The following is a 121,896-nucleotide window of genomic DNA, read 5'->3' on the forward strand; positions in this document are numbered from 1 at the left end:
AGCAGCCGGAGCAAAGGCCCTGGGGTAGGAGAGTGCCCGGGATTCGAGGAGCCGTCAGGGAGGCCAGGGCAGCGGGAGTGGAGTGAACCAGGGGGAGAGTGGCAGGACGGAAAGTCAGGGAGATCACGAGGGGCCAGATTGTAGGCAGCTGGTAGTCCATGGTGAGGGCTTGCACTTTTACTCCGAGTGAAATGAGCAGCCCTGCCGAGCAGAGGAGGGACATGACATGACCTCGCTTATGTTTTTAAAAAATCTCTGGCCGGGCACGGTGCCTCATGCCTGGAATCCCAGCACTTTGGGAGGCCGAGGCGGGCAGATCACGAGGTCAGGAGATAGAGACCATCCTGGCTAACACAGTGAAACCCCGTCTCTACTAAAAAAAATATAAAAAGTTAGCCGGGCATGGTCGCGGGCAGCTGTAGTCCCAGCTACTCGGGAGGCTGAGGCAGGAGAATGGCGTGAACCCGGGAGGTGGAGCTTGCAGTGAGCTGAGATCGCGCCACTGCACTCCAGCCTAGGCAACAGAGCGAGACTCCGTCTCAAAAAAAAAAAAAAAAAAAAAAAAATCTCTGTAGCTGCTGTGTTGAGAAGAGACCATAGGAGCGTCAGGGGAACACTCTCTCCTGCGAGAAGTGAGAATGGGCGGGGGCCAGGCCTTCTAGTAGCAGGCCTGAGGAGGCCTCCCCTCCTGGGCCCCAGATTCCTCCACTCTCCCTGTCACCACAGGAGAAGCACCTCCGGCCGCATCCTACCTCCCTGGGGTGAGGTAAGAGTGACCCTGCCTCATCCTAATACTCAGTCCTCACCAGCACACCCAAAATAGACTGTGCATGTTTACCCTCAGCCCGAACTCAAGACAGACACCGTGGTAGCACAGTGTAAACACAGGCAGGAAGACAAGACCCTGGCTCCAGCCTGCCCCTCTGCAGACCCCCCATCCCTGACCTCTGCCACCTTCCCTAGGCCCTGTGGATCTCCCCTGTCTTCCCCACCTTCCTACCCCATCCTCCTCAGTTGTCCTCACACTGATTATTGTACTTTCCATCAAGAGCTGGAAGGGTCTTGGAGAGGGTCTGCTCCGCCCTTCCTACTCTGCATCTGGGGAAAGTGAGGCCCAGGGAAAGGAAGCAGCTTGCACAAAGCCATGGGGGTTAATTAGTCAAAACAAACCTCACCTAGGGAGGCCCACAGTTTCCCATCCAGTGCTTTCTCACTGCATTTCAGCCTCCATCATATACCTCCTTTATCCTTTAAACATGCTGTTTGTAGGTGCACTGGGCTAGGAGTCCAAGCTAGGGTGCAGTACTGCCTCTGTCATAACTGCATGTGACGTCATCCTTAGGGCCTCAGTTTTCTCAGCTCTAAAACGGGCATTAAAGTTTTCCTTCCAGTTGGAAAAAGAAAAAAAGTTAATATGTGAGAAAATGTAGATGGGAAACCAGCCCTGGGCCCAAATCTCAGCTGACTGCCAATGAATAACATGAAAACGAAAACATCCTTAAACAACACACGTGTTAAATTAATTAAAAGAGATGAAAATAGTACGAGGCAATGTTGGCCCAGCTGGGAGGAAATGGGAACATTGGCTCCTAAATTCTCCACGGCTCTATTGTTTGGGCTATAGCAAAATGTAACAGCAGCAGCTACTGCCGGAGAGAACAACTCATGCCCTTCAGCTTGGCAGGTTATCACACATTTGGAAATAAATCTCAAAGAAATAACACAAATGGAGAAAAGCAATTTGCACTAATATGATTATCTGGAATGTGAAAAAAACTAGAAAGATCCAAACTGGTCATTAAGCCATGGAATTTATACGTGAAGGAATAACAGCTCACACTGTGGCAGCAACTGCCAGTTGCCTCCCTGGATCCATCTCTCTTCCACCCTTAGAAAAAACTTTAGCAGGGTACATGGCTGCCCAGAAGAGATATTCCATTTCCCAATATCCCTTGCAACTAGGTGTGGCCTTGTGACCAAGTTCTGGCCAAAGGGATATAAACAGAACAGTCATCTGTGACACATGTCATTACAGAGAGGAGCATGCCCCTCCTGGAGCTTTCTTCCTTCCCGCTGGCCGGAATGCAGTTGTGAGCATTTGAGTTTCAGCAGCCACCTTGGGCCATTTGGAGGAAGGCATCTGCTGTGCACGGCAGAGTCACGTGAAAGAAGGAAGCTGATTCATTATCACCAGGTCACCGTGTCAGCCCTGGATTGCCTACTTCTGAACTTTTTACTTGAGGGATTAAAATAACCCTGGGTGTTTAATCATTGTTAATTTGGATTTTCTGCCATTAATAACCAAATCAAGTTCTAACTGATAGAAACACACAGGGAAAAAACGTTGAATGGAAAAGTAGGCACAAAAGTGGATGTTCTTCATGGATCCCAGCTATTTAAGTTATAGATTGGTACAGAGATGGTGATTGTACGGTGAGTCATCAGTAATAGTGTGATGGTGTTGATTGGATTTTTCCCTCTGTAAACCAGTTTAGTTGCTGAATCGGTCAGGAGAGGCTAGGTTATGCTGAGGTGACAAGCAACTCCTAAATTTCAGGGCCGTAAGACAACTCAATTTAATTCTTACTCTCCATGTTCGTCGTGGGTCAGCAGGAGGCTGTGCTCATGGCAGTCACTCAGAGCACTGGCTGACAGAGACGCTGTGACAGAGGGAAAGAGAGAACGCTGGAAGGTCTCGCTCTCACCAGGAATTAAATGCCACGGCCTGAAAGTGACACTTTCATGGTGCTCACAACTCATTGGCCAGGACCAGTCCTAGAACCTGGCCCACCCACATGGAGGCAACGAGTGCAACTCTGCCACCTGCCCAGAAGGTGGCGAGCTGGAGAGACTTGGCAGTTTGCACCAGTGATGATCACAGATACATCATGAAGAAAACGTAAGAGCACAAACATTTGTGAAATAATTTTTAGAAGTCCTTCCAGAAAAAGTAAAGTTTTATGTTTCTATAAGCCTTTATTTTATTTTAATTTTATTTTATTTTATTTTATTTTTATTTTATTTATTTTATTTTATTGACGGAGTTTCTCCATCTGTCGCCCAGGCTGGAGTGCAGTGGCATGATCTCGGCTCACCGCAACCTCTGCCTCCCAGGTTTAAGTGATTCTCTCACCTCAGCCTCCAGAGTAGCTGGGATTACAGCCGTGTCCCACCATGCCTGGCTAATTTTTGTATTTTTAGTAAACATGGGGGTTTCACCATATTGGCCGGGCTGGTCTCAAACTCCTGGCCTCCATTGATAGACCCATCTCAGCCTCCCAAAGTGCTGTGATTATAGGCGTGAGCCACCATGCCCGGCTGAGCCTTTGTATTCCTGATGCAAGTCTGAATTCCTTGAGCACAAGAAATGCCCTGCCTTCTTCGGTAGTTGCCACAGGCCTATCCCAGGGCTGGGCCCATGGGAAGTGTTAGAGAAGGAACTGCAATCAGAATGATGGTAGGTGACATGCTCGCCATGTGCTGGGCACTGCACATTCCATCCGGAGCCCTTATGGACATGCCAGGCATGCTTCTCTGCACCTTAGATGGATTAACTCATCGAATCCTTACAAAAAACCTTTGAGGGTAGTACTGTTATTATCCCCATTTTACACAGAAAGAAACTGAGGCACAGATGGGTTAAGTGACTTGCCAAGGATCACCACTAGGAAGAGGCAGAGCCAGGAATGAATGCAGGTGGCTCCAGAGCCCGTGCAATCCTGTGACTTTGCCCAAGCTCTAGAAGGCAGGAACAGCAGTGAGAAAAGACAGAGTTCTGTCCTCACGGGGCTGCAGCAGTCTACCCTGTGTGGAGCCCCTGTGATAGGTGAATACGGCCACCATCAAGATGTCCACGTCCTAATCCCTGCAGCCTGTGTATGCTATCTTATTTGGAAAAGGAACTTTGTAGGTATGATTAAATTAAGGATCTTGAGAAGGAGAGATTATCCTGGGTTACTGGGGTGGGCCCAGTGTCATCACAAGGGTCCCCATAAATGGAAGAGGCAGGAGAGTCAGAGATATGGCGGTAGACACAGAGACTGGAGTGATGTCGCCCCAAATCAAAAAATGCTGGCAGCATCTAGAAACTGGAAGAGGCCAACAATGAACCCCCTCCCCCGCCCTGGGCCGGAGCCTCTGAAAGGAATGCAGTCCTGCCAACACCTTGATTTTAGCCCCAGAAGATTTATTTATTTATTTATTTATTTATTTATTTATTTATGAACTAGGATATCACTCTGTTTCCCAGGCCGGAGTGCTGTGGCATGATCTCAGCTTACAGCAACCTCTGCCTCCCAAGTAGCTGGGACCACAGGCATGCACTACCACGCCCGGCTAATTTTTTGTATTTTATATAGAGATGGGTTTTCACCATGTTGCCCAGGCTGGTCTCAAACTCCCGGGCTCAAGCAATCCATCCACCTCAGCTTCCCAAAGTGCTGGAATTACAGGGGTGAGCCACTCCTCTCAGCCCTTATAAGATTCATTTTGGACTCTCGACTCCTAGAACTGTAAGAAAATAAATGTGTGTTGCTTTAAGCCACAAGGGTTGTAGTAATTTGTGAAAGCTGCAACAAGGAAACTAATACACGCCACCCCTCCATTTCGCTCTTCAGAGACCCACTGGGTAGACAGAAACTCTTGTACACCTTTCGCCCCAGCCCCTTGCGTCTCCTTGAGATGGAGGCTGAGAAAGAGCTGGGAAGGAGCTGGGAAGGGTCGTTCTATCCTGGTTACCTTGGGAAATGGTGAGCATTGCTTACCCTGTTCCGGGGGTCCTGGGCAAATCCTGGCTCTGCCTGTAGAACAGGACTCCCCTCCCACAGCCTTCTCCATCACCCTTCCCCAGAGCTGGGACAGCCTTTCTCCTGGGCGTGAATGAGGGGTCTTTAAGGCCTTAATGCCTCTCACTCCTGCACCCAGCGTGGGCCCCACCACTCCCCGCACTAGTACATTACCCACACCCATGAGCCAGGCCCGCTTCATCTCTGCTGAACCATCAGGGGAGGTGGAGGGCATGCCAGCCAAGGGAACAGAGTCTCGGAGAGACCAGCCCAGAGAGAAGCGGGCAGAGACAGGCAGAAGGGGAACTGGCATGAGCAGAACACAGAGACTCAGAGGTGGGGAAGGGGAAGCAGAAAGAGGAAACAGAGCCAGAGACATACAGTGAGCGTGCCGGTGGCTTTCTCCCTGAACTGCTCCAGTGGTGTGTAGCCGCTCGGGTGCAGTCGATAGCTGGGTTTACCAGGGTAGGTTCAGGTGCTAATTCCTGGTCCTGTCAGCTGTGGCAATGACCAAGGGCTTCACTTCATAACACAAAACCCACACTCCTTTCCATGACTGCAAGGCCCGACTGACTTTGGCCCCTGGATCCACTTGGACTTTGTTTCCCACAATGCTTCAGGCACTGCGGCCTGCCCGAATGCCCCAGGGACATCCTCTCCTTGCACACAAGTCTCTGCACAGGTCACCTTTTTACAAGACCCTTCCTTGACCACCCTTTCTAGAACAGCAGCCGGCTACATCCCTCTAACTCAGTTTTTCTCCATAGAATTTATCACAACCTGACACTAGACCAATGGGTATTGGTTTAATGTCTGTCTCTCCAACATCACCACTGTACCCCAGTGTGTCCATACTCTGCTGCCCACACAGTAGCCATGAGGCCCTGGTGGCTACTTAACATTTGCATTTGTATTAATTAAAATGTAATACAGGTGGGCCGGGCACGGTGGCTCACGCCTGTAATCCCAGCACTTTGGGGGGCTGAGGCCATTGGATCACCTGAGGTCAGGAGTTTGAGACCAGCCTGGCCAACATGGTAAAACCCTGTCTCTACTAAAAATACAAAAATTAGCTAACATGGTGGTGCACACCTGTAATTCCAGCTACTGGGGAGGCTGAGGCAGGAGAATCACTTGAACCCTGGGAGTGGAGGTTGCAGTGAGCTGAGATTACACCATTGCACTCTAGCCTGGGTGACAAGAGTGAAACTCTGTCCCCAAAAAAAAAAAAAGTAATACAGCTGGAAGCTCAGCTCCTCAGCATCCTCACCATATTTCTGGTGCTCAGAACCCACATGCGGGTTAACAGTACCAGACTGAAGAGCACAGAATGCATTTCCATCACCCTAACTTTGTGCCAAGAATCAAACTCATAATCAACTCATATAAAGCAGGTGGACGCACAGCAGAAGGAATCCCAGCAGCTCCACACTGAACAGGTGTAATTATGCTGCCCCAGCACCCCTCCTGGCCTCCAGGTGCCCCTTGAACTCCCCTCCTGCCTCTCTCCCTGGCCTCTCCCTTGGGACTCACTGCTGCATCTTCCTCCCTTGGTGGGGTCGGCGCCTCCTCCTGCCGACCCTGTGCTCACCCTCTCCAACTGCATTAGCTGGGTTGTCGTTGCTAATCTGTGTGCCTCTCCACGAGCTGGGGGCGGCCAGGGAGCTTGGATGGACTTTTCACCTCTGCCACCATGACAGCACAAAGGGCCTTGGAAAATGCTGGCTCCCAGTGGGCTTTCCCCCTTCTCCCTTCTCTGTGCTCCTGGTGTCCAGTTTCACACTCTCCATCGCCACACCCAGGGCAGAGGGCCCCAGCCTCCCCGAGCTGCTGGAGCCACGTACCCAACAGCCAGGGTGGGGATGGGACAGGATGGGCCCTGTGGTTGCTGAGGGAGCAGGCCAGAGAAAGGCGCCCTTTCCGACACTCGGCGTTGCCTCTCTTGGTTTCATCTTCTCATACAGCCATAGCAACATGGCAGGTCAACAGGGTACCTTTAAAATTATGGGAAAGGCTCATGCTTTTTTGGTGAATGAGTTCAGGGAAGCCTATGCTGTCCCATGGCACATTCCCCTGCCTCCCCTGCCCGCCTCCTACGTAGGGCAGGCCCCTTGGAGAGCCCCTGCCACCCTCCCTGCCCGCCTTCCTCTCTGGGATCCTGGCCCAGGCCAGGCAGCAGGGCTCCAGGTGGGCAGGGGGGCAGGGAGAGAGCAAGGCCCAGGGCCATGTGAATGTAGGAGAGAAGGCCCCAGGTGTGTGTGTGTGTCCCCAGCCCTGCCCCCAGCCCTGCCTCCTCTGCCAGGATTCTGAGCCGTCTCGCTGTTGTCATCTTGTCCGATCTCTCAGACTGTGCAGAAAGCCACGCTGTCACTGTTCCCCTTGCCTTCAGCCTCCCCAGACCCCCTGGGATGTGGGCTCCTCTCACCGCCTCTCAAGACCCCCATTCACCCACATGATGCCAGGGGGAGAGCAAGCTCTTCAGACAAGGAAAGGGCTGGAAGAGGTGCTTAAAGTGGTGAGGGGATCAGGGTGTCACAGTGGCTCAGAGGAAGGGAGAGAAGCTTGGATGCACGCTCATGTACATCCAGGACCGAGAAGCTATCCCTCCCTGCTGCTCTGCACACAAGCTGTAGGAATCAGGAATTGCATTTTTCCAGGGAGGATGTCATCCACAAGCCTGGACACTGAGAGTTGGGGTATGTGAAGCCCAGCGCTGAGCTTGTTAAATACTCCTGATTCAAGATCCCCACTGCCCTGGAGCCTGGGGTCTCAGAGGATACAATCCCCTTTGGGTCCAGGCCTGGGAAACCCACTGTACCTCCCATCCCCAGGCTCCCAGAGTCCCATCCTCGCACTGGCAAACAGGAGGGGAATCACCCAGGCTGCACTCCTACTCCCTGGAGGGGGAGTGTCCTTACTTTGGCCTGAGTCTCCTCCTTTGGCATAAGAGTGCTTCTCATCCGGAGGACCTGTGGAGTCTCCCTGCGACATGTGGTCATTCACCCACCCACTGCAGTCCAGGACAGTGGTAGGGACTTACCCAGGCTTCCTAAGAGCCAGTTCAATTCGTTGTGGTGCCTCAGTGCTCACCATGCCAGAGCTGGACAGCACCGTCGAGAAGCCCCACATTCCACAGAGGAGACAACTTGGCCCAGAGGGGAGAGGGATTTATCCAAGATCATGCAGTAAGTTAAGGCCAAAGTCCAGATGCAACCTCAGGTCCCCTGATGACCAGACTGATGCTGGGGGGCTGCGTGAACATGTATCAGAGCCTGAGCATGTGCACCTGCTCTGGCATGGTGATCACGTTCCCCTCTGTCCATTGGGTAGGAAACTTGCTCTCGCTCCTCCCCTTCAGGAGCTGCTGGTCGGACTGAAGGGGTGGCCATCGCAGTGGGGTCGGGGGGCATTTCCTCAGAAGCTCCCAAGGACCCAAAGGCACCTTGGGGGAAGTGGGTATCTGCCCATCTGCTGGCTGCCCCATATCCAAGCTCCCTCCCTCTTAGCAGAATTTCCCACGGTGTGAATCTGGATGGCAGAGCCCCAACTCATTCTGAAAGCCAAAGGGGTGCAGAGACAGAGGTTGCAGTGAGCCGAGACTGCAGCAGGGTCTCCCTTCCCTGACGTGGCAACTCGTCTGTGGGCACACAAACTACCGTGGCCAGTAGGGCGTTTTTGTCCAGGATTTTATTTTTTAAATTAACATAGGGCAAAATTGATGTAATTATTTTGGTGTATAGTTTTGTGATGTTTTATATTTTTATATTTAAGAATTGTTTACATAATAGAGACAGAGTCTCACTATGTTGCTCAGGCTGGTTTCAAACTCCTGGGCTCAAGCAATCCTCTTGCCTCAACCTCCCAAAGGGCTGAGATTACTGGTGTGAGCCACCGGGCATGGCTGTTTTATGAATTTCTAGCACAAGCATAGATTCATGTCACCACCACCACAATCAGGACACAGAACAGTTCCCAAAAAACTCCTTCCTACTGTCCCTTTGCCTGGGATCTTGACCTGGAGAGAGTGGGATGCAAAAGTGGGACTGTCACAAATTGCTCACGATGTACCAGTGTCCAGATGAGCTGGGTGTCCTCAGGTGGCCAGTGTCCAGAGGCGGCAATGTCCCCTGCCCTGGCTGGGCTGTCTCTGGCCATGACTGCCTGCCTCCCCTTCAACCAGCCTATTTTGCTTCTGGCCAGTTTTCCAAGCCTGCTTCTCAACATCCCATCAATTCAAGGAGCTGCTTTTTTTCTTTTCTTTTTTTTTTTTCCAAGTCGGAGTCTGCGTCTGTTGCCCAGGCTGGAGTGTAGTGGCGCAATCTTGGCTCACTGCAACCTTCACCTCCCTGGTTCAAGCAATTCGCCTATCTCAGCCTCCCAAGTAGCTGGGATTACAGGCACACGCCACCACGCCCAGTCAATTTTTGTATTTTTGGTAGAGACGGGGTTTCACCATGTTGGCCAGGCTGGTCTCGAACTCCTGACCTCAAGTGATCTGCCTGCCTTGGCCTCCCAAAGTGCTAGGATTACAGGCGTGGGCCACCTCGCCCGGTCGCAAGGAGCTACTTGATGTGTCCTCCCGGTAAATTCTCTTCTGACTTGAGTGGGCCAGAGGTGCTTTTTTGTTTTGTTTTGTTGTTTTTATAGTCAAAGCCGCAATCCCTCATGAAATCAGGTGGGACTGGGGGCTAGGAATGGGACTTCCCCAGAGATGGACAGGGCCAGAGATAAACAGGCATCCTTGGGGATTTCCTGGGAAGGAGAGATCCTGCCCCTGGGCCCTTCCCTGGCCAGTCACTCTGGGTATGGTGCTGACCAGTGCTGACCGAAGACAGAGCTTGCCCCAGCCGCAGCCCCGCTTCCCTCTTGCCTGGGTCTTAGTGATCCCACTTATAGGCCTGAGCAGCAGAGACAAAACCAGCTGCCTTCCCCTCTGCGAAGTGGAGCCCCTGCTGGGAAAACCTGGGGGAGGGGGATTATTTTCAACTTGGGGCCCCCTGCAGGCTGGAGCCAGGGAGGTATCGGGGTGGTGGGGGCAGGGGCGGCTGCCCAGCTCCTCCTTCCCTGAGGTTGGTGGGAAGGTTTCCATGGAAACAGCAGCTCCAGCATCTCCAGAGATTTGGGGGAAAACTGGCTTTAACAAATCACCATCTTCGTTTCTTGGGGGAGCGACAGCATAGCTCTGTGAAGAGGGCAGAGAATAGCATCAGGGAGAGAGGGTCCTGTCCAGAAAAGCTGGGCCACCAGGGACCCCATCCCTCCCTAAGCCCCCTGGAGGTCTCTCTTTCTGCATCTCCTTCTGTCCTAGAGAGAGAGGTGCCTTCTTGACTACAATACCTCCCCACACGTATCACCAAGTAACCCCCTCCCCGCCCCACATTATCTACCTACTCATCTTCCCTATCTCCCCATGGTAGGGGCAGAAGCCCTTTCCCTCCTCCCACTCCTCTTCTGAGTCGCCTCCACCCCTGCAGGCCCCAGCTTCACTCCACCCATCCCCCAGCCCTCAGCTCACTGCCCCCCATTACAGCTTTGGGAGAGAAGGAGACACAGGCATGGGGACTCTTGCTGGGGAGTTAATCAAAGTGTCTGCAACTACTCATGTTCCTGTGCCCTCCCTGGGGAGTTGAGAAGGAGTGGGGGCTGTTCTGCCTGTGACCGATGGAGGGGCAGCATCAAACATGCCAGCCTCAAGGCGTGCACAGACACGAAATCAACTGGAACACTTGCTTTTAAAATGATTTTTCCAGCAGTTTTCCTTCCTGGCCAGGGCCTCCCATCTGTGCCAAGAGTCTTCCTAAATTCCTGGTCCTGCAGTGGCCCTTGCTGGCCTGTTCCAGGAAAAAGAACCCACCTCTGTCCTTTCCACATCCAGGCTTTGTCCCACACAAATAGTCATTCATTCATTCATTCATTCACTCATTCAATAACAATGACCTCTGCACTTATTTTGTGCCAGGCACAGTTCTAAGCACTGCAGACACAGGTGGAATGCAGGGGCTGGGTGCTGGAAGGTGAGACGGACGAAAATCCCCACCCCTTGTGGAGCTTATGCTCTGTAAGAGAGAAAGAGACAGAGAATAAACAAATATGTAAAATACATCATATATGAAATGTGATGAAGTGTTCTGGAGAAAAATAAAACAGGAAGAGAGAGAGATGGCTTGTTTTGGGGTCCCCACCAGAATTTTGAATGAAATGCTCAGCGTGGGTCTCCCTGAAACCTGGTGCTTGAGAATGACTTGCAGGAAGTGATAGAGCCACTCAGCTTTCCCAGGAAAGAGCACTTCAAGCAGAAGGAACAGCACATTCAAAGGCCCTGGGGCAGGTGTGTATCCGGCAGGTACAGCGAGTAGCAAAGAGATCTGTGTGATTGGAGTGGAATAAGCAATATTGGGAGCCATCAGAGATGACGTGAGCGGTAAAAGGCCAGGGGTGAGGGCCGGGATTGGGACAGATGCTCTGGGCCTTGCAGGTCTTCGTAAGGGCTTTCTGCTAGAGTATCAAAGACCCTCTACCATGCCACCATATTTTTGGCCTGCTGTGGGCCTCTGAAGCTCAGGTGGGAAGGACCATAAGGACATCTTCAGCCCTCCTACAGTCTGATCACCCAAGCTAAGGAAGCAGGGGCCTGCACCTGTGTACCTATGACCTTAATTCTGCAGATCCCCTCCTCACGTGGAGGTGGGCTCCGCAAGCTCCATATGGGTGTGTCTGTCCAACACAATTCAGAGAGGCCCAAAGGGTATCCTAAGACCACACAGTCAGGTCTCCCTTCTGGGACTTCTGCCCTTTCCTTCTCTCCCCACCCCCCACAGGCACCTGCGGCGTTGTGATGCTGGGCGATGCAGCAGCGTCTGTATAATTACGGTGATGATTTCACAACATGAGGTTTTCCCTTCTCTTATCGCCTCCCAGTGTGAAATAAACCATTCAATAATTAATTGACAAAGATGAACTTGTTGTCCTCAGCCGGGCTGGGAGGGTGGGGGTTGGACACCGCCTCCGCAGACAAATGATGTGAGAAGTAATTGCCCTAGGAGAGGAGGCGAGAGGTATTAAGATCAGATTTGCAAGGTCCCTTCCAAGAGCCCGTGGGTACCAGGCGACGGCAACTGCTGGGATTTACGTTGCTAATTCATCACTAATTAATGTTCCAAATTGGGGCTGACAGGAGGAGAAATCAACGTGGAGGCATCCGCAGAGATAGAGAGACAAAGACTGGGAACGGAGAAGGACAAACAGGGAAAGGGACACACAGTGCAAACCTTAAGAGGCAGAGAGAGATGCTGGGGCAAGAACACAGAAGCAGGGTCTGAACAGACACCCCAGGTCTATGATCCCAACCGAGTGTGTGGCCGATGGTTTTCTTCCCCTCACTGGGCTTCAGTTTTGTCATTTAGAAAATGCGGATGGGAAAGGATTTCTAGGGTTCTTTCTAGAGGTGATAATGATATCAGTCCTGACTCCAACGTAGATCTGGAATGATTAAGAGAGTGTGTGTGTGTGTCTGTGTGTATTCTTTCTAGAGGTGATAATGATATCAGTCCTGACTTCAACATAGGTTTGGAATGATTAAGAGTGTCTGTGCATGTGTATCTGTGTGTCTATGTGTGTGTCTGTGTGTGTTTGTGTGTCTGTGTGTGTGTTTGTGTGTCATGTTTGTGTATCGTGTGAGTGAGTGTGTGTCTGTGTGGGCACTCACATATATGCCTGTTGCCACCACCTGGCCTGGGCCACCACTGGCCTGGGCCACCGCTGGCCTGGGCAATTGCACCTGCTTCTACCCTTGTACCCCCATAGTCTATTCTCATCACAGCCAGAGGGATCTTTTAAAACAAGGCAATTGAGGCCCCACACTGGTGCAAACCTTTTCATCTCACCCAGCATAAAAGCCAAGGCTACTAGGCAGGTCCAGAAGCCCTGAACCATGTGGTCCCTGGTCCCTCCCCAATACTGGCCACACCAGCCTCTGTGCTATTTCCCAATGCCAGCCTTTCCGGAGTCAGGGCCTTTGCACTTGCTGTTCTCTTGGCCTGGAAAGCTCTTCCGGACATGTCTACATGGTTCACTCCTTCTCTTTGTTCAGCTCTCTGCTCATCTCCCCAGAGAGGCCTCCCAGTACCACCCCATTTAGATCACCAGCTTCTCCTCTGGTCACCACAGCACTGGTGGCCACCTGCCATATCATTCTTTCCCATCTCGCCACCCTGGAAAGTCAGCTCCATGAGCAGGAAGGTTGTCTCTTTGGGGCATGGCTGAATCCCCAGCGCCTGGTTCGGTGCTGGCTTGGTGAATATTACCCAGAGGGTTCTGGGATTCTGCTTCCAGGAAAGATTAAAAGAAGTAAGAAGCGGGGCAGATAAGAAAGTGGGGAATCAGAGCAGGGCAGGCCAGGGTGGGGGCAGGCCATGTGGAAGCAAGGTCTTTCCTCCTTCAAAGGGGTCAGCAAAGGTGGGCCAGGGCTGAGGAGAGGACTAGAGGGTGACTGGGGACAGGGTGATACCTACTGAGTCCCGGGGAGAGACCCAGGCCTGTCCCCAAGCCTCCCTACAGCTGTCCTGCTGCTGCTAGTGGCACACAAACGTTCTTTCAAGGCTCCTTCGGAATGCAGCGACACCACAGCGCGGGCGTCCTTGGCACCTCCCCTTAGTTTAGGAGAGGATGAGAAACCTTCCAATTGCTACACAATAGGGGCCAGTTAAGTAAAATGGAGTCTGTCAATAGAGTGGAAAATTAGGCAGGCATTTAGCAGGCTGAGACGAGAATTCTGTCGATACTTGGAGCTGTGTGTGAAATGTTGTTATGAGAGCCAAGGAGGCCTCATCAGAAGCACAAGTGGGTTCTCTCTTCCCACCTGCATTTATGGAGCTCCTGCTGTGTGTTCAACACCCTTCTGGGCCCCAGGGCACTGAGACCTGGCTGCCCAGCTCCTCCTGCCTGGCAGGGCACACACAGCTGGGCCGGGGATAGATGTGCACACCTGCACCAAACTGCAATAGGGTGTCTATCTATAGGAGACAGGAGGTCCTATGTCAGATCCTGGCCCTGCCTCTTTATGGCTAGGAGCCTGGGCAAGCCCCTGAGGCCATGGGAGGGAGGATTTCTTTCTCCCTCGGTTGCTGTGGGAATCACCAAGCACTGAGGTCAGAGCCTGGAGGGATTCTGTAGGTCTTCCTTCCATCATCATCATCATTGTCATCATCGTCATCATCATCATCGTCGTCATCATCATCATCCAAGGACATAGACGCTAGTGGTTAAGAACACGAGCTCTGGAGTCAGACTGCCTGTGTCCTCATCTTGGCTCTACCATTTAACAGCACTAGGTTTCAGTTTCCCAAAGTGTACATGAGGGTAACAGGCACCTAGCTCACAGCACCCAGGAATGCATTAGCTCACCCTGGTGAGGAGCTGAGTATTAGCCTGTGCAGACTAAGTGCTCACTGAGAGCACCAGTTTGCTAGGGCTGGCCTAACAAAGTACCACGGACCAGGTGACCTAAACAGCAGAAGTTTATTTTCTCATAGTTCTGGAGGCTTGAAGTTAAAGACCAATGTGTGGGCAGGGCTGGCTCCCTCTGAGGACTGTGAGGGAGAATTTTTCCAGGCCTCTTTCCTCGCTTCTGGTGGTTTGCTGGCAAACTGTGGTTTTCCTTGTATTTGGGGGTTTTGCATTATTCCCTCTTCACATGGCTATTTTAAAAATAAGGAGTCAGTCTTATTGGATTTGGGGCCCACCCTAGTCCAGTATGACTTCATCTTAACTCATCACATCTGCAATGACCCTATTTCCAAATAAGATCACATTCTGAGATACTGAGAGTTGAGATGTCAATATAGAAATTTGAGGCTGGGTACAGTGGTTCATGCCTGTAATCCCAGCACTTTGGGAGGCCGAGGCAGGCGGATCACGAGGTCAAGAGATCTAGACTGTCCTGGCCAACACGGTGAAACCCTGTCTCTACTAAAAATACAAAAAATTAGCTGGGTAAGCTGGGCATGGTGGCGCACACCTGTAGTCCCAGCTACTCGGGAGACTGAGGAAGGAGAATCGCTTGAACCCGGGAGGCGGAGGTTGTAGTAAGCTGAGATCGCGCCACTGCACGCCAGCCTAGGCAACAGAATGAGACTTCATCTCAAAAAAAAAAAAAAAGAAAAAGAAAAAAGGAAAGAAATTTGCTGGGGGCGGGTAGCGCACAGTAATGAACCCATGACACTGAGCGTCAGCAGGTGTTCCTGGGTGGGAGAGGGGGTACCTCTCCCTTGGGAGGATGGTGGAGGCACCCTAAAGGGGGGGGTTCCTGGGGGAGGGTTGGAGCATGCAGAGGATGACCTGCAAGGCAGAGGAGCAGGGGAAGTGGAGGCCGTGCAGGCTGAGGGTGTGTGGAGTAGAGAGAGCCCTGTTGAAAGCTAGCTGTCAGGGATGGACATACGTCAGGACTGTTATAAATGCTTACAAAGGTTATTTTAGTGCGTAAAACTATTTTTGTGCAGTCTAAAAGTCAGACAGACATTTGAGTAGCTTGTGGAGAGCTTGTACACGGCTCTCATGTGAGTCTGAATTCGTCTTTCTTGGCATCTAACAGCTTACCGTGGCCTCAAGAGTTTGAGGAGAGGGGAAGTTCAGGTGAGAAGAGAGAGGGCAGGGCAGACTGGGTGGTCTGGGGGGCATCAGAGATGAGAGATGGGCAGGACCCTGCCTAAGAGGTTCTGTGAACTCTGCCCTCCCCTCGCCCCCTGCTGCAGTCCCTAAAGTTGGAAAATCCTTGGGCAGTGGCCTGGTGATGATACTGTGATTGGCCGTGACTCTGTCAGTCCAGGCTTGGGGCAAGAGGCAGTATTGAGATGAAAGAGGGTGTGGAGTCTGCTTGCCCTCCTTCCTGAGTAGCACTGAGCTGGGACCCTAGAGCTTGACCTTCTGGGGGTGGGATGGCGCAGCCCTGGGGGAAAGGCTCCCAGCCTGCCCCCTCCCTGCTATGCCCTGCTTCCATCCCATACCAGGGTGTGAAACTTGGGTTCAAGGTAGAGGTCAGGAGACCTGGGTGGAGCCAAGTCTCTGAGCCTAATGTATTGGTGATGTTGAACAGGTCATGAATGCCTCAGATGGCCCATTTGCACAGCTGTGCAACGGGGCAGCCCTTCGCAGGAGGAGCTGCAGAGGGGGAAGGCTGGGCCACGCACAGGCATGAACACGAGGAAGGCCTCTCTATCCCTTTCCCCCTCCTTTTCTATGTCCGGGCTTAGATTTGCCTTTGAGGAGGTAACCTGGGTGGGACGGAGAAAGAATCCTCTAGAGAGAAAGAAAGGAAAGAAAGTTTCCCATCCCCACTCCTACCTGACTTGGGGTCCATTTCCTTTAGCAACTGCCGGCTTCACCTCATGAGGAACCACCCTTCCAGCTCCGATGGAAAGCTCCAAGGATCCAAACACACCAAAAGGAGAGGATCTTGGGACCACTTTTAGGACCCTTCCCACATGGTGCAGGTTCACAAGGCCTGGAACCTCTGGCTGCAAACTCCATTGTGTGTGCTTTCCTACAGCGCCCCCCACCTCCTTCCTCCGGTCCCACTGTGGGCATCCACTGGCCCCAGTCTTCACACGTGCTGTGAACCAGGCTGACCCTGCCTCAGCCACACCAGCTGTGCCATCCTGGGCAAACAGCCGCCTCCCAGCCCAGCTCCCCAGCTGCCTGTCACACAGAGGTACCAAAAAATCCTGTGACCATCTGTACAAAAGCACTCTAGCCTTGGTCAGGTGGAAGGGATCCATTCAGCACAGTTATCGCATGCCTGCTGCATACATAGCTTTTTGTGCACTCCCTTGAAAATATGTTGAAATCTACCCAATTTATAAGCACATATACATTGGTTCTTTGATTTCCTAACTAGGAATTTACCCTACAAGCTGACTTTCTGTCTTTGATTGGATTCCCTGGAAACAACCTCTGAGGCAGAGATTTGCATACTGGAGGTTTACTGGGGAATGTTCTTGGGAACAACACCTGCAGGGGAGTGAGGGAGGCAGGATGAGCAGAGGGAGAGGTTTCTGCAATGCAGATCCCACAGGAGCTCCAGGTGGGGACAGCCCTGCAGGGACATCCCAAACTCAGGCAAGGGCCCCTTCTAGACCCCTCAGTGGATGTCTATGCCCCAGGGAGGGACATGGCTCTGATTAAGAGTCAGTGGGCAGTTCCTGAAGAGGTTTGCAGCTGTGAGCTTTCAGGAGCTAATGCCCTGCTCCTAGGAGTTGGGGAAATGAGAGTTCTGGTTCTTAAGGGAGTCTGAGCAGGGTATCGTAACATTCACTCCACTCGCCTCCAGGAGAAAGGACGTAGGCGTAAGGGTGTTTGCTGTAGCATTTTTAAAATGAAAACGTTGGGCAATCTAATGTCCATCGTTAGGGATCTAGTTGAAAAAATGATGGTACCTTCATACAATGGAGTCTACGCAGTCATAAAGAAAGCAGAGGCTGGGTGCGGTGGCTCACGCCTGTAATCCCAGCACTTTGGGAGGCCGAGGTGGGCGGATTATCTGAGGTCGGGAGTTCGAGACCAGCCTGACCAACATGGAGAAATCCCGTCTCTACTAAAAACACAAAATTAGCCGGGCGTGGTGGCCACCTGTAGTCCCAGTTACTCGGGAGGCTGAGGCAGGAGAATCGCTTGAACCCAGGAGGCGGAGGTTGTGGTGAGCCAAGATTGTGCCATTGCACTCCAGCCTGGGCAACAAGAGCAAAACTCCGTCTCAAAAAAAAAAAAAAAAAAAGGAAAGCAGAAGCTGTTAGAGGGTGCTGATGGGGAAAAATCCTACAGACACAGTCTGATGTGATAAAAGTAGAACGTAGAAAGTATAAAGAGAATGCTAGCATTTGCATAAAGTGGGGCTGAGAACATCATGTAAACATTTTTGCGTGTGGATAAAATATCTCTGGTAGGATTCATAAAACACTGGTAACAGTGGTTGTTTTCAGGTTGGGGAACTATGTGGTTAGGGGTCAGCAGAGAGGGAGATTTCACTTCTATATACTCTTTCATATCTTCTAATATTGAAACATACAATGGTATTACCTATTCAAATAAAGTATGTTACCTAATTAAATACATTAAGCTAAATACTGTAAAAGAAATCCACTGATGGCTGGGTGCAGTGGCTCATACCTATAATCCCAGCACTTTGGGAGGCTGAGGCAGGTGGATTGCTTGAGGTCAGGAGTTCGAGACCAGCCTGGCCAAAATGGTGAAACCCCCATCTCTACTAAAATACAAAAATTAGCTGGGTGTGGTGGCGGGTGCTTGTAATCCAAGCTATTCGGGAGGCTGAGGCAGGGGCATCACTTGAACCTGGGTGGTGGGGGTTGCAGTGAGCCAGGACCGCACCACTGCACTCCAGCCTGGGCAACAGAGCAAGACTCCGTCTCAAAAACAAAAAACAAAACAAAAAAACCCCCAGAAATCCACTGAACAGGTTTAAAAGAAGAGGGTGGGGCCTTTAAGAACCCAGGCACCAGGAAGAGCAGGGTATTTTGGAGGACAGTGGAGGCCCAGGAATAGATCTTTTTGCCCAGAACAGGTAGGTAGGTCCGTGGGCCCAGGGAGAAGAGGCAATGAGCAGCTGTCTTTGAATCTGTGAAGGGAAAGACGTCTGCTGTGAAGAGTCTGACAAAAACGAGCCCCTCACTGGCTGTATGACCTTGGGCAAGGTCAACTAGTCTCTCTGAGCCTTGGTCACCTCACCTGTGAAGTGTGAAATGTGGGGATGGGGAGGCATCTCCCCTTGGACTAGAAGCTCCCTGAAGGCAGGCTCTGTGCCTCCATCCTCACACTGGGGGCTTCCTGCCATTCTTTCTTACATTCAGTCCGCAGGAGTTGAGTGGATCTGAATGCACTGGGAGCATAAAACTGTCCTGCTGCTCCGGGGATGCTATGCACACTATGAAATGGCAAACAGCAATGAAAAGCCACCTGCTAGATGTACTGACAGATACGGGGATAGATATTAAAAACAGAGTGTTGAAGAGGAAAAACAGAAAAAGAATGAAGGTCCATAGCACAATATCATTGATGGAAATTATAAACACGTTTTCCCTCAAACCAACACAACACATTTAACAAGGATAGGCAGACGTATTCAAGGACACCTGTCAAGTACATCGGAATGTGTGCTGGTGTCAGGGAGAGAGTGAGAGTGGTAGCCAGCAAGGAAGGAGGGGAAAGAAAATTAAGATAGAGGGAGGCTTGCACAGGCACTTGAAAGTACAGTGTGAGCTGAGGGGAAGATGTTCCCACACCTTGGCCCCGGAGGCCCCCTCTCCAGATGATGGCCACTTTCCAGGGGTGTTTTGAGGGCTCCACGAGAGGATGTGTAAGGAATGTCTGAACACAGAGTGGAAACTTAAGTGAATAGTTTAAACACCAGAATCTTTACCTGGGTGTTTTCTCATGTTGCTCTTCATTCTTTTTAACTTTGACATAAACAACACACACCAATGACCTAGCATCAGCCCCAGGAAAGCAAAAATGACCACAGCGAGTTAGTAGTAGAGCCAGTGTTTATCCCAGGTCTGCCCGACTCCAAAAACAACACTCTTTTTGACCATATAGCAACATGCCCCTCAACCCTTTGACCAGGGAGAAACCTGAGGCTCGGAGGGTGAGTGATGCACCTGACGGCACACAGATGACGGAGGCCTGGGTGTGAAGGGACTTCAGTCTGGCTGGAGAGACTGGGCATGCTCCTATGCAGGGAACTGACACAGAAGCATGGCATGAGATCTGTTTTCTCTCCAGTTCCTTTGAGGATGTCCTCTTTCTGTTGATGTTCTGCACAGTGAATTTCTCTTAATAGCCAAGGCCTATCTTCAGGATACAAGTTAGGACCTACTGGGCCCTGAACCCATGAAATTCAGGCGGCCTCACCAGGTGGTCTAGATGAGCCTTGTTAACGTATCCTGCTTTTCATCATGCTTCCTGTCTCTATGAGTCCACATGTTTCATCAAAATTGGAAAATTTCCAGCCATTTTCAATTATTTCATTTTCTCCATCCTCATTCCTCTTCTGAGATTCTAGCTTCCATTTCTCTTAACCCCTTTTTCATACTGCATTTCCTTGACTTGCTGTGCTGTAATCAAAGTCTCCAATAATTCTTCAGGTACGTTGAATCCCTGTTTGACCCATCTGTTGACTTGATTTTTATTACAAGGTATATTCAGTTCTTTAAAAATCTTCCTCGTTATTTTTGAGAGTCTTTTGTTGCATGATCATCTTTGCTATTCCATCTTTTGTTTCTTTAAATGTTTTATGCATGATTATTTTGTAATCACTGTCTGATAACCCTAGTATCTGAACTCCTTGGGAATTGAAATCTGGCATTTATGATTTCTGCTGGCTCTCACTCCTGGTGGCTCATTTTCTTTTTTCTTTTTTTTTAAGGTTTAATTGCCTTTTAATTGTCTTATCTCCTCATTCCATTTCTTTTCTTTTTTTTAAATTATACTTCAAGTTCTGAGATACATGTGCAGAACGTGCAGGTTTGTTAACAGGTATACATGTGTCATGGTGGTTTGCTGCACCCATCATCCCATCATCTACATTAGGTATTTCTCCTAATGTTATCCTTCCCCTAGGCACCCCCATCCCCTGACAGGCCCCGGTGTGTGATGTTACCCTCCCTGCGTCCATGTGTTCTCATTGTTCAACTCCCACTTATGAGTGAGAACATGTGGTGTTTGGTTTTCTGTTCTTGTGTCAGTTTGCTGAGAATGATGGTTTCCAGCTTCATCCATGTCCCTGCAAAGGACATGAGCTCATTCTTTTTTATGGCTGCATAGTATTCCGTGGTGTGTATGTGCCACATTTTCTTAATCCAGTCTATCATTGATGGGCATTTGGGTTGGTTACAAGTCCTTGCTATTGTGAATAGTGCTGCAGTAAACATACGTGTGCATGTGTCTTTAAGGTAGAATGATTTATAATCCTTTGGGTATATACCTAGTAAGGAGATTGCTGGGTCAAGTGGTATTTCTAGTTCTAGATCCTTGAGGAATCACCACACTGTCTTCCACAATGGTTGAACTAATTTACACTCCCACCAACAGTGTAAAAGCATTCCTATTTCTCCACATCCTCTCCAGAATTTGGTGAACTTTTATAGTGAATTTGTTTCACTTAATCCTCACCTGTGGGAATCTTGGGGCACTAAATGGAAATGTTTTCCTCCAGAGATGATTTGCAATAGCTTTTGCTGGAAGCCAGGGGACACCAGCCACTTGAGTTCCTGCCTTAGAACAGGAGTCTCAGGTCAGTTTCCTTGCCTTCCCTACAGTTAGCCCCACGTAGAGCCCATATCAGCATTTTCCTTCAAGGCAGCCTTGAAGATTTCCCTGACTTCTCCCAAGCCCCATGTCATTCAATATGGTTTATGATGGATTTGGTGTTTTATAGAGAGAGGGCTTTCAGAGTGTCTAGCCCATCATGTCCATCATGTGATATATCCGGGTGAGAGGTCCTGGCCCGAGTGCTACGGGAGTTCAGAGCAGGAGAGTGAGTTACCAAGGGCTGGGCTGCGGAGCATGATGGGGTCGGGGTTGTTAAATGAGCAAACTCGCAGACCCACTCCTGGGAGTCTGAGCCAATAGGTCTCACACCCCCTCCTCCCCCACCACCTGCCGTGCGTTTTATGTGATTATGATGCCAATGGTGCAAGTCCGCTTGGAGAAACTCTGGACTATGGCAATCAAAGCAGGCTTCATGGAGGAAGCTGGATTTGCTGAGTCTTAAATGAGCTCAGCTGAAAAAGGCAAAGACAAGGATATGGAATAGACAGCCCAGTTCATCCAGAGTGTGAAGTCCTGTCAATGCAGGGAAGTAGGGAGGGCCCAGGTTGGGGAGGTTCCAAAATCTCAGACCCAGGATTTGGGGCTTCATCCTCGGTGATCTTGGGAGCCATTGAAAGCTCTTGGGGAAGGGGATGCAGTGACAAGGGCCAAGTGGGATTTTAGGAAACTCAACCAGGCAGCAGGGAGCTGAATGAATTATCTTCCTATAGTTACTCACTTACAATTGAGAATAATTAACCACATCACACTGTTATTTTAATAGAGTTGTGTTTTTCAGAAAGAGGACAGTGACTACCTAATGCTCAGTATTCTGGACTGTCAGCTCCTGGGGCCTGGGGGAGGGGGATGAGCAGGTGAATTGACTGCCTTCCACAAGCCCCAGGACCCACCTGGTGGGGCTGCTTGAATTTTGGAGGTATGGGGCCCAGTGGGTCTTCAATGGCTTCCTGAGGATGGGCCTTGGCTCTTAAGAGGAGCCTGTGTGTTAAGGCCTGTGCTTCTGCCTGAGACTGTGCGGTCCCAGAGGGCAGGCAGTGTCACGTTACCCTGACAGGAGATACTGGATGCTGTCACCATAGTAAGGTACATGATCACAATTAAACTGTTGTGATAGCCCATTCTGCTTAGGGGATGATTTACAGCCTACCAGCTGCTTTCACTGACAGCATCACATTTAACCCACAATAGTCCCAGGTGCTGGCCTCTCTTCCCCCTGTGATGGATGAGGTGCCTGAGACTCAGAGAGGCTCAGGGCAAGTCCGGGTCACACAGTGAATCAGAAACAGAGCTAGGAAGTGTACCCAGGCCTCCTGACGGCAGCCTAGAAGTCTGGCCATTGCGCTGCTGATGGTGGAGGAAATGGGGAGGCGGCTTCTCGGTTGGGGTGCTGTTGATGAGGACTACAGCCTTTAGGGAAGTGGGGAAGGTTCTGTTTTCCTGAACACCTGGGCAGGGGTTCTTGCTAGATCCTGTCTGTTCTCAAGAACTGCACTTCCAAAGCTTCCTCAAGAAGCTTTGAAAGGTGATCTCCCCTCCCCCAAACCCCACTGTATAAGTCCATTTTCACACCGCTGTAAAGAACTTTCCTGAGACTAGGTAATTTATAAAGGAAGAAATTTAATTGACTCACAGTTCTGTATGGTTGGGGAGGCCTTAGGAAACTTACAGTGGCAGAAGGCAAAGGGGAAGCAGGCACCTTTCTTCACAAGGCGGTAGGAGAGAGAGACAGAAAGAGTGAAGGGGAAGAGCCCCTTATAAAACCATCATCTCTCGTGAGAACTCACTCACTATCACAAGAAAAAAGTGTGGGGGAAACTGCCCCCATGATCCAGTCATCTCTCACGGGGTCCCTCCCTCAACACATGGGGATTACAATTTGAGATGAGATTAAGATGGGGACACAGGGCCAAACCATATCACCCACCTATGCTGCATCACACCTGAGCCTCAGGGGTAAGTGTCCAAACAATGTGGGGATGGGGAGGAAGATCCTTCCCTGTACCAAACCCCACCTACACTGGTGCCCTCACTTCTCGTGGGTAGGAGGAGGTCCTTCCTGCTATCTGCTTCCAGTTCTCCTGCTATTTCAGTCCATTACGAGCAAAAGCAAAAGATCAGAGTTTTCTACATGCCACAATAATCTCCACCGACTTTCAGTCTGGAATCAGAGAGCTTTCATATCCTAACCTCTTCTGCCCCCACCTCGTGCGGAACTGACAACCAGCCAAAGTGAGAGCTCCCCTCAGACCAGGCGTGATCTGAGAACAGGAGCTTTGCCTCCTCCCTCAGACAGGTGACTCCCTGAGAGTAGGGGCTCTGCCTCTGTCTCTAAATCAGTGACTCCCTGAGGGCAGGGGTAGTTCATCTCCCCTTGGACTAGAAGCTCCCTGAAGGCAGGCTTTGTGCCTCCATCCACAGACTGGGGGCTCCCTGCCATTCTCTCCTACATTCAGCCCACAGGAGTCAGTAGATCTGAATGCACTTGGAGCAGAAAACTATTCTGCCGCTGTCCCTTGCTCCTGGGGCCTGGGCTCCTTGGCCTTTCTTCTTATCTAAGCTTGAGACTCTGATGGGGGCAGCTGGGCCAAGAGTGAGTGGGGGGAGATTGCTTCTCATCTACAAGGGGGCTGCCAAGTGACTTAACTATGGAGGTGTGTGTGTGAACACAAGAGCCCTCCCTCTCGCCTGTAGCAGGTGGGCTGAGCCTGGGATGACATGGGGCTGTGGGAGCTGAGAGGCCATCTCTAGGCTACTTCATCCTCCCCTTCTTCCTGGCCAGGTGCCCTAGACATGGTGTCTTGGTGCAGAGAGAGTTGTCTCCCCTGTTCTGGAGGTAGGGAAGGGCTCCCCAGCCCAGGCGGCTCTCCCACCACTGGGCCTGCCCCCACCCCAGCAGCATGTGCTTGTCTGCAGTCTCAGCTCAAGCATCCAGCAGGGGCTCCCAGCTTGTCTCCCTTGGTGTGGGCAGCTATCCAAGAGGAATGTAGTGCCCATCCAGGGCTGTGCAGAGTGGGTCAGAGCAAGGCCTGCATTCTAATCCTCTGCATCCCGGAGTCCATCCATTTGCCTCCCTTGGTACCTGAGCTTGAAGCAATGGATAAGAGCCTTTCTCCTCAAAGTGGGGCTCACCAACGAGCTGTGTCGACATCACCCGGGGCTGGCTAGAGATGCAGAATTTCAGGTCTTACTCACTGGGTAAGAATCTGCATTTTAACAAAATCCCAGGAAATTCATGTGCACATTCAAGTAGGCAAAGCCCTGGATTCCACTGTCCTGAGGTCTCTCTCACCTCTGCTGTTAGAAGGTTCCAGAAGCTGGCTTCAGGGATTATAATGAAAAAGCCCCCCATATTTCTTCATCTGGCCTCAGACAATCCTCATTTTGCTGGGGAGAGTGCCCTAAGTTGGAAACAGCAGCAGTCTGAGCTCAGAGGCAGGCCTGATTCTGGATAGCGGGGAGATTCCCCAGTCCAAAATGTTCCCAAGATAGGTGGGCTGCCAGGCAGCGGCTGTGCCTTCCAGCTCCTGCAGCTCCCTCCTTCCCACATGCTCACTGGCTGCTTGGCTCTGAGGCAGCTTCCCCCACCACCCAGTCCTGACCCAGCTCCCACTTCACAGCCTAGCACCAGCAGACAGTCAGAGAAGGTGGCCAGAGACCCAGGTGGCCTGAGAGGTTGTCCATGATCTGGGCCAGCCTAGGATGACCCGGTCTCCCTGTGGCAGCAGGAGGCTGAAATGAGTGCATGTGTGCATGCGTGTGTGTGTGGAGGGGGGGCGGGGGGCACGTGTGTGTAGGGGGACATTGCCCTCCTGGGGGAGAGGCCACAGTCCCCATTCCAGCAGGCCTATCAGCATCATTACCAGCAGCTGTGGCTTCTCCTCTCCTCAAACCACCAAGCCAGCTCTGTACCGCCCTGTCCCCTGCTCATTCCAGGAGACCAGGCTCTGGAAGAAGTCTGTGGACTCAGAGGTTCCCCTGGGGAAAGGACACAAGAAGAGGGCACCTTCATTTGTGCTCTCCATCACCCCTCCAGGCCACTTCTATCCCCTGCCCCCATTATGTTTGCCTGTCCTTCCCAAGGACCCATGGGAACCAGTGACGTAGGCAGTGAGGCAGATGCCTTAGCAGGAGCAGACCAAAGACCATGTCCCAGGAGCAAAGGGAAGGAAGGCAGGACCCTTCCCTAGATCCCCATGAGACCCTCCATCCCCCTTCACTAACTCCTGCAATAACCACATGTTGACTTCCTACTGTGTGTGCCCAACCTACTGTTGGACACCTCAAATATGTAAGACAGGGCTGCAGCCATCTGGGAGACAGGATGACTGAAGAAGAAAGCTAAACATCAATGCAAGAGCACTGGAAACAACCTAAATATACATAAATTGTGTGATATTTACATAAAGTATGATACGTCCATGTTCTAGTTATCTATTGCCGTGAAATAAACCACCTCAAAACATAATGGCTTAATACAACAATTATTTATTTTTCCCATGTAGCTGCAATTTGGGCAGGGCTCAGCAAGGCAGCCCTGTGCTCTCTGTGGCATCAGTTGGGACAGCTTGATTTGGGCTGGATGAGTCACTTAAGGGCAAGTCTCTTACATGGCTGGCAAGTTGGTACTGGCTGGACTGGGGGCTCAGCTGGGGCCGTGGACCAGGGGTCTCTGCTCCTCTCCACAGGACCCTCCTCATGACTGCGTGGGCTTCCTCACTGCATGGTGGTTGGGTTCCAAATACAGGTATTCCAAGAGGACAAGGCAGGATTTTTTTTTTAACCTAGCTTCTGGATCACATGGTGTTTAGTAGTCAAGATAGTCACAAAGATCAGCCCAGGGGAGGGGAAACAGACCTTGCTTATTGATGGAGAATGGCAAGCTTCTAGAGGAGCTTGTGAGATGGGAGGTACTGTTGCAGTCATCTCTGGAAAATACAATCTGCCACAATTCATAATATGAAACACCATGCAATCATTAAGGGATTTTAATGTATCTTATCAAATGAAAAAAAGACCAAGTCATGAAACATTTATGAAAAAGAGAAGCGCACGTGCCTATTTATGAGAAAAAATGCCAGAAGGATAATACCCAAATGCTAGCAGTAGTTTTCTGTGATTTTTACTTTGTTTTTGTACTCTTATGCATTATCAAACTTTTTTTGGTAATGGATCATTTTTCTAAATTGGTTAAAGAAACAATACAAACTATATCTATATTAAAAAACAAATAACACTAAGGACCCAATTAGGAAATGAACAGTAGGAAACAGGTGAAGGGGGTCCTCAGCAGAAGGAGACGAGCTTCTTGAATGCTGAACTTCTTGAAGCCTTTGATGGGCACTGGGATTTACAAGACAGGATTCAGGGTTAAAATTTTTTCCACTCTTATTTGACCAGGAAACAGTGAGAGCAGTGTGTGTGCACATGCACATTTGAGGTGTGCGCATGTGTAGAATGTGTATCACTGTGTGCACAGGTGTGTGTGCTTTCGATACATGTGTATTTGTGCATACGGTGTGCGTGCTCACTTACCCAGGTGTGGTGTATTGCTGTGCGTGTATGTTGTGGCATTGCAGGGGACCTGTGATAGGCTCACGCACACTTTGGGTCATGTTGGTCCAGAGAGAAAAGCTCTTGAGCTCTGCAGAGAAAGAGGCCCTTTTCCTCACCTGTGTGCCCCTTTCCTTCTATTAAGATTTCTGCCTCTTCTTTACCCTCCTAGTGGCCTCACACCCTTTCCTCAGCCCTGCTCATTTGCAACCTGCAGCCCCTCATCATGCTGGAGGCTGGGGTGGGGGTTCTCTCTTCCCTCCTGCTTCCTGGTGTCTTCTCTTCTTCTTCTTCTTTTTTTGAGACAGACTCTTGCTCTGTCACCCAGGCTGGAGTGCAGTGGTGCAATCTCAGCTCACTGCAACCTCCACCTCCTAGGTTCAAGCAATTCTCCTGCCCCAGCCTCCTGAGTAGCTGGGACTATAAGCGTGCGCCACCATGCCCGGCTAATTTTTGTGTATTTTTAGTAGAGACGGGGTTTCACCATGTTGGCCAGGCTGGTCTCGAACTCCTGACTTCCGGTGATCCATCCACCTCGGCCTCCCAAAGTGCTGGGATTACAGGCGTGAGCCACCGCGCCCAGCCATGATGTCTTCACTTGAGCCCTTGCCACAAGTTGCGGGACCTTGGTGGGGAACGTGAGTGAGAAAGAAGCTGCATAGATAAGGCAGAAGATGAGAGGGAGGCAGAGATTCCCAGGGGGTGGAAGGCGAAATCAACAGCATCAATATCCCCTTCCAGTGGAGACACTATCATGAACTAAGTACCTCAAGTACTTAGTTCAGGGCCACAGAGCTCAGTGACCTGTGGTCATTGCCATTTGTTGTTATGTTATTAATTTTTCTTCCCAGCCTTCATAAACCACGTGCACACCCCATAACTTGTGATCAGTTCATACAGGGAAAAGACATTTTAATACCCAAAGGATTAGAGGGAGCTTTCCCTTTCCCTAGAGAAATTCCCACACATTTACACACGGAGACATGTGCAAGAAGGTTTCCAGCAACACTGTAAATTCAACAAATTTGGAAACAAATGAAACATCCATCAATAGAAGAATGAATAAATGTAGCACAATCCTACAGTAGGATGCATGAACAAGATCTACACACATAACATGGATGAACCTCACAATACAATATTAAGAGAAAAACAAGGAGCAGAAGAATCACATACAATGCAATATTATTTATTTATTATTTTTTTGAGATGGAGTTTCGCTCTTGTTGCCCAGGCTGGAGTGCAATGGCGTGATCTCGGCTCACTGCAACCTCTGCCTCCTGGGTTCAAGCGATTCTCCTGCCTCAGCCTCATGAGTAGCTGGGAATACAGGCATGCACCACCACACCTGGCTAATTTTTGTATTTTTAGTAGAGATGAGGTTTCTCTATGTTGGCCAGGCTGGTCTTGAACTCCTGGCCTCAGGTGATCCATCCACCTCGGCCTCCCAAAGTGCTGGGATTACAGGTGTGAGCCACTGCACCCGACCCAATGCAATATCATTTATACAAACTTTTAAAACATGTAAAATATATCAAGTATCATCCAGGGATTTGTGCATATGGAGTAAAATATAAAGAAACAGATGGAAAAGATAAATAGCACATTCAGGCCAGCAGTTACCCCTGGGGAGTGAGATGGTGGGGCAGGAATAGGGGAGGAAGAGAGGGGACATCAATTGTGTTGTGTTAATTATCTGTAGCTGAGTATCAGATTCTCACACATCTCAGCAGCTTAAAACCACAGAGAGGTATTATCTCAGTTTGATATGACAATGTGGATTTTTCTTCTTTGCTCTGTTAATATGATGGATTACACTGATTGACTTTTGAATATTGAATCAGTCCGACATTCCCGGGACATGTTCCGCTTGGTCATGGCATATTATTCTTTTTCTGTGTTGCTGTATTCAGTTTTCTAGTATTTTATTTAAGGTTTTTGTTTCCATGTTCATGAGAGATGTTAGTCTGCAGTTTCTTCTGTCTTCATCTGGTTTGGGTATTAGGATAATGTTAACCTCATAAAATGAATTGGAAAATGTTCCCCTCTGTTTTCTGCAAGAGATCATGTAGAATTGGTGTTATTTCTTATTTAAATGTTTGGTAGAATTCATCAGCGAAAACATGCAGGCCAGGAGCTTTCTTTTTTAAAGAAGGTGTTAAACTATAAATTTAATTTCTTTAATAGATACAGGATTATTCTGGTTTTTTATTTCTTCTTGGGCATACTTCGGTAGTCTGTGTTTTTTAAGGACTTGGTCGATTTCATCTAAGTCAAAGGCCATCAGACTTTTTCAGTAAGGGAACAGATAGACAACAGTGCAGGTTTGGGGGGTTATTCAGGTTCTGTTGCAACTATTCAGCCCTGCCATTGCAGGATAAAAGCCCCATAGGCAACACGTAAGTGAATGAGCATGGCCATTGCATTTGTTTCCTGGGGCTGCCATAACAAAATTATCACAAACTAGGAGGCTTAACACAACAGAGATATATTCCTTCACAGTTCAGGAGTCTAGAAGTCTGAAATCAAGGTGTCATCAGTGTCATGCTCTCTCTGAAGGCCCTAGGGAAGAATCTTTCCTTGCCTCTTCCAGCCCCGGGAATTCCTTGGCCTATGGTAGCATAACGTCTACTTCAGTCTTCACGTGGCCTCTTGACCTCTGTGTCTCTCTGTATGTGTGTCCAAATCTCCCTCTCCTCTGCTTAGAAGCACACCAGTCTTTTTTTATTTAGGGCCAATCCTGCTAGAATATTATCTCATTTTAACTAATTATATTTGCAAAATCCCTATTTCCAAATAGGGTCACATTCTGAGGTTTTAAGTGGACATGAAGTTTCAGGGGATCTTATTCAACACAGTACACCTGTTTTCCACTAACACTTCATTTATGAAAAAGGGCAGTGGGCTGGATTTGGTTCTGGGCTCAAGCAATCCTCCCACCTCAACCTCCCGAGTAGCTAGGACCACAGATGTGTGCCACTGCACTCAGTTTGAAGACAAAGAGAAGAAAAAAAAAACCCCTGGGAATTCACTCTTTGCTCCTGGGGGCCACAGCTTCTCTGATCAGAGATAAGAGCTTCCCTCTCTCATAGGGAGACTGCCCAGCTGCCTCTATTTGCTACTGCTGTACAGCCATCACCACTGCTACCACAGTATTTGGAAACTGGAGCCAGCAAAAACGAAAAAAAGAAAAAAAAACCCCCAGGATTTCCCTTACTCTTGCTGACCCATAGGGGTCTCCTTCTACTCTTTGGTCCAAAAAGAGAGAGTTTTTCATGGAGCTCTTTCTGTGCACTTCTGAGTTTCAGGCTGCCTTTGACTCCAGGATTGGTAATACCAGAGGGGCGAAACTCCTAATTCTTTCTTAATCCACCTGCCATCATTTATTTTTCAGAATCCTCTGATATCTCCTCTATGAATTCAGGATTTATGGTTTCATATAGTGAGAGAGACAGAATAGAGGTATGCTTACTCTATTTTCTCGGAACCAGAGCCCAAATGCTTATAAGGGGAAAAATCAAACTCCTTCAGCCAATGTCTAGAATTCTACCACTAGGGAACCCCATGATAATGGCAGCCATCTTGTCAGTCTACTTCTGAGGACCACCTCACCTATAAAGTCATCCAACAACCACTCCAAGGCACAAGCTGTCACAAACATACACTGATGCAAACACCCAGGCCTCTCCCCTCCCCGATTCAGCCCCACCCTCACCTTCTTTTGTATTCAGAGGGAAAGTTGCCTTCAGCCTTGAGACAAAAGAGGAGAACTCTTCCCCACTGATGACTTTACATCTCCCTGGTTGAGGGTGGTGGAGCCAGCAGAGCAGGAGTGTTGGGCCTGAGTCAGAACCTTGGGGAGCTCCTGCCACTGTCTTGGGGAGGACTAAGAACAAGAGAGCTAGAAATTTGGCTGAACCTGTGGGCCAAGACTTCCCACCCTGTCATGTTTTGTTGTTGTTTGTTTGTTTGTTTTTTGAGAAAGAGTCTTGCTCTGTTGTCTGGGTTGGAGTGAAGTGGTATGATCTCAGCTTACTGCAACCTGTGCCTCTGGGGTTCAAGAGATTCTCATGCCTCAGCCTCCTGAGTAGCTGAGACTACAGGTGCATGCCACCATGCCCTGCTAATTTTTTTGTATGTTTAGTTGAGAAGGGATTTCACCATGTTGGCCAGGCTGGTCTCGAATTCCTGGCCTCAAGTGATCCACCTGCCTCAGCCTCCCAAAGTGTTGTGATTACAGGCGTGAGCCACTGTGCCTGGCACCACCCTGGCATGTTTTAATTGCCTGTTTACTTCTCTATCTCTGTGGCTGGGGAACTTCTTCAAAGGGACCAGAGCCTTGTTTCCTGAGTATCTCCAGGGCTCAGCCCTGTGGCTGGGATATCAATAAAGGGATGATGAGTGTATGAATGAATGAATGAATGAGCCTCAATTCTTTGCCCTTAGCGCCTCCTCCTCCACTCCTCCTTTCTTGTCCCTCAGAAGCTAAATAAGTTACCATTTATTGGGCATCCTCTATATATCAAATATTTAACACTTAATATTTCATTTAATCTCCCAATGGCAGAGGTAGCATCATTCCTTTTTAGTGAAAAAACCAAAGTTAAGGAACTTGACTAAATCACATAGTTAGCAAAATGGGGAAATCAGGATTTGAACTCCAGACCATTTTTTTCAGTTGTCCATTATTCTTGGATCTCTCCTTATTTCTCCAATCTCAGTGCCACCCTGAGCAGAGACTGTTAATTATCCCCCAAAATCCATTCTCCTCATATTCCCAACTTTAGTGGGCACCTGCGGTCATCTAGAATAAAGACTGTGTTTTCCAGCCTCCTTTGCAACTCTGTGTGATGAAGATATAAGTAGAATCGGCAGATGCAACTTCTGTGGAGTGTCCCTAAAGGGCGGGGCGCTACCTTCCTTGTTCCTTTCTCCTCCCTGTTGGCGGGAAAGTAGATGCGAACCTCCCATCTTTGGGGTTCAAGCAGCCATCTCAGGTCATAAACCAGAAGCCATCTACAGAGGAGGGCCGAGCAGCAAGACAGAAGGGGCCTGAGTAACCTCCCTGGACTGATAACCCCCGAATCCATTTATGTGAGAGAAATAAGTGTTCATCTTGATGAAGCCATTGTTATTTGGGAGTTTTCAGTCAGCCTGAACTTAACCCTGTTTAATACCATCCCTTACCTGGATGACCATAACAGCCTCCAAATGGCCTCCGTGCTTCTTTCATTGCAGCCTAAGCTATCCCAGAAACCACCTCCTCTTTTTTTTTCTTTGAGATGGTGTCTCACTCTGTCGCCCAGGCTGGAGTGCAGAGGCGCAATCTCAGCTCACCGCAACCTCCGCCTCCCGGGTTCAGGCGATTCTCCTGCCTCAGCTTCCCAAGTAGCTGGGACAACAGGCATGCACCACCATGCCCTGCTAACTTTTGTATCTTTAGTAGAGATGGGGTTTCACCATGTTGGCCAGGTTGGTGTCGAACTCCTGACCTCGAGTGATCCGCCTGCCTCAGCCTCCCAGAGTCCTGGGATTACAGGACCTTAAGTTATCACAAACCTTAAGTTATTCCCTATTTCCTACTGAAAATCATCCAAATTTATTCGCCGGACACTCAAGGCACCACTATCAGCTGGATGTATCTTTCCTTACATGTTTCCAGACTGGATTCCCTGATGTCTCCATCACATACTAGATTAATCAGGGTATGCTGGCTGCTGTAACAAATAACCCCCAGATCTCAGTGGCTTATCACAACCAAGGTTGATTGCCCACTCATGACACAATCCAATGTAGCTGACAGTGGGGGAGCAGTAGAGTTCTGCTCCATACAGACATTTAGGAACCCAGGCTGTCTCCATCTAGTGATGGAGACAATGAATAATGATACCATCATCTTCAAATTGCCTTCTCCAAGGTTACCATGCAAGAGAAGGAGAGACTGTGGAGGAGAATGCAGAAGGATTTGGAAAGGATGGAAAGCTTAGAAGCAGTGTTCATTCCTTTCCTCCATATTCAATTGTCCAGAGCTCAGTTATGTGGCCCAACTGAACTGCAAGGGGGTCTAGGAAATGAAGTCTTTCTATGTGCTCAAGAGAAAGGACGCAGCTTGTTGAGTACATAACATTGTCTCTGTCACACATGCCTTGTTCTTAGCTCTAAGCCTCTTCCTATACTCTTTCTCTCACCTTAGAATGCTTCCCTTCAGTTTCTGATAAATCCTCCCCATTCTTGAAGGCCATACACAATCACAGTCTTTTCTTTGAAGCCCTCTCTGATTGCTCTCTCCCCTGAATGAATAAACCATGAAATTGTCTGAAATGTGCAATTTATTGCAGGGCACAGGATTGCCCTAGCCTTTGTTTGTTTTATGTGTGCAGTCTGGACAGCAGCTGCAAGACACTCTGAGAAGTCAAAGGCCATGCCTTATAGACCTGTTCCAAAACATGTTTTCTGGAAATGAACATAATCGGAAATGGGACAAATTGAAACCTGGTAAGATACAATAAAAGCATAGTATCCATTCTGTGATATTCTTGCCAAAGATGCATAACTTGAATCTGATCTGGAGGAAACAGACAAATCCAAATTGAGAAACTTACAGAATAACTGGCCTGTAATCTTTAAAGTTGTCAAAGTCAAGGAAAAGATCAAAGAACTGTTTCTGAGTCAAGGAAGCTACAAACATGACAGCTAAACGCAACGTGTGATTCCTGACTGAATCTTTTTGCTATAGAAGGCATTAGAGAGACAACTGTCAAAACATGAATGGGGTCTGAGGATCAGATGGTAGTTATGCAGCAGAATACCCTTGTATGCGGGAAATACGCAGTGAAGTATTCGCAGGTTATAGGGCATCGGGTCTGCAACTTATTTCAAACGGTTCCGAAAATAAAAGTTCTTTGTACCGTACTTGCAACTCTTCTGTGAGTCTGTCATCTCAAAATTAAAAAAATGAATGCAATGCTTGTTGGAGGAAAATATCAATAAATCTCAAAGTGCAGATGAAAAGGCACATTTCTCAGCTGCCTCCTGTGGCCCTGCCCTCGTGGTTTGGGCAGTCATTATTGTTACTGTGACAATGGCTGTAGATCGTGGACATGGCAGCCATTTGTCCTTCTCCTTCTCTCAGAGGACCCCAGTTTTGTTGAGGTTCAGCCGTGTACCCAGCCTTGGAGGATGAGTCACTGGTCTGGGCCAAATATGACATTCCTTTCCTCTTTGCCATATACTGGAGTCTAGGTCCCAGGTAACGATGCATTAGCACTTTCAGATCAACCCTTCTAAAGACCACGAAAAGTGCTGGATAAAATATATGTTAACAAAATAAACTTAAATGCTTCAAAAAGATGAGAAAGCAACAGGGAATACCAAGCTAATTTGGGAATGAAAGCGTCTAACCGGAGAGGTAAGCACCAAAGCTGTTTATCCTGAGGCTGTTTGCAGATACTGCTCAACTGAGCTTCGAATCAAGGGAGGCTTGAGATGAGAGGGACAGAAATCAAAGTCCACGAAGGCCTGAAGTTGGGGATCTTCCAGGAGACCCTCTCCACTTCAAACTGAGGCTGCCAAAGGGTGCACCCTAAGGTTATGGTGCCAGAGACTGGATTTCCTGAACTCCTTTGCAGGCAGAGGTGGCTGTATGACTCAGTTCTGGCCAATGAGACACAAAAGTCTGCTGGACAGTCTCTGGGAAGGAATTTTCTCCCTGATGAAAGGAGAGAGTGCATGAGGAGAGCTCTCTTTTTCTTTCTTCTTCCTTGCAGCTCAGGATGTTGTCTGTGAGGCTGTGATGAAGTGTTCTGGCCGCCATCTTGTGACCATGAGGCGATGGACACTATGAACACACTGAAGGTTGCAGAGCAGAGGCATCTGTGAGGAGCCCGAGTCATTGACCAGCTCAGGAACCAACCCCTCCAGACTTTTCACTACTTAAGAAAAACCAGGCTGGGCGCAGTGGCTCACACCTGTAATCCCAGCACTTTGGGAGGCTGAGGCAGGCGGATCACCTGAGGTCAGGAGTTCAAGACCAGCCTGACCAACACGGTGAAACCCCATCTCTACTAAAAATACAGAATCAGCTGGGTGTGGTGGTGCATGCCTATAATCCCAGCTACTCGGGAGGCTGAGGAAGGAGAATCACTTGAACCTGGGAGGTGGAGGTTGTGGTGAGCCGAGATCGCGCCATTGCACTCCAGCCTGCTAGGGGACACCCCTTTTGGTCTAATATGCTGTTACTTCAATGGAAGGCATCTCTCAACTGAGAAAACCATGTACACACCACAAATGCATGGCAGGGGGTCTTGCCTGCTTTTACCACTATCACTCATCCACCATGAGAGTCACAGGGTGGCCCCTTTCTGACTCCTCTGGGCCCCCAGGCAGAGCAAGGAAGGTGAAGGAAGAGTAAGAGTCCAGGCTCCTCACCCCCATGGGTCGGAAAGTTCACAGCTATTTTTACCCCTCCTCCCCCATCTCCTCTGCCACAGAATTGATGACATTCAGGGTTAAAATGTGTTCCCAGGCCCAGTCTCTCTTCTACCTCCCTACAGGACTTGAGCACATCTCTGGGGCTCATTTGTTTGATCTGTGAAGTTGGGGGACTGATCCTACTGTACCTGCGTCTCAGGGTCAACATAAGGAACTCCTTTACCCTGTTTAGGCCTCTTACCCCTTGCTGGTGCTTTACAGACTTCATCTCATTTAATTTAATTCACAGGACACCCGCTACCAAGAGATGGTGTTATTAACACTTAGTTTACAGGCAAGAAAATGGAGACTCACTGAGCTTAAATGACTTGCCCAAGTTACACGGCTTGCAGGTTGCTTAATTCAGATCTGTCCAACTCCAAAGCATTGCCTTCCCAATCCCCCACCCTATTCCCAGCTGCCACCCCCAACCCCACAGAAGCTAGTAACATGGGTAGGTAGATGGCAGCTTAGGGCTGTAGGAATACATGAGGGTAAGGGCAATCAGGGAAGACTTCCTGGAAAAGGTAGGGAGGGCTGGGTCTTGAAGCCTGGACAGAAATTAGAGAAAGATGTAAAGCCAAATGACCTGGAAGAAACTGAGCTAGACTCAGAGCTTGGGAGGGAGGGAAGGAGGAGATGTCTGGGAGTGGGAACAGGTATTGGGAGGGGCCAGTGGACATAACCATGTGAGAGGGTTTGAGTGTAGTCTGGGGTTAAGCATGCAAACTGAAGAGCCAGGGGACTGAACTGCCTCCCAACTCTGCTATTTATCAGGATTATGACCCAAAATGAATTCGTTAACTTCTCTGGGCCTTAGTTTTTGCATCTGTAAAATGGGGATGCTAATAGTACATCCCTTGCAGGACTGTGCTGACCAAATGTACCTTGGCTACAACAATGCCTGGTACTTTGTATATGTCGTGATCACACCCTTCCTTCTTTGTAGCTCTCCTGCTCTCCCTGCAGATTTATTTGACCACTCAGAGATGCCCCAGAGAGCTCCTAGTTTGCCCCACCTCTGGAAGCCTTGATCTTTCTGCTGAAGATGCCCATTGCCCTTAGAACCCCACCAACCTGGGCTCCCTCTAACCCACACCCTCCTTCTCCCTCCCTCCTTGTATGTGGAGGAATGAGAGAGATAAGAACCAGCAGCTTCAATTAAAACTGAGTCGCTTGAACAATAATGGAAAAGTAATTGAGCTAAATTGAAATGTAATTGGAAAAAAAAAAAAAACAATCGTGGCTTAACATGGATTTAAAAGCCAGGCTGGGGGCAGGGGACTCTACACTCTACAGCCTCCAAATCTCCTTATCTCTTCCCCATCTCTCAGGGGGCCCCCTCACCACTCAGCCCAGAGTCCCCACAAGCTCCTCCTCATCCTCCTGAGGCTCCTCCCTTTCTCTTCTCTTTCCCAGCCTCACCTCCCCTTATCCTAAACAGGGCTTCTTGATCAGGAGCAACTTTGCACGCTCATGTGTGCACACACACACCATCTAACAGTGTCTGGAGGCAACTTTGGTTGTCATGACTTGGGGACAGGGGGTGGATACTACTGGCATCTACTGTGTAGGGCCAGGGGTGCTGCTAAGCATTCTACAGTGCCCAGGACAACCTCCACAATCATGAATTGCTAAGAGTGCTGAGATCGAGAAACCCTCTCTACTCCATCTTTCCACTCTGCTGAGGCCCCCAACCCTCAACTAAGGGGCCTCAATTATCCTTTTCCCTCTCCAGCATCAGAGAGGCACCCCCTTTGATGTATGTGCCCTATAAACCCAAAGACCTGGACCTTCAGAAGAGAGAAGAATAGATGTCCTTACTTCCTCAGGGCCACATCCTAGCCCCCTACCCTCTGCCAGGGGAACTCAGCCCTCTCTTCCTTCCTCTCCTCCCCATCCCTTTCCTCCCTCCCTCCTTCCTTTACTCCTTTCCCTCCTCCCACTCCCTTGCAAAGGCCCATCTGGAGGCCAAGGAGCAGACAGGATGACCTTTAAATCTTCCTGCCCATCCACATTACCCAAAAAGGCCTCAGAGGTCAGTCCTTGGAGGGATGCTACTGGGGGCCAGAATCACCACATCCCAGGATGTGCAAGGCAGAAATGTCCTTGGAGATCATCCCAGTAGGAAGCAGGAAGCTGGCCCGGGAAGGGAGGCCAGGCTCGGGGCTGGCTGGCACAGAGCTGAGGTCACCCAACCTCCAGACTCCCATCCATGAGCTGGCCACTGCCCATGTGAGGATGAGGAGGGAGGAGCACCTCCAGGTCCTCAGATACTCTTCCCTCTATTCATACTGGAACTTAGCCCTTCTGCCCACAGAAGCCAGGCCTGCCCCTGTCTGCCTGTCCAACTCTTCCCTTCCGCCCCCTCCTCCAGGCTCCGGGTGTGTGACTCCATGCGGGGGTAGGAACTTGGGAAGGCAGGGAGGTGAGCAGGAGGTGTCTGTTTGGGCTCCCGATAAACTCAGGAGTCAGCCGGCGTGAAATGAAGAAATATGGCTCCCGGTAAATATTTATTTTCTATCAGAAATTAGCAAACCAAATGTAATTAAAAACAACTCTGTGTGTGCCTTCTCCACTCCCACCCCCAACCCCAAGTCTAGAAAATGACATCTCAGAATAGTGAGTCATAAAGACCGTGTCCTAATTAGCAGGCCACCCGCTGCTGCTGAAGCTGCCTTCCTCAGACTCCCCAGGAAGTGACGGGGGCCTGGCGTGGACTCAGGTCATCGAGGTGGCCTCTGAAGATCTCCTCTGGCCTCCATCCAGGTCTAAAGACTTCGAACCCTGAGCAGGGACCAACAAGGGGAAAGAGAGAATGAAACAGATCTCTCACTTTTGAGTCTGAAGGGGGAGGCAGAGCATCTTCCTGGCCCCTGCCCATCTCCAGGCAGGTAGCAGTGGGTGCTGGTTAAGAAAACTGGGTTTGGAAAATCAGCAGAACCTGATTCCCTCACTTTCTAGCTGTGTGGCCTTGGACAACTCCCTTTAATTCTGCCAGCCTCAGTTTCCGCATTTGTAAAATGGGGATCGTGCGGCCTACCTTGCAGAGTCACCAAAAATGTAGTGAACCCCTGCTATGTGCCGGGTTGTGGGGCTAGAGCAATGACCCAACCAGACATCTCTACTCTCCGGACTTACCTCCTGGTGGTCCTGGTAGTACTCAGTTGTACAGCCTCCATCCACCACCCCAGCCTACCAAGAGTCCTGGCAGTATTGTCACCCCGGTGGGCTGGGTAATAGTTACCCCTCTTTGTTGAGCACCTACTGTGTGTCTGGTGCTGTGCTAGGCATTGCTCCCAGAAGGTGGCTAGACTAGTTGGAGGGCTCGGTTCCAAGTCTAAGTCCCACGCTGCCTTGGGATGGAGCACTGGGTGAACAGAGATCCTGACTTTGGCTGCTTTGCTCCTCCCCTTAGCTTAGGCTGTGGGTTGCTGTGCTCAACAAGTATTCCATATCCATCCTTCCTCCAGAAATGCTGTTTCCTGCTGTCTACACCTCTAGTTAAAAAATCCCCAATGTTCTAGTGCCAGCAGGGTGAAGTTTGGCCCTGCTCACAGGGTCTCCACAGCTCACTTCCCTGACCTGGGTGGCACAGGCTTCTGACTTGGCCACTGAAGCGGTTGTTGTCAGGCCTACCCACGTCCCTTCACCCTTACTCCCTGCAATGCACCAGCCCAACTTCGGACTACTAGTCCCTGCACGCCTTTGCCCAAGACCTCTCTCCGGAGCAGCCCAAAGCATCCTGCTAGGCTTGCAAATGCCACCTCCTCTAGGAAGCCTACCCTGACTCCTGGAGCCTGCCCAATTCTGCCTCTTGGCTCTGGCTGCCTTCAACTCTGTGTGAACTCTATTTTGGACACTTGGCACAGACCGCCTGGTATTAGGAGTTCCATTTCACATGTCCAAGCTTTATCTCATCACATAGACCCTTCCTTCCTTCCTCACCAAATCCTGCCACCAAATGTTATGGGTTCAAGTCCTGACTCTCTCACTTAAAAGTTGTGTGAGCTGGCACAAGTTATTTAACTTCCCTAAGCCCCAATCTCCTCATCTGTAAATCATGATTTTTTTTTAAGAGATAGGGATCTCACTCTGTTTCCCAGGCTGGAGTGTAGTAGTGCAATCCTAGCTCACTGCAGCCTCCAATTCCTGGACTGAAGAGATCCTCCCGTCTCAGCCTCCTGAGTAGCTGGGACAACAGGTCTGCACCACCATGCCTGGCTAATTTTTATATTTTCTTTTTTTTTTTTTTTTTTTTTCAGATGGAGTATCACTCTGTCACCCAGGCTGGAGTTCAGTGGCATGATCTCGGCTCACTGCAATCTCTGCCCCCAACCCCCAGTTCAAGCGATTCTCCTGCCTCAGCCTCCTGAGTGGCTGGGATTACAGGCCCCTACCACCGCATCTGGCTAATTTTTGTATTTTTTAGTAGAGACAGGGTTTTACCATCTTGGCCAGGCTGGTCTGGAACTCCTGACCTCGTGATCCACCCGCCTCAGCCTCCCAAAGTACTGGGATTACAGGCACGAGCCACCACTCCCGGCCAGTTTTTATATTTTCTGTAGAGACAGGGTTTCACCATCTTGCCCAGGCTGGTCTTGAACCCCTGATCTCAAACAACCTGCTCGACTCGGTCTCCGAAGTTATTGTGATTACAGTCTTTTTTTTTTAGATTTTAGCGACGGGGATTTCACTAATGGAAACTTCCCTCATGCTTGTTTCGAGAAATAAAGGAGATGGGGTAAACTACTTGACAAGATGCCAGCCATACAGTGAGGGGAGGAAACAGCTCTGCCCCTGTAGTTGATAACTATGATACAGTCTTCCTAGCCAGGGCCCTGCTTCTGGGATTGACATTCCTCTTGTTTTGGGGAACTGACCCCACCACCCCAGCTCTGTGGTTCTACTAGAGGGTGTTTATCATGGGTCCCCACCCCTTGGCCATCAGATGAGCAGTTGAAATCTGAGCCAATGCTCAAAGCTGGGCCGACTGGAATTCTTCCCTGGGATTTCTCAAACTGGAGCTGGGACATGTTCAGCTCTTATCTGAAGGCAAAGCCATGAGACATGAGAAAGTAAGGGGGCTGCGGCCAGCAGCACATCACCTAGCACGTGGGGGAGAGGGTCTGAGGGACTCAGGTCAGTAGGCACAGGAGCAGGTACCAGAGCAAGAATAGAGTGGTGGCAGGGTCCCAGTCCTGGGTTCCAGATGTCTCCAGGGCTCTCCTTCCTGCTGGTGGCTCCCTTCCTTTGACTATGAGAGATCTTCTGAATCCTTCTCATCAAGCCCTTTATTGCCTTCGTTCAATCATTTCAGCTGGGTTTCTTTCATTTGTTTCCCATCAAGTCCTGGCCAACACAGAACTCCCAGAAAACCACCTTTCCTCCATCTGCCCGTGACAAGGCACAGACTTCCAGGGTGGAGAAGGGAAGGTGAGGGGAGCCTCTGAGCCTCTCCTAAAAGTGCTTCCTATTTTCCTTTCTCACAAAAGATATAATAGAAAGAAACTTCAACCCCAAAGCAGGCAATTAGTGATGAGGAAGTACTTTCCAACAGCCAGGAGCATGAGGCTGAGAAGCTGGAGTTAAGTTGGTGGAGTGCTGCAAGGCAGAGGGGCTGCTCCAGGAGACCTCCAGAGCCCTGGGGCCTCTGTGGGGCTCGATTGCCCCCCTGTCTACCCATTGGCTCACATCCAGGTGGCTGGGGGCTCCCAGGAGGTAAGAAGGCGGACTAGAGCCCCCAGCAGGCCAGCTGAGTTGGGGGCGGATGCTGGCTTCCTGTCTGATCGGCTACTGTTTTACTCCATTCTTCAGACTGCTCAAGGAAAATTGCCTCCCTAATTGGCTCTTCTCTCAAACAAGCTTTAATGAGCCTAAACTTCATTCCAAGGGTGCTTAACCACCCTCGAGCATCACTGAATGCCATCTGCAGCCCCCACCACAGTCGCTGCCCACGCCACAAGGGGCCCTGGCGGGGAGACAGTGGGGACAGACCCAAGAGTCTTGCCCTGCGTGATGAAGCCGCCCAAACACTCTGCTCCAAACCTGCAAAGTCAGAGAGGAGGAAGCCTTAATGCAGGGATCCCCAGTCTGAGGGAGACAGAGCCCCATCCTCAAGGAGCCTCAGTCTGAGGGAGACACAGCCCCATCCTCAGGGAGCCCCAGTCTGAGGGGAGACACAGCCTCTGTACCAGAGAAGCTCCTAGCCTGAGGTAGGAGACATAAGCTTTGTCCTTAGGAATCCCCTAGAATTATGAGGAAACACTATTTCTGCCCTGGTTCACTTACCCATCAAGAAATATTTATTAATCATCTCCTATCTGTCATGCTGTGTTCCAGCACTGGATTGGAGATATAGCTGTGAACAGAAAGAACAAAAGTCCCTGCTCTGTTGGACTCATGCTGTAGCAGGGAGGAAGCACCACCCACTACCCACTGCCTCCCAGCCCTCAGCCCCAGCTCAAGCTTCCAGTCTGGAGAAGAGACATGGGCGCTGAAGGCCGCCTTGCAGGAAAGGCTGGCTGTACTACTGGGGTAAAACTGAATTCCTGTAATAGAGAATCCAAAACCCAGATACACATGAGAGGTTTATAACCTCCTCCATAGCAACTTGAGTCTAGGGTAGTGAGCAGCTCTCCTCCAAAGGTGACGTGGAGACCCTGGCTCCTTCCATCTTGTTCCTCCATCATTCCCCTAGGGTGAAGGACAGCCCCACTCTCCTACAGGGTCAGGAGTGAAGTGGCCTCCATCACTTCCTTTCACTTGCCATTGGAGCGAGCTTGGCAAGGGAGGCTGGGAAGCACGGTGCATCTGGGCAGCCACGAGCGCCTGGCCTGCAGTTCCATCAGCATGAGGAAGGGAGGATGAATCTGCGTTGTCAACTAGCAATCTACTCCAGTGTGAGCCTTGATTCACCAAGCAATCAACTCTTGAGGGACGAGAATCTCATCTACTATGCCCATCCCCACACCTGGCACAACCCTGTGCACACAAAATACTTCTTGGTTCAAAAGTTGTTTGAGAAATAGGAAGTTGATATGATCAGTTATCTATTGATGTGTACTAAGTGAAGTGGCTTAAAACAAGAACAATTTTATTTACTCCCAATTCTGTGGTCAGCGATCTGGACTGGGCTCTTCCTGGGGTCATTCATGTGGCTGCAGCCAGTGGCTTGACTGGGGCAGGATGGTTGATATGAACTCACTCACATGTCTGGAGGTTGGTGCTGGCTGTTGGCTGGACTTTGATCCAGCAGGATAGCTTGGCCCTTTCACATGGCAGTCTCAGGGCAGCAAGAAAGTGAAAACAGAAGTTGCACAACATCATTGCGGGTGTATTCTCTTGGTCAAAGCCAGCCCAGATTCAAGAGGTAGGGAAATAGACGCCATCTCTTGGTGGGAGAAGCTGCAAAGAATTTGTGGCCATTTGAAATCTACCAGGCTGTTCTGCAGAGCAAACCACTACAAAAACTTAGTGGCTTAAAACAATGGCAACATTTCTTTTGCTCAGGATTCTTCAATTTGGGCAGGATTTGGTGGGGGAAAGATCTCTCTACTCTGCCCAGCATCATCTGGGCTGGCTGAAAGGATGGGGGCTGAAATGATCTTAAACTCGCTATTCACATATCTGGGGGCTGATGCTGGTTATGGGCTGAGACTTTATTTGGGCTTTGTCTAAAACATGTGGTGTCTCCATATAGCCTGTGCTTTCTCCCAGCATGGTGACTGGGCTCTCCTGAAAGACAGACAGACAAACAGACCCAGGCAGAGCTATGTGCCTTTTATGGCCTAGCTTCTAAAGTCGTGCAGTGTCACTGCTGCAAAAGCGTTCTATTGATGGAGGCAGTCACAAATCAGCCCCATTTCAAGAGGAGAGAAAACAGATGTACCTTTTGATGAGGAGTTGCCAGGTCATGGAAGAGCTAACATAGGACCAGAAATATTTCTGAGGTCCATATTGAAAAATACAATCTACCTACCGTGCATTCATTGATTCTTCATTCATCCATTTATCAGGCTCCCATGGTGCACTCGCTGTGTGCCAGGCACACAGTAGGGACCATTCTCACAGACTCTCTGCTTCCCAAAGACACTGAGCCACCATGCTACCCCAAGGGTGGGAAACTGACAGCCTTTCTTTGGCAGGCAGGACCACTGCTAGGAGGTCCGTGTCTTCTCCACTGCTCCACACACTGCTAGCATCTGATGAGGCCCCAAGGCAGAGGCCAATACGAATGCCCATCATGCCCAAGAACAAAAAGTGAGAGCACATTTCGGCAAGCAGGATTCTAGTCAGGAACCAAGAAGGATTTTCCTAAGCGAACATTTGTTCTGAGGGGCATGCTCTCACTTGCTCTTGTCACTGTCCTCCCTTCCTGGGCTCAGTCAGGGAGAGGGGACATGAGGGGGCAGGTAGTCAAAGTGGACAGTGACTGACCTAAAAATGTAATGTCACTGGTGCTTTTTGCATTTCAGTTTGGATGTATGTCTGGGCAGAGCAGGTGCTCACAAAGTTTGTTGGATTCGAATGTCTAGACTTTCGTTATCCTCCCCCTAGACCATGAGGAACCTGAAATCTGGGATCCTGGCATCTAACCCAGTGCTTTCAACATAGTATGTATTCAATATGTTTACTGAATGAATGAATGAATGGTGTGAATGAGAAAAATTAATAAGACTGCCAATTGCCCTCCTCCCCCAACCAATACCTGTTTCTCACCTTCTTTTATAGCAAAACAAAAATAATTTATAGCTGGACAGACAGCACCCTAGAATAGAATATGCATTTCCCAGCCTCCTTTGCAGCTAGGAGTGACCATATAACTAAGTTTTGGTCAATGAGATGTGGGCGACGTGTGGGATATTTAACTTCCGCATCATATCTTTACAAAAGAACCAGGCCCTCCCTTTACCTTTCCTCCTTCCCTCCAGTTGAAATGTGACATGGTGGTAAAACGTCCTGGACCATATGGACAAGAGAACACCCCAGGGATGTTGGGGCAACTAACTAGAAGTGTCCTGGGTCCCTGAGAACTTGGAGCTGACATCCCAGCCCTTGACTACTTACAGCCAGACTGTTACGTAAGAGAGAACTATATTTATATTTAATTTAGTCACCGCTATTTGGAGATCTCTGTTAGAGCATCTGAACCTCTATCCTAATCAGTACAACAAGAAGGTGAATACACGTGTGAGTGAATTCATGAGTAAGTGAATGGCCAATTACGTGAATGTCTAAATTTTTGCTGTTATAGTGATAGCAAAAGACCACAATACTTCATTTATAAAGCTTTAACTGTATGACATTTGTGTACTCAACAGGAAGTGTGGAGAGGGTGGTTTCAGGGTTGGTTTGACAGCAAATCACTCATCAAGGACCCCAGGCTCATTCCACCTTTTTGCTTCACCGTCTTCACAGTGTTGATTTTTATTCTGGAGCTTGACGCATCATGGTCACAGGTCAGCTAGCATTGTTCCAGGCATGACGATGTCACACAGTCATGCCCATTGGGCAGGAAGCTGGGGGAGGGCCAGAGGGACAAGATAGGATTATCCTCCCGAGTCTCCTCATTAGTGCAACCAACAGTGGCTGCCACAGTGACTGAGTGAGTGAATGAATGAACAAACCCCATGTAGGAAAAAATGCAACTACGTTCTCCCCAGCCCCGGTAGGAAGGAGAACTCCCAGAATTAGGTTCCAGGAAGGGAAAAGCAGACAGTGGAGAGAAAGGTGGTGCCCCTGGGGTGTAGAGGCAGGAAGGAGGCCAGAGCTTCTGGAGTCAGGATGAGGGACGGATCCAGGGTGCACAGGGCACCTGGGAGAAGGGCTGGGGTAACTCATGGGACAAAATAAGAGACAGAAATCTACCTTGGCTTGAGGAATATGCAGTTTCTGGAAAAAAGAACAGGAATCAGACAAGCCTAAGAACCTGGACAAAGCCTATGGGGACAGACAAAGGTGCTGTGTCCCACATGCAGGCAGCAACCCTGGGATTAAATGTGTGTTGCAGAAATCCATCTTTGCTAACCAAGAGATACAGACAAAACAAAACAAAACAAAACAAAAACAAAAAACAAAAACAAACAAACGAAAACCTGTTTGGGGCTATTGGTGATGGTTCTTTATGCCTGATCTGATCCTTTACCCTAATAGTAAATAAAACACAGAACACTGGAAGTCAGGACTCTGAAGGCCCTACGGAAATAATTCAATCCTAACTCCTCCCATTTTGCAGGTGGCAAGATTTAGGCCCACAGATGAGAAGAAAATCCACAGCAGAGCTCGGACCAGAACCCAGACCCCAGGATCCCAGTCTCACCTCTCCCACTGGCATTACACCATTTCTCAAGACAGAGTTATAGCTTCATTGAGTGACTCAAGGGCAACAGCCTGGGGTTTCTCAGTGCATTCTGGAACATTGAGAGGTGCAGAGCAGAGCTCCTGCCTCTGTTCTTCTGTGGCCTTTCCCCCAACATGGCCCAGGATACAGAGGGCTGGGAGGGGATAGACCTCACTGCTTACTGGCTGACAGTGAGTAAGCAAGCCTGGCAAAGTGCTGAGCTCCTGGTCACTGGCAGAATTCAAGCAAGGCTGGAAGCATATTATAAGGAGGAATCCGGCCAGCCATTGGAGGGGGTGACTACAGGTTCCCTCCACTCCTTATTACCTTGGCAGCATCTCGAAACTGATTGGATTCTCACCAGCCAGGAAAGGCCAGACCCTGCTCAGGTCTGAGGGCCACAGACTTCAGTCATCTCTGCCAGCCCTGAAGGCTGTTCCCATGGAGACAGGTGAGTGAGAGAGACAAGAAGAAAGATGTGTGGAAACCTCCAAAGCTGTGGCCCTGTGCCAGACAGGCCCTGGGGGCAAGGTGTGGCCAAGGCTGGCAGAAGAGGGGTAACAACTTCCTCAGAGTCGGGCCTGCTCACCAAAGGATGGGGATCTGGACCCCACCTCCCTCCAGTCCAGAGGCCAGAAGTCACCCAGATGCCGCACACTCCCCAACCCCTCCAATGCCACTTCCACTGGAGCCCCCAGGGGAGTCCTGTCCTGAAGGAGGGTAGCGGCAGGGAGAGATTGGCCCATCTAGAACCTTCTCTGCTCTTCAAGTTTTAGACAAAAACAAACAAACAAAAAACCCTCAAATTCCCACCCTAGGGAGAGTGGAAGTGGGACTTTCTGTCCCCCACCCCCGATCCTGTCCTTATCTCTGGACTCAGGATGAAGGGAGTAAAGGGACAGATTCCGCCCTTCGCCAACCTCCACCCTCACTCCTCCCTCCAGGACAGGGTGTCCAGGGCAAGGCCAGTGACTTCCTGGGAACCTTCTGGATGGACTGCGCCATGCCCACCACCAGGGTAGAGGGTCCTGGCTGGACAGGGCTTTTCTGATGCCTCTGGGGCTTCATGGACGGAAGGAGTCTCCCTCCAAGCCCCAATTCTAGCAGCCCCCAGCCCAGGTCCACCTACAGCCTCCTGCACCTTGCAGCCATCCTCCCTGGGGGCTAGCTCTGTCCTTCCTGACTTTGGCTGGGCTCTACAGTGCTCCTGACACCCAGCCCACCTCGCTAAGACCCCCTGCCTCAGGATGCAGCCAGATCCCGCTCATCTTCCGGCCGACGCCGCTGGCGCGGAGCAGGCTGCCCGCCCCTGGGCGCGGAGCCCGAAGCCCAGAGCCCGCCGCTTGCTCCACCCGCCCCGCTCCGCCGGCTGTGGGCCGCTCGGTGCCCACGCCCTGCCGGGCTCCCAGCCAAGACGCCGGTCTGGGTCTTGCAGCTCCCGCCACCTGCCTGCCTCTTGGCGGGGGTGGGGCCCGGTTCAAGGATTGGGGTGGGAAGCGGAAGAAGATTAAGGAGCTCCCACTTAGGCCCGGGTAATGGGGGTCCCCAGTGTTGGGGCGGGGACAGACTTAGATGCTCAGGACTACAAACAGAAGCAGGGCTGTGTCCTGTTTTCCATTTACCTTTCTGTGGGGGGCCCCCTTTCTCTGCATTGCTTAGAAACACCCCACTCCCTCATTTCATTGAATCCCAGAGCTGAAGGAACCTTCAGCTTCAAGCCTCCCCAGCCTTCTCCCAATTTACAGGGACATTCGAGTCCAGAGAGAGGGCTGGCTTATTCAACGTTGCAAGCCAGAATGTGGGTCCAGGCACTCCTCCTTACAGTGTTCTTCTCACTCTCTGGGCTCAGCCTCTGTTTCTCTTCACCTCTTCTCCAACTTCTCTCCCTCTTCCCTCCCTTCTTTCTGCGGAAACAGGACCCAGCCTCTAGCCCGCATCTTCAGGTAGAGATCAGCAGGCACTTGCAGGGGCCACTAAGCATGCGCACTCCAGAGCCCTTGAGCCTGCTATGCGCAGAGCCCAGTGCTGGGCTCCGCAGGGGACATGGGACCCACACAGGGCAGCGAAGCCTGCAGCCCGCCTCCCCGTGGGCAGGTCAGCCATGGGCAATGCTGGAGGGACAGAGGAGCTTGGTGTGATAGCATCTGGCCAGGTTGCAGCAGGAAAGATCAAGTTGGATTTTAAAAAGAAAAAACCTCCTATGAGGAGTGAGATAATAAAACAAATGAGTGTTGGACCCTGGAAAGTCCTGGAAATCTCATCTCTTGAGAACTTTTAACATCAGGAAAAGCCCTGGACACTTCTAATCAAGGGACTGAGAGTTTCCAAGGGGGCTTTCTGCCTGCTGGGTGGAGGAGGAGTCTAGGAAAGGGGTGGTCCCAATTCTTGCCCCCTCCCCTCCTCCCTGCAGGCCCTCCTCAGGCTGCACAGGCCAGCCCATCCTGCTCCCCTCATTGTGGGGTGAGTTTGCCCACACACTCAGCTTATTTGGAGCGAGGCCTCATGAGATGTCTCACATTCATGAGAGGAAGGGAGATGCCAGTGCTGCCGGGGAATGCCAATGCCCCAGGTGTCCTAAAGAGGAAGGGGGAGCAAGAGGCCGGTCTGGACCCTTGGTCATCTCCAACGCCCCTGGTTTCCCTCAAAGCCAAGCAGCTGCCTCCCTGCATCTGTGTTCCTGGCCTTTGTCTATCTAACCTTGAAGAGGACCTCCTTCAGGGAGCCTTTGGGGACTGGCCCAGCCATGGGGAAAGGGGAGATTCCTCCCACTCCCAGCCCATGGATACCCAGGTTTCACATCTATGAACACGCTGCAGTGGGCTCTTAGGTGCTTGTTTTTTTTTTTTTTTTTTTTTTTGAGACGGAGTCTTGCTCTGTTGCCCAGGCTGGAGTGCAGTGGCACAATCCCGGCTCACTGCAACCTCCGCCTTCCAGGATCAAGCTATTCTCTTGCCTCAGCCTCCCAAGTGGCTGGGATTACAGGCACCCACTACTTCACCCGGCTAATTTTTATATTTTATATTTTTAGTAGAGACAGGGTTTCACCATGTTGGTCAAGCTGGCCTCGAACTCCTGGCCTCAAGTGATCCACCTGCCTCAGCCTCCCAAAGTGCTGGGATTACAGTCATGAACCACCATGCCCAGCAGGTGCTTTAAGTGTTGCCCTTCCAAATAATGATGATGATGATGATGATGATGATGATGAGTTAACACTTGCTAGTCACCTATTCTGCATCAGCAACTGTGCCAAGTATTTTAGACAAGTTATTTCATTTCATCCTTACTCTTATTCTCACATTACAGGTGGAGAAAAACACTCAGGCTCAGAGAGGTTGAGTAACTTGTCCATGGTCACACAGCTAGTAAGTGGAGGAAAGGGCCTGGATTCAAATCCAGGTCTGTGAGGCTCTGAGGCCTGTACTGTTAAGCAGGCTTCTCTTTGCCAACCTCCATCTCTACATGGCCTCTTCAGAACCCACCTGCTGCCTCCAGCACCTCTTTCTGGACTAGCTCCAGGAAAAAGTCAGCCCTGGGTGCTGCCAAGGGGAGCTCCATTCTTTCTGGCAGTCCCCCATCACCCAGCCCCCACTCAGGACCTCCCAAACTTCATCTGAAAGCCTTGTAATTTTCATTTTTCTTCCCTTAGGGTTTTTCCCCCTAATGAACACATGGTGCTTGGGTGATACTATTTTCGAAACATGTTTTTAAGATATAAAGGTAGCTATGGAAAGCTCACCAGGTGGTCGGTTAAGAGACCAGCTCCTGGTCCCAGCTCTAGCCTTTGCAGCTGTGTGACCGTAGGCAGACTCCTCCTCCTCTCTAAGCCTGTTTTCCCACCTGTAACGTGGGCATTATTGACATCTTCTCAGGGATAGCATGAGGGTAAAAGGAGAAATCAGTGTAAACTTGGAAGGGCTGTGCACATGGGAGGGATTATTCTTTTATTTTTAAATGTATATTTGGGTTTAGTAACTAGTAGTCCAGTATATTGATCCTCAGATGACTGATTCTTCCCTCTCTCTCCTGCTTGCTTTTGGGGGGGTCCCAGGGACCTGGGATTCTTGAGTCAAAAGAAGGAGACGGTGAAAGGGAGGCCTTAGATAGAGTGATAGAACACAGGAGTTCTGGCTCACCAGGTCCTCTTCCCCACTCCTTCCCTCGCTCTATGCCTCAGTTTCCCCTCCTGGGCCCTGAGTCTGGGTGAGGACAAGAGAGGCTGAGGAGGAAGGTGAGGAGTTGGGCAGGCAGAGGAGCTGTAGTTTTTATACTTTCTTGGGCCCTTCCCACTCTGACTGCAGCAACCACTGACCCTGGGCATCTCAATTAGCCACTTGCTTCATAATTCATCATATGGTCAAGGCTGCCGCAGGCTTACACGTGTGGGCATGTACATACACTCACATGTGTGCAAGCATACATGCACACTCGTGCACACACAGTCGCACACACTGCATGGGCATCAGATATAACATTAAATGTTAGTGTTTGTTGCTGGAGGTCGTGTTCTTCTCTTTGGAATTTCTGTTATTGAAAGCTTGGCTCGACATCCCCTCTGCCTTGCCCCTGGTAAACTCAACCCAATTCTTCCCCCTTGCCTCCCCCATTGCATGAGCATTTTTATTTGAATAAATCAGCAGGAAAAGATTTCAAGTTCAAAGCCCTTTCCCAGACTCTGTGATGTACAGTTATAAAAATAATGCTAAGAACAGAAAGTGACCTTTATTTCTAATCTATAGTCCTTGATGACTTCTGGCTTTTATTTTCTTGAGAAGATAGATTTTTTCCCCTGGTTATTAAAAATAATACATGTTCATGTAAAAATATTCAGACAATACAGAAAGCCTAAAGATGTGAGTCAGAAGCATCTGAAATTTCACTGCTGAGATAACTACTATTCGCATTCCAGTGAATAGTCTTTCAGACAAAAAAAATGCATATGCTCATATATACACAGATGTTATTACATAAAAAAGATAGTAACAGGCATGCGCTTTCTAATCTGCCATTCTCTCTCGACAATATATTATGGACATCTTTAAATGGCAGCAGAGACTCCCACTGTGTGGACGTTCGGCACTCTCAGCCTCTCTGACTCATGTTTTACTCTATTTCTCACCGCCTCTCAGATGAGAGTGAACTGGCGGGTGGTTCTGGGGGAACAGCACGGGGGGTGACAGAGAGGGACTCTGCTTATGGAGGGTGGCGTATATAGATGGAATGAGGACTCACAGAGTGCTGAGTCTACTCTGCTGAACTGTGGCTGGCCCCAGGGGACCTGAGAAAAATGGGCAATTCAAAACATCTTTAGAGAAGGCCAAACAGCTAACAAGACAGGGCGATGGATGCGGTGGTGGGATTTGCATTCGGGGGCCCTGCCAAGTGGACCTCAGAACAGGAAACACGCTGGGCACGCATGGCCAGGAAAGATGAATTTGGGAGCGGGGGTTCAAGAAGCAGTATGGAAGGATGCCTCCACCCAGGTTTGGGGTGACTTCAAGGAGAAGAGTTTCAACTTTTTTCTTGTATTTATTTATACCCCACCCTTTTCTGAAAAGGTGTTATAGTAGCTTTCAATAAAGGACATGCAAAAAGCTAGAAATAGAAAAGCAGGAACAGGGACGGTCTCCATCTGAAGCAGAGGACTGGAGCCCGAGCCTCACAGGGAAAGGCCCTGCTTCTCTCAGCCCCTGGGGAAGAGCTGGTGGGAAAAGCAGAGTGATCTCCAAGGAGAGGAAGAAGAGGAGGGACTCTGGCTGATGTGAACGCACATCGCACCAGAAGTCAAAAACCTAGATCTCCCTCTAGGTTCTTCCTCTTCTGAATTTTCTGAGCCAGAGTAACCACATCACCTTTCTGAGCCTCACTTTGCTCATCTGTGATATGAAAATAAAAATATTAGAGTCCTGGCTGGGTGCGGTGGCCCACGCCTGTAATCCCAACACTTTGGGAGGCTGAGGCGGGTGGATCACTTGAGGCCAGGAGTTTGAGACCAGCCTGGCCAACATGGGGAAAACCCACCTCTACTAAAAATACAGAAATTAGCTGGGTATGGTGGCACATGCCTATAATCCCAGCTACTTGGGAGGCTGAGGCATGAGAATCACTTGAACCTGGGAGGTGGGGGTTTCAGTGAGCCAAGATTGTGTCATTGCAGTCCAGCCTGGGTGACAGAGTGAGACCTTGTCTTAAAAAATAAATAAAAATAAGCTAAATAAATTGACTATGTTCTTTAACAATATATATGTCAAAGTCCTGATAACACAGGACTCGGTTGCTGTAAGTTACCTGACCTACCTGTACAGTTTGCAATGGGACCTGCCCTTGGACAGGGCCACTTGGAGGACTTTCATGGTACATACACTGCATTACTGTGCCCCTGGGAATGAATGGTCACTAGAGGAGGGGAGAAAGAGGGAAGATGCAAGGAGGTGTGTTTTCAGTGCCTGCCAGCCTCCTGCCCCTCCTAAGTGGGTCCACCCACAAGCTGCCTAGAAATGGCAGCCCCCAGGTAGCCCTGTTTCATGTCCATGACCCCTTCCTCCGGCCCAGCTGGTTGGATCAGGGTGGCATCTGACTCAAGGGCAGCCAACCCACAGGTTGCCCAATGATGTATGTGTGGCTAGACCTGAAATGGGGGCCTGTCCAATCAGCCCATTATCCTGAGCAGCTGAGTCAGTGAATGCTGGCAGCTGCTACCGGAAGGCCATGAAGGAGAGTTGAGCTGGAGAGGTCATGATGCCTGGAAAGCTGAAGTTATGAGGAAGCAGACACCATGACTCAGGAGAGGAACTGCGTGGACAAAAAGCAGCAGATGCTGGGGAGTGACTGAGTCATGCCAGGGTGGTCATCTATTGCTGTTGTCAAAAACTACTCCCAACCGCAGGGGCTTAAAACAACTATTTTATTACATCCCATGACGATGGGTCAGGAATTTGGACAGAGCTTGGCCGAGCAATTCAGGTGGCAGTTAGGCTGGTCTGGAAGGTCTGAGGCAGCTGCACTCCCATATCTTCTGGTGCTTTGGTGGAGATGGCTGGAAGGCTGGACTCAGCTGGGATGGTCAGCCAGAGCCCCTCCAGCATGGCGGTCTCAGAGCAACTCAGAGGACATCCTAGGTGGCAGTTCAGGGCTTCCAGAGAGAACGTTCCAAGAGGCCTGAGCTGAAGCTCCAAGGCATCTTCAACTCAGCATGTCACATTCTATTGCACAAACAAGGCACCAAGAGCAACCCAGATTCAAGAGGAAGGGAATTAGACTCTGCCTCTCTACAGGAAGGATAACATGGGATTTGCAGCCATCTTTATTCTACCACAGGTAGAATATAGAAGCACCAGAAGAATACAGAAGCACCAGAAACTCCTGCAGATGGTGGTCCTAGAGCTACCTTGAATCCAAAATGCCCATCTGGTTCAGGAAAACCATCCCTGTTGCAACTCCTGTTTGGATTTCTGAGTGCCCATCCCCCTCACTGTGTTTGTCCTCACAATAATGCACCTGTACTTGAGTGAGCTTGACCGGATTTCTCTTCCTGTGCTCAGGGAGCCAACCTACAGCAGTGGTGAGTCCCTTAGACCCTTTCTCTTCCATTAGAAAAGCAAGGCCAGGTGTGCCAGCAAGAAGTTACACAACATGAGAGCCAATAAAACTTAGGTGGTATGGAGAGGGAGCCCTTGGTCTTGTAATCTGAGCTTCAGTTTCCCCATCTGGAACATGCAAGTGAAACTACCCAATCGACCTACCTGAATCATTGTAACCAAGTAACCTGAAAGACACTTCCTGTCATTTGCCTGATATGATGTAGTCCATATCATGACATCCACACCCTTGATTTGGGGTCACTTTGCAAATGCTCATCACTGCCTATCCCCATGACCTTGGCAAGCCCATCTCACCTATAATATATGAGTAGATGTTTGAAATCAGTGACCTTTAAGGACCTCCTAGCTCTGAAATTCTAGAATTCTGAGAGGTCTGGGGTAAAGGGAAAGGTTGGCATAACTTGATCTTAGGGCAAGGATGCAGCTAGCTGGCGGTGAATAAAGGAGGCAGCCCCAAGTAGGGTGCAGGGTGGGGTCTATAGGGCCAGAATAGAGATTAAGAGGGAAGGGACTCCAAGCATGTAGGAGGGATGGTAGGGTTGGGTGCCGAGAAGAGAAAATGGCATTTCCCACCATACCAACTTTATTCCTCCTCCTTTGCCCTTACTCCCCTTCCTTGAGCCTTCTAAGTTTTTGGGCCCCGTTGGCCTTTGCATATTCTGTTCCCTCTGCTCAGAAGCCTCTCCCAACCCCAACAGGCTAACTCCAATCATTCTGTCTCTCCTAAATGTCTCTTAGAGAAGTCTTCCCCGAAGCCCCAACCCAAATAAGAACCCTCTTCTTACCTTCTTTCATAGCACCAATTTCCCTTCCCAGCCCTCACTGTACACATCATTATATGTGTCTTGGTGTCATTATTAGCTTACTGTCCATCTCTCCCATTAAACAGGGGCTTCCACAAAGGCAGTGTTTGGTTGGTATTTGCTGAATGAACAAATGCACGAGGACACAAGTTCACTGGGAGCAGACCAGGATGCAGGTCCTCACTGTCCAGGCCAAGAGCAGGATCCCTGCCGACAGGTGCCAAAGAGAAGAAAGGCTGCCCCCAGGGAGCTGAGACGAGCCCTCCAGTGCCCCGGCCCCCACCCTGGCCCACTCTGCCCTGCCAACACACACGGTTGACGCTGAGCGCTAGAACACTGCAGCTTTATTGATAGAACAACCGCGTCCGCAACTAGAGGTTACATTTGGGGGCTTGGAGGTGAAAGAGAGGCAAATGGGGAACAGAGGCTGGGGTGGAGACAGACAGCAAGGCAAAGGGGTGAGGATGGGGTCGTGTGACTAAAAAAACAACCCCAATACATTTCACCCATTAATAAGGGGGTCTCCTTTTGTGCTTTTACCTTGGTGGTGGGGTGGGCTGGGGTGGTCAGACATGTGGGCCTGGGCATGAGGAGTTTTGGCTTTTCTCCCGTCTTTGAGGCCTCAGGGCTGGCGCAGCCCCTTCCCTCCCTGCCCCTTCTCCTGGGCTGGGGATAAAGGGCTTGGTGAGCTGGATACTCTGGGGCAGGAAGAATGCATGGAGACCTAGAGGGCCACCAGAGTTGGGCTGAGATGGTGATTATGTAGGTGGCTGGGAGGATGGTGGGAGGGGGCTAGGAAGGAGGGCATTCCTATCCTAGGAGGGTCCCTGGGAAATGAGTGCAGGCAACAAGAGGGCAAGGGGTGGGGTGGGCAGATGCCATCCCTCTGGACCTCGCCTGTACAATGGGGGCACCAGCTTAGATGCTCCCTAAGGTCCCTTCTAGTTATAAGGGTCAAGGGATCCCCAGAAAAGAGTGGTCCTTCTGCCCCAACACACACACACACACACACGCAAACACACGCACACTCCACACATCACACACATTCTCAGACACACACGCACAGCACTGACTCGATAGAGAGGCGGGTGCTTCCCGGCCTTTGGAAGCATGGAGGACTCCACTGAACCCTGAACCCAGCCTCAGCCAGTGGCTCTGCAGGGACTCTCCAGAGCAGAGGAAAGACCCTGGGAATACTCTCCAGCCCCTCAAGCTGCCCAGCGAGAAAAAACACAAGGATTCTGCACGCCCCATCCGTGACCCTCCCGGTCTTTGGGGAAACCAAGAGGATGAGCACATGAGAACATGCTGACCTTCACTCCTAGCCCAAGCTCTTGTGAAGTCACAGGGGAGAGGAGGGGAAACAGGGTCTCTTCTGTCTGGGGGCCTGGAAGAAGGGCAGCAGCTGCAGACACTGTGGTGGGAGGGTGGCCACCTCTGTGTGGCACCCAGGCCTGCCATGGGGCAGAAGGGTCTGCAGCCTGGGATGAGAGGCCAGAATTTGGAGCCGAGGGCAGGATCCCAGCAACATCTATAACATCCCCACCGGCACCCTGGAGACATGACTGTTAGCCAAACTCCCTGCAGTTGTTTGGCAGGAGACCTCAGGGGCAGTGACAAGTGGTGTGACACCCCCAGGGCTGTAGTACTTGGCTCTCCCAAGACTGGCTCTACTCAAACTAGCTGTGTGACCTTGGGCCACTCCCCTTCCCCACTCTGGGCTTCAGCTTCTTCATCTGCACGAGGGGATCGAACTTTTGAGGTCCATCCTAACTCTGACAGCCTGAGCCAGGGGCTTTCCCAGAGCACAGGGAAAAGGAGAATGAATGAGAAAGAGGTGTCAGGCCCATCTCTGAGAGGCAGGGGTGGAAGGAGCATTCCAGGAGGAGGGGGCTTGGTCTTCAGGCTTCACTCAGCACCCTAGGAGCCTGTCTGTGCTCCCAAGGGGAGGATAGCCCAGCTGAGACTTCCATAAGCTGCTATACAGCACCTGGCCCCCGGAGTCCTTTTCACCAACCTGAAGGGGACAAGGGATGGAAGGGCCCCAGCACCCTGAGGGCTGACCCTGAACACCCCGTTTTAAGGCCACAAAATGCCTCAGTCACCCTGACCCAGAGGGCGAGGCTGCCACTGGGGAGATGTGCTGGATCCAGCCAGCCTGGTCTCCCCTAGCGGGGGTCACTCATGGGCCACCCATCAACACACAGACACTGACACACCATGGCGCACAAAGACACAGCATGAGCAACACTGATACAGAGATGCTGGCTCACAGGCACACACAGACACAGACACTGACAAGTCACCTGGTGATACACAAAGACACTCATTCCTGCTGAGGAACACACAAACACAGAGACCAGCACATGCCTAGACATTCACAGTGCCCACTGGCATACACTGACACCCACATCCCCCACCCACCTGCTGGCACACACAGACATACACATCAGCCTCACCCATTCACACTTGGGGACCTCAGCATTTCAGCAGACACACTTTGTCAATCCCAGGTCAAGCCATCCTCAAGGCAGGGCTGTCTGCACCCACTGAGACCTCCAGCAGCATCCCCCCATCCCCCCTCCACCTTGTGCCCTTCTTCCATAAAGACCAGGAACCTGGGGGCCACATGTATGCAGTTCAGCTCAGCCAACATGTACTGAGCACCTTTACTGTCCGCTCTGTAGATCCTGAGGGGAACAAGGGAGACAAGTCCCCCCTGTCGGAGCAGCCAGGGTTGCGGGGCAAATGGATTGGAAGGTCCTCTGAGGGAAGCAGGCACAGGGTGCCTTGGGAACCCCAAAGAGGGAGCACTTGGGGCTATTCATCTCTGGTGCTCCAATGCCTACCCCAGCGAGGGCACAGAGGAAGCACCCAGGTGGTGCCAGGCCAGTGGTTCCTGCTGTCAGGAGAACCCAAGGAGCTTCTCAACATTTCTGATGTCCGACTGCGCTCCAGTCCAATTAACCCAGAACCTCTGAGGTGGGAACCAAGCAGCAATGCTTTTTAAAGGACTCTGGTGGTTCTTTTCTGCAGGCAAGGCCAAGAACCACTGATTACAGAATCCATTCCACCGGGCAATGGAGTGGTTTCCACACCAGGCTCACTTGTGCTGGGCATGAGCGGGAGGTGGCGGAGGTGGAGGGAGGACTTGGAAGGCTCAGAGGAGGAGCTCACAGTCTAGTTGGGGCAACGGACTCTGCACAGATGAACAATACCCGACAGACGCGATGGAAGTGTATGCTGAGAACCTGGAGCGACTCATTTCAGACAGAGGCCTTGACTGGGCCAGGAAGGCAGCCGTGCTGATTGGGCATCAGAAGGCCCTGCTGCATCCTGGCCCGGCCACCCACCAGCTGTTGGTGATAATGATCACACAGGCCTGGCAGGGGGAGATGGGCAGCCTTTGCCTCGGTTCCCTGCCTGCCTCCTGGCGCTGCAGTGCTGCCCGAGTTCCAGGCCTTTTCTCTGCAGCTGTCCCCACCAAATGCTCCAGAAGGAGCCCTGTGATGCTCCTCACCAAAGGTGCTTGCATTCAATAAGGTCATCTGTAAGCTCTCTGTCATCCATAGGGGATGAAAGGTGGAATTTCAGGCCATCGCAGGCAGCTTGAGATGACAGAACAGGGCTGGACAGAGTCTATTCAGCCAGCACCCTACAAGCAAACACATCACTCAGGAAGGTGGACACACACGCTGACGTACACGGACATTCACAGAAACGAATGGGTCTCAATCCAGTCTCACAGGCAGATATGTGAGATTGCACACACAGACCTGTGTTTGCACACACTCCTGCCCAACAATGTACCCACGGTGGTACCTAGACACAGACAGGCACAAACACATACACACACATGCACGCATGCATAAAGACTCATTCTAGAAGGGGCTGGGCCTTCTCTCTCCCATGGATGGCTAGGTGGGGGCTCAGGTGATGTCAAGGAGGAAAGATCTAGATCCCATCATGTCAATCTCAGGTGCCTAACCCAGGACCCAAGGACAGGGATCCCTTTCACAGCTCCCAGAGAGTGAGGGGACTAGCACCTGCTCCCTCCACCAATCCCAGCTCTATAAGCCCCTCCTCCTTCACTGCCCCTGGGTGGAGAAGAGAACTTTCAACTAGACAGTGCTTTTTGGCATTTTTCCCTGTACACACCCTCCTATCCAGGGCACCCTTTCATGCCAAGTAGATAAGAAATGAAGGCCCCTCTCCACTTCCAAATTCATTGTCTGATATGGGGGCACCAAATCACAGAAGCAGGACGTCTCTTCTGCCTTTCTCCAAGTCAAGCCTCACCCCAGAAAATGGGCTGGCCACCACTCCCCCAGCTCCTCTGAGACCCAGCTGGGGGCTGAGGCTAGGAAGGAACCATGTTCTCAGGAGTCCCACTGCTTGTAGGGTGGAGTGGGGAAGTTATCAGTCTTCAGACTGCCCAGGCCCAAGACCCTGTGCTGGGTCCCTTCGAAGGGTGCACACTGAGGAGGGAAATATGGTGTCCCAGAAATAGGTCAGGGAATCTGGGGTGACCTATGGTCTCCACCATCCAGTGCTCACTCTGGACAGAGTCGTGTGCAGCAGGTGCCCTACCTTCCTTGTCTCCTGGACGTGGGACAGTCACAGAGCTCGCAAAGTCCCACCTGTTCCTCCTCTGATCCCTGCCTCTCCCATCTCAGGAGTCCCAGAGTCTGACCAAGGGAGGGGCTCCATGTCTGCCCCACTTCTGGCTCCCTTCTGGCAAAGCCACCAGGCTGGAGTTCGGCCTTGACTTAGGGGACAGGGTAAAGTCAGAAGCACACCACGAGTGCAGCGAGGACAAGTCCTATGTTGCGCCGAGGTCCCTGGGTTGGCGGATGCCATTCAGGCAAGTCCCCTGTCTTTGCAGTAAAGAAGGTGCTGGCAGGTCAGATAGAAACTTGTGCTTTAATATATCTCTGTGTGTGTGAGCATGAGTGTGTGGGTGTGTGCATGTGGAACAGCTGTCTCCAGGGCCTCAGTGCCTGGCCTCTGTCCTTGTTCTCTGCTCATCCTTGCAGCCAATGCAGGCCCCCTCCCTGGCGGGCCGGCCCTGCCCCTGGGCACCCCAGCTGGCGGGGGTCAGTCTTTGGTACAATGTGGACACTTTGGTGTGCCGGGGGCAAGGTTGGGGGGGTGGCCACACAGCTCTCATCATCTCTGCAACGCCAAGAGGAAGATGGCCATGGGCCCCCACAGCTGTGGGCTGGACTGGCAGGAGACTCCACTACCCGGCATCACCACCACTGCAACAGGGGAGAAAGACGAGACAGGCCAGGGCTCTGGTCAGCTCTGGCAGGGGCAGGAAGTGGCAGGCAGGTCGGCACTGTTACTCTGCCCACCTCTTTGGAGGGCCTGAGGGTGGGCACTGGCTTCAGTGCACACAGACAAACTCACAGCACAGACATGAGGTGGCGTGGGGTGGGGTGGGGGTTAGCTCAGCCTGCCAGGGTTCACATTCACTAAGACTTGGAACAATTTACTTGACCTCAGTGGGCCTCAGTTTCCTCACCTGTAAAATGGGTCCAATGGTGTGTACTACCCCAAAGGACTGTTGTGAGGATTAACTGTTGTGAGGTAAGTGAAACATGCATATACAAGTTTGTGTGCCTTGCCTGGTACAGAGTAATTGCTCAGTAAGTAGGAGCTGTTAGTACTGGAAACCTCTGGTCCTGGAAGGCACACGTTCACCTCTGGAGCCAGAGGTACGCACAGACACAGGCACAGGAGGCGCTCTGATACCGTGAACAGGTCAGTATGCTCACGACGAGGGTGGGGGCCAGGCTTCTCATTGTTTACACAAGTACACAGCCTGAGTGAGGGTGAGGCACACCTTCACACAGTCAGAGCCACATGATTCCCATCACTCAGACATTCTGAACCCCTATTCAGACCCAAACACCCTCCCCCAACAGACAGGAACCCCCGCCACACACAGCTCCCTCCAGATTCAGCTCCCCCACCTCCTTCCCGTCTTGCACCTTTATTGGGATCCGTCTGCTTCCGGGGACACTCCCCCTTCTTCAGTGTGACGTCATCTATGGCAATATCCCCCAGGTAGCCCGGGCCTCGAACCCCCTCAAAAATAATCTGGGGTGGGGTCAGAAAGCAGGGAGCAAGGGTTGAGGAGGTTCTGCTGGGTACCAGAGTGCTCCCCCGACCCCATCTTTCCCCTTAATCTACCTGGAAGTTCCCCCTAACCTGACTCTTTCCATCCTTAGCCCCCAGGAAGAAGGACAAGGTTTTCCTAAGTGCTTCCTGGCCACAGCAACCACCGAAGCCGGGGAGGGTCCTCTGGGCCCTACGGACTCACCTGGAAGGGCCCACTGGGGCTGATGGGCACATGGGCCTGCTGCCACACATTGCCCTTATTGCCACTGAGGGACCAGGCGTGCGTGTCCAGAGCCCCTTTGTTCCGGGACCGCACCAGGAGGTTGAGGGAGCCTGTGGTGGGTGTGAAGACAGTGGGCAGTGAGAACTGGCCAGGGCACCCTCACCTTTCCACATTTACCAAGCCCTCTTCTCCCACCATAGCCTGCAGCCCTGTCCCTGTTGACAGGACCTCCTCCCCATGCCCAGCTGGGTGCAATGTCCCATTCCTGCAGGGACACCCTCAGTGTGGGAAAGAGAAGACTTCAGCAGGATTTCATTTCATCCAGATGACTTGCAAATTTTCTTTCCTTTCTTTCCTGCCCTGCTAATCAGCTAATCTCCCCAACCCCAAACACACACATGCACACACACCCTACCCTTCCCCTCTAGGCAAGGGAGCTGTCCCAGGGCAGTGGGACCTCTGTCTGGGCACACAGCAGGGTTTCCAAAGAAAACAGTGTGTCCCTGTTGGCAGTACATGACTTGTGGAGGGAGATGAAGGGGTTTTAAAATGTTTAATACCCCGTTGGCAAGAGGAGTATGTTGGGTCCAGTAAGGCCCAGTAAGGTCCAGTAATACCCAGTTGGCAAGAGGAGTATGTTGGGTCCAGAAGGCCAGAGAGGACAGTCTGTGTGACTGCCCGTGCTCTGCATTCCCCATGGGGTGGAATAAACACCAGCAAGTGAAAGCTTGCAGGAGGCAGATTTGAACTGCATCTAAGGAAGACCCTGGATGTATTGGATTTGCCCAGCAAAAGAGTGGGCTGTCTTGGGGGAGCATCCTGTCCCTGGACAGGACTATCCAGCAGGGGTGCTGCGGAGGGGACCCCTGTCTCCAATCATGCTACCCCCCTGCTCAGTCTCCTTTGAGGCTTCCCATCGCTGTCCTCTCCTGGCCTTCCACACCTGATCTGGGAGCTGTCAGCTTCTCTGATCTCATTTGCTGCCACTCGGGTCTAGCAAACTGGTATCCTTGCTTTTCTTTCAACACTTGAGGGCCAGTTCCTGCCTTAGTGCCTTTGCTTGTGATGTTGCCCCTGCCTGGAACATTCTTCCCTCCCTCAAGGAAGTCCCTGACCACCCCATGTAAAATAGCTCTCTGTTCTTTTTTCTGCATTATTTTCTTTATAAGGCTTGGCACCAGTAGACTGTAAGCTCTTCAAGGACAGGGGCCTTTGTCTTGTTCTAGTGTACTAGAACAGTGCCTGGCATATAATGGTGCTCAATTAGTTAAGTGAATGAATAGATGGATGAATAAATGAATGATAGGATTTGGTCTTCATGAACCCTGAGGTCCTTCCAACTCTGAGATTCTATGAAAGTCCTTGATAAGAGTTATGGAAAATTCTTCATTCAGAATTTAACTATTGGAACTGATAGGAATTTGACACAGACCTTCCTGCAAGGAGTCAAATAGGGAAGGGAAGATGTGAATCCCAGGGACTGCCATACCGCAGAGCAGAGAGTGGTCTGTGCCTGAGGAGCTGTACGTTAAGGACTCAGAGTTCACAGGAAGGATAGAGGGCTCCCAGCTCAAACCTAGGAAGACTTCTGGAGGAGGTGGTGTTTTTGACAGCCCTTGAGGAATGGGAAGGATTTGGCCAGGGGAATGTGGTAAGAGGGCATGTTAAGCAGAGGGAACAGGCTGAGCAAAAGCCCAGAGGCTGGAAAGCTGGAGTCTATCCAGGCACCAGCATACAGTTCTGCTTGGCTTTAGATGTGGCAAGACAGATACGGAGGAGTGTAGTGAGCAAAGCTCATTCTTTTTTTGGGGGGGGGGCGGTGCAGGGACAGGGTCTTGGTGGTACAATCATGGCTCACTGCAACCTCAAACTTCTGGGCTCAATAATCCTCCCACCTCAGCCTCCCAAGTAGCTAGGACCGTAGGCACGCACCACCACACCTGGCTAATTTTTGAAGTTTTTTAGTAGAGATGGGGTCTTGCTATGTTGCCCAGGCTGGTCTAGAACTCCTGGCCTCCAAAAGCACTGGGATTACAGGCGTGAGCCACTGAGCCTGAACAGGCCCTTTTCAAAAGGAAGGTTGGGGGTCTTGGGCCCTGGATGTCCTCTGTAAAGGGATGTCAGGAAGCCCCTGAGCAGGGGGGACATTGGAGCTGATGGGGTGCTGAGGGGAGGGGACGGTGAAAAAGCAGCCTTCCCCATCAGGGTCCTTGAGGCAGGGCAGTGGAGGAGGAAGAAATGGTATGGGAATTGAGGCTAGATCCCAGGGAAAAGGGGACAGGGGGCATATCTCCAGGAGGGAGAAGAGAGAGCCATTCCTTTGGGGCTGGTGAGGATCCTGGAAGACAGTGGGGCTTGGGCCCTGTGAAAGCCAGGGTGAGTACCTCCTGTTCTACTGGGTGCTGGCGCAGCCTCTCAAGGTCCCACCCCCTGCTGGCGAAGGTGCCTCCACATGCCGGGAGACTTCAATGTGCTCCTCTGCCTGGCTTTGCCATGGGGGACAGGGTGTTTCTTGCTATCCTAGTTCCTCTTCCCTCCTCCCCTCCCACTCTGCCTGGCAGCTCTGGGCACCAGCTGTCCCCAGACCTTGTGTCTTGCTGGCTCTCCTTGGTCCAAGCCAACTCCTTTCATCCCAGGCAGGTAACATTTGGTGGCTCTCTCCCACCAGGGGGTCTGTCTATCTGGTGTCACAGATGGTACAGCTTTGTCTATGGGAAGTGCCATGGAAATGCCAGCCAACGGGCACCATCTAAGATTGATTCCCCTTCCCTCAGAGCCAGGTATCTCATATCACTGCGGGCTGGAGGTGAGCTGGAAGGGACAGGGAGGGGGCATTGGTGTTGCCTGGGCACTCTTAGCCAAGTTCTGGTCACCTCCTTCTCCTCCAGCACCCCTCAGTTACCCCAGAATTCCAGGTCCCTATGGCTGTGGGCAAATGGGCTGAGCACCCCCAGGCTAATGCCTCCAAAATCTCCCCTCTCGCTATCTTGACCAAGTTATGTAACACATGTGCTAATATCTTTCTTTAAACTAACTCACTCTTTTTTTTTTTTGAACTTTGTCATAAGCATCAGTATTAGAGAAATACTGAGTTTCAAGGGCTAGCTTTATTCACCACATAAAACATACCCAGTGCTAAAATTAGGAAAGATGGGAGTAAACCCAAATGAATTGGTTGTCCTACCTGGGGAAGCCAAATGGAAATGAGAGGACTCGGCAGGGTGGTGGAGTCCTGGTCATCCACCCTCACCTACCCCAGAAGAAGCTTCTTATGAAGTCCAGACCCAGCCACGGGCAAAATGATCTGTGCAAATGGTTTGGGAGCCCCAGTGGATGCAGAATCTTCTATCCCACTCCATTCTTGTTCATCAGTTCAGCTTGACCCATCACCCTAGCTGTGGAAACTTCTCCATGATGAGCCTTTATATCTATATTTGCTTAAAGTCACTCCCTCTACCATTATGGCTGAGGAAAACAATGAAGATGCTTTCTGTGGACTGACAAGGAATAATCACCAAGATGATGTACAATTCAGAAGGAAAAAGCAAGTATAGGATGGTATGTGTAAAATGGGAGGAAATAGATTATATATATGTATATATATATATGTATATATATGTACTGGTTTCTTTTTTCTTTTTTTTGAGACGGAGTCTTACTCTGTCACTCAGGCTGGGAGTGCAGTGGCGTGATCTCGGCTCACGGCAACCTCCACCTCCTGGGTTCAAGCAATTCTCCCTACCTGAGCCTCCTTACAGGCACCTGCCATCACGTGAGCCTGGCTAATTTTTGTATTTTTAGTAGAGACGAGGTTTCGCCATGTTAGCCAGGCTGGTCTCGAACTCTTGATCTCAGGTGTCCCGCCCGCCTCGGCCTCCCAAAGTGCTGGGATTACAGGCGTGAGCCACCTCACCCGGCCACATTTACTGGTTTCTATTGGATAAAGTATCTCTGAAAATTTGCCCTAAAATCTAGTCTATTGATCACCTTTGGCAGATCAACTGGGATGGGAGGGCGTCTGCATTATGTGCCCTTTTGTACCTTTTGGCCTTTGTGAAATGTATTACCTTTCCTATAAACAAGTAAACAAACAAAAACAATTTTTAAAAAATCATGATGTCCTCAGCAGAGTCTTCCATGACCATGCCGTGGGGTCAGGCAGGTCTCCCTGTTACCACCAGTCTCAGCCCCTGTCCTTCCACTGCCACAGGGGTCACTAACTCATAGCTGGTAGCATGAGTTGTTTAATACCTGTCTCTCCCACTTGCCTGTAAATGCCAAGAGGATGGGGAACTCGTCCACCTCGTTCACTACAGCACCTGATACCTGGAACTGAGCAGGAGCTCTGGAAGTGATGGCTGACACTGGTTATGTGACGCTCCTACCAGTACCATTGCCTGCCAAAGGGCACTCCTTATGTTCACTCCCTCACTTGGGAAGCAGGACTTCCTCTCACTGCCCACAAAGCAGCACCCTTCCGATCTCATGTTTAGGGCTTGGAGAAGTCACACAGATCTAGCTTACTGTGTGGTCTTGGAAAAATGCTTGACATCTCTGAGTTGGATGGTAACACTTCCCTCATCTGGTGGCTGTGAGGGTTAATGCAATCAAGGATGCAGCGCACCCAGGACATCACCTGGCAGTCACTCCATATTTGCATCCTCTTAGTTGTCTTCTCCATCCCCTCCACTTCCATCTCATCCTGCTGGAGTCTTTTCTTTTTCCTTTTTTTTTTTTTTTTTTTTTTTGAAATGGAGTTTTGCTCTTGCTGCCCAGGATGGAGTGCAATGGTACAATCTCAGCTCACTGCAACCTTCACCACCTGGGTTCAAGTGATTCTCCTGCCTCAGCCTCCCAAGTAGCACCCACCACCACACCCAGCTAATTTTGTATTTTTAGTAGAGACGGGGTTTCACCGTGTTGGCCAGGCTTGTCTTGAACTCCTGACCTCAGGTGATCTGCCTGCCTTGGCCTCCCAAAGGGTTGGGATTACAGGCGTGAGCCACCATGTCCGTCCCCTGCTGGGGTCTTCTATCGGCAGGCTCAGGACTCCCTGATCATCTCAAAACCTCAGACAAGCTGGCTTTCAACTCCTCTTGCCAATTCTCTGTGCAGACCCGTCCAAGGACCTCTCATTTAGCCAAGTGGGGAAGCTGAGGCCTCACATGGGCCAGCCCATGGCCTCCTGTGGACCCCACTCCCCTCCCATCCTCCAGCACACACTTGGTGGAGATTACCTGGCCCCCCAACTCACCGATGTGTTTCCCGTACATGTGGTAGAAGAAGGAGACACAGTAGAACTTGGCGCTGGCATTGTAGAGGGGACTCACTAACCTTGCACGGTCCCCCAGCTCCCGAGGCCTCGATGTCTCGATGAACATGTAGTAGCCTGCGGGGAATGGGGAGATGCGCCAACAGCCCCCAAGACAGCCGGGCCTCTTCCTACCTGATTCCCTCTCTGCCTAAGCCTCTGCGGGCTGAACCTGAAGTGCCTCGCCCCACGCATCCTGCCTCACCCCACGCATCCTGCCTCACAGCACAGGAGTCTGGTCAGTGCTCATGGGTCCTTGGCTCTACTGTAATTCCTCTTCCTCTTGATCCTCTATCAGGACAGGGCTGCATCTCCCTCAGACTGGGGCTCCCTGAGGATGGGGCTGTGTCTCACCTCAGACCAGGGCTCCCTGAAATTGAGGCTGTGTCTCCCCTCAGACCAGAGCTCCCTGAGAACAGGGCCGTGTCTCCCTCAGACTGGGGCCGTCTCCCTTCATCCCCAGTCTGGGGTGCCCCGGGCCTAGACACCCCCCTGAAGCAATCCTCCATTTCTGGCAGCAGGCCAGGTCCTCACCCTCAGGGGTGCCACTTATGTCAGTGGGGGGACCAGTGTTGGGGGAGCGTTTGGGGTTCTGGGTGAGGGCATTCTGCCGCGTCCAGTCAAAGTTGTCTGTCAGGTCCTGGGTATAGCCACAGATCTTCTCATCCTCAAAGTGGCAGGTGTTGTCTGCATTTTATGGGGTGAATGAGACAAAGAGTCAGCCTCTTCAGTCCCTGAGGCCCAGCCTCGCCCCTCTCACCCCCCAGAGGCAGCTCCCATGCATCCAAGCAAGGCACCCAGGATTCCGGGCTTCAAAAGACAAGGCATGGGGCCCATAACAAATTTCTTGCCATAGCAAGACTTCTTAACCCTTTTTGTGCCCTAGGCCCTTCTGGCAACTAGTGAAGCCTAAGGATAATCTCAGAATAATGATTTTAGACACATAAAATGAAATGTATAGGATTATAAAGAAAATCAATTATATCGAAATACAGTTGTCAAAATATTTTTCAATTTGTTATAAAATCATAAGTAGGCTTCTTTATTATCTAATTAAATCACAAGATCTAGTGTTAGGTCTAGTAACTACTATAGTTTTGAAATACAAATGGATATAAACGATATTTAGAGATATCTGGAACAACTGTAAGGTAAGGTGAGAACACAGGATTTCTACTGCTGACAAAATCACAGGTCCTGATTTTACTACTGTGGTTTGGGTCCTCCATTCATCATTGAAGGGGATGTTAAATTTCTGCTAGAAGACATGGAAAATAAAGAAATAATTGAGGCCGGGCATGGTGGCTCACACCTGTAATCCTAGCACTTTGGGAGGCCGAGGCGGGTGGATCACCTGAGGTCAGGAGTTCAAGACCAGCCTGGGCAACATGGTGAAACCCCATCTCTATTAAAAACACAAAAATCAGCCAGGCGCGGTGGCACATGCCTGTAATCCCAGCTACTTGGGAGGCTGAGGCAGGAGAATCACTTGAACCCGGGAGGCAGAGGTTGCAGTGAGCCGAGACTGTGCTACTACCCTCTAGCCTGGACAACAGAGTGAGACTCCACCTCAAAAGAAAAAAAAGAAATTAATTGTATGCTTTTCCATGTTCATAGACTGCCTGAATTCTATACATAGATTCTTTGGAGGTCCATGGGTCACAGACTAAGAACCCCTGACTCAGGCAACAAGGGGTGTAGATGAGCCCAGCCTCTCCTTTTTGCTTTTGGGACAGTAAGCCTCTCCCCATCTGCCTGGCCTTTAAACCCCAGAATAAATCCCAGATATAAACATCTCCAGCCCAACCCTGCTTCTCCTTCTAGCCTCTGGCCCTACCCCATGGAAACACAGGGGGAATTCATTTTCCCTCTGACTATCTCAAGGATAGCCTATCTCCTTTCTCTCACCAGGAGAGCCTTTGTGCCTGTCCCTAAAGGGAAGGGGAAGTCATGGGTGACTGGGGAGTCTCACCTGAAAGGTTCGGAGAGTTGATGGCTGAGAAAGCAAGCGGGGAAACCAAGTCAGAACTGAGGTGTGGGGCTCTGCAGAGGATACCCTGCTTGGGACCAGAGGACAGGGTCCTCAGAGCCAGGACTGGGGGCCAGCGGATCTGGCCTGCAGTGACAAGGTAGTACACGGTGGGGAACCCCAAGCTTAGGAACCACATGAGGATGGTGAAAGGGGTCCCTGGCCATGAGATGGGCCCATCCTTCCTACCACCACCACTGTCACCTACGCTCTGTGTAGTGGATGATGCGGGAGGCCATGTCACCAGCCCCGAAGGTGGTATAGGGTGTGAGGCGGACCTCATAGCTGTGGGGCACACGGAGATCGGTCAGGATGTACTCCAGCAGCTGCCCCTTCTCCACACGCCGGACCGGGATGGCCTTGACCACCGCATTGTGCTGGTTCAACTGTTAAGTACAGAGAGTTCCCAGATGCCTAGGAAGTCAGGCCCTCAGTTTCATCTGTGAGACAGGACAATCACCCCTTCCGTGCCCACCTCCCAGGGCTGTCTTCATAATAAAAATGATGATAGCAACACACTGAAACATTAATAAGTGTGGGGCACTGTTCTAAGTATATTGCCATTAGTAAGTCATTTAATCCTCAAAATCACAATCCTATAAGGCAAAAATCATAATTACCCCCATTTTACAGATAAGGAAACTGAGGCCAAAGAGAGTAGCTTGCTGTAGCTCACACAAAGCTGGGTTCTGGCCTAGGCGGTCTGCCCCTGAGCCACACTCTTACCCTCCCACCAATCACCTCTTGGGCTGAGCAGAAGCACATGGAATCAGACTGGGCACGAGAACAACAGAGAGACCCTGGCTTTGCATGGTGGAGACCCCCTGGATGAGACTGACCCTCCCCTCTCCCACACCCTTCTTAAGCTCTTGACCCAAGAGTTGATTCTATGTTCTGTGAGCAGTGCTGGCTCCCTCCCCCACGAACCCAGCAGACCCTTGCCTGCCCAATTCTCAGAGCTGAGCCTAGAGTCTAGGTCCAGAAGGGACAGATCCCTAGAACCTCCAATCTCTTGCTGCTATGTCCAAAACTTTTCTCCCTGCCCCTGAAGAATTGCCTCTAAAAGGGTCAACGTGTCTAAGCCCCATCTCCGACCCTTCCTCTGGCCTTGATGAGCATTTCCAGGGTCAGCCACACCACACTCCACCTGCCCTCAGGCCCCCGCTCCCCCTTGGCCCACCTGGCGGATGCTGAGTCTGTAGTTGAGCACAGGGTCGACAGCGTCGGGCTCCCTCTGAGTCCACTGCAGCACGTAGGAGTAGTTCTTGGACAGCTTGTGGCTGCGGGTGGGGTTGGGGGTGTCGAAGTAAAACTCCGGGCTGTAGGCTTTGGCTAAGAGGGCGGGGAGGGGGGCATTGGGCCGTGGAGGGTGCGGGGGAGACACAAAGAGAGGAGGTGTGGGAAAGGGAAACAAGAGGATGAGGTGGAAAACAGAGAGGGGATGGAGAAACAAAGAGAAAGGGAATATTGTGAGGTGGGGAATGTTGGGAGAAGAGGGGATTGGGGAAAATGAGGATGGGATAGGAGGGAAAGTGGGAGATGGAGACAGGGAGATTGGAAATTCCAAGGGGTGATATTGGTGAGAAGAGAAAGGCAGGCCGAGAAAAAAAACAGAGTAAAGAGAAATTTAGGAAGACACAGAAAAGGGATATGAGGGAAGACGGGGAAAGAGATTGGGGGAAAGACACAAAGAAGAGTCAGGGATATTGGGAGGAAAGAAAGAGAAGGGAGAGGAGGGGAATAGAGAGAGGAGTGGGGAGACAGGGAAAGTGTGGGAGAACAGGGGAGAAGGGAAGGAGGTGGGAAATGTCACAGGGGCCTCTGGCTGGCAGGGCTGGGAGGAGGGGAGTGGGGAGAGGGCCAGTGACCTGCCGTCCTATCCCCCTGCTGTTGAGTGAGGGATTCAAACAGAAGCTGAAGGGCCAGTCAGTCAGTTGGGTGCTGCTGGGAAAGCTGTGTATGCCATTGAATGGGGGACAGACATCCCCAGGCTCTGCTCCAGGGGCGCTGCCACCAGCTTTTGCAGGGAGGCGGCTCTCCTCACATGGAGGAAGACCATCAGCAACCCAGGCAGCCCCTCTTGTTCCCCTAGGCCTCCCTCACCACCACCTCCACCCCTTTCTGACCCACCCATTGCCACCTGCAGCCCCTGACAGCCCACCTGAGAATGCCTCGAAGAGCTGGGGCTGAGAGGGGTTTCTGGGCACCGAAGGGCCTGCACCTCTAGGGTGCCAGCTCAGGAAACGTGTGCTGTCTGGCCCAGTGCCCCGCAACAACGTTCCAGAGAAGCTGCTGAGGGGCGTCTTCTCTCCTCTAAACTACACCTCAGGCTCCCGAAGGGTTCCCCGTCTGTAGCCTCAGGGGTCAAGGACGAGCGGGGAGGGGCTGAGATGGGGCTGTGGCCTGGGCTTGAGGGGCTCTAACGCTGGTAGAAGCGGGGCTGGAAGGGATGCTGCCTGCTGCTGGAACGGCTGGAAGCTGGGATTGGACCGAGCTGAAAGGGGTGGAGCCTACGCCTTACGCAGGCGGAGCCCAGACGTGGCTTGGATGGGTTTCGAAGGGGTCTAGGCCTGGTTTGGGTGCTGGTAGAGAGGCGAAGCCTAGGGCTGTGGGAAGGCTATGTTTGAAAGCGGCGCGGTTGTCACACGCCCAGGAAGCCGGCTGAGCTGTAATGGGCGGGGCTTAGGACTGGTATAGGCATAGGCGTGCCTTGGAAGGCGAAGGCCTCAACCTCAAGGGAGGGTGTGAGTGGAGGGGCGTGGCCCGCACCTGGAGGGCGGGGCTGAGAGGCCCAGGTTGGGATCCGAGTGGCACGGGGCGGGGCCTGGCCTTGGCGTGGGGGGTTCTTGGAAAGGCCGGGGCTAAGCCTGGAGTAGGTGGGCTTCAAGGGGGCCAGAGGGCCCACCCAGGCAAAGAATCACCCGGGCTGGGATTGGGGCAGAGCCTGGCCCCTGGTGGGCGTGGTAGGTGGGGCGGGACCCACTGGACGCTCACCGGAGACCTGGAAGAGGCAGGCAGCCGAGCCCACATCGTTGGAGACGCTGCACTCGTAGCTGCCGCTGCTGTCGCGAGTTACGGCGTCGAGGCGCAGCTCCGCGTGATCCGGCGCCTCGGCGGCGGCGGGAACAACAGGCGGCGGCGGCAGCAGCTGCCCTTTGAAACGCCACACAGCCGAGGCGATGCGCTGGGGGCTGCCTCGCAGCAGCGAGCAGCGCAGGAGCACGGGCCGGCCCAGCGCCTGGCGCACGTCCTGGGAACTGGGCTCCACCTCTGGCGGGACTGGGGGCGGGAGCGGCGGTCAGCGGGGCCTCTCCCCAGCGAGTGGGGCCTGAGGAGTGGCCCGTGGGGAGGCAACGCGCTCGCCTCTACTGCCGTGAGCCCCCGCCAGGAAAAACCCCAGGGCGGATGCACACTCGCAACACATCCCTCCAATGGCCACGCTCTTACCTCCCAACCTGCAGATACCCACTCCCTCCTGGCCATTCTCTTCAGCCATGCTTCCCAGACCCAGCCTCCAGTCACGCCCTAAGTGGGCCCCTCGCCCCACGCCCACCCCAAGCAATGAAATGCAGGATAACCCAGGGGTTTCGCGCATAATCTCTAAAGCTAGATGGGCTGGGTTCAAATCCCAGCCCTGACTCTGTGAGACTGTAGGCAAGTTACTCAACCTCTCCGTGTCTCGGTTTCCCTGTTTGTAAAAATGGGGGAATAACAGAATCTATTATAGGGCTGTGGGGGTTTAAATGAGTTAGTGCATTAAAACTCTTAGAACAGTGTTTGGCACATGGTGGTAATTTTCATCATCTTGTTATCAGACAGTGTTTCCCTTGAGTATCCTTCCTCCTCCTTCAAAATCCCATTTCCACCTGGCAAAATCAAGTAATTTTTTTTTTTTTGTTCACCGGGTCCCTGAAAATGAAGATGGGAGATACTTGATGAAATGGAGCAAAGAACACAGACCTCCGTGTCCTACAGCATGGGGGTGTCAAGGAGCATTAGGGGTATCAGGAGTAGGTGGTGGGGTTTGGTTGGACTGGGGTGGGTGAGAGGATGAAGAGGGAACAGGCCGGCTGGGAGCCAGAAGGAAAGCTGGGAAGGTAGTCCGGGTGGCGTGGTGGACTCACACTGCACGTTCAGCTGCACCTGGGCCTCACGGGGGCGCACGTTGAAGCCATTATAGCGGGCCGTCTGGCAGCGGTACGTCCCGCTCATGTCTCGGCTCACTCGCTCCAGCCGCAGCTTCCCGTCCGGAGTCTCCTCCAGGGGCAGCCCCGAGGGCAGCAGTGCAGCCTCCTTGTCCACGCGGGACCAGAGCACTGGCGGCCGCGGCTTGCCCCGCACCTCGCATTGCAGCTCGGCAGGCGATCCCTCGCGCACGGTCACCACGGCCCTACCCTTGGGCACACTGATGGTGGGCGGCACTGCGGGGGTGATGGTGATCGGCGGAGAGGTAGGAGCGGAGTTAGAGCTCCCCACTGGGCTCTGCCTTCTGGCTCCTGCTTACCTCCCCCTAGGGGCAAGCCTCTCTCTCCCATCCCAGACTTCCCACTGGTCCCCCAGTATTTCCAAAGCAGAACTCACTTTTCCAAATCCTCTCCATCTCCTGGGTCTCCACCTCAGTGTCTCCCAACTCAAAAAGAGACCTGAAGTCAGCCTGGCCTATATTCCTTCTTCCCCAGCACTAGTTAAGTATTAGGGATTCCACCTCTTAAACATTTCTAAATATATCCATTCTTGGTCCTTCTGTCCTACTCTGGGCCCTGGCCTATTTAAAGACTTCATCTTCTCTTGCCCTAGTGTGTTATCACAGGCTGCTAGTCTGTCCTACAACATCCTTGCCCTTTCGTCCTAAGTAATAGGATACCTAGTTTTCAGCAGGGCTTATTAGCCACCCAGAAAAAAGAGTACATCTCCCAGCCTGCATTATCCTTAGCTACAGCCACGTGACTAAATTCTCGCCAATGGGATACTAAGGAAAATGAGGGCGTTTAAAAGAAGCTGTACCCCTCTTCTCCTTCCTGCAGAAAAGAATGCAGAATAATGGCTGCAGCTGGAACTGCCATCATGGGCAACGTGGCACATGCTAAGGATGATGGAAGAGCAAGCCAGGTGGAGCCTGGGGCCCTGAGGACTTGGTGGAGCAGAGCCCCTATGCTAGCCCTGAGTGCTCACCAGCACAGTTTTACATGAAGAAGAAATACACATCTAGCTAGTTTAAGCCACTGTTAATTAGGGTTATTTCTGTTAATAACACTGTTAATTTCTTTTATTCACGGCAGAACTTAATTCAACCCAACACATTGCCCAATCAGAGGGTCTTTTGAAGACTTCCATGAGTCCCATTGCACATTACATCAAACAAATTAAAATGTACCCATGTTCCACATTAAATATAATTTAAATACAAAGTTCTTATTTGTAAATAGCTCTACAAGGCAAGCTGAGGTCAGTGATCTTGTTAGTATAATATATACTCTATAAACATTTATGCATTTATTGGCTTGAATTGTGCAGTTGTTACTTTGTATTTTGGAACCAATTAATTTATTTTTCCGGGCCCTTAAGACACTTCCATGCCCTAGGCATCAGGCCTATGAGCCAAATGGAGGAAACAGCCCTGGGCCCCTGCTCTGGCTCTAAGACATTCCAACTCCCAAGCCCTCTACACACCGTACAGGCTAAAGAGTAGTCTCTCCCTTTGAGGCTGCACTGCCCTCAGGGAACTCTTTCCAGACTCTCATGTATCACAGTTTGCAATGATATATTTATTTGTGAGACTATCTGAAACGTGTTTGCCTTTCCTCCTAAGCTCTATGAGGGCAGAGCCTGTTTTGCCCACCACTCTACCCCAGGACCTAGCACAGTGGCTGGCATATTAACAGAGACTCAATAAAAGCATGTGGCATGAACAAATGGTGGCCTCCTCACTCTGGCTTCCCTTTCCCAAGCCGTTGCCTCCCCACTACCTCCTGTCTGTGGGCCTCTTCACCCCCCTCACATTTCCCCAGTGCCCCTCCAGCTGCCCACCTGTCTCAGAGGAGATGTTGACCTCGACGCTGAGGTCGGGCACGGGTGCCCCTGGGAAAGAAGCCATGCACAGGTAGGTGCCATAGTCACTGAAGTGCAGGTCAATGAGCTCTAGGCTGCTGGTGACTGCGGGCAGCTCAGGATCATTGCGGGTCACCAGCAGCCGCTTGGACATGCGTGCCGGCTTGCCATTCTTGAACCACTGGTAGGTCACCTTCTCCTGGGGCACTGCATCCACGTGGCACGATAGCTTCAGGTCCTGGCCCAGCTGGATGTTCTCACTCTCTTTGATCACGTCAGGAGTGATCTGGAATGTAGCGTTCTTCATGGCTGTGAGTGGATGGGGAGGGAAGGGTAGTTGGGGTTGGCCTGACTCCAGGGGTCCATGCCCCACCCCAACCCAGACCCAGCTTCTCCCCTCTAGCTGGCCCTTCTGGGGATAGGGGGCTACAACTCCCCCAGGTGAAACTATCACTTTTCTCTGCCTGGGAATTGTTTCATTTGTTCAGATGTGCTTTAAAAGTTCAAAAAAGGTCACTGCAGAAAAGCAGGTTTGGTAATAACAGAATATACACTATGTGAGAGGCACTGTTCCAAGCACTTAACATGGATTTACTAGTTTAACCCATCCCAGAATCTCTGAAGGAGATGCTTTATTACCCCCATTTTACAAAGAAGGGAACTGAGGCTCAGACAGCTTAAGTAACTTGCCCAAAAAAGTAGCCAATCTTGAATTCAAACTCAGAGTCTGAGCTCTTGACCACTACAATGCTTTGTTTTTATCATTATTTTAAACCTTAAATATGCAAAATACACATTTGGAAGCATGCACTAGAATATAATAGTGGTTCTATCTAGAGAGTGGAACTGAGGAGAATTGACAATTGAATTCTTACATTTCACTCTTTTGTGCTGTTTCACTCTTTGTAATAAGTGAGTGTAATTTTTGTAATAAGAGACCAATATGATCACTTTACATGCAATTACATAAAAACACAGCATTTAGAAAGAAAAAGGTCTGGCCTCTTAAAAAAATGTGGATCATGTTTGAAATAAGCCAAGAGTTAAATCGAGTTTTTAATCAGGTACCCAACCTTCTGGACAGGACACTGGCACAACAGGCACAAGTCAGGTCTGTGCTGGGAAAGGCAGGCTCTACAGCCACCCTAAGAGGTGACCATAAGTATTTGATGTAAATTGAGATCTTACCAACCCAGGCTTAAAAGGCCAAATGGAATCAGGTGGAGAAAAATAATCTTCTGATGGGAAAAGTACCATCGAAGGAAAAAGTAGTCATTAGTCTCAGTTTTTAACCTTCTTTCTTGCTCTGATTAAGTAAAAAGTCACAGAGAGCTAGTTTCTTTCTGTGAGGAGAGTCAGAAAGAAACTGACTGGTCAGTGAGAGATGAAGAGAGTCCATGTAATCAGTGACTCTCAGTGGAGTTCGGCAGAAGCTGTACTTTATGTTCAAGTGCTAAAGAGCTGGAAACAAGCCTGGATCTTTAAAAAGAACAACCAAAACCAAACAGGGAGTGTATATTCAGGGCAACTTGAATCGATGCTCTCAGGTAGCCAAAATATATTTTAAAGAAAAGAAAACAAACAAACAAAAATCCCTAAAGCTGCACAAGCAGAAAAATTTAGTTTTCTCCTTAATTCAGAGTGTCAAAATCAAGATCATAGTGAGCAGTTAATTACTGAGGCTGAGGTTTAATAAGAAAAATGTTTATACTTCTTTAGACTGTGCTCAAAGTTTTCTATCATTTTTCACTTAGTAATTATCTTCAGATTCACTTAAATACTTCCCTAATAAATATTTCCATATAGGGCATATGGAAATGTGTGTTATTTTCACTTAAATTCAGTTAATCACATAGAAACCACTGTACAGGGAGAAAGCCAGGAAATTACTCTTGAAGCCTAGAATGTCCCCATTTAGCTTTTGCAGCCTCAGTTTCCCAATCTTAAAAAAAAATGTAGGTAATCAATCCTAGCCCTTCCTACTTCTTGGATTGTTGAGGTTACATTTGGAAATGTAGATTGTCAACTGTCAATAAAGCTTTATACAAATTTTATTCCTTCTGCCATCTGCTGGCAGTTAGCTGAATTGCAGGGAAATCGAAGGGCGTGGAACATCCTCTGCATGACTCATCTACCAAGGAGAAGCAGACAGGCCCCTTTCCTAGTTCATCGGTAGCTCCCAAAGACCAGGGACCTTGTCTGCCTCACAACTTCCCTCCCACCCCTTCTGAGGCCACGTACATCGCACCAGCAGGTTGACAGTCTTCTTGGCAGGGTTGCCCACATTGTTGGTGGCTGTGCAGTTGTAGTAGCCAGAGTCCCGGGCCTGCACTGAAGGGATGCTGAGGGTGCCACCCTGGGCCAGAGCACCCAGGGGCAGTGGGCCAGGCCCATGGGACCACTGCAGCTGGGGGAGGGGATCACCGCCTGTCAGCAGACACTGCACCGTCACATTCTCCCCAGGGTTCACCACCAGAGTTTCGTTCACAGACAGCTTCAGGGCTGGTGGTGCTAAGAGGACAAGGAGGTGGGTCTTAGGGGACTGTGAGGCAGGGCTGGATGTTGGGGAGAGTAAGGGGCTAGGAAAACCATAGAGGCTGGAGAAGCCCTCAGGGGAGATGAGAGGGGAGAAGACGGAGCAGGAAGGGAAGGGGAGGGGCCAGACATTAGTGGCAGTGTGCCTGGAGTCCCTGTGGGGTGGGGCACTATCTCCTGGTTGGGAGTTAGCTCAGGTAGGGAAGGAGTATGGGGAGGAAAATGCCTGTACCCGTGGTGTTGGTGAGCCGGAAGGTGATGGCCTTGTCTGGGATGCCACACACGTTACGCACAGACACCTGGCAGGTGTAGCTGGCATAGTCCTGGGGCCGCAGGTTCTTCAGCTTCAGGACCTTGGTCTCCCCCTGGGCAGCAGTGGACCACTGGGGTGAGGTGCCTGCTTGAGTCTCCAGGGATCCCGCATACTCATTCACCCAGCACCAGAGCCTACCATAAATACCTGTCTAATTCCCCTCTTCCCATCCCCAACCCCACCCTCACCATTTAGCCCCAGGGGTCCTGAGCCTGGGGTGGATGCTACACTCTCCATAGCCTTGGCAGTGCCTCATCATGGGATTCTCTGGGTCTGAGGTTGCCCTTGTGCACACTGGCAGGTACCAGGCCTGGGTTTCTCCAGTCTAGGAAACGGAGGGGTAAGAAGGGAACTTACTCGTACAACCCACACAAACATGGGGCTGGCCTGCAGCCACCGCTGAAAGCCCTCCTTGGCAGAATGGCATCACCACCATCTCCTGGGACTATCAGGGCCCATGGGAAGAGGAGTCATCTCCTCGCCCCCAGATCCTGCTGTGCCTGGCCACAGGTTCCCAATACTCTGCCACCCAGCAGCAGACTGGGATGACCTGTCTGCCCCTAGGGGTGCCTTTTCCTAACTAGCAATGTTCCTGGAGGACATGTTGCCTCGGGGACAATCCTGCCCTCATTGCTGCTCCCTGGCCTTTCCATCTGATTTTTCTGCCCCAGGCTGTCTGAACTCCAATCAGAATGTGTGTTTCCAAAGTAAGAATAGAATTGTTGAAGTCAAGGCAGTCCCAAAACCTCAGCCCCATGCCCCCCTCCCCTGTTGGATGCAGAAGTGGTATGGGGCGAGCCAGCTGCCCATCCTGACCTGAGTGTAGAGGGGCTCATAGATGTCAACCCCATTGTCCTGGCTGTGGGATAGGGTATCGGAACCCCGCTTCCAGATGAAGCGGGCAGGCGGGTTGGAGTTGACAGTACAGCGCAGGAACACCGTCTTCTCCTGGTAGAAGTTGCCTCGCACATCGCTCACCGTCTGGTGCACTGTCAGCATTGGCTCATCCAGGTCTGCAAGGGCACAGCCCCCATGGAGTCAGGACTGGGTGACCCCAAGGTTGGGGGGCTCAGGCTCCTGGCAGCCCTTAGGAAGAGCTGAGCCACCCTCAACAGACATTTCCAGATTGCCAGATGCCCTCCCAGCCCTGCAAGCTTAACTAACCTGTTAGAGGCAGGGGATAGGACTTTTTCCTTTTCTTTTTTTTTTTCTTTTGAGACAGAGTCTCGCTCTGTCACCAGGCTGGAGTACAGTGGCACAATCTTGGCTCACTGCAACCTCCGATTCCCTGGTTCAAGCAATTCTCCTGCCTCAGCCTCCCAAGTAGCTGGGATTACAGGCATATGCCACCATGCCCAGCTAATTTTTGTATTTTTAGTAGAGGCAGGGTTTCACCATGTTGGCCAGGATGGTCTCCATCTCCTGAGCTTGTGATCTGCCCACCTCCGCCTCCCAAAGTGCTGGGATTATAGGCATCAGCCACTGTGCCCGGACTCTTTCTTTTTTTTTTTTTTTTGAGACAGAGTCTCACTCTGTCACCCAGGCTGAAGGGGAATGGTGCAATCATTGCTCACTGCAGCCTCAACCTCCTGGGCTCAATTGATCCTCCCACCTCAGCCTCCTGAATAACTGGGACTACAGGCATGCATCACCACACCCGGCTAATTTTTGTATTTTTTGTACAGACAGGGTTTCACTGTATTGCCCAGACTGTTCTTGAACTCCTGGGCTCAAGCAATCCTCCCGCCTCAGCCTCCCGAAATGCTGGGATGACAGGTGTGAACCACTGCATCCGGCCAAGACGACAGGACTTGATGCCTTCCCAGACTTCCTCTGAGCTGTGCCTCCCAGGGACCCGCATGAGGGTGTCTAGCTTTGCAATCTCCCATCATGGGATGGAGGAAGCAGCTGCTTCTTCAAATCCTAGTTTAGCTGTTAATTTGTAGTGTGACCCACCTAAGTCCCTTCTCTCTCTGGGCCTGTTTCCTCATTGGTAAACTAAGGTAGCTTAGTAGTTCTTGGCCCTGTTTGCCCAAGAGCATTACATGGAGATTTTCTTTTTAATACTGATGCCTGGCAGAGCTCATTGATATTGTCAAAAGTCAGAACAATGATTGCCTCCCGGGGGGGAATTATTGACTGGGAGGGGGCATGAAGGAACTTCCTAGAGTCCTGGAAATGTTCTATCTCTTGAACTGGAAGTTGTTTACACACACACATATGTAAAATATCATTAACCTTTGCACTTAAGATTAGTACACTCTATTGATTAATCCTCACTTTAAAAAAATAATTAAAAAGCTTAAGAAAGAATCGATATTTGGGCCCACCCCTGATCAATTACATCAGAATCTCTGGAAGGCAGGCCCAGGCATCCGTTTTTTTAAAGGGTCCCCTAGAGAGCTTAATGTATGGCTGTGAGTCACAGGCATTGACAGTACACATTCCAACATCTTCCAACGAATGTTCCAGCAGCCCATCATTCTGCCCCTTCCACAGCCTACTGGGATAGAAGTCACCACCATGGCCATGAGAGGAGGTGGGCATTGGTGGGGTCCAGGCTATGCCTGCCAGCCTCTTCCAGGGCCAATAACCTAAGAAATGGCCCTCAGCTCCAGGGTTTGGCAGGACCCTGGCTGGCTGATGAGGGACAGAAGAGAGGTCTGGGGTGTCAGTGTTCATCACTCTACTGAGTCCCACTTAGGGAGTGGGAGGATGTATAGCTAATAGGTAGGTTCATTATAAGCCTTAAAATGGTGCCAGACAGGCTCCTGGGCCTGGGCCAACAGTTTCTGGGTACCTGACTCAGCCTGACAGATGACTCAGGAAAACAGGCTCCTCGGGCTAAAGGATTACCCGTGGTGAGCAGGTAGGGACTGGCGGCTTCTCATGCAGCTAGCAGCTAGGACTTGGGGAGTGGGGCTTGGTCCTATATGTAATGTAGTAAGGAGGGAAATCTCAGAGCTGCAGCAGGACAAAAGCAGAGAGATGAGGTACTGTGGGAAGGGCAGCGGACAATGGGGAAGAGATCTGTGTCCTCTTCTCAGCTCTGAGGCTACCCCGCTCCATGCCTGTGGGCAAATCACATGGGACCTCAGTTTTCTCATCTGCAGGAGTGTAAGTCAACCCATCCTGCCCTCCCTGCTCACCTCAAGGGAAGTTGCAAGGTTCATATGGGATTACAGGTGCGAAGGTGTAGATGGTAGAGGGTGGTACACACCGCCCGGTACCTCTTAGGCTCCTCCACTGAGGTCAGCTTCTCCGTTCCACCCCATCCCCACTTCCCCACCTCACCTCATCCCAGGGGCGCCCTCTGGCCCGGGCTGGGCTGTCAGGGCCCGGGGAGAGAGGGGGGCCTCAACTCACACTGCACGTCCACGCGGATGGACTTGATGGCCGGCACCCCTACGCCGTTCTCAGCCTTGCAGTAGTAGCGGCCGCCCTGCGTGCGTGCAATACGCTCGATGCGCAGCGTCTCGTTGAACACCGATGTCTCCTGGAATTTGTCCGAGGCGCTACCTGCCGTCTTGGTCCACCGTACCTGGGCCGCCAGGCGGGGCAGAGTCAGACTGTCAGACTCACACGGGGTGGGGGCCTCAGCGCTGAGTGCCCTGCAACGGCACCCCCTTTCTCCCATACTTTTTCATAAGCGCACGTGGGGCACACGCAGGCCTAGGAAACGAACCCAGACAGACTCGTGGGAATGCACAGACGGGGTAGGATGCCACGGAGTCAAGAGCTGGGGAATCCGGGATCAGAGGGAAGAGGCTTTAAATGGGGCACGCAGTGCTGTGGTTAAGAGCATGGATTCGGCCGGGCACGGTGGCTCACGCCACTAATCCCAGCACTTCGGGAGGCCAAGCGGGCGGATCACCTGAGCTCAGGAGTTCGAGACCAGCCTGGCCAACATGGTGAAACCACGGCTCTACTAAAAATACAAAAATTAGCCGGGCGTTATGGCGCGCGCCTGTGGTCCCAGCTACTCAGGAAGCTGAGACAGGAGAATAGCTTGAACCCAGGAGGCGGGGGTTGCAGTGAGCCGAGATCAGGTCACTGCACTCCAGCCTGGGCAACGGAGCGAGACTGTTTCAAAAAAAAAAAAAAAAAAAAAATACTGATTTCCATCTTGGTCAGTCATTCCAGGGAAAGCCAGCTATCAGGTCCTGAGCCGCCCAATGGAGGGGCTCACTTGGGGATGAATTGAAGCCTCAGGCCAACAGCCGCGTGAGTTAGCTTGGAAGTATATCCTCCAGTCTCAGTCATCCTCCAATGACTGCACCCCTGGCTGACAGCTGGATTGCAGCCTTGTGAGAAACCCTGAGCCACAGCCAGCCAGCTAAGCTGCTCCTGGGTTCCTGTCCCACAGGAACTGTGAGACAGTACATGTTGTTTGAAGCCCCTAAGTTTTGGAGCATTTGTTATGCAGTAATACATGATTAATACACCATGATATCCACTCTGCAAGATTATTATGAGGTTTACAAAGCAAGTATATAAATCCCCTATGTGCGGTGTCTGGTATACATTAGTCACTCAACAAATTTCTATTATTATTAATATTGTCTTAGATTATAGAAAAATATCAAGGATTGCATGAGAAACCTAAGTCTACTACTCAAGGTGCCAGAGTTTTAAGAAAAACAGATCAGTTCTAGATAACTAAGTCTAAGGAGTGGGGTAGAGGTAGGGGCAGTGGGTAGGGACTTCAGTCTTTAAGTAGGGAGGCTTGTTTATTACAGAGACAGGGCAGGCAGCCTGATCCTCGTGAACAGGTCAGGCCAGAGGCCAGAAAAGCAAGGCTGGGGAGAAGGGGTGAAAGGGCAACCTTTCTCATGCAGGGAGGGACCACCCAGGACCACAGTGTTGCTGCTCTCATCCCCTGCCCGCATTTGACTCTACCCTCATGGAGCTAGAGGTTACAAAACCTGGGAAAAGTTAGAGGCAGTTTCAGGCAAGACATACCAGATCAGAGAGTGCTTTGGAGAGATAACAGGGACATAAAAACATTTGATCCTTTTGTACTCGATGTTTTATGTTTACATAAAACATTTTGTCTAGATGGAGTTTGTTTACATACTGCTCAAGCCTTGGTATGCTTTATGCATCTAAGAGTTCCTACCTTTTTTCAATTCTACAAAATTCTCAGTCTTTATCTCTCTCTCTCTCTTTTTTAATCACTAGAGATGAGGTCTTGCTCTGTCACCCAGGCTGGAGTGCAGTGGTACTCTTGGGCTCAAGGATCCTCCTGCCACAGACTCCCAAGTAGCTAGGACTACAGGTGTGTGCCATCACACCTGGCTAATTTTTTTTTTTTTTTTTTTGGTAGAGCTAGGGTCTCACTATGTTGCCCAGGCTGGTCTTGAACACCTGGCCTGAAGCACTCCTCCCACCTTGGTCTCCCAAAGTGCTAGGATTACAGGTGTGAGCCACTGCACCTGGTCCTTCATCTCTTTAAATGTTGCCTCCTCTTTTTCTATTCATTCCTTCTGGAATGCCTAAATTTATGTTGTAGCTTCTCATTCTATCCTCCATGTCTCTCAACTTCTTTTTCACATCTCCTGTCTCTTTGTCTTCCCTGGACTCCATTGGAAATGCATGGCTGATTTCCTCAGATCTATTATTCCAATTCACTAATTTTTTCTTTAGCTATCTCTAGGGTACTGAGGCCAACATTTTTAAAGACTGTATTATTTTTATTTCTAGGATTTTTGTTTGCTAATTTCTGTACCTAACTGATCAGGTGTTATAATCTCCTGTATTATGGATTCTATTCCTTCCATTATCTCTTCCAATATTTAATTTTTTTAAATTTTGAAGATCCTTTCAAATTGCTCTATTTTCTCTAGTTCCTCAGTTGTGAATTATTCACCTTGTTGGGTCTATGGACTGACTCTTCTGGCACTGTATTTTTTAATATTTTAAAATTTTACTCCACAGGTTTGTACTCAGTGGGATTATCTTCCATAGAAGTCCTACTTGGACCTTTATGGTCCTGTTTCTCATTCACTACTTGGGTATAGGTGGTTGCCTATACTGAAGATCATGGATTCATATGTCCAAAACATTTTTATGTTGGTTTCTCAGGTTAGGGTTTCCTCACTATTTGGATATTGCAAAATACAGACAGGTTTAGGGTTATGCTATCTCATAGGTGGCTGCATTTTTATCCACACCCTGAAGGAGAGTCTGTTCCCTGCAGTGACTCTGGGCTGTGGGACAGAGATCTTCTGGTCCTCATTCATAGATGATGCCACTCTTGTTGAGTTTCCAGCTTTAGGTAGAGTTCAATTCCAGCTCCCAGCCATGGATGGACCTGTAGCCTCAATGCATACCCCTTATGTGTGTGTTAATACAATTATCAGTAGTGTGTATGCAGTGCCAGTCTCTTCATGGGCTCGGCTCCTCAACTTCTGCTACCTGCCATCACTGTAGATTCTGTCTGCATTTCTGGCCCCCAGATATCCCTCCTTCTCACAGCTTGTTTGGAGTGAGGCACTCCATGTTCCCTCAGTCCCTTAGTCCCCCATCTTGACCACTAAGTGGGCCATGAGATGATATTTCCCTTGTTTCTCTAGTAGTCTGGATGCTCCATGAGAACAGAAACTATAGGGGCATCTTTAGGACCCACAACTTTGCTTGGCATGTAGCAGGTGCTCAATAAATATTTCTTATAATGAAACAAGCAAAAAAGCTAGAAGGCATTTTAGGAGAGGCAAGCAACTTTGGCTAAAGCAGGAATGAACAGATGTGTACTTGGGGATGATGGGGAGGCAAGTCTGACTAGAGCACAGGGTGTGAGGAGGGTGGCAGTGGGAGATCAGACAAGAGAGGCAGGTGGAGGCCAGATTGTAGAAGGTCTTCGATTCCATCCCTAGGAGCTTGAATGAATCTGGTAAATGAAGGGGAGCCATTGAACATCTCTGAGCAGGGGAGTGATATGATGTAGCGCAACAGGGGTTATCATTCTGGTAGCAAAGTGCAGGAACGGATTGAAGGGGGCTGGGTGCAATGGCTCATGCCCATAATCCCCGCACTTTGAGAGGCTGAGGCAGGAGGATCACTTGAGCCCAGGAGGTCAAGACCAGCATAGGCAACATGGTGAAAACCTGTCTCTGAAAACAAAAAAGAAAAGAAAAATTAGCTGGGCATGGAGGCACATGCGTGTAGTCCCAGGTACTTGGGAGGCTGAGGGGGAAGGATTGCTTGAGCCCAGAAGGTCAAGGCTGCAGTGAGCCTTATTGTACAACTACACTCCAGCCTGGGCGACACAGCAAGACCCTATCTCGAAAAAAAAATAATAGATGGGAGAAGGGGTGAGGTGAGAGATTGGGAAGTCAGTTTAGAGTCTACTGCAATGGTCCAAGCGACAGGACTGATAGGCTGACCCAGAGGGGTAATGAAGAAAAGAGAAGAGAAGACCCATGCAAGAAACATAAAAAGAAAGGCGTGCCAGTACAGTGCTTCACATCTGTAATCTCAGCACTTAGGGAGGCTGAAGCAGGAGTTCAAGACCAGAGTTCAAGCAAGAGTTCTAGGCTTGAAGCCAGAAGTTCAAGACCAGCCTGGGTAACATAGGGACACCCTGTATCTACAAAAAAAATTAAAAATGATCCAGGCATGGTGACACACACCCGTGGTCTCAGCTACTTGGTCAGATGAGGTGGGAGGATCACTTGAGCACAGGAGGTCGAGGCTACAGTAAGCTGTGATCACACCACTGCACTCAGCCTGGGCAACAAAGTGAGACCCCATCTCAAAAAAAAAAAAAAGAAAAGAAAAGAAAAGAAAACAAGGAAGGCCTCAGAGTCTGGCTAGATGTGAGGAATGAGAAGATGCAAGGTCAAATATGAGCCCAAGGGTTTGCGCCTGGCTGGTAGAACGAATGAAACCACTGATGGAAATAGAAAACCAGGTACACATACACACAGCCACAACCACACATGACCCATACAGGGACACCCAAGGGGACACACACAGATGGCCAGTGCAGCCTTAGGGAGAATGACCCAGTGGCCTCACTGGCTTTTAGGGAGGACCATCCATCCTTTAATGATCACACCTGACACAGACATCGACCTACTCCAGCAGCATTGTTTTCCCTTCTAAAACACGCCTTTAACAAGGAGCAACAGTGATCATAGTTTTTTGTCCATCTGCCTGTCTCAAGGCCGAACCTACTAAAGCTATCTATGTTCCCAAAATGATCTAGAAAAAAGAATTTTGTATTTCACTGTCCTTTCTAGGATCCAATTGTCACCCTTTCTGTTGCTATTAAAGGTCACAGTAGCTCACCAGCAAATTCCTCCCATCCCTTCAGCCCACCTCCTCCCTACTTCCTCCCCTCAGCTCTCAGTGATCACGGGCCAGTGCTTCCTGCCTGAGCCATACACTTCGACTGTGACAAAATTCATCTGGCATTCCCAGATTCTTATTTTCTGTTTCTTTCTAATTGCTTTGGATCTTTGAACCTCAAGGGTGTGAAGCTTGCCTGCCAGAAACCTGAATTAGATAGAGATCACGTTTTCTATGCTGATTTTCACTCCTGAAGTTCCCAACTCAAAGATGGACATGCTGGGAGGAAGCAGAGTAAGCTAAGAGGACACTGGTTCTGGATTCAATGTCTGCTTCCGTCCTCACAAGAGCTGCGTGCACTTGGGAGTTTACCCAAACTCGCTGAGTTGCAAATTCCTCAGCTGCAAAAGGGGGTCACTAATGCCTTCCTCACTGCACAGCTGTGAGGCTCCAAAGGGAAAACACTGGAGAAAGTGCCTGGCACCGTGCCTGGCACATGGTCTGCCCACAGACACATTAGAAAGTGCATTTAAGGATGTGTCTGCTCAACAGATCCGTGGAATGGAGTGGAATTGAACAACCGGCATTCCATTTTTCCCCTCAGCCGTCCATGTTTTCAGGTGAATGAGCCCATAGCCTCCAGACCTTCCCCACAGAGTTAATTTTCCTGCTATTTCCCCAGCCCCCATCTCCTGTCCTCTGCCTCCATGCTGCGGTGCATCGTGAGTCCTCATCTCCTGCTGCCTCTTCTTAAGTGCTGAGCCTAGGCAAGGTGAGGGTAGGAGGGGCCTGAGCAAGGCTGGGCTGGGGTTTTACCTGGGGTCGAGGGTGCCCTGTTACAAGGCACTGCAGCATGAGGGTGTCCCCCTCCCGGATGGTGTAGACACGCTCGCTGATATTGTCCTCTTTCACCACACATGCCTGGCCCGCATGCACGATCTGCGCCTGGGCTGGAGCTGGCGGGAGAGGATGGAGGAGGAGGTTTAGAGAAGAGGCGCCAAGGCCAGAAGTCTGGGGCTCCCTCCTGAGTGTGTCTGGGAGGGGTCAGCCCAGATCTCCCCAGGCCATTCCTCAGAGGCCTGACCCCACTGAGCCCAGGAAAGAATCCTCCCAGGACCTCTAGGACAGAACCAGGCAGGCCAGGAACTCAGGAAAGGGACAGTTCCCCAACCCCTTGCAAGAGAGCTGTGCTTTTCAGTGGGCTGATTGTGTGAAGGGGCTTTGTCATCTGTACAGACTGGTCATCACTCAGCATCACCATCTTAGCAGTCCTGGCGGTGGATGCCATCGGTGCCCCTCTCGGCTCCCCAAGGTGACAGGTGCATCCATCCCCAGCTGCTGACAGCTCAGGGTGCTCACCTTCCCCAGGGAATTGCCTTTAGCCAAGAGAGCTGCCTTGGCCAGAAATGCCAAATGCCTAGGAGATTACCCCCTTTCCCCCACAATACACACACACACACACACACACACACACACACACACACACACACAGAGGTGGGGTGACTATGGCACTGTCATACTCTAGAGCTCCCCTGGAAACAGGCTGAGACTAAGCTTCCTGAGCCACATCTTTGCTTGGCTGCCTCACTCATTCCCTCAGTTTCTCTTGAGAGCATTTTCCCAGCAAATCACTTGCCTAAACCATAACTCCCCAGCCCCAACCATCTCAGGCTTTGCTTTTAGAGAGCCTAACCTAAGAGACACACACACACACACATGCACACGCGCGCGCGCGCACACACACACACACACACACACACACACACACACACACACACCTGGCTGCACATTGCCCTCCCTGAAGGCCTTCATTGTTTTTTCATTGCTCTCTGAGCCTGTGTCCAGCTTCTTCTCCAAGGGACAGAAATGCTCACAGAAGTTGGGGCCTGGGAGCTGGCAAAAGGCTGTGGCTCCTCCCTGACCTCTCTCACAGTGCCCAGGGCTGAGCTGTGGCCCAGGCTAGGGGACCAAAGCTAGGATATGGCTGGATGGGCCCAGTGGGAAATGACTGAACTTGCCAAAGTCACAGCCCCTACCTCATTGTCTAGCCCCATCATCCTAAAGGCAAACCAGGTCCCAGCCCCCCAGTGCTTAAACTCTAGGAAGAGGAAAAGACCCTAACTTCACAGGTTCTGCTCACAGCTGAGAAGGGAGAGAGTGAAGGTAGAAGACCTGATACTGGGCACGAGGAACACAAGGAGGTATAAATAACGTCCCTGCTCTAAAGAGGGGCACAGGGGTGTTAAAATAGAAATCATAAGAGTGATGGAACCGACTCTGTGGCTAAGAGATATCAAATTACAAACAGGACCTAAGGCCATGCGAGGCCCGGGGTAAGTCACACCCCCTGCACTTAAAGAATAAGCTATGTTCTAGCTGCCACAAGGCTTTCTGTTTTCTCTAGCAGCTAAACAAGCCCTGGCCTGGAGATAAGCAATACTGAAACAATTGCAGACCATCTACTGCCAGACACCGACTAACTGGCCTCCTGTTCCACCAGCCATAACTACACTTTTGATCAGACAAGAGACTGATTTCAGTAGCTTTCTCTTGAGAAAAGGCCAGCAACCATGGTCTGGTTCTGGCCAGCTGACAGAGGCTGCCCACTAAGTGCCTTTGTGTCTTCTGTGTCACCTTTTGACACATAGGCCAGATTTGACACATAGGTGCATTTAAACGTTGTCTGCACCCCAAAGTGAACATGAGACGCATGTAACATGCACGTTTGCTTACTATGCATGTGTGCATTCCCCCTTTGTGAATATTCATAGCTCCTCCCATAACCTCTTGAAAATATATACCTGGCCCACCTGTTCAGCAGAAATTCCTGTCTCACCTTTCCTCCTTCAAAGTGACTGCTTTCAGTCTCTGCCAGAAGCTACACTTCCCAGCCTGTTAGGATGGCTACCCCATAGAACGCAATCCTCTATAAGAAATAAAGCTCTTGGCTGGGCATGGTGGCTCACGCCTGTAATCCCAGCCCTTTGGGAGGCCGAGGTGGGTGGATCACGAGGTCAGGAGTTCAAGACCAGCCTGATCAACATGCTGAAACCCCGTCTCTACTAAAAATACAAAAAAAAAAAAAAATTAGCCAGGCATGGTGGTGCGTACCTGTAATCCCAGCTACTCAGGAAGCTGAGGCAGGAGAATTGCTTGAACCTGGGAGGTGGAAGTTGCAGTGAGCAGAGATTGAGCCACTGCACTCCAGCCTGGGCCACAGAGGGACACTCCATCTCAAAAAAAAAAAAAAAAAAAAAAAAAGAAAGTTGTCTTCTCTGAATTTATAATTCTCATGATTCTTCAGCTAACAGAGGTAAGAAGATAAATAAGATAAAGCCTGTACAGAATGTACAACTTCCTCCAGGAAACGTCCCATGACTGACAGGTGCCTTCCTTCTTTATGTGTCTAGAGTATGCATCACTCCACCAGTGCAATAATAAAGCAGCAAGCCTGTGTTTCTGTCAAATTCAGGATTCTTGTCTTTCTGCCTACCAGACCTTGAGCTTTCTCTTGGGATCCCTGGCACAAGGCCTTCAACATAGTAGGTGCTCAGTGAATGTTGAATGAATGGATTTATAAAGATGTCCCAAGGTGAAGTTGCTGGGGGACATAAGAGAGATATAGAAGGCCCTGGGATGTCAGAAAACAGGCATCACCATCTTCTGGAGGAAGAACCACAGAGGGTTCCATGGAAAAGGTAGCTTTTGAACCAGGCCTCAGGGAACAGGGAGGCTCTATGCTAGTTGACAGGGCAGAGTCCCAAATTATATTACACAGGGTAAACCTCTAGTGATCTTTGGACATTAGTTTTCTCATCTCTAAAATGAAGAGAACACTACCAACCCTAAGAACTCACAATGGTAGATGTGATGATAACACAGGATAAATGAAAAATGCTTAGTAGAGTCGTAATGTGTTTTACAGATGCTGCAAGTAGGGCCCTCCCCCAACACTGATGGGACAGACATGAACTAATCACAGAGGTAGAGTCCACAGAGGTGGCCCGGCAGCAGGTCGATAAACTTGGTCAGCAACTGGGAGTGACACAGGCTATGTTTAACCATGAGGGTCTCTGCAAACAGCAGCAGGTTCGGTGAACAGTGGTAGCTGCCACCAACCCAGAGTCTGAGTGTCCAGGTGACCATCCTGCCTGCCTGGCTGCCACAGAGGAATGAACCTGGCTGGCTGTCAGGAGACAAGCAATGTACGCCTTGGGCAAGCCAATTCACCACCTTGGGCCTCAGTTTCCCTACCCATAGGAAGGATAGATTAGATGACTTCTGAGGTCTTTTTCAACTCACACTTTCTATGAATTTTGTAATCAGCACATAGTCCCTATATAAGATGCACTCTAGAATCTGGGAACTGGGCCCAAAACTGTCACCTCATGCAATAAAAATGCATGAACATCTTTCGCCATACGTGAAAGAGATAGCCATCTGTGGCCAAAGTCCTCAGGAAATCTCATCAAGAAACAACCCACCAAAAGATGATGTGCATGCTGGTTGCTGATAAGACCAAGAGGCCTGGGGTGCCTCTCAACAAGGAAGACATCGATTTAACAGGCTCCAGTGGAAGATAAGCTGTAATCTTGGACACTGTGGCTTGCCTGTAGCAAGGCAGTATTGTAATGACAGAAGCTTTGGTGACAGATAAGGAATACTGAAAAAGAGCTGGAGAGCTGGACTTTCTTAGAGCACAGCTAGCACAGGCCAGGGAAGATGGAGCCTGACCAGCAGACCCATGGCCTCTGGTCACCTGACAGGTGTATTTCTCCACTGGAGATGGGGCCATGAGTGGATATCAGAGATGACACTGTTAAGATTATCCAGCTCCTGGCCAGGTGTGGTGACTCACTTACAATCCCAGCACTGTGGGAGGCTGAGGCAGAAGGATCACTTGAGCCCAGGACTTCTAGACCAGCCTGGGCAACTTAGTAAGGCTCTGTCTCTACAAAAACTGCAAAAATTAGCCGGGCATGGGGGTGTGTGCCTGCAGTCCCAGCTATTCAGGAGGCTGAGGCAGGAGGATCATTTGAGCCCAAGAATTCAAGGCTGCAATGAGCTATGATCATGTCACTGCATTCCAGCCTGGGCAACAGAGTGAGATTCTGTCTTAAAAAAAAAAAAAAAAAAAAAAGGTGATCCAGCTCCCTTTGATGACCTTAAGTATTAAGACACCCAACACCCAACTCTAAAATGCTAGAATCACTTTGAAGAAATTCAGGCAGTACCTACTAAAGGTAAACAGGTGTATACTCCATGATGTGGCAATTTCACTCCCGGGTATATACCCAGTAGAAATGAGTACTTACGGCAACCAAACAATAAGTACAAAGATATTCACAGTGGCTTTACTCGCAATTGCTAAAAACAAGAACAACCTATGTGTCATCCATCAAGAATTCTATGAGTAAATAAGTTCTGGTATCTTCATACAAAGGAATATTCCCCGTTAAGTGAAAAAGGTGAACTATAGATAGACATGACACTGTTGAATCTCACAGGCGCAATTCGAGTGAAAGAACCCAGACACAAACATACAGTGAATTGTAATGCTAAAGCCAGAAAATAAAAAGAATAGTGTGTGATTTCATTTATTCAAAACTTAAAACTGGAAGAACTAATCTTAGGGTAACAGAGGCCTAACACTGATTGCCCTTGGGTGGGGTGGGAGATTATTTGCTGGGAAGGGCACAAGAGAACTAACTTTTTCTCTCTTTCTCTCTCTCTCTTTTTCTTTTTTGAGACGGAGTCTAGCTCTGTCGCCCAGGCTGGAGTGCAGTAGCACAATCTCAGTTCACTGCAACCTCTGCCTCCCGGGTTCAAGCAATTCTCCTGCCTCAGCCTCCCGAGTAGCTGGGATTACAGGTGTCTGCCACCATGCCCAGGTAATTTTTGTATTTTTAGTAGAGACGGGTTTTCACTGTGTTGGCCAGGCTGGTCTCGAACTCCTGACCTCGTGATCCACCCTCGTCGGCCTCCCAAAGTGCTGGGATTACAGGCATGAGCCACTACACCTGGCCAAGAGAACTTTCTTGGGGAGAAGAAGAGATCCCATCTGGTGAGATGGAAATGTTGGACATTTTGATCTGAGTGGTGTTTGCACAGTGTCTGGATACACAAATAAAAACACATCAAGGTATCTGCTTTGGACTTCACCATATTATACCTTCTAAATTACACCTCAGTTTTTAGAAAACAGCATCCACTGTCCTGGGATGACATTAACCATTGAGATTATCCAGGATAACCCATTTACTATTATAGTTACCCAACTCCCTTTATTCTCACTGTTACTTGATGAGCCTCTTCCTATTGCTGATTTGGTTCCAGGTACAGTTTTCCTTCTGAAATGAGTCCTCACTAGTAGTACATTACCTAGTGCCCCTTGGCCTTGGCCTTTCAATTTGCTCATCACCCCCCACTGAGTTTCTTTAACATGAGTCAGCCTCCCATTGGCTCAGGTCACCCTTGGAATGGCCAGAACCATGTTTCTGACCCTGAACCCCAAAGGGTCCCTGCCCCACTGAACCTCAGCCTCCATCCAGCTCCACATACCCTAGGAAGGCACTGCCTGCAGCAGCATCTCCTGATTCGAAGGCAACCCGGGCAGGGCTGTTTCAAGATACACCATGACATCATCCTTTCATTCAATCTGTCGAACAATAAATGCTTCTGGGTCAGGCGCTGTGCTGGGCACTGGAGATACTGTCATGAAAAGCAAACAAGAGATGGCTCTCAAAGAGCATTGCTGGGGAGATGGATAGCAAAAAAGGAAACAGAAATGGACAGGGTGGTTTCAGAGTGTGTTAAATGCTATGATGACTCGAAAACAGGGAGATGTGATAAGGAATCATGGGGAGAGGAAAGGTCTGCTTTAGAGAGATGGAAACAGCACAGCTGTGGAGTCACACAATCTGGGGCCCATTCCTGGCTCTGCTACCCACTAGCTGGGTGATGCTGGGTGATGCTGAGCAAATTACTTAACCTCTCTGAGCCTCAACCTCTTCATTTATAAAATAAGAACAATGATGCCTTCTCCCAGGGCTGCTAATGAGGGGCTAATGCAATATATGTAAACCACCTGGCCAAATAGTATGTGCTGTCTCCATAAATGACAGCTCCCAAGATGATGAAATAGGAGCAAGAGATGGAGAAAGGGGACCACCTGCTGTGCACCCATACACATGCAACCCAGGGGTGGAAATGCTCAAAGCAGACATTAAACGGGTAGGGATGTTTCATGAATATGTTCAAAATTCATGCTGAGGGCTGTGCAGGGCTTCAGAGGGGATGGAAAGTGGGAAGGGCTGGAGCCCTTCCCCGAGCATCCCCCTTCTCATGGTACTAGTGCACTTGGCTGTGTGGCTTTCAGCAAGTTACTTAAGCCTTAGTTTTCTCATTTGCAAAATGGCGTTGTTGTGAGGAATAAAGAAACTCATGTAAAGTGTTTAAAACAGTGCCTGGTACGCAGTATGCAATCTAAAAATGTCAGCCAGCATTATTATTCTATAAATGATCCTGCACTCCTCGCAAGAATTCACGTCCCCTGCAGCCTGCAAGCCGTTTGCATAAAAGGACCCTGCCTTCTCTGTCACAGATGATGAGGGTTGGTACCTTCCTGGGGTCCACTGTATATTTCCAAGCTCCTTGCCTCAGTTCTGCGAAGCAGAAAGGGAAAGTCATATTTAGCTCCATTGGCAGAGAAGGAGACCAATGCCTGGAAGAGGAACCGTCTTGTCCAAGTCACTCACTGAGACAGCAGCACAGCCGAGACTCAAACCCAGGCCTTCCACCTGCTAACGTGGGACTCTGTTCATTGTCCCCAGGAATTTCAGAGGCATGGCTGGATTTGATCATCTTTGCTTGACACCATATTAGTGGATAGAAAACTGAACAGGATTTCAGAACCAAGTGTGCTTCCTTGCCTCTGGTCTATGAGACTTTCCTATTTTACTCTCCTGATTTCTATCAACAAAACCCCATGGAAAAGGAAAACAGCCTCTGCCAACCTGTGTGCCACAGAGTGTTCACTGATAGTCCATCACAGACGATTTTCACTGTCAAGTAAGGACGCTGCATGTTCTTTCTCTCGCTCTCTCTGAGAAAGACTTAGCACACAAAGTATATTATTAAAGGCTCTGAAAAGTCCTGCAGTAAACACATCTGTGTAACTTGGTTTAACTCAGTGCTTTCTAAACGTATTTGGCCATAAACCCCCTTCTTCGCAGAGCACAACATCCTGAGAGACAGCAATGTTCTGTAAAACTAGTGGAGAACAGCTTAATACAAAACTGACAGCTGAGGGGTTAACACGCCCCTCCCCAGTCCCTTAGTTAAGAACAGCCAAGTGGCCTGAGACATGTCACCCTTGGGGCAGCATCCTAATGAGCACAGCCGAGGCAGAATGCTGCTGGCCTATCAGCTTACTCTTTTCCTCCCCAAAAATTATACACCCAAAATGTATAGTTATGGGTGGGGGCTTCCAGCACCCAGTAGGCCCAGTGAGGAAGCCACAAACTCTCAGGGAGTCAGACTAAGACAAACTCCAACCTGCCAACTAAGGGTCCAAAGAGAATTCTCACTGCAGTGGAGGAATTTCATCAAAGACCCCCATCCCCCATAAGAGAATCCATGCCCAGCTGCTATAACCACAGGTAGGGGTGCTATAAAATGCATGTGGATACAACACTAGGGTGAGGGCCAAACAAGACAGACAGCAAGACAAATGGAAAACCTTGATTAAAAGCACCTTCAGGCCTATAATCCCAGCACTTTGGGAGGCCAACGTAGGAGGATCGCTTGAGCTCAGGAGTTCGAGACCAGCCTGGGCAACATGGTGAAACCCCATCTCTACCAAAAATATAAAAACTTAGCCAGCATGGTGGTGCACACCTGTGTTCCCAGTTACTCGGGAGGCTGAGGTGGGAGAAATGGCTTGAGCTCAGGAGGTGGAGATTGCAGTGAGCTGAGATCATATCACTGCACTCCAACCTGGGTGACAGAGTGAGACTCCATCTAAAAAAAAGAAAAAAAAAAAGTTCCTTCAGGCCGGGCACAGTGCCTCATGCTTGTAATCCCAACATTTTGGGAAGCTGAGGCAGGAGAATTGCCTGAGGCTAGAGGTTCAAGACCAGCCTGGGCATCATAGCAAGACCCCATCTCTAAAAAAAAAAAAAAAAAAATCTTAATGAGCTGGGCGTGGTGCTACATGCCTGTAATCCTAGCTAAGTGGGAGGATTGCTTGAGCTCAGGAGATCGAGGCTGCAGTGAGCCATGATTGCACACTGCACTCCAGCCTGGGCGACAGAGCAAGACCCCTATCAAAAAAACAAAAGCTCAGCCAATAATCAATGAAGAGGACTGTTGCCCTCTTCCTGCTTCTGGCTCCTTCAGGGAAAGAGTCTGCAGGCTGGGAAACGACCAAAGAACAGGGTGAGGAAGGGGCAAGGAGACAAAAGGAGAAGGAGGGGCTGCAAAATTCTCCCCCCAGAGTTGGTTCTATCTGCCCACAGATGACAGAGCAGGTGCCACCACCCCAGCCACCTCCCAGAAGCATCACTGAGTGTTCTGGATGGAGTGGTACAGAATTGGGATCTGTGTTCTGGTCCTGGCTTCCATCAGACAGTCATTCAACAAGCCCTTATCAGTATGAGGTGCTAAGCTTGGTTCTGAGGTAACAAAGAGCTGTGGCACTCAGGCTCTGCACTAGGGAAGCAATAGCTAGAAAAGCTGAATAAGAACAATGCTTATAAAGGCCCACTGAGAGGCAGAGAGAGAGCAGGGAGGGATTGCTGTGAACTAGAGACTAGTGCTGTCTCAGGTCTCCCCCCACCCCCATCCCCATAATATAACATTAACTGCAATAGCTACCCTTTATTGACATTTACTCTGCCAGCAATATATTGAGTGCTTTATATCTTTTATCATATTTATTGCTCCTAACAAGCCTACTATGGTTCGGACTTTTCAGATGAGGAAGCTGAGGTTCAGCGAGGTTATATAAGTTACCCAAGGACACCCCATTGGTCTGGAGTCTGTCTGACTCTCCGTCTTTCATGCTAACCGCCATGCATTTCCACTTCCCAAGTGCCTAGCCCAGTGCAGGGCTCACAGCTCAGGACGGAGCCTCCACGTTCCTGGTGGGACCGATGCTGTGCAGCATCCTCAGAAACCGTCCCTCCCTCGCCGTGACACCTCTCGCCCTCCCAGATCCTGGTATGCAAGTGTTTATTGATCCTTTTATGCATGTAATGCAAATGGACACTTAATAATTTAGTGGAGTTAATAGTGCTGAAATATTAACAGGCTTTTCTCTTTTAATTAGCTGCTCAGAGAATGGCGGTCGGGGGCCTGGGAGGAGGCTTTCCTGGGCAGGCGCCTGGCCTGCTCCGCCTGGGCCTCCTTCTGCCAGGGATGATGTTCCGAGCCTCTCTACAGACTGTGAGCCATCAAGCATGGGCCTCTTGGGAAAATTAGCCCTGCCCTTCTGTGCTCACTGCATCGGGAGTTGCTCTGCCCTTACCACAGCCCTGCTCTCTGCAGAGCTGGCTGGAGCCTGTCCTCTGTTCACCACCAGCCAGGGGTGGACCAGGTGACTTCTCAGAGGTGCTCTGAGGCTGGGGGAGGCTCCAGTTCTGTGCTAGGAAAGCCGACTTGAAACAGCCCAAACCCGCTCACACCATCTCCTCCAGCCTTGCCTGAACGCAGAGCATCTTGAGGGAAAGCAGCAACAGACTTCTGGCCCATCCAGTTCTGGTCATTCTCTCTCCGATCATTAGACTCATGTTCGAGTCCATTTCCTTCCCATCCTCCCTCTCGCTCCCTGTCCTCCCAGTCCCTCAAAGGGCATACACAATCACCTTTTAATTTGCCATTGATTCATTAATTGGCTCTCTAACATTTTCTGAGCACCTATTACGTGAAATCTCCTGCCCTCAGCGCTGGGACACAGAGCCAAATGAGGCATAGCCCTTCTGGGCAAAGAACCTCTGCCCTCTCCCTGCTGCAAACCATATTAAAGCCTGTTCCCCGACACAAGGCCTTTTCTGCTCATCAAAACCAAACCCCTATTCAGCCAACCTTCCCTTTGGCTGCAAAAATCTCTCCCTAACCAGAGTGCATGTGTCTCTGACCTCCGGGTACAAGGGCGCTGTCACTGAATACAGCAACCAGCCACAGCTGAAAGGATCAGTGTGCAGGTCGCCACCCCGCCACCACAATTGAATGCAAAAACAAGGTCTGCTTTCATAGTCAGATGCAAGCCTGCTACAGTTTGCAGGGCCTTGTTCCATTTGCAGAGCCTGCCACTGTGGCGCCTGGAGCTTCTGGGAGAGGCTGGCGCCCTTACAACTCTCCTCTGCTGCAAGTGGCGGCTGGTCCATTATGTCCCATTCCCTGGGGATGTTCAGCACCACTGCACCCACATCCTGGTCTCATTGGAAGGCATACAGGTATTGAAAGTGGCAGGTGATGCTCATAGAATCTTCACTGTCTATCAGTGGAAGTCTAATCTGCACACCCACTTATAGAACTAGAGGGTGTCTGGACAGGCCACCAGGAAAGCCCTTTAATGAGGACTTTTAGGTCTCCTGATGAAAACTATAAAGGGACTTTCTCCTGGTGGGTCCCAGCATGCCAGGATGAAAACTGCTAATGATTGCTGGGCGCGGCGGCTCACACCTGTAATCCTAGCACTTTGGGAGGCTGAGGCAGGCGGATCATTAGAGATCAGGAGTTCGAAACCAGCCTGGCCAACATGGTGAAACCTTGTCTCTACTAAAAATACAAAAAATTAGCTGAGTGTGGTGGCAGGTGCCTGTAATCCCAGCTACTTGGGAGGCTGAGGTGGGAGCATCACTTGAACCTGGGAGGTGGAGGCTGCAGTGGGCCGAGATCGTGCTATTGCACTCCAGCCTGGGCGACAGAGAGAGACTACATCTCAAAAAAGCAAAAACAGCAACAACAAAAAACTGTTAATGATGAGGGGACACAGGTCATCTCCAATCAGTAAAGGCAGGACAAGTTGGGCACTGCTTGATCAGAGGCTTTAAATGCAAATCTGAGAGGGCTGCTCAACGGCATAGGGTGAGGGGTAGGGAGGAGTGCGCTACCTTTTACTCAGTGACCAAGTGACCTTGGGAAAGTTGTTTAACCTCCTTTAGCCTCAGTTTCTTCATCTGCAAAATGGGGATAGTACTACATCTCAGGCTTCAATGGAGATAACCTTCAGGTTGTTGTGAGGATTCGATGAGACAATGCACATCGGGTACATCACACAGTGACTTGTACTCAGCAGGTACTTAATAAATTTCAGTTCCATTTCCACTTAATAATATAGCCCAGGATGCTTTGGGAACCTATTCCAAGGTCTTGCAAGAAAAAAACGTGAAACCGAATGAGGTCTACTGAAGGATTACCGGGAGTTTGTAATCCTGAGAGATCAGAACATTAAGGTGGGCTGAAAGTAGTAATCACTGGGAGGAAAAGCTCTCCCTGTGAGAATATGTAAGATGATGGAAAAGAGAGGCTTCCACCCATCAGGGCAGAGAATGACTCCTAGGACCCCAAGGTCTGAGCCTTCCTGGCCCAGTGATGTGGGACCCATGGACACAGGGTTACTCATGGTTACTCATGTAAAATTTCCTTGCCTGGATCCCAGAAAGGAAAGTTCTAGCCCCACCAAGCTCTGCTGGTCTTGGAGACCCCATCACTGTGGTTCACTTGGCGCTGGTCCCTGGCAGCAGCCCAGGGTCTAGATCTGACAAGCCTGCACCTGTCAAAGCATACCTATTGAACCAAGCCCACGGAAACAGTAATTTCTGGGTGACTTGAGGCAAATCATTTACCCATCTAGTCTACAGCCTCAGCTTCCTAACTAGAGAATGGACATAACAGGGCTCCCTATTGAGTGGGAGACCCACTGAGAATGGAATGCCCTGCGCACAGTGCATGCTGCCTAGTAGATACGCTAGAAGTACAGTTAGAAGGGGCTGACATAAAACCAGACTCATGAGTGTGTCTGCTCTGAGAAGGTCCTCCTGTTCCAGGGTGGATCCTGATAGGCCCCAGTCTCTAGGAGTCTGTGGCACAGTCGCTAGGGATAGGGCACCACCAGGGTAGGACTGGAGACACACTGCCAGATCCAGGCCTCCAACCCAGAAGGCAGAGCCTGGGCCAGGAAGTGGGGATGGCAGTGGCTTTGCTAAAGCAAGGAGCCCCCAAAGCACCACCTGATCAAAAAGCCCAGTGAGGCAAAGGGATGGAACATGGCTCTCTCCAAGGCCCACAGAGCTAAACCCCAACTCTCAAGTAGGCTCAGCTTGGGGTTCTGGCACAGGCCTGAATGTAGGGGCCAAAGGGAGAAAATGAGGCTAAGGCACTGGATTTGGGCTGCAGTGGGCATCTGGGGACCCTGAGCCCTCACATAAGCATGGATGGAGGTAGGTGGCAGGGGAGTCCTTTCCACAGAGTGCAGTAGAAAAGCAACCAAACCTGACCTAGCATGACGGCTCATGCTTGTAATCCCAGCACTTTGGGAGGCCGAGGCTGGTAGATTACTGGAGGTCAGGAGTTCAAGACCAGCCTGGCCAACATGGTGAAACCCCAACTCTACTAAAAATACAAAATTAGCTGGGTGTGGTGGCTTGTGCCTGTAATCCCAGCTACTTGGGAGGCTGAGGCAGGAGAATCACTTGAAGCCGGGAGGCAGAGGTTGCAGTGAGCCGAGATTGTGCCGTTGCACTCCAGCCTGGGCAAAAACAGCAAAACTCCATCTCAACAGAAAAAAAAAAAAAAAGGAAAGCAACCAAACCTGCAAGAACTAGTTAGAGGCTCCACTCCAGCACTTAACTTGCCTAAGCCCCCACTTCCCCATATAAAACAGAGGCCAATAACATTAGGCTCACAGTGTCTTATTAAGTGAGATGACATTTAAGAAAGTATCATGTAAACTGTAAAGTTCTGCATAGAGCAGGACTTATTATTATTAGGTGCCGAACGACCCAAGTATGGCTTCAGGAGGTTCAAATTGGAAGTTAAAAAGCAGGCCATAATGCACCTATTAAACCAGTGAAAATAAATTAAAATGATAAAATCCATTGTGGCCGGGCTGTGCACAACACCAGCTCAAACTTTCTGTCACACAACCCGGCAGTGCGAAATGAGAACCATAAAACTGTTCCTATCCTATGACCTGTTAGGCAGTCTCACTTTGGGGAATAGGCCCCAAGGAAATAATTTAAAAGGAAAAAGTAATTCACATAAGGATATTCATGGCAGAGCTATTTAAAAGAAAGGGAAATTGGCTCCTACCCAAACGCTCGGCAGCAGAGAAATGGTGACCCGAACTCCAGCACATCGATGCAGGGGGTGCCCTGCGGCCATTAAAGTGACAGGTCTGAGGGCTCAGTCAATAGCAGGAGATGTGTGTAGGAGATAAAGTCAGCTGAGAAAGCAGAACGGACCACTGTTTACTGCTATGTAAAAATATATTGACAGGTATGGGCAGGGAGTTTAGAATGAATGGTTAATGTTTGATGGTCATTGGGCTTCTTTTCTTTCTATGAAGTTGTTTAAGTGGATAATAATAACAATAACAACAATGAAAGCAAATCAATGTTGCAGCTTGAGAGCTGGTGGGGCCTTGGCCCATAGCAGCACAGAAAGGGAGGGAAGGAAGGACAGCATTTCTGGGGGTCTCCCACAGCCTGGCAGACTCTGACCCCCTCCGACCTCGGGTCACTGTGGGTCCCTGGGTAGAGCTCCAGCTCCTGGAAAGCACCCCAACCAGCTGCAGGGGGAGATGGGGTGCTGCACCCCAACTTCTAGCAACCCCTAAAGCCATCTCTGCATATGCAGTTACCTGGTTCCTCCAGGCCAGGCCTTGGCTTCAACCCAGGAGACCACAGGAAAATTAGCTCTGAGGTTAAAGAACCAGGGAGCAGAAATGTAAAGAGGACCTCATTCGCTTTATGGCCCCTCCATCCACTGACGTCCAGCAGCCAACTTTCACTGCCCCCCAGTACCCCCAAGGGTTGGGAGCCACTCGTCACCCCCCATACCTGTATTAGTGGGAACACGTTGTCTCCCGTTAACCAAGTATCAGCCAGAAATCTGGGAGCCATCCATGACTTTTCTCCTCCTCCCACACCCCACACCCAATTCACCAGCAAGCTCTGTCGGCTTGACCTTCAGAACCAATCAGGAATCTGCCCCCTGCGATGCCACCCTAGTCTTAGCCCCCACTCCCGAGGCCTGCCTGGCTTGTGACAGCAGCCTCCTGACAGGTCTTCCCTGCTTCCTCCCTTGCCTGCTGTAGCCTGTTCTCCACCAGCAGGCAGAGGATCTCATCTCTCCTCTGCTCTCCCTGTCATGACTCCCATCCCACCTGGGGTCAAAGCCAATGCGTTTTCAACAGCCCTCCATGCCCTCTGCCATCGGCTCCCAGCCCCACTTCCCATTCTACTGCCCTCCCCACTCCAGCCGCATTGCCCTCTTTGTCAGTCTTCAAGCAGGCCTGGCCCCTTCCCACCTCAGGGCCTTTGCACTTACAGCCCAACCCCCTCCCCACTGCTTGGATTGCTCTTCCCCAGCTCTCCAGAGCCTGCTCCATCCCTTCCTTCAGCTGTCTTCTGAGAGGCCTTCCCTGACCACCCTGTTTAAGACAGCCCGCCTGCCCCCACCTCCATCACGCTCAATCCCTTTCCCTGCTATGCATGTTCATAACACTCATCAAATCAACACCCTGCATATTAAATAGTCACTTGTTTATTCTCTTTCTGTATCCTTTTCAAAAGGCGAGCACCCCTGGGAGCAAAAGCACATTAAATCCCTTAAAGGGATGAACAATCTTTTTTTTCAAGCATCAATTCAGGAAACATAAAGTTTAGGAGCATATTTTCTTTAGCATCAGGTATATTTATAAATTGAGAAATGCAATACCTGCCCTCCTGCTTAAGTAGTCTCTTATTTTTTCTCCATCACTGAAGGGTTTCCTCTCCTTTTTTGGCTAAAATTTTAGAAACCACATAGGTGGCAGGCTCCATAGGATCTGATTATAATGCTGAGCCTCTGAACAACTTTTAAATGACTTGAAATCGAGTAGGTGGGGGGAGAAAAAAGAAGGACTCAGGGATAGAGAAGGACAACTGGACCAGAGTTCAATCACGGCCAGGGACAGAAAAGCCTCTATCAGGAGATAGCTGGGGGCTGTGGATGCGGGAGGAGGGAGGCTGCCCCTTGGGAGGAAAATGGGGTCTGGAATGGACAGTGGGTGGGTGGCAGTAAAGGGCTGGTGCAAAACACCTGTCTCCAAGCCCTGTACAGTAGCTAGAAGGGAAGATTCTTGCTGTAAACTTCCCCAAAAGGAAAATGGGAGGAGGACTGGAATTCTTCTACCCTTCCTCCTGGGCCAGGGTCTCAGTCTTGTTCCCTCTCTCTCCCGATATTGTGACGCGTGCCTGTACACAGAGCCTCCCATGCTGCCTCCCTGGTGGCAGCCTCTGTGCCTCAGCCAGTGACAGCGGCAGCTTCCTGAGCCAGGCCTCGGCGATGGAATCACTCACTTAGCAAACCCTCCTCCGAACAGTGGTGGTCATTGCCTCCCACATGCCAGGCACATGGCTTCCCACACATTCCTCATTTCCCCTTTACCACAGCCCTCTGAGGAAGGTACCAGTATTAGCCCTGTCTTGTGCATGGGGTAACTGAGGCACAGTGCGACACCTGCCCATGATCACATGGCTAGTGAGCGGCCGAGCAGACCTCCACCCCAGGTCTGTTTCAGAAGCCTCTGCTCCTATCCTTCAGGCCACACTGCCTCCCTACGCTCCCACCTGAGCGAGAGATGGTTATTCATCGACTTCATTATATTTAGTTACTTGATTCTGAAATTAGATCTCGATGGTGTCATGGAGCCTGGCAAGTCATGTGTGACAGCTGACCTCAGAGCTGCTAGTTACTGACACCTCAGTGTGAAGAACTTCTCTGGTTACTCCCCTCCCGGGGGCGGGGGGGGGGGCGCTGACACACCAGGGAAGGCAAAGGTGGGGATGGAAGGTGAGCTGTGCGGGATCACTTGCCTGACCCTTCCCAGAATCCTCCTCTCCAGCTGCCATGGCACCACCTCTGTGGAGGCCTGTGCCCTGATGGGGAGGGCAAGGTGGGGCCAAAAGAAGCAATCGGGGAGAAAGGAAGCCAGCCTGCTCAGAGGCATCAGCCCTGTGACCCTCAGCCATTAGGGCTACCCTTAGAAGGGAGAAGCACCTCCCAAGAGGAAGTGAGAAGGGCTGAGCAGAGATGCATGAAGGAGGTGACAGAGGTATACAAAGGGTGGGAGGAGCACCAGTGAGGAAACTGAGGCACATGAAGAAAGCCGGACCCTGCAAGGACTAGACACGCGACAGCACTAGTCCGGTGCCCGGCAAACAGCAGGTACTTAATACGACCAGAGTTGTAGTTAGTGCAGGTGCTCAAAAGATTGCCTGGTTAGGACACCACAGAGCCCCAGTTTGCTCAGGCTGGGAAGTAAGCATGAGCACTGGATCGGAAGGCCGTGCTGGGGCTCTCCACACTGCACCAGCGCTTTTCAAAGGTGCCAACTCCCCTCTGGGCCTCAGCAGCCCCCCTGCCACTTGGCCCAGCTGGGACCACTGTCTCCATGCACCCAGCCCAGCCCCCAATCTGGCATGGGCGCAGCGGGTGAGCGCACGCCTGGCGCAGGCCCCAGTGCCCGGGAGAGAGGCTCCGAGCAGGCGGCTTTGTGTTTTGTGAAAACCAAATCCACAACTGAGCTCTCCAGCCGAGCAGGGCCTACTGGGAAGGCTGGCGGACCTCCCTCCCTGTCCCCTACTGGGGCCCACCCTTCCTCCTCAGCCCCCCACCCCCAGGAACCCTGGGCAGGACCAGCTGCCACCCCGGTTGGCATGGGGGGTTAAGGGGGATGGGTCTGGGCCCAGCTCTGGCAGTGCCTGGGTTTGCCCTCCTACCCTGACCCCCTTCCTGCCTGAGTAAATTGGAATACAAATCAGAGGGAAACACTTTCCTCTGTTTGAACAAATTGCTATGGATTCCTCCCTGTCTCAGGTCAGGGCTCACGATGGGGGATATTTTCACTCGCGGACTGCTAATAGACTCAGGAGAAGCTGCTGGATCGATCGAGGCCAGGAAAATTAGCCAGGAGCTCCAGGCCAGCCTCGGCCTGCCCCTGCCCCTGCCCCCCTCTTCAGGTCTCCTAGGAAGGGTGGTAGGGGCCATACCCAGGCTGGACATAAGTCCCTGACTGATGACCCAGGGTGCTGGATGCCCGTGCCCACCCCCTGCCTTGGAACCAAGACAAAGGTGACCAGAGGCCATCTGGAGGGGCAGCGAGATAAAGGTGGACCCAGAGAAGCCCCTAAAGAGGTCTGCAGGACCCCTACCACACATATACATAGTTCCCTGCACATACATGTTCTTGTGTGCAACATCATCACCCATATACACACCTACAGCACACACATGCCAGTGTATATTACGTGCACAAAAAATACAAATAATGTGCACTTGCACGAGGCAGAGAGAACTGGAGGAACATATTACAGCTTCTGTTGAGGTACCAAGTGAGAGCAGTTTATCTCATAGCAGTGGTCCCTATACACAGATACACACACACACTGATCTCCAAAAGAAGAGGAGGAGGGGACAATGAGGGCATGAAGCCCACCCTCACCCCAGCCAGGCTTTGCAGCCCCTGCTCCCTCAAGTCCCCAGAAAGGAGGGAGTGAACCAGACAAGGGTGTCAGTGCTTTGGGCACATTGGGGCATCCCTCAGTAGGAAGCTCTTCCTAGTATCACTTGAGGCCACTTTGCCAGCAGGCACAGTAAAGGAGGTACATGGCTTGATCAAAAAGAAAGCTACTCATGTCCCCTGCTTACTACCCTCGCCCACATCACACACACACACCCCTCTGGAAATGAGACTCTAGATCTGGCTTGGGAGATGGATGTGGAAGAGGAGAGAGTAATCACTGGCAGATACAGCAGGGCCACCAGCTTGGTGAGACCCTCCACCTCTGGCCGTTGGTTTCTGCCTCTAAAAACTGAGCAGGTAGGTTGGGGGCAGTGGCTTATGCCTGTAATCCCAGCACTTTGGGAGGCCGAGGTGGGCGGATCACCTGAGGTCAGGGGTGCAAGACCAGCCTGGCCAACATAGCGAAAGCCGGTCTCTACTAGAAATACAAAATTAGCTGGGCGTGGTGGCGGGTGCCTGTAATCCCAGCTACTCGGGAGGTTGAGGAGGGAGAATCCCTTGAACCCAAGAGGTAGAGATTGCAGTGAGCCAAGATTGTACCATTGCACTCCAGCCTGGGTGACAGAGAGAGACTGCCTCAAAAAACAAGCAAACAAACAAACAAACAAAAAACTGAGCAGGTAGAAATAGGCAACCTCTAAGCCCTTTACCTTTGACCTTCCATGATTCCAGGCTGAGCCCCCTCTCTGCTGTGTGGCCTGAGAACTTCTCTCGTTTTCTCTGGGCTTCAGATTTCTCTCCTGACAAATGATTAGATTTGCCCTAAGATTCCCGCTGGCTCTGTCACTTTATAAGTCTGTGATTCTAGATCATCTCTGTCTTGTTCTCTGCTGTATCCTCAGCACCTAGAACAGAGTCTGGCACACTGCGGGGGGTTCAATAAATACTGAATTAGTTAATTAACCTCAGGTCCCAGTTATTAGTGAAGAGAGAGAGAGAAATATACAACAGGGTAGAAGTGCTGCTCTGAGCCGGACTCATGAGGCTCAGGTATATTCAGGGGTGCAGGCCACTCTGGTCATAGCCCATGGCTTGGCTCCTGGGCAGGGAAGTAGACAGAATGCAGTCGACCTTATTACCCTCTAACCCCCAACAATTGTTTCACCCAGAATCCTGCCTACAGGGAGAAGGAGCAGTCTTCTAGTCTAGACTGTCCCCACCTCTATGTTGGTTTTAAATTCAGTGGGATGGAGAACATGGTGCCTCTCCTGGCAATGCCCAAAGGACCCTGTAGATTCTGGGTGTGTCCTTAGTGATGCTCAACCCCGTCCTCCGCAGGTATAAGGCATCCTTCAGGGAGAGCCTGAATTCTATCAGGAGAGTCTTGGAGAAATCGACACACTTGGATTCTGGCCACAAAATCCAAGGAAGTAAATGAGCAGTGAGCAGGTCTGGTGGCTGCAGGCGAGAGTTTACAGGCTGGAATGGAGGCTTGTACATGCAGCCCTGAACATGAGACCTAAAAACAAAGAGCTCCACACAGCAAGCTGGCTCTGAAAAAGCAAGACCATGGCTTAGGCAAGATGTAATACAGACTGTTGCTGCCCCACCTGCACCCCCTCTCCTAAACACTTCAGTGCACCACCAGCCAGCTCCCAATTGCCAATGCCTGCGGGCACCTCTCTGCCTGAGGGCCATCTCTGGCCACTAGAGCTTGCGCTGCCTGTGTGTGCAGTGGTTTAGGAGTACCAGGAATTAACACCCCCAGGAGCAGCCTCACCCAGTGACAGATGCGGGGTGGGTGTATACATGCCCCAGTTCCCTCACCCCATGGTGGGATAACTCTGAAGTGTGTTTCACAAAGCATGCCAGAGTTCCCCCAAGGGACACCGATGTAACTGACTTGATAAGGCATCTTTCACTGGCTTCCTTTGCTTCCCTGTCTCGCTTCCCCATTCCTCTACCAGAGTTTCCTGGACTTACCTCCCAAATAATTACAGCATTCAGCTCCTTATCTCAGAGTCTACTTCTGGGGCAACCCAAACTAAGACTATGAGTCCAAGTGTGTTTTGACTGTCCATGGTGTCCACTATGAAATTTCTCACACGGCCACAACACAGAGTCCACATATTGCCTAATGACCCCTCTACACACATATCAAATACCCCACCATCATCCTCTTCCTTCACCCACCACTCCCCTGGAAACTTCCTTGCCTGAATCTTATGGCTCAAGATCCAGCTCATCTGATCAACCAACCTGTGCCATGGGGAGAAGGCTTAGGGCTGCCAGGTATTCCCAGAGTAACCTTCTGGACACAGTGGCAGTGCTTCTGCCAGCTAACTTGTTAATAACTCTAAAGTGGAACTTGTAGGCAGTGTGACAAGATGTTGGACCCGGTGGAGACTGGCAGCAACCTCCAGTTCACACTACCAAGCAGGCTCACCTTCCTACCCACAAGGGTGGGGGAAGCTCTGACATTTCCAATAAGGGCCTCTAACATCTAACCAGAGTTCTGGACCCAGAATGAGCCCCAGATTCTGTAGTCTGGATGTAATGAGGTCTGAGAATAAGAAATGAGGTTCACAGGGGTGGGGGAAGGATTATAGAGATGTGGACACACAATGAGCTTATAAACGCCATGCAGACATGTCCTGGATTCTCCTAAGCCTGGGAGGTGACACAGGAGAATGAGAAAGAAAGCTGTAGAAAGTCCTTTGACATGGCTTTTAACTTCAGCCTCGGCACCTAATTGCTGTGTGACCTTGATAAGCCACTTGCCTTCTGCGGACTCAGTATCTTCCTGCAATGAATCTGGAAGATTTGTTTTTGAGTCATTGAAGGCCACTGGCTGGCAGCTGAGCTCACTCCTTGCCATACCCTTGTGCCCCTCCTCATGGCCTTCTCTGTGTCTACCCTGCAGTCTTATTCCAGAAAGAAAAGTGAATTCGGGTCTTGCCATGGCACAGAACTTCGGCTTGCCTTATGGGCTTTATGTATCTTGCCAGAAGGTAACCTGGCCTCCTCAAGGTCCCCTGCATTTTACTGGAACACTGGAATCAAATCCAAGTAGATGAGGCCACTGAAATTCAATTCATTCCCCCATCTCTATCCGCCCAGTATCCCTCTCAGAGATGGGGGAAATGCCTTCATCAAGAGTTTCTGAAGAATCACTTGGCATCTGGGCACAGTGGCTCATACCTGTAATCTGAGCACTTTGGGAGGCCAAGGTGGGCAGATTGCTTGAGCCCAGGAGTTCGAGGCCAGCCTGGGCAACATGGCAAAATCTCGTCTCTACAAAAATACAAAAAACTAACCGGGTGTGGTGGCACATGCCTGTAATCCCAGCTACTTAAAAGCTGAGGCACTTGAACCCAGGAGATGGAGAATGCAGTAAGCTGAGATGGTGCCACTGCACTCCAGCCTAGGAGAAAGAGCGAGACACTGTCTCAAAAAATTTAAAAAAAAAAAAATCACTTGAGGAGAGTCTCAGGGCCAAGGAGTTACTCAAGTTCAACTCAGAGGTCTCCGTTCCTGAATCTTTCTTTCTGATAAGTTGTTACAGAAAGTTGAAACAAGGTCAATAGGAAGAACTTCCCAAAATGAAGGACCAGAGGCACTGAGCAAACAGCAGTGGGGCTGCTTGGTCTCATGTGGGTGTGGGCCTGCTGAGAGGCAGAAAGATGAGTTAGATCACCTCCGGACCAGAGCCTCTCACACAGCCCATCCGTCTCTGTTCCCAGAAATCAGGAGGCTGCTTTTTCTGGAACCACAGAGCTCTTCTGCCGTTGGGGCTGAAAGGAGACACCTGCTAGCAGAGAGAGGTACCAACCGGTAGACATCAACAATCCCAGGGACATGTGAACCGACAGTGTCGGGGGGCGCTGGCAGACGGGAAGCTGGTGGGACTCTCACTTGAATGTCTGGGTGACCCAAGCAAGTCATCCCCCTCCTCTAGGTCTCTGTCTTCCCTCAGGTCTCTTCTGGGCATCTTCAGAGCAGCCAGGACCCCCACCCCCACCCCTACCTGAGCTAGGCTGGCAGAGTGAGGCGAGGTGAGGATAGGCTGGCAGAGTGGGGTGAGTGAGGAGGAGAGCAGTCATTCACATTCATTTAAATCCCCTCTCATTCAAGAAACACCAACTGCCCCTAAAATGGGTGTTTGTGGCAAAGATTGCTCATCACCCACCCAATACCCACTCTCCCCTTCTTTCTAACAGAATACAGATATTTTCTCAGATGGGAATGTGCCCATCTAAAAAACCCTATTTCTCAGCCTGCCTTGAAGCTAAGAATGGCCAGTAAGATGTAAGCAGAAGTCACTGTAGGGTGTTTCTGGGAAAGCTCCTTAAAGACAGCAGACTCAGCCGACAGGCCTGCCTTTTAAAGGTTCCTGCTCTCTTCCATCCTGGAATGTCTCATGATGGCTGAGCCCCATCAGCCTTTTGGTGATCTTGAGGCAAAATGTCAAAAGGCAGGGTTCCCAACCTTTGCTGCACACTGGAATCACGTAGGAACTTTTTTTTAAGGCAGATGACTGGTTTCCACCCCCTAGACATTCTGATTTAATGGGTATGTTGTGCAACCTGGGCATTTTTTTTTTGAGATGGAGTTTCACTCTCGTTGCTCAGGCTGGAGTGCAGTGGCATGATCTCGGCTCACTACAGCCTCGGCCTCCCTGATTCAAGCGATTCTCCTGCCTCAGCCTCCCGAGTAGCTGGGATTACAGGTGTCTGCCACCACACCTGGCTAATTTTTTTATTTTTAGTACAGACGGGGTTTCACCATGTTACCCAGGCTGGTCTCGAACTCCTGACCTCAGGAGATCACCCGCCTTGGCCTCCCAAAGTGTTGGGATTACAGGTGTGAGTCACTGAGCCTAGCCAGCATCAGGACTTTTTAAACCTTCCAGGTTATTCTAACATGCAGCCAAGTTTGAGAACCACCACCGTGAGAAGAGCAGAGCACGAAGATGAAAGGAGCCTTGAGAACCTACCTCGAGACTTGAGAAAGTCATCATTTGTTTAAGCCTTTCTGGTCAGGTCTTTCTTTCTAGCAAACAGGCCTGGGGGTCCTTATGCTGCTCCCTTGGGCCAACCCATCTGCCACAGCACAGGCTGGGGAACAAAAACCTGCCAGGGAATGCCTTCAGAAACCTCACACTTGGGGAAGTAGACAGGCACTGGACTTTGCATTGGGCAGTCTTGAGTTCGAACCCTGACTCCACCACCGCCTAACTGTAGGGCCCTGTGCAAGTCACTCAATGTGAACCTCAGCTCCTCCATCTGGAAAATGAGGGCATTAGAAAAGGCTGTGTGTTCACCAGCTCAGCTGTGAGCTCCTTGGGGACAGATGTCATTTCACCTCTGCAGCCAAGACCCACCACCCTTCCAGACACATAGTGGGTACTCATTAAATATTTGCTGGTTTTGATCAGGCATGGTGGCTCACAACTGTAATCCCAGCACTTTGAGAGGCCAAGGCGGAAGGATCACTTGAGCCCGGAGTTTGAGACCAGCCTGGGCAACATAGTGAGACCTCCATCTCTACTAAAAATTAAAGAAAAAAAAAAAAAAAAAGTTAGCCGGGCATAGTGGTGTGTGCCTGTAGTCCCAGCTACTCATGAGGCTGAGGTGGGAGGATTGCCTGAGCCCAGGAGATCGAGGCTGCAGTGAGCTATGATCACACCACTGTACTCCAGCCTGCAAGACAGCGAGACCCCGTCTCAAATGAAATCAATTTTGCTGGTTTTACATTGAATTGCTACTTTGTTCTCCAGCTCTGAAATTTTCACTTTCTTTGGTTTTTTTTTTGTAATAGAGACAGAGTCTCACTATGTTGCCCAGGCTGGTCTGGAACTCCTGGGCTCAAGTGATCCTCCCATCTCAGCCTCCCAATGTGCTGGGATTACAAGTGTGAGCCACAGCACCTGGCCTCACTTTATTCTTAACCAAACAGGAAAGAGAATAAACAAAAGGGCCACATTTCAAAAAGGTACTATAATTTACCTATTAAAAATCAAAGAAAACTGTGTTTCTGAAGGAGACTCCTTCAATCTCTCTAGGTTTGGGAAGCCAAACCTAGAGAACTAAGGGAAGTCCCTTGGTTAGAAGCCAGAAAAGGGGCAGTCTCCTGGGCTCTTGGCCTGGACCCTCCAGTTAGCACCATTGAAGTAGAAAGTCTGCCTGCTCACAGTTTAGAAAATAATCAGTGGATTTTGTTTTTTTTTTCCCAAGACTCCAGGGTTCAGATGAACTTGGTTGAAACTAAGCTTGGGCAGTAACCTGGAAAACCAGGAAATGCCCTCAGAAAGTCCAAGGGAAGAAGACATCTGTTTTGGTCTGGCTTTTTCAGACACACTGTCTACACCAGCTGTGCCCAAGAATCATCTAAACAGCTCTTACAACCACAGATGCCTTGATGCCACCTGCAGGGTTTCTGATTCAGGAGGCCCGGGGTGGGGCCGGGCATCTGTTGTTGAAAAAGCTCTCCAGGTGGTTCTGACACGCGCCAGGGCTGAGAACCACTTTTCTACGCAGCTTCCAATCCTCCAGATAATTAACGTATCTCGGCTGAGTTTCTGGGACTGGAAAGGAACCAAGAAGAGCCTGGGGTGGAATCTTCAAAGCCAGCCAAGCAGTGCCCAGCCACCAAGGTCACCCACCCCTGCAGCTCCAGCCTTTCACAGGCAAAAGGCTGGGCTTGGGGAAGGGGAGCTGCTATTCCAGCCTCCCTGGCCTGCCACATTTCTCAAAAGCACAGCCTATACCACCTGTTGCCACATGCCACCCACACCCAGAGCTCCCTGCCATCTGCCTGCCACCCTCTCTGCTCTCGTGAAACGGAGTCCCCATAGTTCACCTTCGAGTTTACAAAGTGCTATCACTCCTGGGCTTCTCTGTAATCCCAAAAGGTAAGCGTGCCTGAACCAGGCTTCACATGGGGAAACTGAGGCTCAGAGAGGCGAGGCCATTGGGCAAGGACCCTCAGAGGCAGCAGGCTGCCCACCTGGCCCTCCAACCCAAGTCCAGACTTCTTACTTGAAGCCCTCATTATGCACAGCGCAATTCCCGGTCTAGCAGCATCGGCACCACCAGATTCACACAGAATCTCAGCCCAGCCCCAGCCCCGCTGAATCAGAATCTGCATTTCCACAAGATCCCAGGGGAGACCTGTGCACGGGAAAGTTTGAGGAGCCCCACTCTGTGCTGCAGCAGCCCTGAGCTCCCCAGTCCCCCCGTGGCCCTTTCTCATTCCTCCTCCTCCTCTCACAGACTCTGTCACAGACTCTCGGGTCATGTCCCCTCTCAGGCCTCCTCCTGCCCCTAAACGTTGGTGCTCCCCAGGGCTCTGGCCTCAGCCCAATCCCTTCTCTCTACTCTCTAATCCCTGGCAATTTTATTTCACCTCATGGTTTCAACCCACATCCTTCTGCAGACATAAATCCAGATGTGCAAATCTACCTCTCCTGAGTTGATCTCTCTCCTGAGCTCAGTGCTCACTGTCCACCCGATTTGTCAATATCCCCCCCAGACATGCCAGTGCCAGAATCCCATGAAGTTCAAAACTTCACTCACATTGTCACTGAAACTATTTACTGAAGCCTTGCTACGTGCCAGGCACTGTGCTCAGAGCTTCCTAAGCACCGTCTCATCACAAGCCCACGCAGTGAGTACGATGATCTCCATCTGACAAGCGGAGAAGCCACGGCTTAGAAAGCAGGTGTAACTTCTTGGGCTTTTACAGCTGGTGTGGGTCAGAGCTGGGATTCAGACCCAGGTTTCTTATGCAGAAGTCGAGGCTCTTAACTACTTCACTTCCCCAAACCTGTCTGACTTCCAGTGGCTTTTGTTCAACCTGTTATCACTGTGTGCCAAGTCTCCCAGCTCCAAACCTCAGAGCCATTTGCAGCTCCTATTCCTTGCCTGAACTCTTTCCGATACACTTTTAGTGCTTAATGATGGTACAATCTTGTGTCTTGCCTTTTGCAACAGCCTCTAACTGGTTTCCTTCCCCCACCGTCAAACCCCTACCATCTATTCTCTACATGACAGCCAGAGAGGTTCTATTAAAAAGGTGTCAGTTCATGTTCCTTCTCTGCTCAAAACCCTGCCATGGTCCCCTATCTCATGCAGAACAAAATCCAGAATCCTTTCATAGCCTTCAAGGCTCCAAATGATTGGACCTACTAACTCTCTGGCCCCACCTTCTACTGCACTCCCCCTGGCTCACTCTGCTCCAGCCACATTGGACTCCTCACTGTTGCTCCAACAGGCCAGGGCCTTTGCAGCAGCTATTCCTCTGCCTGGAACACACCTCCTGCAGATGCCCACAAAGCTCCCTAGGACTCCCCTGGACAACTGCAAAGCCTCCTGACAGTCTCTCCAGCACGGCCTCCTCCCACACACAGCGGCATGGCTACCTGGCCCATAATATGGCTTGCATCAACCCAGCTCCCTGTTCGACATCCTCCTTACAGCTTTGCAATGAGCAGTTCTGGGTTCAAGTCCAGGTCTGCCACTTGGACAAGGGACTGACAAATGACTTTCTCAAGGAGTTGTGATGAGACTGAAGATAATGCATACTTATGATCACAGGCTGGACAGTCAATGTTAGCAATGTTTAATATTATTCCTGGCCGGGCACAGTGGCTCACGCCTGTAATCCCAGCATTTTGGGAGGCCAAGGCAGGCAGATCACAAGGTCAGGAGATCGAGACCATCCTGGCTAACATGGTGAAACCCCGTCTCTACTAAAAATATAAAAATTAGCTGGGCGTGGTGGAGTGTGCCTGTAGTCCTAGTTACTCAGGAGGCTGAGGCAGGAGAATTGCTTGAACCTGGGAGGCAAAAGTTGTGGTGAGCCAAGATTGTGCCACTGCACTCCAGCCTGGGTGACCGAGACTCCACCTCAAAAAAAAAAAAAAAAAAAAAAAAAAAAAATCCTTTACTGTTCCAGCCCTAACGGCCCCAGTTCCCTTTCAGCTTATGCTCCAGCCCAACTGAACAGCTCACGAACTCCTCACACACTCGGGTTCCTTAGCTTCCAGGCCTTTGCCACAATGTGCCCTCCACCTGGAATGCCCCTCTCAATCCTTACTTCTATTTGTCAAGGCCAGTTCAAATGCTCTCTTTTCCACAAGGCCTTGGAAGCAATTACTTCACCCTTCAAATTCTCACAACCTTTTATCCGCCCTTGCTACATGACATTTATCAAAATCTCCCCCTACCTTACATGTGATTCCCCTTCTCCTTCCATCTTATTCATCTCAGTGGCCCTGCCAATGTCCAGAACTGAGTCTTACTCAAGGTAGAGGCTCAGTAAACATTTAATGAATGATGAGTGAAAGGAACACCACACTGCTTTCCTTCCCTGCAAATCAGAAGATCCGGTGGGACTGAGTCTTAGGGCTACTTCTTACCAGCTGTGCAATGTTGATCAGGTCACTAAAACTCTTGGAACCTCAGTTTTCTCACCTGTTCAATGGAGACAATAGTACCCCTTGTGCTGACCTCTCAGAACGTCATGGAAGCAAAGGCTGCAGAGGCATGAAAATGCCTGGTAAGTCATGTGGCACTTACACACTTATAAGGGATTGTTGTTCTGACCAATAATCCTCCCTAAAATGTTCATTCCCCCTCACACAAAAGGATCCCTGAAAAAACCATGACCAAACGAATGGTGGGTTATCAAGTGAGGTTTACTTTCTTTCTTTATACTTTTATGTATTCCTTGATTGTTTTGCAAAGAGCACATGTTACTCATAGTAGTTACTCATAGTGTTATTCATAGACTTGAGGAAAAATGAGATTTCATTGTTGAAAAACAAAAATATTCATTCCTTTGAGCTAAGCCTTGCTCTTGCCTCCTGTATCAGCATTTAAATACCAGAGAAGCCCCTTGGTACACAGTACCTTCTAGCAGCAGATGTATGCTTGTAAAGTAGGGTCTTCTGACCACGGGGAGAAGATGCAGAAGAGGGGCCATGCACCAGGTTTATACAGAGGCGTTTCTGCAAGGGCACAAGCACCCCCATTCCCCTTGCCACAGCCTTACCAGAGCAAGAGCCCACGAGGCTAAGCTGAGCCCCAGCATCCAGCTGGCGCCTAGGGAAAACCTGATTCATCTGAGATTACAGCAAGTGTGGCTTTGGCTACGGGCAGGTGCCTAGGGACACCGGGGTGGGTACGTGGGAGCTGGAGGGAGGCTTGGAGTTCCAGAAGGCCCTAAGGAACCCTTTTCAGCCCCAGGTTGAGGAATGAGCATAACTCATCCCTCAGATAGGGTGAGGCCCACGGGAGCCCAGGGTAGGCAAGAAGCAATGTGGCGGCCAAGCCCTCCCCCTGCTGGCCACATCTGGAACGGCAGCAGCTGCCGCACAGGGCAGGGCCCGTAGGCAGTTACACACACACCCGATACCTGGGACCGTGTCAGGCTCAGGTGTCCGGAGGTGGGAGGTGAGGCAGGGCTCTTCCAGGACTGAGAGGCCCAAGACTTCATCTCCTAGGTCCTCTGTCTTCACCGGGTGGGTCATCTCCTAGCCCACCTTTCATGAGCCCAGCCATGAGATGAAAGTGCGGAGGGGGGCAGGAGGGAGTGGCAGGGACGTGGGGGCAGTGGCATTTGGGGTGGGGGTGTCTTCCACATTCCTGCCTCTGTCTCACTCCTCCCAGGCCCTCCCCCATGCCTCCTGGGCAGCTGGGAGAAGCTGGGGCTGCTACCACTGCCCGGATTTCCACTCCCGCCCCCAGGTATTGATTTCCTGCATCATTCATTTGCCGGGCCTTGGCGGCTGTGATTAGCTCACTCCATTCTCCCTACAGATTCCACCCCCCTTCCCCCCCAGCCTGTCCCTCCATGTTCCAGCAAAGCAGAGCTAATATACCAGGCTCTAAATGAGGCTTTGCCACCTTGGCCCCAGCAGCTCACAGCCAGGCCTAGCCAAGTAGCTCTCAGCTCTCCCCTGCCCACCCCCTCAAGGATGCTTTCCTGCTAACAAAATCCCCTCTCACCGACCTCCTCCCCTGACCTAGAGCCCCCGCCCACCCATGAAGCAGATTCCCATCCTGTAATGTCGGATGGGACATCATGAGGATCTTGACCCTAAGGCGGGGGCTCTCCAGCCTGACACCAAGGGTCTGGGGAGCCCTCACGCTGGCTAAAGGGCCAAAATCAACTTGGGGTGGGGAGGTAACACCAGCAAAGCAAACAAAGCAGCTTGGATTTGTGGACACAAGGTGCTCTCCCTCGCTTGTGCAATTTCTGTAAGTGAAAAGAAAGAAGGAACAGAAGCACGGAGCTTCTTGAGGACAAAAGAGAACCCCAAGCCTCTGCTAGCCCCAGGAAACCAAAGTTTCAAGGCATGGGGTAGGAACTCCAGTGAAAAACCTCAAGTGCCCACACCCAGATCAACACCCAGGAGATGACACTGGGACACTCACTTCCTGAAATTCCTTCTCCGTACTCCCCAGAGGAGGGAAAAAAACCTGACTTAGTGATAATTCTGTAAGCTATGTTGCTCTTGTCAAATTATTCAACATCTCTCTTCATGTTCCTACAAAAATTAGCATAGGATAGTAGTTTCTGATGACACCTTTGGTGAAATATTTTGACTTCCACCAGTAAGTTGCAAACAACCTGTCTTAAGGATAATGTCAATTCCCACTTCTGCATATCAAATAATTCAGGGGTTTGTTGTGTTTTTGTAAGGGAGAGGAATCCCACTGACCTGCGGTCCGACTGCTATGAGAGGAGCAGAAGCCAGGACAGAAGGCGGGGTGTTCCCTGACGCTATCCGCATGCAAGATATTCCTCTTCCATCACTTGGCTACTGCCTCTGCCCCAGAACTAGGCCACTGGGGCCAGCCCAGCCCCCTGGCTTGCCAGAAAGCAGATTACAGGATCCACCCCAGAGGACAACAAACTGGGCCAGGAGATTGGGAGGCGAGGAGGGAGGGAGAACTGGCTCCAAATGGACCATCTGGTCCAGCACTTGGCTGTTGTAGCATCTGTGCCCCAAAGAACAAAGCCACCTGGCCAAACCGAGAGTGCTGCCTCCCCAGCCCTATTGCAGACCATGGATCCTAGGGCAAGTGGTGGACCTCAGTGGGAAGCAGGACATAGGGTTCTAGGCACCTACCTCCTACCAGCCTCAGCAGAGACACACAGCCTAGGCCGAATGCCATCAGGTTCGCTCTCCACCGCCTGCTCGTCTTCCTCCCCTCTGTTCAGCCTCTCCCTTATCCACACAGGTCTGGGGGCAGAGGGGCAGGGGCAGGGGATTCCTCCCAGGATATACGTTTTTCTCCTATGTCTTGAATTAGACCTGCTGCCTCCCTCCCCAGTGCCAGGGCAATACTAGGCTTCCAGCCTCTTCTCTCTTCTAGGGCTGCAGGATAGGACTCTGTGACTCGCCCTAAGCAGAGACCCTTAAACAATGCCCCACTGCCCTGCTGGAAACCAAGTCCTAGAGAGACTTCTCATGGAGAAAGAATTTCCAACCTGCCCCCAACTATGGCCCTTTCTTCATTCAACAAATACCTGCCTAGCTCCTGCTGTTGTGCCGGGGACCATGCTGGATGCTGGATGCAATGCCAGGCTGGAGTGGCCATCCCTGGTCCCTACGTGCCGCCTTCACTCTCATGCTGTTTCTTCTGCTTCGCGGGTACAGAAAGACTGCTGGGGAGGGGGGCAGAAGAACTAGTCCCAGATCTTCGACCTACTTCTTAAGCCAGTCCTGGTCCTACAGAGATCCTCCCTTCTGCTGTATCTGGCCAAAGATTCTAGCATCACAAGGAACTCAGCGACCTCCTGTCATCCTCCTCCTCCTCCTAAATCTTCTGCCTTCATCCACCTCAATAAAGACTTTTTACCCAGCAATTCCTCTGAAGCCCCAACACTGCCTGAAGCCAAGCTCTCAAAGGAAAAGTGGCATGTCACCCAAGGACCCAGGGTCGGCCCCAGCACACCCAGCCCACTTTGATTGGCTCTGAGTGAGAGCAAATGGGACCTAGGCACAGGCGGGAGGGAAGAAAACACAGAGAGAAAAGGGTATAGATAAGCCTATGGCTGAATCCTGGCCCTAGAGTACTCTGAAATGAGGGTCCACAGAGACCACTGCCCCTGACTCCAAACCCCACTCTCATTGCTGGGTTTACTAGACTAGGAACAGAGGAACCTCCCAAAGATGAGCCCCAAGCAGCCTAGAGAAGGCTGGAGAAGCTGGAGGGGATGGAGGACAGGGATGACCAGGAGTGGGTCTTGCCAAATGCACCCAACGACACAGGGAAGGAGGGTAGAGTGGAAGACAGCAGCATGCAGGAAGGGCTCTCCATCACCCTCCCCAGCCCCGGGGCTGTGGTGAGAAGGCAAAGACCGCAGCAGCACCTCTCTCAGGCACCTTGACCTGGGGAGAAAGAAGAAAGTGAAACCCCAGTCCACTGGCATCTTCATCTGCCCTGGAGAGGCCAAGGCCTCCAGTACCTGCCCCGTGGCCTCCTCCCCCCAAACCCAGCCTCTCCCAGTCCCTGCTGCATTCTTTCCTTCCTTTCCTGGCCTCTGTGAGGGGCCAGGCAGTAAGAGACACACAAACTAATTAAGAAGCAGAGTTTGGCCAGATGCCTGGGCTAGTCTTACCAGAGAATTAAGGCCAAGCCAGCTAGCTGGGCAGGGCCAGGAGCATGTCACCTCTCAGACACCCTTCAGGACACCCCTTCTTCTTGCCAGGCACAGGCAGATGGGTCAGCACCCTTCAGGGTGCTTTAGCCTCAGCACCTGAGGCTGGCAACCAGTAGTCAGTGCCTATACCACACCACAAAGAACAGGTCAGACTCCCCTGGATCTAAAAGAGGAATCATTAGTCCCTCCACCCAACAGAAAAGGAAAGAGAGAATCCTGCCCGCCCCAGCCACACATCACTAAAAAGGGACCTGGACAAACCATCCTGCAGTAAAGAGAAAGCAAAGTAAGGGCCACTGGGCCCCTGAGAATGATTTTCTGTGCTGTGGGGTTAAGGCACTGCGGGAGGCTGAGCCCAGGTGACTGAATGGATGATGCCTGCCCCGGGCCTTCCCTGGGAAAACCCACAGGATGGAAGGGGGAAGGGGTAACCAGAGTCTCCCTTGGTAACCACAGCGAGGCGTGCGGACGCAGGAGCAAGGCTGCGTGGCAGGAGGCAGAGTTTGGACACGTATTCCGGTGGGTGCGTGCCGTGTTTGCGTTTTCTGGGGATGGTGGCTGAATGTGCCTGTGTGTGCGCACAGGAAGGAAGGTGGGGTTGGGGTTTGTAGCTAGGAACCGGGGACAGGAAGAACTGGTTCAGGGAAGGTCCGAAAAGGGATGCCGGGGTCGAAGGCGCCGGGGCCAGGGGATGCAGGCATCCTGATCAGGGTGTCAAGCCGTGAGTAGAAGAAGCGAAGCCGCAGCAACAGCGGGAAAGGCGAGCCCGCCGCCCGGCCTTGGTGCTGACAGCCGGCTCGCAAGCAAGCCGCGCGGCAACTCCGGCTCATGCATCGCTTGGCTTCCACTCCGGAGGCCGAGCCAGGACGAGGTTTCGGTGCAAGTCGCTGCACCAGTCCTAGACTGGGTCTGTCCGGGTCTCCCGAGCCGACCGGGTGCTCTCAAGGGTTCCTAATCATTCCCACCTCTAGCAGGGTGTGGGAAAGTGGGTACCTCCTCCTGACATCCCGGCTTCACACCAGACCCTACGACCGGCCCCTGTGTTCCGAAGCAGCTAGCTCGGTCTCCACGCGCCCTGGAGAGGGCGGGGACGCGGGCATCCACTCCAGAGTCCGAGTCGAGGTCTCCACCAAACCCCGGCAGCGCGCACTTTGCGCCTTTTGCAAAGTTTCCGCGCGAGGTTAAGCCAAGGTGGAGCGGGACGCGGGCTCTTACCGTAGACTCCTTGTCCCCGGCAGTGGAAGGGGATCAGCGCCAGAAGTAGAAGGCAGGTCACCTCCATCTTCACGGCCGGTGCTTCATCCCCGCGAGGCGGCGCAGCCCGAGAGGCGGCGGGGGGCGCATTCGCCGGGGCCCCGCGACGCCCCTATGTCCCCCCCTTTCCCTGAGAGGTGAGAGAGAGAGCGGCGACGAAGACCAGGAGACTGAAGAGGCGGAGGTGGCGGCGACCAGGGTTTCTCCTCCGGCGGGGCCGCTGCCCGCGTGGGGACGCAGGGGGCGCTGGCCCAGCCCCGGGTGCCTCGGCGCGCCCGGCACAGCAGCCAGCGCCCCGACCCGAGGAGCCCGGCCGCCGAGCCGCCCCGGGTACCCAGGGCTGTCCGCGCGGGATGCTAGGCGCCGGGGACCTCTCGGCGGCGGCGGCGGCGCTTCGATCCAACAGGCCACGGACGACTGACAAACTTGTCGTTTCCCCGCACTGGGGCCGCCCCTCAGCGGAGCGGAGTCGGGGAGGCCGGGGCTCCGCTCGAGTTAATCAATCTGCTGTTTCCAGTCCTGCGGCCGCTGCCGTGGGCTCAGCGGCCCGACTCCAGGGGGCCGGGCTGAAAGCACTCGCGGCTGCGAAGGAGCCCCGGGCCCGGCCCTCCTGATCCGGGGAGCAGCGCGGGCTGGGTTCGGCCGAGGGACGAGCGCCGCGGGTCCCCGGGTCCGTGAAGTTAGCCGAGCCGCCGATAAACCCGGGGGAAGAATAGCAGCCCGGCGCCCCGCGGGAATCTGGAGAGCAATTCCAGGCAAGAGGGGCCCCAGAAAACGGGGAAAGGAGGAAAGTTTGAGTCTTTTGAAAAATATTCGCGCTCTCGCCCAGGCCGGGGCTGCGGCGCGGGCGCCGCTCGCCGCCTCCGCTCGCCGCGCTCCGTTCCGGCCGTCTGGCCGCGGCCGTAGCGCTCCCGGGCTCCGAACTCTCGGGAGAGAGGGGCTACGCCGCGCCCCAAGTTGGTCGTCCCCGCCCCCGCCCGGCGGCCTTTGCCTGCGGGGGCCCAGAGCGGGCGGGGCCGGGCCGGGCTCCGGGGCGCGGCGGCCGCTCGGCTCCGGGCCGCGGGAGCGCTCCGCTCGCTCAGCAACTTGGGCTTTGCTGTGCTGCTTTTTCGCCCCTGCGAGCTTTTCATTCCGCGCTCCTCCCGCCTCCCTCCCTCTCTTCCTCCTCCCTCCTCCTCGCGTCTCCTCGTTCGGTCTCTCGCTCTCCCACCCGTTGTCGCTCGCTCTCCTGTTTGATTCCCCTCCAGTTAAAAAAAGGAGCCAATTAAAGGCAGCCCAGCTCGCCTGGCCCAGCCTCTGTCCAATTTCCTCGCCTCCCCCAGGACCAATTAGAGAAAACAAAACAGGGCTGGGGGAAGCTGACTGCCTGCCTTTCTCTCTCTCTCTCTCTTTCTCTCTCTCTCCCTCTCGCTCTCTCTCCCTTCCTCTTCTCTCCTCTCTTTCCCTTTCTCCTCTCCCTCCCTCTCTCCCTCCTTCCCTTTCCTTCTCTCTCTCTTCCTCTCTCCGCCCCCTAACATTCCCCCCCAACCCCGCCCAGCAGGAAAATGTCAGAAAGCAGAAATGGATCCATCTATCCCGAGGACAGTGGCGGAGGGACCTGGGTTTCGGCGCGGGCTCTGCAGCCGCGCGCTCGCACACTCGCTGTTCTCCAGCCTTGCACACCCAGACTAGCTGGCCGAGCCGGGTGCACCGTTGCCAGCAGCCCGCGGGGCAAACACGGCCGCTCGCTTCGGGGACCCAAGCCCGCAGGGCACTGCACACTTCGTAAATGTTTTGCACTTTGGGGAGGTGGGACTGAAGCGGGGGTCCTAGGGAAAGGCCGGGCGCCTGCGGTTCCTGGGGTCTTGCAGCCGCGCGAGCCGGGCCGCGCCTGTGGGTCTGCAAGGCTGTCTGCCGGGCTCGGGAGGCCCCCGCCCCTTTCCATTCGTCTGGTGCTGGGGCCGGGCCGGAGCAGCTGCCGGAGAGGTCGCGCTGAGAGCTCCTGCCCTTGCCGCGGCCCACAGGTTGCCAACAGGTTTGCTCGCACGACCCCTCCGCCAGAGCTTCCCTAAGTCACCCCACATTTTTCTCGGCTAGCCACTCTTCCCATCTTGCCTCCCCTCGGGACCTCAGGCGCCCCCAAGCGCCCCGGGGGCACACCTCCTTCCGGCTGCCGAGCCCGAGCCCCGCTCCAGCGGCGGGAGTCCGGCACTCGGGTCTCAGCCGCCTCGAAGGGGCCCTCGCAGAGCAGGAGTGCGGAGAACGCTCCTCCCAAACGCCCGCGGGGAGGGGCGTAGGCTGGCAAGCGAGGCTGGTGGCCTCCCCCGCGCCTCCGATCCCGCCCCGAGCCCAACCCGGGTCCTGCTAATCTCACCTGCTCCACCTGTCGCCGTTATTTATCTCAGCGTGTGCGCAAGAATTGTTTTAGGTCGGCCAGTGGGAGCGCAGACAATCGCAGCAGCTAACAAGCGGGGAGACTACAAACCCCCCCTCCCTTCGCCCCCTGGAACTGCTCAATATCTTGATGGTGGTTCCACGGCTCTATGCATTTGTCAAAACTCAAAGATCTCCACACTCCAAAAAGGTTAATTCGTCTGCATATAAATTGAAACATAAATTTTTTAAAAATAATAATAATGAACCGCCCCTTCCCCAGGCCCATTTCCTGCTGGGTCTCTCCTCCCCTGACTCTCCAGGGCTTAAGCCCTACCGGAGCGCGCGCTCCTGACTGCTGGAAGAGGAGCGGGAGGTGTCAGGAAGTGCCTGGTGGCATGGGGGGGTTCCATCTTCCTTTCTCAGCCCCCTTTCTGTCCATCTCAGGAAGCCAGAGAACATCCGAAGAGTCCTATTCTCTAGCCCACCTCCACTCGTTTGCGCCTCCCTTGTGCCCTCTTCCGTCTTTTCTCTCCTTTCTACCCCGTGGGTCCAAGGCTGATAGGAGGTCCAGACTCAGTGCGGTGCTCCCAGCAGATGCCAGCTGCAGACATGTTCAGTGAATTGACGAATGATGCCCATCATGGCCAGATATCACAGACCTGGGATACCCTCAGGGTAGGCATCCTTTCACTCCCCAGCCCCGGACTGTTACCTCAAAGGCAAAAAATTCATTTTCTGTTCCACAGAGATACACAGCCACCATGCCTCTTCCCGCCTCCCCCATCCAGTCAGAAAAGGAAGTGGTGCCAATTGAGGGAGTGATGAGGGGTAGCTTCTTCTTTGTCATCCTCTTCCCATTATTAGAGGGTTCCTGGAAGTCTCTACCCCTTCCAAGAAGCTCTCAGGGAGTGATCGCAGCGACTGTGGCTCTTCCTGGCTTTGCCCATTCTGAGCTGAATATGTACTTCTCCATGTCGTGGGAAACTGCCCTCTGATTTTCCAATTAGCTGTTCCAACACCAAACAGCAGTCAATTGCTCCTCTTTGGCTTTGGAGTGAGTTACTGGGGACAGAGAACTGCACTGACTCAGCTGACATTCTCTTGACTTTGCCCTCTCTA

At 51.2% G+C, this 121,896-nt stretch overlaps 1 protein-coding gene across 2 annotated transcripts; it reads right to left on the minus strand.

Annotated features, from left to right (window-relative positions):
* Positions 1–54,210: 54,210 nt before the first annotated feature.
* On the minus strand, positions 54,211–118,502 carry MDGA1 (MAM domain containing glycosylphosphatidylinositol anchor 1). Of its 2 annotated transcripts, XM_004043948.5 has the most exons (17): positions 118,384–118,502; positions 85,575–85,714; positions 79,833–80,007; positions 77,283–77,479; positions 76,386–76,518; positions 75,860–76,129; positions 73,598–73,927; positions 71,695–71,991; positions 70,565–70,849; positions 68,751–68,902; positions 67,779–67,956; positions 67,514–67,537; positions 66,076–66,228; positions 65,485–65,619; positions 60,210–60,340; positions 59,878–59,986; positions 54,211–59,142 (listed from the first exon to the last, which is right to left on the minus strand). In XM_004043948.5, the coding sequence occupies exons 1-17, from the start codon at positions 118,448–118,450 to the stop codon at positions 59,051–59,053; spliced, it is 2,868 nt and encodes a 955-aa protein (XP_004043996.2). In that variant the 5' UTR covers positions 118,451–118,502; the 3' UTR covers positions 54,211–59,050. The 2 variants fall into 2 exon arrangements, with proteins under 2 accessions (XP_004043996.2, XP_018885582.2); XM_019030037.4 differs by lacking the exon at positions 54,211–59,142 and having other exon boundaries at positions 59,149–59,986.
* Positions 118,503–121,896: the final 3,394 nt, after the last annotated feature.

Source organism: Gorilla gorilla, chromosome 5 (genome assembly GCF_029281585.2).
Source record: "Gorilla gorilla gorilla isolate KB3781 chromosome 5, NHGRI_mGorGor1-v2.1_pri, whole genome shotgun sequence".
Lineage (NCBI taxonomy): Eukaryota > Metazoa > Chordata > Mammalia > Primates > Hominidae > Gorilla > Gorilla gorilla.

What these genes read in the sequence shown, in the direction of transcription:
- MDGA1 (XM_019030037.4), bottom strand. Translation starts at nt 118,450, where the DNA reads ATGGAGGTGACCTGCCTTCTACTTCTGGCGCTGATCCCCTTCCACTGC. An exon ending in CATGTACGGGAAACACATCG is followed by an intron (nt 60,341 to 65,484) that starts GTGAGTTGGGGG and finishes CACCCACCACAG; the next exon opens with GCTCCCTCAACCTCCTGGTG. An exon ending in GCCCCAGTGGGCCCTTCCAG is followed by an intron (nt 59,987 to 60,209) that starts GTGAGTCCGTAG and finishes ACCCCACCCCAG; the next exon opens with ATTATTTTTGAGGGGGTTCG.